The following is a 127,500-nucleotide window of genomic DNA, read 5'->3' as shown; positions in this document are numbered from 1 at the left end:
AGAGGTACAGGGATCAATTTTGAATTGTTTGCAGCCTTCCTGACATTTTACATTCTTACAAGACTCATCTTGTTTTTTTTAATTGGAATCAAATTTGATTCAAGTTTTCTGTTCGATTCTATTCATCCGAGTTTTAAAAGTTCGATTTTATTAATAAATTACGTTTGGTCAAATTTCGAGTTCATGGGAGTTTTAAAAAACTTGCATGAATTCGAAATTCAACCCTTGATAAATGTGCCTCTTAAGCTGGCCATAGATTTTTAAAAGATCAGATCCTGATTGTGAGACCACGATCTTCTCAGAACAATCGTACAAATCAACCATCAACTAAAAAGACCAATTTGCCAGGAAAACAAAGGGGAGCTGCCTGCTTGGCCCTGCAAACATAGATAGATTGCACTGGGACCGACAAAGATTTATTGACCTGGCCGATCAATTTCTCTCTGAGGCTACAATATTATTGTTATGGGTACTTTTTTAATTACTTATCTTTCTATTTTTGCCAATCTATTCTTGACATGGTTGTACACCATAACTGCATTTATATTCTTTGGCTTGCTTGCAGCTTCAACATGAGGCTGCAAGTAACTAAAAATTGTGACTTTAAAATCAGCATAAAAATTTCAACCCATAATTCATGTGCCAAAAGAATTCTGTGCTTCACTGTTTTGGATTCCAATTTCTTGTCATCTGCGTATGCTTGATATGGCTCCCACAGATTTAAAAACCTTATGTACCGATTTGGACTAGTTCCTGTTATTTGCTTGGATAAATACTGTTTGAGAGCTAACCGTTCACATTTGGTTTGATTTTTTTTTTTTAAAGAAAATTCCTTCATATAAAGTATAGCCCACAATCTGAAAAAGAGGTTTCTTACAGACAGCTACACTATATAGCCAAAGCAAAAATGTCAAAAGGTTTTAAACCTGTCTCATTGATATCTGGACAATTTTTGGCCAGATATCTGTTGTGGAAGCCCGTCGGAGGGGCCCATACACAGGCCAATAATTTGCCAGCAGCTTTCATCACCCTGTTTACAACCACCTTAATATCTTTTTATATTCTCAGGTAGTCGAGATGATCCCAAGGATTTCTTTAAATTAAACACCTCAATCAGATCTTGAATAAAAATAAGATCACTCTAGCTATGATGCATTTAAAAAAGCATCAGTCAATAATGCACTGAAATCCAATTTTGAAAAGAGAAAGTTTAATTTCATTTGAATTCTGATATGGGGCTAGACAGGTTGTTAGTTTCCCAGCTGCCCTCAGTCATGTGAATTGTGCTCTGCTAAACTTTGGTCACTCTTTACTGCTGCACTGCAAGTTGGAGTAATATCAGCCCCCCCCTTTCCCCCATAGCCTATCAACAGAACAATGGGAATGTACAAGATAACGGCTTCCTGACACCTGCATTAAAAGCCGTTCCATTGTGAAGTTCTGAAAGCACAGGGTCAGGCACAATGCCCTGAGATGGCTGCCTGCACACCAATATTACAGCTAGTAAAACTAGATTTTCTGGTTCAGGAAGAAAAGTTTATATGGTAGAGTGAATTATTTGTAATGCAAACAGTGTAATTAAATGAAAACTACACCATAATTATGACAGAATACCTTTAATATAAAGTCAACACTAGTGCTCTGATGAGAAGTAGGTGTCAGGTATAGCACAAAAGGGAAAAGGGTTACAGGCATCCCAACAGTAAGGCTCCTAAGATGTGCAATTATAGGCCTTTAAAATTCCTGTTGCTTGCATGTGCAGCAGCATGAAATCTGCGAGCCCCCATATTTTTCAGAGGGGCAAGAGTGGGTGGACTACAAGGCTATGTGTAAACATTATGCAACACACTAGCCTTTATTGATTAAGATCAGAATGATCCATTTCCAGTATAGATTCAGCCTTAAAGGAGAAATCAACCTGTGGGGAAAAAAACCCTACCCCCCACCCCAGGTAGACCTCCCTCCACCCAGGCTAACTACCCCCGGGGAAATGCCCCATACTCCATACTTACCCTTCGGCGCAGATTCTTCCAGTGAAGTTCCACGCCTTCATCATCCACATCCTCTGCAATCTGACTGGGAAATCAGCAATTTACGTGTAATTTCACGCATGCACAGTTGCGCAAGCCGGCCAACTGCTCCAACTGCGCATGCGCATAAATACCGATCTCACAGTCAGCTTACAGAGGACGCGTGGATCTTCGCTGGAGCAATCTGCGCCGAGGGATAAGTATGGAGTATAGGGCATTTACCGGGGGGGGAGTAGTTAGTCTGGGGGGGGGAGGAGGTCTACCTGGGGTGGGAGGTAGGGGGTTTTTTCCCCACAGGTTGATTTCTCCTTTAACCTGGCCATAGATGCCATTGTACGAAACGGCGGTTCGTATGATTTTTGGAGTGGAATATCCAAACATTTTTCATACCATGGCGATCTGGCCTTCAGTCGACAAGTTAAAGGATTTACATCGGCTAACGATAATATCTCTGCATATATTGCGTATATGACGATATCAAATGGAGATTGTCAAAACTATTTGACGTACATAACTTTTGTACGATTGCCGTCTGTCAATTCATGGCCTGAGCATTGTGCGATTTGTTCTCTTTACTACTGTATATTAATCTGAATGGTTAGTTGTAGGTTGGAATATTGGAATGGACGATCGTTCATCCAACATAGGCTATAACATGCTATGGCCAGCTTTAACAAGGAAGGGATCTAGTAAAAAAGAAATGTGGGTTCAGCCAATAGAACAAGGTCAAATGGATACTTCCGAAGATATTTTCAGTTCAATGCTTATTATCAGAACTTGCAAACCTCAACCACTAAAATAGCGTACTATTTTGAAGCTTAAAGCTAAGGTTTAAAATGCACACGGTACTCTGAGCAAATAAGCATCGGTATAATGTCTACCAATGTTGTTTTTACAATATATCCTTATTGCTTGTTTCTCTTCTGTGCAATAACATTTTATACATGCAACAACCATCTCAGTGCTTATAATATATTCAATGCAGTGCTCCAAGGGGCTTGTCTTTAATATGGTGTGTTAGACTTCGTTTGCTCAGGCAAGTGAAAACTACTACATTAAACTAATTTAGCTGCACAAATCATCAATCTGGTGTGTTCAAAATAAAAGTCGACCCAGCTATCCTGTTATTTTCATAATTTTATTCCAAATTTATAAGTTAGATTTGCATATGCGAATTTCAGTGGTTTTATTTTTATTTTAGCAATAAGAAAAAAAATGTCCCTTTAAAGGACCAGTAATACCCTACAGTATTGGTTACCTGACTGTTTCAGTTGGAGGCCACTGTTTGGTCATAGATACCCTTAGGTCATAACAAGGAAAGTTAGCTAGGAAAACATCGGTGTATTTAGCCTATCACTGTGTCCACAGGGTGGAGTTCTTTTATAATGCTGTACCCTATTATAGCTAATATACTAATAGCATGTACCCTTATTTTAAAACATCTCATTAATTTTTAATGTATTTATTATGTTATAAAAACTACTGCCTACTTTAAAGGGGAACTATCGGTAAAATAAAAATTTAATATAAGCTTCAGCACACTGCAATAAAACGTTTTCTAAATATAATCAATGAAAAATATTGTACAGTTTCTGAAATAATCAAGTTTATCTTCATTATCCCTCTCTCAGAATCAGTTTCTCTTCATGCAGGAGTTGGGTGTCAGATATACATTGATAGTTAGATCCAATATATCTTATAGGGGGCTCCTTTTGCTTAGAAGATCTATTAAAATCAACAGGCATCATGTCTCTCTACATGCAGGATTTGTGCAAAAGACAGTTATTTTGTTAGATTTTGTAGTGGAATCAGTTGAGTGAACTCTAATACATCTGCTAGGAAAGGGAGCCCCCCATAAGATATAATGGATCCAACCGTCAATGAATATCTGACACCCAACTGCTACATGAAGAGAAGCAGATGCTGAGAGAGGGGTAATGAAGATAAACTTTATTATTTCAGAAACGGTGCTGAATTTTTAATTTATTGTATTTAAAAAGTTTCTTAACTCAGTATGAGAAAAGTTTATATTCAATTTTCATTTTCGAGAATGTTCCCCTTTAACATTGGGGGAAAAACATAACGGCATCAACTGCCATCACTATAGCAACTGCCTTAAGGAAATTTGTATATAGAACAAAGTGGTTACTAAAATTAGAATCAATATGTGAAAATATAAAAATTATGTACATAAATACGATTAGCCATTTATTCTGCATTCTAATTTTTACTAAGTATTTTAATTACTTTTTTCATTGCACAGTGAGAAATCAAGGCTTCTGTCAGACAATTATATCAAAATAATTCCAGTCGCTCATGTCCAAAGCTCTAATGAGTTAGGGTGAAATAGGTGTTAATTATGCCACAGTAAGACTGGAGAAACATGCCCCAGTGGACTTATGGATTTATATTTAAAGTGAATGCGATTAAGTGGAAAGAAAATGCAGAGCTGGGGTTGTACACGTTATTTCTAAAGAGCAAAAACGCACGGTAAACATCACAGAGGGATAAAAAGTAACATAAGCAGAATGCTGTAAAGTCAAAACAATATTTGTGTGGTTTTATAGGTTAAAAAATATATAGATGCTCATTATCAGAAAAGGAAATACAGAGTAGGTAGAAAAAGGAGCTCTTTATTAGTACTGGTAAATACACAGATAATAGAGATAGAGGATCTATAGGAGGGATAGGAAATTCATAGCCGAGAGAGACATTGGTCATACTTTATGCTGCAATACTACAGCATCCAAAGCCCAAATGTTACCCCCTATAACAAAATGCTGGTGTAGAGTAAAAGCCTCTTTAGGCAGCAATGATGCTCAGTGCTAACAACTTGAATCCCAAATTCCAAGCTTCTATAGACAACACTATGAAACACTGCTGATTTTCTCCTTGCCTTGAGACTTATAATGCTGTTTTGCAGAAGACATCTTGTAACTAACCCATTAGCGGGTTGGCTAGATTAGGAAACCATCTATTAGTTTCCTTTATATCACCGAATGAATCGGCAGCATATGATGGCTTATAATTTTGTAGGCTTGTTAAAATCATGTTAAAGGTCTGTTTTCTTGTTGAATAAATTTGGTTCCTATATTGCTGCCTATTTCATACACTCATGCTTTAATAGCACCTTTGGTCTATGCGTAACTCGCAGATCAAAACACGGGACTAAAATAGGGGTTGATGACGCTATTTAAATGTGTGATTCCTGCTGTCTTCTTGTTAGAAGCTTTAATATAATAGAAGACCTTGTCTGTTTTGTAATTAACACATCTTTACTGGAGAGATATTTGGAAGTGATTGCTGTGAATATACTGGTTAGTAAAATAAACACAATCACACACACACCACTTTCTGTTAGCAAGACAAATTTGTGAATTGTACACATTATATTCCAGATCAACAAACTGTGATATAACAGAAGACACACATTAATACAGCCCTTTATCTTTCCTCGAAATATGTATTTTCCCTGACCTTGCAAATATAATTAGCTGGTGGGATGTGCCGTTTCAGTACCATGGATTCTGTACTAATCGCAAGTCTTGGAATTAGATACTAAATATTTGGAAGCTGTCAATAGAAAATAAGAAGCGCATCTTTTTTGTACATCTGTGTTCGCTTGAGGAATCGTCATGGCTTGGAAAACAAGAACGCCATTCCATATTTATTCTATACAAAGATGGCAGGTGACTGACCCATGGAATGTAAAAAATAAATATTGTTCAGTTCAACTAAATAAATGCCAGATTATTTTCAAACAATAGAATCCTTCCAAATTTGTCTTCTTTTAAGGATAACGGGTCTGCTTTTTGTCATCTGCCTTATTTTTGTTTTGTTTTTTCAGACAAGCTGACGCCTGCTTATTAAACAGTACTGTGCCGAAACTATTTCCTACATGGAGCTGCCAGCTGTTTAGGGTTGTGGGGTTTACTTCATAAAAATTAACCAAAAAAATATATAAACTGTTTATAATCAAAGTTTTTATAATGTGCTTCCCTCATAATACAAAACAAACATGTTATGAGTGTAGAACATTTTGATTCATACATATGGGATAGGAATAGCCATTGTACAGCTCTCGGATGTATTTATCTTAAATTGTTCACCAATAGATGGTGGTGTTCTGATCATTTCTGCAGAGAATGCCTCAGATAATCTTCCACAGAGACAGCAGGGTGGATAATTACATGTCTATATGTATGGTGGACAAATTACAGACAATCAGAATGCCACAAAAAGTATAATTATTGTAAAAACATTGACCAAAAATCCATATTTTTAACAATTAAAGAATGTAAAATATTTTGAGCTTTATTTTAGATTCCTTTTATGAAACCTAAACGAGTCATACAGATGTCCAGCATTGGTTTTGACATTGTGAGACTCAAATGGAAGCATCAACAATGAAAGAAAACAATGGCAGCTCAAAATGGCTTTAGGGCAATTGACTATAACTGGCTACAAAAGCCAGAATCATTTTAATGCATACAATATTTATTTTTGTATCTTGGCTTGGACTGTACACAGGTATATTGTATTGCAGAGTGGTGCATTGTATCCATATATAGCAGTTCTTATTGGATTTTTTCAGCTCAATCCCCCATTGGAGGTTCAAAAGTCAGGTCCCCTATTAGCTAGAAATAAGGTTACAGACATATAGAAACTATTCATTTACAAGTCATTTAGCAATAGTTTCAAGAATATTCAGGACATTAATTAAGCTTTCACCATACATCTCCCATTAACTGACCTTCAAGCTGGACTTTCAGGTTGAGTAAATAGGCTTTTCTCTAAAATTTTACTCTACAGGGCATGTTTATGAACACTGGAGACAAACATCACCAGTGATGTTGCCCATAGCAACCAATCAGATCTTTGCTTTAGATTTCTAAATTGTAGAGGACTGTTTATATTGGATTGCTGATTGGTCTGATTACTATGCCAATATCACTGGTGAGGTTTATCGCCAATGTTAATACATCCGTTACTGTCCATCAAACCGAGCCCCCCGTCACTGCACCAAGAGCACCCAGGAAGGCCAGTTTGGGAACCGCTGAGATATATATATATATATATATAGATATAGATATAGATATAGATAGATATTATAGATACGGTCTGAATTTCAAGTGACAATATTTAGAGTACAGGCCAGACTTATTGTCCATATAGAATAGATAGTATTCCTCTCTGAAAGCATTGAAATAATGAAAACAGTTATGGAAAAGTTTAAAGGAAAACTATACCCCCAAAATGAATACTTAAGCAACAGATAGTTCATATCATATTAAGTGGCATATTAAAGAATCTTACCAAACTGGAATATATATTTAAGTAAATATTGCCCTTTTACATCTCTTGCCTTGAGCCACCATTTCGTGATGGTCTCTGTGCTGCCTCGAAGATCACCTGACCAGAAATACTTCAACTGTAACAGGAAGAAGTGTGGAAGCAAAAGACAGAACTCTGTCTGTTAATTGGCTCATGTGACCTAACATGTATGGTTTGTTGGTATGTTTGTGAGTACACTGAATCCTACGATCGCAGGGGGCGGCCCTTATTTTTTAAAATGGCAATTTTCTTTTTATGATTACCCAATGGCACATACTACTAGAAAAGTATATTATTATGAAAATGGTTTATTTACATGAAGCAGGGTTTTACATATGAGCTGTTTTATGCAATATCTTTTTATAGAGACCTACATTGTTTGGGGGGTATAGTTTTCCTTTAACATGCTGCTACAATCTAATACCAAAACCAATTCCACAGCCCTGCAAATACTGCCTTTATGTACATGGAGATCAAAGGCACAACCTTTACAGGTATGGGATCAGTTATCCGGAAACACATTATCCAGAAAGCTCCAAATTACTGAAAGGCTTTCTACCATAGACATAATTGTGTCCAAATAATCCAAATTATTAAAAATGATTTCCTTTTTTTCTGTAATAAAACTGTACCTTGTACTTGACCCAAACAGATATAATTACTCCTTATTGGAAGAAAAACCAGCCTATTGGGTTAATTTATTGTTTAAATGATTTTCTAGTAGACTTAAGGTATGAAGATCCAAGTTACGGAAATTTAGGGAATACCCCAGGTCCCGAGCATTCTGGATAGCAGGTCCCATACCTGTAATATTACATGACCCATTTAATTTGCCTAAACAACTGAACTAAGCTGCACGGAGCAACTTACATTCTAAATCAAGCATGTTCTTCTAATGTATTCTGTGACCACAAAAGCATTGTAGAGATGCCAGGTGTGTGAAAAAAGGACTAATGTCCCATCTAAACAACTTTTATCACCTGCAACAGACCGGTTATCAACTTTTTGCTCTCCTTATGAAATCTTTAAAAATTAAAATGGAACATGTGACACAGAGTGCAGCTAGGGTTCTTTATTATTAGGTTATTTCTGCTACTGTGCACTGTCAGGCATTCACAAGAGAAAAACATCATTTGCGGTCTCCTGTAGGCCCACAGCATAAAAAATTTAGGGAAATCAGACATTTTAAGCCATTTTCACTGGAAAGCAGAAACAACAGAAATTGACTTATGCCAAATGCATATCACTAAAAATGATGTGATTGTGTGCTTGACGTTAAGACACATTCAAATTATTTATACAATGTCAATTTTGGTTCCAGCAAACACATTCCTAGGAGTATTTGCATTCTCTGGCTATATTCTCAGAGGATTCACTGGTTCTATTTACTAAACAACCTGGAAAAACAGAGAAGCAGAAGTAAAATTAACCATTGGATCTCAGCACAGAAAGTGGGAAAATATGATGGAATCACAAGGCTTTTATTTAACAAGGTCAAGGAGTAAGAATCTAAGTATCCTTTTAACATGAAAAAGCTCCCAGTATTTTCTTATCTCAAAGCAATATATATGTAAAATACAGCATTCACCAACATTACCTTCATTAGTTACCTCCCAGCACCACCCTGTGTCGAAGACTTTTTTTTGGTCTATACAGCCATATTGTTGTTTGGAACTGATGAAAGAAAATTGGCGAAACATACCCCAGAAGACGGAAAATAATTTAATGGGTAAAATAAATCTGATATAAAAAGATATAAATATATACAGGGAACACACCATTACACTAGGCTACATGGCCTTGGAGAAGGATCCTTATTTTGTTGCATATGATACACTTGTCTAATCCTTCTCTTCCACACTGTGCTGCAGAATACCTATGTCACAAATCTGATATGCCACCTATTATACGGATTATCAACAAAGCTAAGCCATATACAACCATAGCTTTTTCCATCATCCCTAGCGTTAGTATAACAGACCCTGAGGCTTTATTTATCACACCCATGACTCCTTTCGTTACTACAAAAGGTGGAAAATTCTGTCCTAAATCAGCACACGCCATTTTATACAGAGCTACCTACTCAGAAAAAATACCAAAGAATGTATTTAGAACTTGAAAACCTATCCTTTAGATGAACAGCTATTTATAAAACAAAAAAAAATAATATATATATATATATATATATATATATATATATATATATATATATATATATATATATATATATATATATATTTGTAAACACATAAAAAATGCTAATTCAAGCAATTTCAAGTCAGTTTCTTTGCAGTTTGCAAAAAATTTCAATGTATGTAAAAACAAAATTTTAAAAAGTCAATCCAGTAAAAAAGTGAAACAAGCAATACAATGGTATTTGTAGCCTAAGGGCAGTGACCGACTGTGAGATCTTCGAAAATGCCTCTCCATTAGAAATAACTGAAATTGGTGGTGGTAAAACCAACAAATCGCAAAGTCGCCCCCCTTGACAACTTCTGAAGAACGTAGTGAGGAGTTGGTTTTACCGCTATTTCAGTTATTTGCAACAGAGACACATTTTCGGGTAGATTTGTCACCCGCATTTATATCGCAGGTGTAAAATCTCCCCGTCAGCCACTGCCCTTAAATTGGACTGTTACCTCTTAGAACACAGGAAAAATGTATTATTGTTTTTGAGCCCTCTGTGCTACAGGGTTTTATTTTCAAAAGGCAGGCAATTGGATGTTACCAGTTTAAACCATAAATCAATCCAATTAGCTCATTAAGAGAATGAACACGAATCTCTGCAGTCTCAGAAATTCTTAGGATGCCTCTAAACAAACCAATTAATAGTCAGATTCAAAAAAAATGGGGATGTGGAAAGAAGAATGTATATTTTGATTCAATAGATGACTTCACTTTCAGTGTCTTGGTGAGAAATCATAACATATTCTGTTTGGCAAATCTAATATTATGTAAATGCCGATCAGGACTTTTACCAAACCTAGGAATCGCTGGTTCCTGTGCTCCAACACACGATGTTTAGCAAGATACATAATGATCGGCTATTTTGAGAAGAAAAGCAAACTTGCACAATAGTGCATAGCGATCATTTTATCATATCTATTATTTTGCATTACAATGGAAGTGACATGTTCCAACAAGACACCTCAGCAGTATTTTAAAGCAGTAAGCCATTGAAGCCAATTTCTGGAGATTCTGAGTTTTTCTAATCCACTCTCCCTGTGGCTGAGCAAAATCGAATTGCCTCTCACATTTGCAGACAGCTCTGTGAAGGTGATAATAGAGCTGTGCCCTGCTGTCACGAGGCAGGAAATAGGAAAATGGCATATGGGGCTAGAAAAGAAATTTAAAAAAAAAAAAAAAAAAAAAAAGGGAAGACGAATGAGAGAGGGAGGAAATCCAAACAATAACAAAAGACAACTACAAACCAATATACTTGCAAGTCTTTTTCAAATGTATTTGGCATACATTATCATACACCTGCTTCCATGTAACAAAATGTGAATGGCTGAGAAACTTAAATGCCTTTTATTTTAGTGCACAAAGCAGACTAAAGTAAACGGAGAGCCAGATGTTCAGAACAGCCAAATGTGGTGGATAACGACCGTTAATGCTTGGCAGTGATCTAATGATGTAGATCACATCAATGCCCAATTAACAAAGCAACAAAGTCGGTTCAGGCTCCATGTAAAATATCTCGCGCACCTTAAAACCAAATAATTGGTTATTAGGCAGCAAGTTTATTGAATTTTACAAAATTCTAATTTTAAACACAGCCACACAAAAAACAAGTGATGGCTAAATAACAGATACAGCATTATAAGCAAATGCTTCAAGAACAAATTCCCAGGACAGGCATTTCAAATATGAAAAAAAATCTTTAATCTTACCTTTCCTTTAACGCTCTGGATAGGATCCACTACTACTGCAACTGCTCTTTCCGAAAGGGCTTCGAAGCTCTGCTGGGTATTAATATCAACGCCGGAAAGCCAGCAGCCAAAGCCAGGGTGGCTGTGATACCAACCGACCACCATTTCGGGCCTGAAAGCAGAGAATCTTTTAGAATCCAAACAGTACAAGCAATATCACTGTAAGATATGAAAAGAAACACTAAAATAATAGGGTATAAATTAGGAAGATGAACAGGGAAACTCAGTAGTGTGAAAATGCCACCATTAGGATCATTCAACATACTATCATTGTGAACGCATGAAAATGGATATGTGTGACAAAGAAGTGCTATCATTAAGGGATGCGCATTAGCAATAGTAGATTGTGCTTTCAGTATTTCACCCTGTTACCACACCTTCCCCGAGCCAGTTTTTACCCTTTCAGCACTTGAGTAAATATCTTCTCTTTAAATATCAATTAAACCAGCAGTACAACTAGGAACTCAGTCAAAAAGCAATTTGCACTGTTCCGCTCAGCTGCTGAGCCTTTTGCTAAGATTAATTTTTACGTTTTTGTCACAGTAAAAGAATGCAGAGCAGGCACATGACAACTGTTGAGAGGTAAAGAACAAAACTACATAAAAAATCATGTGGGTCATTTAGAGTACAGCTCTGTCGTAACATGTAATGGTTTATTAATAAAACAATTAATGACACAGTATAAGATTCTGCTTCCGTGTCTGTAGAAAAGTTTAATTCCATGTAAAATAAATTGTTTTTCCAGCCTTGAAGGACACTAAAAAGAAACAAAATAAGAAGGGTGGACAAACTATGTAACTTACCTTATTCATCTAAGATGCTCAATAAATATCTGGTTGATTTTCAATTTTGTAAGAATGGCTCCACACAGGGACATATAAACTGTCGACCTGGTCTACTCTGAATATGCAGATGCACTCCGCTCCACTGCTCAATAATGTCAGAATACAGTCATACAGATATAACCAGCAACCCCTTGTTGTCCCATACTATGTGTACATTTTGGTCTCCCAGGGAACTTTAGCTTCCCCAGTGGAATTTTCCATATTTCATTATGTGCAAACTGGAATTTTTACCATTGGATTTACACACACTTACAATTTGAGGATGCAAATATTTTTTATTGTGATATAAAAATGGATTAAACAAAAAATCTTTTTCTGTGTGGTAAAACATCTTGGGAAAAAAATATTTTAGAAGGATAATCATCACAAACAACAGGCCAGAGTAACACTAAAGAGGCTCACAAAAATGTTAACGTCCTGCAATGGCCCATTCAAAGCCTTGATCTAACAGGGTTGGTTCACCTTTTAAGTTAACTTTTAGTATGTTATAGAATTCTAAGCAACTTTTTAAATTGGTTTTAATTATTTTCTATAGCTTTTTAATTATTTGCATTTTTCTTCTGACTCTTTCCAGCTTTCAAATGGGGGACACTGACCGTATCCAAAAAACAATTGCTCATCTTTCTATTCAGGCCCTCTACTATTCTTATTGCAGTCTCTTATTCAAATCAATGCATGGTTGCTAGGGTAATTCTGAGCTTAGCAACCAGATTGCTGAAATCGCAACTGGAGAGCTGCTGAATAAAATCTAAATAACTCAAAAACCACAAATAATAATAAACTAAAAAACAATTGTATATTGTCTCAAAATATCACTTTCTACATCATACTAAAAGTTAGCTCAAAGGTGAACACTCCCTTTAATCCAGTAGAGAACTGTGGCATTATTTAAAGGGGAACTATTGTGAAAATTTAAATTTAATATAAGATTCATCATACTGAAATACTAAACTTTCTAAATACAATCAAATAAAAAAATCTATACTGTTTCTGAAATAATCAAGTTTATGTTCAGTCTCCCTCTGTCAGCATCGGTTTCTTTTCATTCTGTCTTCTTGCAGGAGTTGGGTGTCAGATAATCATTGACAGTTAGATCCAATATATCTTATAGGGGGGGCTTCTTTTGCCTAGAAGATGTATTAGAGATCGCTCTATTAAACTCACCAGAAATCCCGTCACTCTACATGCAGGATTTGTGCAAAAGGCAGTTATTTGGTTAGATTTTGTGTGTACTGGAATCTGGAATTTGAATGAGCTTTAATTCATCTGCTAGGAAAGGAAGCCCCCCTATAAGATATATTGGATCTAACTGTCCAATATGAAGTGAAGATAAACTTTATTATTTCAGAAATGGTACAGAATTTTTAATTGATTGTATTTAGAAAGTATTTCAGTATGATAAAGCTTGTATAAAATTTTAATTTTCGCAATAGTTCCCCTTTAAAACGGAGGTGCACGTGCATCATTCAACTAAGCTAAACAATATGAAGAAAACTGCCTGGAAGAGTGGGACAGAATCCAAAAATCTGATATAGGCTTAATACAAAAGATTGTAGCCAAAGGTGATTTTACCAAGTATGGACTCCGGAGGTAAATACAAATGCAACCAACGGATGTCTTTTTTTTTTGTCACAATAAAAAAATATTTGACACCTTTAAACAGTTAAGTATGTTGTGCAAATTAAATTGTAAAACTCCAATTAAATGCATTTTAATTCAAGACTGCAACATAACAAAATGTAAAAAACTCCAAGGGTGGGGGCTAATACTTATGCAAGGCACTGTATACATAATAATAGTGGAATTCCTCTACATGAAGTGGCTGTTTGACACATACAACCAGTTTTTGCCATTACCCGCAGATTGAGCATTCAGCCAGATGATCTTAGGTAGGTGCAGGGAGAAGCAACAAATGAGACAAACACATGTAGGCATGTCAACCACATGCAATTTTATATGAAGAAGTTCGCAATCAACTTGTTTTTAACAAGGTGCAGCACAGCTGCTTATTGGGTTTTAGCATGGGTAATGTAAAACAAAATTGTCTAGCAGTCTGTCAATATCGACTTAATTAAGGAAAAACAAGAACAGCTTCTCTGAGCTTTATATCCTGCAAAATGTCTACCCACACTGTAAACGCCATATTTGTCCCTGGTACAAACTCTGCCTTCTGTGCAGTTACTTATCGGAATTTTGCTTATATTACCAATGGACGGGCAGTTATTGCAAAGATAGCATGGGCAGCACATGGAAGGCCAAGCCTTAAGTAAAGTGAGAAGAAAAAGGCGTCACCATATACAGAACAAATAGCATTGCAAATTCCATGGACCCAGAAGATATGAACTTGGTGTCAGGACTCTTTTGTATATATTTAAGATGAACCCCTTTTAACATATGAAATTCTTTGTCCAGGCATATTTAATGGCACAATGTCAGTACATCTGGCCCCTATTGTGCAGTAAGGTCAAATTGGTCAAACATTTAAAGGGAATCAATCATATGCTGTATATGTGTAAATATTTCACCACATCAATTATTCTCAGTGTGGCATCTGTGTCCTTATATTATGAATTTTTTTTAACCTATAGGCCCATGATAGGTATTTTACAATATGGGGATTCTCCCTGCTCAGCAGTTCACATTATTGTGTAAGTGCCTGGGGCCACTTGAACGGTTTAAAAAAACAAAAAAAAAAACAAAGGAAAAAACAGCAAGGTGTGTGAGTTAGCAGTAAATGTGTTGCTCTTATGCCTGTACAGTTGTTACACTAGATGCATATATAACTAGGGTTGCCAGCTGGCCGGTATTTTACCGGCCTGGCCGGTAAAAATTATGGTTGATCCCAATGTTATTAATAGGGAAAAAAGATAAATATATAGGAAGGCCGTTATTTTTTTCTAGAAAAGGTGGCAACTCTATATATAACTGATATCAGCACTACAAGTGTGCCTTCAAGATACTACATATTCGTGGAATACAAAAGAAAAGAATTATGAACATAAAAATATCTGTAAGAATGATTCCAAGAGAAGCAGAACTTAAGGGGTGGAAAAGCCACTCCCAGCTTAACACAAAACCATTTCCTCATATAGTTTAGCTGAAACTTGTACTACACAAGGATCTTGTATGGGTGTTAGGTGGGTGGGGCTTGAGTTAGTAAATAATTTTTTTCATGTGGGACAGCATATGTAAAACATATGGTTAAGAGCTGCCTTACCTAGAAGCCAAAATCTTGCAATGACTTATGACTTTCCTGTCTGGCCTGTAATTGGACTTGCTGATCTGTTTACTACCTGCCGAGACTACTTCAATAACTCCTGTGGTCAATATCAGAGACAGTCAGTTATAAGTCAATTCTCCAAATTATCCAACAGATAGGCTTCGTATTGCCAGTTCCAAACTTGTATCTACTGATACTTATACTCAGAGCAACTGCAGTAGAATGATCAAAGCTAACTGGTTGCAATAGTTTTATGTTTGCCATAAGTTAGTAAATAGTTCTAAGGCCCGTGGAGGTTATTCTACAGCTGTATTTTAAGTTGTGGTGACACCCAAATATATGGATGCTTTTCTGTTAGTATTTTTTAGATAATACACCCCATGGACAGAAAATCTTAAGGGATAACATTTCAAAAGTGTTCAGAAAGACCCCAATATGATCTAGTTTTTCACGAAAGTTATATTTTTTTAGAAGGTGCATAGAGGAAGAAAACAGAAATTCACAAAAAGCAACATAAAACACTCAACAACCAATGGAACAAAAATTCTTACCTTCCGGTCTGTTTTAACATATCCAACATTTTAGCCTGGAAAACTGGATCCACAGCCTCCACACTAACACCCTAAAAAACAAATAAGCATTAGGGAAACTTGACTTTCCATCCAGTGTCTGCTTTGCAAAATACAAAAAAAAAACCCCAGTAATGTATATCTCTTCAAATCTAGCATGCTAAGTGTGTGTGTGGTTTATTCCAATATTTTCAGCATGAAATGCAAGTTGCAAACCAAGCTGTTCAGATAGCTAAAAGTAAAGGGTTATTGCTGTTACAAAACAAGGCACAAAACTGTTAAAAGAAGCAGTATTTTTCTTCTAGAATCAAGTTAATTAACAAATGGAGCAATTTGTGACAAACATGACAGTTTCAGAAAAAGCCTACACAGTTATGAGTAAGGCCAATCCAAACACTGCAGAATGGATAATGCTATCAGAGCTGCACACAATCTATGTTTCAGGTGTACAGGAACACCATGCAACTTTTCTCCGGGTTTGTGTGATTTATTGCAAAAGCTAACAGGGTCGATTATCAGCTTGTTACATTATAGCATGTGTTATGTGGGCACTGTGACCTTATCTTTTATAACTTTCTTTGTTGAAGAGCACAAACCTTACCATCATGGGCGCACATGCTGGATAAAGTCATTTAGCTAAGCCTATAGGCCCCAATGGAATTAACTTTGGAAGGTGGTTTAGATTCAGGAACAGGCATCTTAGCAGAATATAGCCCCATATGCCATGTCCCGTTAGGGACACATTATTTTTGAGAGACTTGCTGAGCTAAAGTTCCTAGGGTTTAATTTCTCCCAGTTGTTGGCATTTTTGCACAAAATAATCTGAATGCTTGGTGAATGAATGAAACACTGTTTGGAATATGATGTTAAAGGTATAATGTCACGAAAATCACAGTTTTTAAATACAGAGGACACTGGGAGCCTGTATTTAGATGGCAGTGTCTCTCTGTGTACAAAAGTACCCATAGTGTTTTTTGTTTTTTTTTTAAAGAAAAGGAGGGCCAGCCTGACGTAGTAGGAAAGTGATTAGTCACTGGATGTGCCTAAAAAATTGCCAACCCCAATAATTTTGTGTTCCTGTCCTTTAATGGACCAGTTCTAATCATAGTACACACTACTAAACAATAAAGAGCAACAAGTTTAAGGAAGGATCATGCAGGAGGGCATAGGTGAGCGAAAGTATATAGGATAACAGACTGCACTCTTGGCTAAAACACAGTCAGGCTACAAATGAGAAATGCTGTTAATAAATTGCAGGAACTTATGTACGTGTGATTACAAATTGCTATTACTATAAAGACTGTTGCACCTCGTTCCCCCATGCATATATGTTTTGCCTATTGGCAATCTACAGTAACATGGCTACGGTGTGCCTTGATATTTTATCAGTGCATAGTCATATGTACAAATGTTCCAGTTCTTTCAGAACTCTGTTAAAATATAAATGAGTGGTGAATGTTTAATAGTAACGTTGACAGGACTTACAGTTCCAGATTGCGGCATAGCAAAAACATCAATGACCCTGACTGTGTAATCATCCACAAACTCTCCCAGCATCAGCCCCATGACTTCCATTGGGACACCAGCTCGCCCGTGTTTTAGCATCTAGAAATAAGCAGGAAAAAAATGTATAATGCAGGACGAACATTAGCCGAGATATTTTTAAAGAGAAGAATAGGAAGCTACTTAAAAGTGTAGTACTTAAAAATAAATGTTAGTGTGATGTAGACAGCTGTAAAAAAAAATCTGTAAGATTGAAGATGAATAGTAGAAGCTAAACAAAAATATAGCCAAATAAATAAGAATAATGGTTAACCTGAAGTCTCAGACTTTTTTTTGACTAGTGGGGTCAGTTGCTCCTGTCATTAGCATTTTTAGTTGCATATAAAAGAGGTAGACTAGGAAGGCTAATCATTTGAAAAGCATAAAAATACATCATGAATGCCTGACAAAAAAGGTGTTTAGAATTCTTCCATATATCACATTTTGAAAGTTTAACTTTTCCCTTTCATTTTGATATGTATAAAACATTTAGTGAAACATTCTGTAAACCAAGTTGAGTTGAATTACTTTTTTCTTAATTAACCGAGAGAAACACATAAAAGCATAAACAGAGTGCAATAAATAGATGCACATTTAATTCCATTTTAATACTACTCACTTCATAGTTTATGGAAATATTTTCCCCAGTAAATGGGGTTTTAACTATAGCCGGATTAGAATTGCTAAAGTTTGATTACAATTATTCATAATTTTGCAGTTATTTCTAAAAGGTTTAACACTGGCATATCTATATAGTTTAAGAGGAAAAACCCTTCCTTTGTAATGGCCCTTGGCATTGTCATTTTACTGATACAAAGGGGATTAAAGACTAAATTAAGGATTTTTTTTAAAGATTGAATTTTTTTTTTACCTTAAGCAAAGCCAGGGAGGAGATATACACTTGTTCGGCGGTATCCACTGCAGGAGCATCAGTCGGCGGGCCCTGAAATACGATTGACAACTATAAGTACTGTTACATATAAAAAAACAATGGACTGCTTGCCTAATATAATAATATAAAATACATTTAAAAAAAAATCTACAGTGGACAAATCTTCTCAACACCCCCCCCAGACAGGGTAAGTTGGGAGAAATACTGTTGGAGGGATGCAGGTTACATGCATCAAGGTCAAACTTTGTGCACCAAATATATTGAACAGAAATGAGAAGCATTTGTCATGCTACCACTGCACATAATGGTCATTTCACAAAGGACAATGCACGTTTTTCCTAAGATCAACTATGAGACTTAATTCAAGTCACCCGTTTGAGTTCTGCTTGGACTCTACATATTTAGGTTAATCATCTTCCTAGTTGTGTAGCTTTTTAAAATCCCTCGTTGTAGTACAATAATATGGCAATCTGATGCCATTCGTTTAGCGGTACCTCTATCACTTTTTTACACAGTTCTTGGCAGTTGACAACTTATGGATTAGATAAAATGATATATTTTTAGAACTGGTCTGGGAGTTACATTGCCTTGCTTATTACCGTTGTTTTCCCATAAGTAATACCAAATAATTCTGTTCAGTACTAAAAATAAATTTGTTGATGTGAACAGTGACACACTATACAGAAGCACTATACACTGGTATAGACACCAAGAATTCTAGCAATAAAGCATAATAGAAGCTCTGTTTTGCTAAAGAAAGGAGATTTGACCACTTAATCACACATCCCAATAGAAGAAAAAAAATTACGAGATTCTCAAAATGCATACAAGTTTTTTCAACCTACTCTACTTTATTAAATTTTAAATTGTTTTCATTGTTTTCCAATGTTATTTTTCGAGATAACATGTCTTGAACAACTAATAATATAGAACTGCATTTAGAACAAGTATTGTAAATAATTACATTTGCTCAGTTCAATAGATTTATGTTAATGAATTATTCACCAGTAAAATGTTCTATATCTAGCGTATGGCATAAAAAAAAGTAAGAAATTACTTAATTAGAGAATCTGCCTGTTTAATGGACTCCGTCCTTCAAAACATGTACCTAAAATATACAATAATCAGTGCAAAGTTCTATTATGTTTTTAATACTTTAAAAAAACAAGGGCGATCAGTTGCATTATTATGCCCTTCCCTATGCCTAATTATATTTCTAATTATGAAGCTGAAATAGCATGAGAGACCCGACAACAAGGTCCTTCTTAAGAATGATTTGACAGCATTATTTAACGGCATTCTAGTCGTGGCAAAATTAGAAATAAGGGAAAGTAATAATAAAACAGAAAAAGAGAAAAGAAAGAAAAAGAACAAAGCAAATTGCTTTCTTAGGAGATCAGTACCAAGGCACTTGAAAAATGTATGTGGTGGATTTTTATCTAAAAACGAATATAGCTGCTTCTTTCTGCTTCTGTCTAAGTGTTAGCTAGTGTGCTGACCTGCCTGCAGGGCAATAATCACAGCCTTCAGTCAGGACATTAAATCCATCTAAAGCCTGGTGTGCCCGTCATGGGATTGCACAGTCACAGTCCGGGGAAAATTATGATATCATGATAATGTAATAGGAAAATAGCCTTTCTGTGGAATTAAAGAGTATGACAAGCAAAAAAGTTATGAATAAAGTACTGTATCTGAAAGATCATAAGTGGGACTGAATTCTATTAAAATATCAGATAAACTAATAATCTCTATTATGATGACAAAGCCAAAGAACTATCTAAAGAGTTCGCCTTCTAAGGGGCATATATATATATATATATATATATATATATATATATATATATATATATATATATATGTATGCCATGTAACTATTGTACCATGAAGCGGGACATGTGAAAAAAATCTCTGTGGTATTAGCATTTAACTGCTATTTACTGGCTCCTTGGTTTCACATGGACAGTGCTTGTTGACAAAGTGCTACAAGAGGCACTTGAGATGGTAACAGCACAAACCTAATTTGTTATCTACCAAGGCCTTTTAGCAAATTTGTTAACATTATTAGCCATTTCACTTCACCTTCCTGTTAGTGTGAACTTCCAGCACTTACTTAGCCAGGTTTATTAAATACCTGCTGATTAAACAAGAGTCAGGACAACGGATAGGAAACCTGCAATGCAAAGCTGATCTCCGTTTGCTGTAAATAAGGCTGGGAACTAATAAATAATCACAGGCTTTTAAAAAAAAAAAAAAGAAAATCCAAATTAAATAATTTGATATTAGTACAAATCCTTTGTTTCAACAAGACGCATTGCAAATATCCTTTATGTTATGCATTAATATCTTTTAGTTAGGTGTTAATGGTTGATTATTTTCTCAAAGGTGTAAGGTCTTGAAGGGAAAAAATTATAAAAATAAATAATTAAGAACGATATGCAGATAATGAGCTGTAAGGGTGATATGGGGGACACACAATACTACAGCTTTTTCGAGATCTGATAACCAAAAACCAAAGGGTGCAGTACAGTTATAATGTGCAACGTTTACCATTCCAATTTCTTACACTATAAAGGTTTAAAAATACAAATTTTATGCATCTAGTATTTCTAGACAGTTTTTTTTTTCCAAAGGTACTCTGCAAGCCAATAAACAACCTTTTAATACTTTAATTTCATGAGCATTAAACAACGAGTGTGAAAAACAAGCTGCATGTAAACTATAGCTGCGGCGTCTGCTTCAGTGACTAGCTGAGGCAACCTGTTATAGGAGGTGTTAATTGGCAATAGGAGTACAAGTCAGAAGCTTGTTCCCTATTGTCCAAGCTCGGCAAGGCTTGGTCATTAGAGTGGAAATGAATTCTTTCCTGCTGTTTTTAACCCTAGATGAGTGGGATTTGATTTGGTAAGCCTCATTTCTTTCTCCCCCCCCCCCCCAACGCTACAACAGTCTACACTTCTCCAGAACCAAAGCATTTTGCAATTGTTGAATATTTCAACTACAGGTATTAAAAGTTTATTTTTTAAACTGAAGCTTGTATTAACAGATTTTTTTTTACAGGTAATCTTTTTGCCGCAGATTTCTTCACCAACCCAAACAATGAAAAAATGTCACAAATCATAAACGGAAATGGAACACATATGCCCGAAATCTGAACAGTATGTTACAGATTGACATCAAGTTCCCCAACCTGCCAGTAAACAATATATTTAACACATTTCAAAAAGATTTGTCAACAACATTTTCTGACTCAATGGAACCATCAGAGCCGTTCCCAAAATCTTTTTTCATTGTGTACAAACATTAACATCAGAAAAATATTGGACTTTATTACATGAATCCAAGATAAGAGATATTAAAAAAAAAAAAAACAGTTTGAACATTTATGAATCTACTGCACATATTTGCTTTGTTTTGTCTGCAATTGGATGTTGAATTTTCAAGGTTAGGGTTTCCTTCTAAATTATTAATTTTTAATTGCTTTTAAATGACAAAGTGGTACAGATAGACTACTTGGCAAGGTAAGGCAAATCATTGAGGGAAGTTTTATTTTGTTTCTTTACAATTTTGCAGCTTAAATTAGATATACACATAAAAAAAAGAAATGCATGCCAAATTTCTGTTAAATTTCAGATTTAGAGATGGCGCATTCTGAATAAACTTTATCCGCAAAAGGCAAGTACCAAACTTGCCTTTTGAAGTAAACATTTGTTTTTCTGGTGTGTTGCACTGTGAGAAGGAGGGGTACTTTAGCTCAGACTGCAATGCTTCATGCTTAGAAAATTAGAGAAATTGCCTCAAAATTAAATTGGATCTCAGATTTAAAGTCAAGTGAATCATGGTTTATATATTTATTTATTTTATATATATATATATATATATATACCCCTTTACATTCTGAAAATGAAGTGAGACCTCAAGCCATTAACACATCTTTAAAGGCACACCCTACACAACCCAGTTGGTGGCCAAACTGCCAAACTGACCAGAGAACTTGTGTTTAACCTCTACTGATTGCTAATAGTAACGGAGAACTCAAATCATATTATTACAGCTAAAAAAAAAAAATAACCTTTTTCCCCCTTTTTGTGTGCAATCAGGCCTAATTTTGTAAACACCTAATTAATGATCATTTTAATTTGCTGCATGCTTTTTCAGTCAAACAAGGCAAACAATAAAGAAATCACTGGAGAAAAAAAAAAAAGGTGTGACATATTTTTTAAGAACTAGCTAATGACCTTAATGATGTCATAAGTGGCTCTCCTGTGAGTGCAGATTCACAGGTCAATGGATAACGAGGACAAATACATTTCATATTTTTTCCATCAAAAGGATCGTACATACTTGCAAAGCCAATTACCGACTCTTCATACTGAAACTTTTATATTAAAGTAGAATTGCTGGGATGAAGTGGTTATTTTCAGTTCTTTGCATTTAAATAGAGCTCCTTTCCCTAGTTGTTTTAATGCCTATATGGTCAGTAAAACAATATCTGAATATATATATATATATATATATATATATATATATATATATATATATATATATATATATATATCTGAATATATATATATATATATATATATATATATATATATATATATATATATATATATATATATATAACAGGGCCAATATTTTGATTTAAAGTAAGCAGTGGTAGGGTAACCATTTGTGGGTGGGATTAATGTATCTATATATGTGCACTTTTTTTAACCAACCATTTGGGTCTTGACAAAGGTCTAAGATGGAGACCGAAACGTTGACCTGACTATGTTTTAAGTATTTAAATAAAAGCGAGTTTTAACTTTTTAAAAAAAATCCCGGTGTGCATCCATTTACTCACATCATTATATATATATATATATATATATATATATATATATATATATATATATATATATATATATATATATATATATATATATATATATATATATATATATATATATATATATATATATATATATATATAAAAAACAAAGTCCGCACTCTCAGGTCTTAAAAATTGAAAAGGTTAGTTATTGAAAAGAACGGACCTTTCGACTAGCACTCTAGCCTTTATCAAAGTGAAAAACATTTACTGCTGTGTGTCTAAGACACTAGACACTAAACGGCGGGAAAGTGCATGGAGTGATATCATAAATGATAATTAGACCAAAGTAAGCCATGCATATAATTATCTACAAATTAACCCAAACAAATCCACCAAAAAGAAAAAAATCGAAATAAATATCATGTTGCATCACTAAAATATCTTATAACAAAGATATACTTTTAAAACCATAAATATTCCAATTCAAAAAAACATTGTATCTCCATATAAACAATATGCTCTCACTACTTTGTGTTAAAATGCTCATTCGCAAATGGTACACACAAGGGAATCGCTGACATATTCTACATGTTACACATTATGTCTCCATAATTATTATAAATTAACAGAGTAATCCTAGAAAAGTGAGTTTTATCAGAAAGGTCTATATAAATACACTAGTAAACCCTCAAAGTAATGCTGCTCTGAGTCCTCTTTCAAAAGAAAAACTGCTTCTATTGTGTATACACGGACTTCTGTATCAGACTTCCTGTTTTCATCTTAAACCTCCAGGGCTAGGTCTTGAGCATGCTCAGTTTGCTCCTCTCTCCCTGTCCCTTTTCCACCCTCCCTCATGTAATCTGAGTGCAGAGCTATGAATGAGCAGGGAGAGACTCAGGCAGGAAGTGATGTCACACCAAGCCAATATGGCAGTTGCTATCCTAAACAAACAGAGGACACTTCAAGAGCTGTTTACTCAAGTATGGTAAAGCATTCTGCAGAATAAATAGTGTTATAGCTTGCATTATTGTGGCTAATCTATTGGCAATAGTCTGCTTCGGTAGCTTTCCTTCTCCTTTAAGGAAAAGAGTACTGCAGTCTGCATTGGCTCACAACAGATCAGTTAGTCTGTACTGGGGAGAAATACTGCTGTGTGTGTGTGTGTGTGTGTGTGTGTGTGTGTGTGTGTCAAGGCAAGGGGGCGTTACCATCATATATCATTAAAGGAGGGAGAATCGGCTGCAGCAGTTGCTATGGACTAGTGGTAGCAACTCCCTACCTTGTCAAAATGCCAGGACAGAAAATACTAAACACTAATGTGAATTTTTAGTCTCACATATCAATACTTAAAGTAAACACTAAATTAGTTACACAGAGATAGAAAAAGTGTGTAAAAAATAAAATAAATCTTGACAGAGCAAGGCAGGCAACACATTTATATAATACAGTATGATGTAATCGAATGTGTCACGTTTTGATTTACTGTAGATATACTTGACAATAGGTCTTGGACTTCTACACACATGCACTCAAAATACAGCATGTTGTTAAGCTTCAGGTGTAAATTTGCCAAGGTTTGATAAATATGAAAAAAAAAACCACAACATAAGGAAGGCATCTTTCAAACAATATATCTAAATATCTGTGAATGCACAGCCTGTAAGAGCTGTTTATGTTTTTTTGTCATCTACAAAAGATGCAGAGTAAACATACAGTAAAATCAACTTGGAGTTGGCACACTATATTTCAACTGTAGGACTAAAGTACCACTTTATTCAAGGAAAGCTATGCAGTCCAATTTTAAAATGTAATTTGTATGGCAAAATATTCACTGATGCCCTATTGTTCCATTTTAATTTTGGTTCCTTGTTCCTATAATTTGAAAGTGCCAGTTTCTTTTAGCAGAACACTGCTGGGAGTGTACCCCGATACACACTGCAAAGAAAATGTTCACATTTCTGCAAGAAATGTGTTGATGAAATTGGATAGATCAGATTCATGATGAAAGATCAAACAACAGGTTTAAACCCGTGGGAGGAAAAATTGGACTGGAATATGAACGGAGCAAACCTCACTAATATATTTGAGTAGAACACTACGTGTACAAATACACAGCTTGTAATTAAAGCTTTTGTTGAGGAAAATGTTGTGAAACATGCATGGTACAACTTTTTCTTTTGTCTGCCCACATCAATTACATATAGATTGGTTAAATTTGACAGGAACATTGAATTTGGTAGACAGGGGTATAACAAAGGTGAAACAAATAAAAAATAGGGTTGCATCCCAATCTACAGAATACAAAGGCTTAAAGGATAACTCCAAACTTAAAAAAGAACAAACATACCATAGGTTCAGAAGACCTATAAAAGCAGTGATCCATGCCTTAAAACTTATCATTACCTTCTTCTGATCTTATTAGATCATATTATGTTAGTGCCAGTGACACCACATATGCCAATTGTGCTCTGGGCTGCTGTTGAGAAGTTCAACCTTGACAGGTTATACATGTCTCATACATGCACTATCATTAGAGCCACTACTGGTGTGTGGTTGCCTTTGTATTTTCTGAAGAATGCCATCCTACCAGCAGTACATTTTAATACAAATATGGCTCATTTTTAAATAACCAGGATTAAACAAGGCTGCAACTTTGTTATGGGTCACCATTAGTCAACAATAACAACCAAGCACCAGGTTGTATTGACTGATCACTTGTTTAAAAGCAAACATCTTATTGGTTGCTATTGGTTATTACACTGGGCAAATGTTAATCAAGATACAATCCTTTCACTTGTTTGTCCAGGAGATAGATAGCAGCAACTTGAGGGCTACAGACTAGACATTATTACTGCCTATTTAGGAAAAAATAAAACTCTATAAATGCACTTTGCACCATTCAACACAGTAATGACAGTGGGTGCTTTATTGGCAAGTTGTTCTCTGCTCAACTTTATTTTAAACGTGACAAGTCTCGGTGACGAGCAGATGAGAGACTGAGTTCCTGCAACTGCCAGGTCTTACAGGTCTCCGTATATATTATGACTGTGTTCTCAAAAGCTGTAGCAAACAGTTTCTAATAATCAGCCCCAATGCTGGGAATTCATCTTCCAAGTGCTAAGATTTGAATGCCATTCATAATGCCCTGATCTGGAACAATCCCAATTATCCCATCTGATAAAATACATTCACAGATGGAATAAATTGATGGCTAATTGGCAACTACATTAGCGAAACATAATAATGGCCAATACGATGCATGTTTACTACTGTTCAAAACCAAAAAGCAAGGCATTTGTGAAGGCCGGGAAATATTTTAATATAAAATGAGAATGAAAAAAATAAAATAAAATGCATCATGTATAGAATATCTGTGCCCATAAAATTAGAGAAAATGGAAGAAATAAGAAAAACATTCAGGGGATATTTTGGACTTAATTGTATATATAGGGACAAAATCAGTTAATAAATAGAAAATTGAAAATGCTCACAAAAGCAATTACTGGATAAAGCAATAAATGTGTGTGCCCTCTAGTGGGCAGATCATGAAAGAGAAGGACATCACAAACTTAGGAGACTCATTAATACACTCTTCACAAAAGCCCAAACAGCTTTATGATATACTCTACTTTCTTACTCTTTATTCGGAACCATGTTTCGTATGCAATGCACTATAAATTACATATTTATGTAGTAGTGTTGCGCGGCTCAACAATTTTCCAGTGGGTTATGGGCAGGTAGCGGCCAAAATTTGTCACTGCGTTACCCCACCTGCAATGACAGCTCCTTCCGATTCCCCGCTGCATACGATAGCCATCTCTTAACTATATACTCGCGCCTGCCCCTCCCCTCAAGTGATGTCAAAGGGGAGGGGTTCAGCTGTGGGTATATAAGTGAAGATGGCATGCCAGTATGAGTGACTTTACGTGTTGGTAGCAGTCTGATAAGGGTCAGACATGGGTTCAATTCTTGTTGTTGAAGTTTATGAAGGGAATGAATAGTCATAAAAATTTATAGATTTAACCAATTCAAGCTATGGAAAATGGTTCCATAGAAATTAAAAGCTGTTTTTGAATACTTCAAGTACACTGATAGTGGTCAGTAAAAATATTTCTATTATACAAATACTTCTTTGCCATATCCTCAATAATTTGGTGGTAAATTGCTTGCACAAAACTTAAAATTTTCTTAAATTTGCAACAGAATCAATTGTATAGAGTCCATATGTTGACCTTTGACACATTTTCTCATTTCTCGTTATGACATCATTAAATATGCGCATCAAGAACCTCTAATGGAAGTCAGATTTCACATGCAAGGTGAGAAAACATCCCAAAGCAGTTGTTTTACTGGAGCATTACAGACAAAGGTCAAATACAAAGGGACGCACCAAACTCAGAATTCCAGGACTTTGGGCAGGGTCCAAACTTCAGCTCTAGGCAACCAAATGCAACAATTGTTTGATTACACAAGTGATCTTTATTCTAATCATTCTAAAGTATATTCACAAATTTGATTTCGTTCAATATTTGGCCAAATATGTGGAGTTTTTTTATATTCAGCTGAAGCCAAAAATAATGGATTAAGTGCATCCCTACATTTCTTAAAAGTGGCATCAGATTCAAATTTACCATCAGGAGACACAATATTTCCTTAGGTTAATGGCACACAGGATGTTTCTGCAACAAAAAAAACTGTGACATACAATACAATTCTATTCTGTCCGTCCCTCACTGCTTGTAATGTTATTGGAAAGCAACCTGGCTGATGCACATTAAGCAGTGACAGCTGAACTTCCACACAAAAAAGCCTGTCGCTGCTCCGAGTGGTCAGTCAGGTGTTTTCACCATTGCTGTTTACCAAAGGGCAACTCATTCTAAGAAAGCTGCAGTAGACAAGGGCCAGATAAGATAGGGGAACACTGCAACCTGCTACTCATGGGCTTATGTACCACCTGCAAACTACAGACAGTGCAAGGTTATAAAGCCCCCAGGTCATTCTATGTATATGATTGTGTGCAATCCAAGTGGCAAAAAGCTGAGCGCAGGTGCAACGCACACAAGAGATCCCTGTACTTTATGGCCAGGTAACGGAAGTTAAGTACAGGGATCTCTTGTGTTTAAGCACACAGCGACTTATTAGTAAGGTAGGTGCAAATGGGGAAGGTGGTGTTGTTCATAACATAGCACAGCATTATGTGCAAGCTATTTAAAATACCAATTTTTGACCTACGTTTGGTAAACTAGCCTCTGATCCCCATGTTCTGTTGCTGTACTGCCTACAATGAGGACTGTTCAACATCAAATCAAAAGTTATTTAAGCATCTATTATGCTTACTCAAGCCTCTATAAACATATTGCTATGGAAACATGAATTTGCCTTATCAATTTGCCATTTTGTTAACTATACTACCAATATATGTCTATATCTATGGATCCAAACTAAATGACATGTAACTGGATTTCACTTATGCAACTTCCTAATACATATAGCCAATATAAATTAATGGATTATCTATGTCATTTGGGCTACTGCAGAATGACAAGAGTAGGGCCTGTAGTGGACAACTTTGCTACCAATTGTATAGATAAACATGTATCTATCTTAACTTATCAAAAGCACAGATATCTTAATTCTTCCCCCCCAACCAGAAGGCAGTTCAGAACTAGGAAAGAGCCCTTAAAGGGGTGGTTCACCTTTGAGATAATCTTTAGTATGATGTAGAGAGTGATATTCGGAGACAATTTGCAATCGGTTTTCATTTTTTATTATTTAAGGTTTTTGAGTTATTTAGCGGTTTATTCGGCAGTTCTTCAATTTGCAATCTGGTTGCTAGGGTGCAAATTCCCCTAGCAACCATGCATTGATTTGAATAAGAGACTGGAATATGAATAGGAGAGGGGTTGAATAGAAAGACGTGGAATACCAAGTAGCAATAACAAATATATTTGTAGCCATACAGAGCATTTGCTTTTTAGAAGGGGTCAGCGACACCCATTTGAAAGCTGCAAAGAGTCAGAAGAAAAAGGCAAATAACTATAAAACTATAATAAAAAAAATATATAATGAAAACCAATTGAAAAGTCACTTAGAATTGGCCATTCTATAACATACTTAAAGTTATTTGAAAGGTGAACCACCCCTTTAAAGGAGCACAGCACTCAAGCCCGGCATTAAATAATGACCCCAAAAATATTATACACTTCTGTAGGCTGGCCTAAAGCTCTATAATATGATATTGTTAGGATTAGATACATTGTGCACACAACAGAAAAAAAACAGAATAAAAATGTGACTAACCTGGCCAAGTCCAGGCATCCCTCCTCCAAGTCTTAAAAGTCGATCCATATTCCTAAGTGAAAAAAGAGACAGAAAACTGATCTGATTAGTTGTTTTTTTGTATAATATTCACCTTCAGTCACTCAGTATGCCAAAAATATTGGTGGTAATTGCAACACAACAACAGTCTTCCTGTTAATTAACGCCACATTTTAATTCAAGAAGCTGTCTTCTATGCTAATTAACACACATCATTTGCTTCTTTAGGGTTTGGTTACCCTAACCCACAAAGCCAAATACTTTATTTTTATTTTAACAAAGTATTTGTTAAGTATGTCCCTAAACTGTTCTTAGGGCACAATGATTTATTTCTTTTGACTAGTTTGATGTTTTAAAAACATCAAAGAGGAAAAAGCTTCCACATTAGTATATCGTTCACTAATGAAAGAAGAGCTTGTCAATTAGTTTATAACATAATTTAATCAATAGTATGCAATAATGCAATGTAATAATAGGTACTAGTTTGGGTTGTATATTTGTTAACGTGTTCTCCATTTGTTAGTTTAATGTTGTTGTTGAATCAAAGTAGGGAAATTATTTGGCTTAGTCCTTTGTGTTCAGCTGAACCAAATCTGGACCCAGAAATCACATGATTCTGTACAAGTGAAGGCAACAACAGACATTTTTCCGCCTTAAATTTAAATATACAAATGAGTGTGGATTTGGTTCAGTAATCTAACTGTAACCGGAAGACAACACAGCTATTCATTGGTTGATGTAACCTCACATTTATACAGTACCTCATGCAAACCAGAGGGCAGACTTCAAGGACAAGGAAAGTTAAACTAAACAATTAGGCTAGAAATATTGTACATTATGTTTTGAGCTTCTATACCAGCCCAAGGCAACCACAGCCCTTTAGCAGTGAAGATCTGTGTCTCCAAAGATGCCCCATTAGCTCCCCTTCTTCTTTTCTGCTGATTCACTGCACATGCTCCATGGTGCTGTCAGTTACTCAAAATATACAGTACATATAGAATATAAATGTCACAATATAAGGCTGATTAGTAATATGGATAATTACTACATGGCAGCAGGGAAATCAGTGCAATTAGCATTAGAATTTAATATTCAGCCCTGTAGCATCATCTTATATTACAGGCCAATCTCATTTTCTGCTTGATAATTTGCGATGACCCCTAGGCTTAGCTTCTCAACAGCTGCTCAGAGCCGACTGAGCATGTGCGCTTCGCAGACACTTTCCAAGATGGTGACCCCTGTGACAATTTTGAAGTCCTGGATCATTGCTGCTATTGAGATGCTGAAACTTTAGGTTGGTGCAATACGTTCAGTATATAAAACATGGCATTTTAGCCCTATTCGTTTTTAGGGTTTAGTTCTCCTTTAAAGGAGAACTGATGGTTATGACTAATCTCTTGGCAGTTGGGCTAGAAGATATATTAGAGCTAAAACATTCAAAATAACTGTGTCTGGCATACATCCTTTATTTGGTTATTTAGAAAGAGTGATCTCCAATACATCTTCTAGGAAAAGGGAGCCCCCCAACTGATGTATCATGGCTAAACTGTTGGATTGACAGAACACATCCTACAAGTCAGATGAAGTGACATGGGTCAAAATACAATGGGACTGATACACAAATCTACATGGAGGATTTGCCATCTGAAGCAAGAAGAAGATCGAAAGAGCATGCTGCATCTTCATCAGAGGCGATAAAATCTGATGGTATCGTAAAGACTAGGGAGTTATTCAAATGTAATTAGAGTTTTTTTTAAAAAAAAAATTTAATTTGAGATTTATTATACTTTTGCCCGTTGAGAATTTGAATTCATCTATTCGCCACCTAAAACCTGCCAAATTGCTGTTTGAGTCAATGGGAGAGGTTCAGGGATCAATTTGAAGACATTGAAGTTTTTCAGAGAAAAAACCTCGAATCGAGTTTTTTTAAATCCAAATCGAATATGATTAGAAGTTTTAAAATTTCGGAGTTTTAAAAATTCGAATAAATAAATTTTGATTGGTCAAATTTCAAATTTTTTGGGAGTTTAAGGGAGTTTTTAAGAACCTTTTTACCATTGATAAATGTGCCTCTCAGATGTAGATGCATGAACAAAACACAACGTTCCACTCTGATAGGGAGATTCTGTAGACCGGAGTAAGCAGAAAACTGCACTGGCCTGGGAGACCTCTCAGTGAGCATCACATAGTGATCCTATTATTCCATTTTAGCACAGGGTGCATGGACAGTGAAAAGTTGAACTGGGGACATGGGCATTAAAGAAAGAAGAGAATGGCTCTTTGGCGCTGGCTAAGACAACCATTAGCCAGTACAGTTTTCTGCTAACAGGAGCATTGGGCCTGGGGGATCCGGGGAAGTGATTATAATCACTTAGGCTGGAACTTGAGTACGGACCGTATGGCCCCTCAATCACAAAAACTATAGGCTAATAAAAGCAGCATAAACAGACTTTCTGGATTCCTTGTTTACAAAAAGCACAAAAACTGTTCAGTTAGTAAGTTTTGGGAAATAAAAAAAAACATCTGAAGGAATTCATCTGTAAGAAACAACTGTAGGCTCAAATATACATTTTGTGATTCTGATTACTATAAATAACACATATGCTGCTTAATTAAGGAAAAAAATAGCACTTGCATGGAAGCCATCCAATAGAACTGTCTACCACTACACTGGTAGAATGCAACATTGTCTGACATTCCAAATGACAACAGGCAGCATTAACCTGTCAGAATATCAAAGTGATGAGAGATGAAACGATAGTTTAGTTCTTACTGGCAGCACAAAACACTGGTTTGATGCAATTTCTGATTCTACAGATTCAAAATCACTTTAAACATCACCCAGAATAACATACCTTTCTCCCTCCATTTAATAGTATTTATTTGTTTTCTGATACAAGCAGCTTAAAAGGGTTGTTTGACCTTTAAATTATCTTTTTGTAAGATGTAGAGAGTGATATTTTAAGACAATTTACAATTGTGTTTTTATTTGTGATTTTTTTTTAGTTATTTAGATTTCTATTCTGCAGCTCTCCAGTTTGCAATTTCAGCAACCTGGTTGCTGTGGTTCAGCCAATTCCCTAAATGCATTGATTTGCATAAGATACTTGAATATTAATAGAAGAGGGCCAAATAGAAAGAGGAGTAATAAAAATTAGCAATAACAATACATTTGTAGCCTTACAGAGCATTAGTTTTGTAGATGGGGTCATTGACCAACTGGAAAGAGTCAGAAGAAGAAGGCAAATAATTCAAATACTATACAAATTAAAAAAATGAAGGCCAATTGAAAAGTTGCTTTGAATCAGCCATTTTATATGACATACTAACTTAAAGGTGAACCACCCATTTAACTGCAGCTCTTTTAACTACTTCCTTATTTAGCATGAAGCTCCGCCCCCTCATCTCTCTAATTCTCTCTCTGACTATGAAGAACTGACAGAGCTACTGGGCACGCTCACGGCATCTGCTCCAATGGAAATCAGGCATGCACAGTAGGCACCTTTTTTGAGGTCTTCCTAGTTAGAGAGAGAAGAAGAGTTTAGGGGGTGGAGCTTCACACTAGACAAAAAAGTAGCTAAGAGCTGCAGTTCAGTTGCTTGCATCAGAGAAACAAAATAAAACTAAATGGTGGGAGAAAGGTATTGTATCAATACCTCATAGTCTAGTGGGGTGGAGGGGAAAAACGGTAATGCTCCATTTATAATTACTTCAAGTTACAATCCCTGAACACAATGTAGCCTAAAAAAACAAAAACAAACCATAAACAACCTCCCCAAAACAACAAAAAATGAATGCATACAATAGAATCCTGCAGCGGGTTGGTTACCCCGCAAAAAAAGCGGGTACCCTACGGAATGAGGGTAGGATTTTCAGGTGCGGGTAATAAATGTTGTGAGTCTCCTCTAAATTTCTTATCTAATGTTATATTGTCTATATTTTAGTCCTTTAAAATTTTTACAAAACTTGTTTTCCCGCCCACTTTTGATGATGTCACTTCCAGTTTGCAGCAACATCACTTCCTGTTTGGTCTGCGGGTCTCGGATAAGGCAGTTGCGTGTCTGGGTTGGGTAGTGGATCAAAGTGGTTTAATATGCTGGTTGCAGTTTGGGTCGCGGGTCTTAGAAATTGGTTCCGTGCAGGACTCTAGCATACAGCCCAGTCACCCATCTAGCCTGATAAGACATTCAGATCACTGTCCATGCTAAAACCACATACTAGCCATACTAGTCAATAAAGATGAATATCCATGTTAGATTGAAATGTAATTGGTCTTAAATAAGTCTTCAGTTGGAGTTTAGCAATGTTCCAGCTCACACAAGTTCAGATGTTGGTACGAGTTGGTCTACCTGCCAAAGATCTGTCTGGCTAAAAGCAAAGGTTTACCATAACAAACATTGTTTGTGAATAGTAAAACAGAAATAATGCTATTTTTGTAACATGTTTCTGACAAGACATTAAAAAAATACTTTTGTTATTCCCCACATTTCCCTGTAGTAGCTCAGAAAACCTGATTGCTGACACCTATACTGTTAATATTTGGTATATTAGTTGCTAGAATTTCTCTGTAGTTGCAGTTTTAGCCTGAATTAAGCGCCAAGACTTAAAGTTTTAGCAGCATCTAATATATCAAATTGTAACAGTTGCACTGTAATGAACCTTATTAGAGCAACGAATGTATCAAATTGTTCAAAAGTGTTGAGAGTCATCGAACAGGCTTATGGGAAATATGAAAGATAGGAAATGAAAGGGGTGATTTACCTTAACATTAACTTTTAGTATGTTATTGAATGGCCAATTCTATGCAAATTTTCAGTTGGTCATCAATGTATTTTTTTTAGTTAAGTTTTTCAATTTGCCTTATTCTTCTGTCTCTTTCCAGCTTTCAAATGGGGTCACTGCATATCAAATCAATGCATGGTTGCTACGGACCCAGTAACCAGATTGCTGAAAATTTGCAATAGAAAATAAATAACTCCAAAATCACAAATAAAAAACAATTGCAAATTGTCTCAGAATATCACTCTCTACATCATTATAAAAGTGAATTTCCAAGTAGTGACAGGTCCATAATCAATAACAAGCCAAAAAAAAAAACTGTAGTTTAGCACATGGTCATAAGTTCCATCATACAAAGGGTAAAAACTTGAACTGCACCAAAAGCATGTTTTTCCCCAGATTAAGGCAAATACATAATCTTCCACAAAGGATTCGCAGAGGCAAAGAAGGCTTTAATTTAGTGCAAACCCTGAGCCAAACGGGGGATTTGGCCTATCCCTAGTAGGAAACACTTTTCTTAGCTGCTTGTCATAACAGCTTATTACTTGTGGCCTACATCTGGGGGAAATTGGTCGGCCTGACCTCGCCTGAGCCATGTATCTATCATGCAAGCCAAAAAATAGTGAACCGCTCACCCAGACATCAAAAGCAGTATGATAAAAGTCCTTTTTAAATTAAACATGAAACCCAAATTCTTTTTTTTTTAATTAAATCATACCTCAGCTGTCAATCATATATCGCCTATCCCGTCTCTATGCCTGAAGCATAGAGGCGGGGCAAGCAATTACTTTCACTTTCCATTCTGCATTTCCTAGATGTCACTGCTCTCCTCATATTGCCCCTCCCTCCTCAGCATCTAATTGAGTAGCCAGTGTGAAGGCATGGGCATCAGGTCCCCCATTCGGGTGCATAAACAAGATTTTGGGGTGATACAAAGCTTACTTTCATAACAGTGTCCACAAAATGGCACCTGCCTGCTTGCTGTGTTTGTGAATTCCAACACTGAAGGATACAATAATTTATATAGTGTATTTTTTTTTAACAAACAATAGAAAAAAAATGTGAAATTATTTCTGAGGGTGACAGATCCCCTTGAACCACTTGGATTTAAAACAAATGTACTTTTTTGCACTTAACAGTTGTGCATATATCCTGGGTCCTTGCAGTTTAGGACGCTCTGATTCTAGCTCTTGCATCCTTTCTTTTTAAAAGAAAAACAAACAAACTATTTTCCCTAATTCAAAACACCAACGAAACAAACTATTTGAAATATTAGTTGTGTTTTTTGAGTTATTTAACCGTTTGCTTACCACCTCTCCAGTCTAAAATTTCAGAAGCTATCTGGTTGCTAGGGTCCAGTTTACACTAGTAACCAAGCACTGGTTTGACTGAAAGACTACAATATAATTAGGAGAGGGACTGCACAGAAAGAGAAGTCATTCCATTTAACAATAAAATACACAAAATCTGGCCCTGTATCCAGCCTCCGTGAGATCCTGGGGACAGCAGACCTATATATATTTGAGTGCACTGTCTTTGAACATATGCACATGCTGCTTTTTTGTACTATCCACTCACTGCATTTCAGATACACATGTGTAGAGGTAATATTTTAAGCAAAATTGAAGTAACACAAAAAGGAAAAAACAATTTCACCCAAGAAGTTAACAGAAAAAAGGTATGGCTATAAAAATGTAAATGGCCACAGACAGGCCCCTCATGCACCAGTCAATTCCAATAACTGTGACGAAGGTTGGCAGATGGATACTGACAGTTGCAGGTCAGCAGTGGCAAGGTCCTTGATGAAACGCAGGCCTGGACTGGCAATCTGTGGGTTCTGGCAAATGCCAGAGGGGCTGCTATAGGTTCCCATAGAAAGTCAGTATTTAGAGGGCTGTTTGGGCCTCTATGTGGGCTGATTGGGTCTCTGTGTACCTGAATGCCCGGGCCTATTTTAATTCTCAGTCCGGACCTGTTTAAACGTAAAGGGGAAGTTCACCTTTCAATTGACTTTTATTATGTATTAGATGGAACTATCCTCAGCAACTTTTCAACTGGTGTTATTTATGGAGCACAGCTTTTATACTATTCTTCCTGCATCTGAAAATGCGATTTGTTGCGGTTAACCCCAGTAAACAAAAATGACATTGCCTGTGAAGGTTCCACTTTACTGTTGTACACATTTGGTAATTACTTGTGTTTCTGTTCAGGCCCTCTACTACACACTTTCCATTCTGACCTCCTAACTACTTCACGGTTGCTAGGGTGGTTAGGCCCTGGCAAAGAGATAACATCTGAAAATTCCAAGTCAGAAGGATTCAGAGACTAATTATTCAAAATGCAAAATAAGTACAAGAAGACAAACAGCTTTAGAATATTACTGTCTGTCCACAATTAGAAGTGAAAGCTCGTGTAAATTCAAACAAGAAGCTCTGTAATGTTGTGGGCCCAGTGTAAACGCCATGACTTGACAATGCTTGCCGGCATGAGTTTGCAGGTCTCACCGAGCCAACACCTAGGCTTTTCTTAATGGTCAGCCAATAAAAAAAACTAGAACATGTACATACAGCCCAATAATTCCGCAGACCCGAATAACTACTTACACAAAGCCGGTATTATAAAGCAAATTGTCTCCTGTCTTACAGGAAATCCCGAGCCAGAAGTCTCGTTACGCGAGACTGTGACGTCACACTCACGAGCGCAGTGACACATCACGTAGTCGCCTTTACAAGCGGGAAGGCGTTCTTTAGTCAGAGTTACACAAATACCCAAGTAGAAATGACCAATAGGTCCCTGTGGACCCCTTTCGATATCTCTCTTTCTTCTGCTCGCAGCTCCTACTTGTGTGAATTAAAACCGGTTATTTTTTCTGTTTGCCGACATTCCTTGCTGCCCTCAGATCCTTTTCCAATTTGACCAAATTATTATGATTAATATTTTGTGGCGGTTACACGTTTTCTTGTAACCAAGGGACAGGTTTTTCACACAATGAACCTAGTTTTAGGCTGCCTTTTTACAGAGGCGTCAAGGGGTCCAGTATTTTTGGGCAAACGGGGCAGCCTTCAGGTACAAAAAGGATAATTTAGGAGATGACTATGGGTTAAGTTGATCCAAAGCAATCTTTGTTTCTTTGTTTATGCCACAGTGTGCAGGTTCCCTATCATTTCCGCAGTATAAATTCCAGGGGGCAGATTTAATAATTCGCTAGCGTTGCCACCGCTGGGACATCGGCAATTCACTAACAGGCGAAAATGTCGATTCGCTAGCAAACGAGACTGTCACTAGAGCAGTTTCAGACGCTATCGCCAGGGTATTTTTGCTCTGGCGAACGGGCGCTACTCCGCAAATTCATTAAAGTGCGGATTTTACTAAATGTGACCTCTTTGGCCAAAGTTGACTTCGCCACCTCAGACCAGGCGTAGTGCTAAAAAGAAGCCAGATCTTCCTCAATCTTCTGTCACTTACATCATATTTTGTGTGCTGAAAATGCATTAAAGTTAAAAAAAAACGCTGGCGACTTTTCCTGTTTTTAAGCGGGATTGGCTGCAAAAGTCCTAACTTGGGGTTTTTTGGGGTAACCGTTTTTTTTCTACACATCTTATAACATATGGAACATTCATTTACAGTGGGCTTGTGTAGGGCATTATATTAACTCTCTTGTCTTTATTAAAGTGGACCTGTCACCAAGACACAAAAATCTATATAATAAAAGTATTTTTCAAATAAAACATGAATTCTATTTTTTATTAAAGCAGTCATAGCTTTTGTAATCTAAATTAAACATCTCAGCTGTCAATCAAATATTGTCTGCCCCTCCTCTATGCCCTGGGCATAGAGGCGGGGCAGACAATTACTTTCACTTTCCATTCAGCACTTCCTAGAAATCGCTGCTCTCCCCACATTCCCCAGGTTCTATTCACCATTTAATTGTGTATGGGGATGGACATCAGGTCCCCCATTCTGGTGAACAAACAAGATTCTGAGCTGATGCAAGGCTTGTCTTAATAACAGTGTCCACAAAATGGCTCCTGCCTATTGCTGTAATTATGAATTCCCAGACTGGAGGAAACAAGATTCAAATAATTTATATAGTGCAATTAAAGTTCATTTTGCTTGACTGGTGTGATAAAATAGGATTATGAATAATTTTTCTGGGTGATGGGTCCCCTTTAAGGTTCCCTAGACATGTGTAATAAAAAGTGGTAAATTCAAGCATTTGTACCAACATTTATAATAAAGACCTCTACACAACTTTAAATTTCCCGCCTTATGCAAATTGACCTACGCGCAAGATCACTAGGGAATTTTCGGTAGGCACAAATTAACGCTAGTGCATCTTCGCTATGAAATGCTCGCACAGCCAAAGTAACGCTAGCGAAAAGTCTCCAGCGTTCGACGCCCGGGACACAACTTTGCATTTTAGTGAAATAGCGTATTCGTAGTGCATTTGCGCCTTGTGAAGTGGTGCGAGGGGTGCGAAGCTGACGCTGATGAAAATTAGTCTGTTAGAGAATCTATCCCCAGGTATTGTTGGTGCTGGAAGGGGCTTCCCCTGTTTCATGTTTTCCCATAAACAGACTAAAGGGCAGATTCGAGTTGTGTTTTCGACTAAAAATTTATTTTTGAGTCAATCGTTTTTTCGGGTTGAATAAAATAAAAACTACAATTTTTCGAGATTTATTATACCCCAACCCTGGAAATAGCTAGAATACAAAAAAGAACCTGTTGAGGTCATGTAGAAGTCAATGGCAGAGGTCCCTAGAACTATTTGAAGATGCTAATATTCTTCATGATGTACAAGGTTTTTTCAGTGGGTTTCGCCCAAAAACTCCATAAATTTGAGTGATTTTTTGAGACAATTTGCAATATTTTCATTTTTATTTTCTGTGTGTTTTTTTTGTGTTATTTAGCTTTTAATTCAGCAGCTCTCCAGTTTGCAGTTTCAGCAATCTGGTTGCTAGGTGCAATTTACCCTAGCAACTATGCACTGATTTGAAAAAGAGACTGGACTATGAATAGAAAATGGTCTAAATAGAAAGATAAGTAAAGTAAGCAAAGTAAAGTAGCAATAACAATATATGTCTAGCCTTACAGAGCATTTGTATTTTAGATGGGGTCAGTGACTCCCTTTTGAAAGCTGGAAAGGGTCAGAAGAAGAAGGCAAAAACTATAAAAAAAAAAAAGAACAAAATTAAAGGCCAAATGAAAAGTTGCTTAGAATTAGCAATTCGGTAACATACTATGTTAACATAAAGGTGAACCACCCCTCTATGCTTATTTCCTCATTATGTTTTTTTTTATTCTTCTCCTTTCCATTTGGTTTTGCCATTTTGTCTTCCATTCTCCACTCTATAATTTTGCCATTTTTTGTTCCTTGTCCTTTTTCCCCATCTGCATTTAGCTACAATTCAATTTATCTAAAGTGGGGCACTTACTCATAGGCCCAGGAGTAAGTGCCCACTTTAGGCACGAAATGCATTAGGCTTATGCATGTCCTAATAAAGCTTTTTTAATTTTATAAATATTTCGGCTACTGCTTTACTATTGGATGATGTCTTCCCATGTTTGAATTTTCTATATATTGAAAAACTGATCAGCCAACCTTTGGACTGGGGGTTACCTGGGTAAGAGACCACCTTATAAATTACACAATTATTATTTTTTCCTTTTCTTTTTGACTTTTAAGAACGGAGCCACACACCATTGTCTATGCGGCTAATTCAATTTATCTCCCACTTTCTGCCCATGGTTGTAGTTAGTGCGTACTCAGTAAAAGTCCAGCTAGGATGAATGTATTACCCCATGTGCAAGTGTTTTATGGACAGTACTCTACTTACTCTGCACTATATGGCTACTATTCCTCTCTCTGACTTGTGTAACTAAGTAGAACTAAAACTTTTGTTGTCTGTGCTACTCAGGGGGCAGATTCAACTTGGCACCTTGTGGTAGAGATGCATCTAAGTTTTGAGCTCATGGAAATGACTGTGCCTCCCATGGTAGAAATGCAACATCCCCAGATGCAGCTAAGCTTCACACTCGTACACACCCACACACATTATCACTCCTGCCAAATTGTGGAGCGCGTATAAAAAATGTTAAGCACTCACACATCTCAGACTCCTACATACTCCTGCCACTTCCATAAAAACAGTACTAGAGAAGATGCCAAAGGTTCCCAATTTCACAAGTGTCTGCAGTTAGTGACTTCAGTGCATTGCCTGTTACTGTTTGCACTGTTTTGTGCCATGTGGATTTCAGACCAAATGTTTAAACCTGCAGTTTTTGGCTGGGGTGGCGCAATCCTTCCATTAGCTGAAGTCAGTCTCGGACTGGCCCAATGAGATACCAGGAAAACTCCCGGTGGGCCCAGGTGTCAGTGGGCCCTTGTGCTGCTAAAGAGTTGGTCTATTTCATGGCCATTTCCTATTTCTTTGAGAACAAAGATACCAAATAGATGGAATAATAGATTATAGTATGTAAAGAATAGAGACTAGGAGAATAGAGGTTGAGTGAGGAGAATAATAATAATAGTACTGAGAGTGGGCCCCTGGTCTATGGTTCTTTGGTGGGCCCCTGGTCTAATGTTTTTGAGTGGGCCCCTGGTGTCCCAGTCCACTGGCTGAAGTACTGTTTATATTTGTACTCCGAATCTATTGCTCATCATGACCATGGGGAATTTATCTCTCTGCATTTAAAGGGGACCCGTCACCCAAATAAAAACATTCCAAATCCTATTTTATCACATTAGTCAAGCAAAATGAACTTTAATTACACTATATAAATCATTTGAATCTTGTTTCCTTCAGTCTGGGGATTCATAATTATAACAAGCAGGAAGCAGCCATTTTGTGGACAGTTTTATTAAGGCAAGTCTTGCATCATCTCAGAATCTTGTTTGTGCACCAGAATGGGGGACCTGATGTCCATTTCCTTGCCCTGGCTACACAATTAAATGGTAAAGAGAATGGGGAAATGTGTGGAGAGCAGTGACATTTAGGAAGTGTTGAATGGAAAGTGAAAGTAATTGTCTGCCCCGCCTCTATGCCACTGGCATAGAGGAGGGGCAGACAATATTTGATTGACAGCTGAGATTTTTAAATGAGCTTACAACAGCTATGAATGCTTTAATAAAAAATAGAAATTGGATTTCATGTTTAATTTGAAAAGGACTTTTACTATACAGATTTTTGTGCCTGGATGACAGGTCCACTTTAAGTGGCTCATTATTGGTACTGAAGGTGACTTAAGGTCACTTTTTTGTGGTGCATGCCTAATAACACTATGGGTCAAATTTACTAAAGGGCAAAGTGGCTAACGCTGGCGAATTTTCGGTCTGGCGAAAGAACGTTAATACACAAATTCACTACGTTTTTGATTTTACTGACCGTTACCTCTATCACCAGACTTGCCTTCGCCACCTCAGACCAGGAAAAGTGCAATAGAGTAGATAGGAGTTCCTCAAAAAAAAGTTGAACATTTTTATAAGTCCCAAAAAACTTTTTTCCTATTTAAAGGGTGATAAACTGAAAAAGATTGTAATTTTTTTTGTTGGGGTACCCTTCTTCCCCCCCCCCACATTTGATAACATATGGCACCTAAACTATACTGTGGGCTCATGTGTAGGGCAATATAACACCTCTATATAATTTTATTAAGGTTCCCTGGCCTTGTGTAGTGTAATGTATAAGCACTGCGTATCTTGACAGCGCTATATAAATAAATGATGATGATAATAAATGATGATGATGATGTATGTGCTGCAGTTCAGTACCCTGTGCACAGCTTTGGATCTTCGTGAATTAGCGTTGTCCAGGCGAATTTACACCTGGCGAAGTCCCAGCCCCTTTGTCTGCCTGCCATATTGTACAATCATTCTAATGAATCTTTGTTTTCTATGATATTAATGGTATATCTGGGTCAAGGCAGTGGGTCTAGCAGTAACAGTGCCTTGTCCCTCCTCTTGCCAAAACTTAATTGAGCAGCATGCTCTTGTGACCCAAACCAGCCTTACCCACGTAAATATGTACAGTAAATACCAAAGTTTAACAGTAAGTGGCTCCTGCATTGATACAGTTGACAGACATTCTTATTTCTTACAAGAAAGAGTGATATCACCCTTGTATAATATTACTGTTGCAAATTACAATTGTGATATCTCAGCTCTATGATTAATATGTTGTAAGTATATTTATATAGCTCCACTATTATAAGCGGCTAATGTGCCTCCATAATAGGGATGTAATTCTTGCTAGCCTTTGTACACATACATACACAATATATATATAATAAAATATATAAATATATATATTTTTTCAAATTAACCTTGCAATAGGTGTGATATTCTGAGTTATATAGCATTTAATTAACACCACTTATCCTCTGTCAGATAATATGATAACCTGCTGGTTTTCTTTGTACTACCAGTACAAATACCGATTGTGCTTGATTAACTGCCCATGACCTCTTGTCAATCATGTGAATATTAGACTTGAATTGGCTACATAAAATAAGCTGTAAAATCTTTTTACTTTAAAGTAAAACTCGAATAGAGTAAACAGTGTGTAAAGAATTGTGCTAAAGACCTATGCCCTAAAACAGATGTTTTTTTTTCTGTTTGCATTCTATACCATTCCTTAAAAGCAAATGCAGTATTAATTCTATGGCTATTATTACTGTATGACTATGGCTATTATCCTGTAGGTGAAACTAAGCACTTTCATTATGTACTACAGGTATGGGACCGTTATCCAGAATGCTCGGGACCTGGGGTCTTCTGGATAACGAATCTTTCTGTAATTTGGATCTTCCTACCTTAAGTCTACTAGAACATCATGTAAACATTACATAAACCCAATAGGCTGGTTTTAACACCGATAAGGACTAATTATATCTTAGTTGGGATCAACTACAAGGTACTGTTTTATTATTACACAGAAAAAGGAAATAATTTTTTACAATTTGGATTATTTGGATAAAATGGAGTCTATGGGAGATGGTCATTCCGTTATTCTGAGCTTTCCGGATAATGGGTTTCCGGATAATGGATCCCATACCTGTACTAATTGCAGTCTGGGCCGGCCATAAATACATCCAAGTCCAAGTACTTTATTGATATTCAACATAGAATACAATTTCTGTATTACAAAATATATTAATTTTTTGTTGTTAGTTTGTCTGAAGTTTATCAAACAATCTAGCATGTAGAAACATTGTTAACATATATTCAACAGGATCTATAATTCTCATTAACAAAAAGAGTCAGGTCTGTTGTAATAGAGGCATATCAAGGAATAAGTCAGGGGGTTGTGTTATGCAATCTGATGAGTTTTCAAACAGCTGGAGGATAAAAAAAAAATGACACCTACTGGTGTACCAGTATTGAGTGATGCAAAGTCTTGGAGTCTTGAACTTCACTGGGAGCAATGTTGTGCTGCACAGAACACAAATCTACAGGAACAAAGATAATCTCACACCGAGCTACTGGTGTAAAATTAGTTAAGGCTCTGTGTTGTGGTCAGAGTATAATTACCTGGGGAATTACCAACAACTCTGGGAATTAGGGCCTATTTATATGTTCTATCTAAATTCTAGCAGTTCCCTAACAAACTGGGTTCTCAAGGCTATAAACTGTAGCCTTGGGCTAACAGCTTAATTTGCTTCCAACGCCACCAATATTGTATTCTCCAGTTGGGCTCAGAGCTCAGTTTAAAAGGCATTAAACTACTTACATTTTTCTATATTGCCTTTTTATATTTACACAAGAATGTTGCCAATTTGTAAAATATTATTTGAATTTACTTTTTAGTATAGAGCCAGACTTGTAAGAATGCCACAAAGAGATTTATCTGGGTGCTACCAGGCTAGTTAAATGTTGAAAACATTGTGCTCATATATATGTATTGTACACTTATACATATACACAGATTGTGTTATGGAATGTTTATAAGTCATTTTATTTGAGAGAGATTGTCATAACAAATGTGGCCTAGGGCAGAAGGTCATTCCGGTCATATGAACCTTGCTTAATAAAATATAATACCTATGATTTTACACATACTTTTTATTTTTTGTCATGAGTGTTGTCTAGGGTACATATTATAGCTTGGCTTTGGCAGTACAGTGAGGGTGAAACCTATTCATTTGAATATATATTGATCTACGTAAATTGTTAAAATTGAAAAGCATGCTGACATAGTAATTATTTTTTATTTATTTATTTTTTTAATTTTCTTACTTAAAGGGGACTTGTTTCCCAAAGAAAGAATTCCAAATCCTTTTCTAGTTGAGCACAATAAAATGTTTACCATATAAAAATGATTTACCAAATTAACCCCCACGGCGCTCCTGGAGATGAGGTTAGTAGGGATCACTGTTTGTTTCAATAATATTCACTTCCCCGCTCTACAGCTTTTGGTAATGGAGTACCCGCTCCAAATAAATAGAAATCTGTAGTTAAAAATAAAAGCGCAAAGAGACAAGGGATCTTTTCTAAGTGCAGTATTTAGTTGTAGTTCAACATATCCCCACATACAAAATTACATTCACAGGATAAAACAATTAGTATTGCATATACATTTCTTATCCGTTCGTGTGTTTCGCTCTCTGTCCTACTCCCTGTGTGTTCAGTGCTCAGAACCAGTCCCGTGCCTGCAATAAGTCCCTCTGTGGTCCAGATTTCGAGCTCATTCTCATTCTGCCTTTTGGGTATGAGGCAGAATGGGGCACCTAATGCCTATGCACAGGAACAGGCTATACAACTATAGACTATTAGGAGGGAGGGGTAGTGCAGTGATTTCTAGCAAGTGCAGAATGGAAAGTGAAAGTAATTGCCTGCCTCACATCTCTTCCTTAGGCACAGAGGTGGGGCAGGCAATATATGATTGAAAGCTCAGATTTTCAAATCTCTTTATAACAAGTATGGATGATTTAATTAAAAAAAAAGGCTGTTAGGATGGATAGGAAAGTGAGTAGTGTAGTGATTTCTAGGAAGTGTAGAATGGAAAGTGAAAGTAATTGCCTACCCCGCCTCTATGCCTCTAAGCTGATTGACAGCTCTGATTTTTAAATCCCTTCATAATAAGTATGGATATTTTAATTAAAAAAAAAAAGAATTTAGGTTTCATGTTTAATTTGCAAATGACTTTTATTATGCAGCTTTTTATGTGTGGGTGACAGATCTCCTTTAAGTTAATCTTCCCTAAGGGTAATGGCATAAGGAGCATTTTTTCCCTTCAAAATGTCAGGGGGACAAAATGCTCCAAATTGCCCCTTGTGCCGTTATATGAAGCCTGTTTTCTTATATATTTATTCCATTCAATTTTACATCTGCAAAACAAGAAAAGGTTCTTTGTATTAAGAAAGAAAAAAACCTCCAGAGGGCAATTAATCCCTGTCCATTTAAAAAAAACACAAGAAAGAAAGAAAAAGGTTAGAGCTCAGGTAATTCCAATGAATTTTCAGTTTGGATTTTTTTTTATATGCAGAATGCTATACTATTAATTGCCAATTTGCATATGTGTGCAGCTGCTGTTTTGGCTCCTATCTGAATCCGATAAGCTTGCTGGAGGTATTGCAGATCACTTGGCAGCTTTCCTATTTGAAAAGCAAGCCTTCCCTAACTACAGAACAGCTGATAGACCCTGATGGCGTGAATTACAATTACACTAGTTTTCACACTAAATCTGGGTGATAGCTACTTGGAAAGAAGTTTCATCATTTTTTACCACAAACTGGAAAGAGAATTACATGGTCATGCTGTGCTTTTAAAGGCAGGTTGGTTCACTTTTTGTCTATTTAACACCTAATGCTATGAAGTCCATAGGCATTCAGTGATCAAAACACTACGTAATGAATCCGTTAGTTTCAATAAAGATTTTTTTTTAAACTTCCTTCAAATTATATTTATTAACGAAACAGTAAGAAAGTGTCAGACGCCTCATTTATGAAATAATTTGTATTTTCAGTTTTCATATTAACAGTCACAGGGTTTCCTTTTTTTCTATTAGTAATCAAAAACATGTAAGTTAGATGCATGCACAAGGCAGTGACAAGACATAAGTTTCTTTGGGCTCTGGGGGTGTTCTCTGTTCACAATACAGCAGTCCTTCATAACCCTTCCAAGATGGCGTTCTCATCGGAAATATTAATTCTCTAAAAACCATATGTGGAAAGTTTCAGAAAAAAAGATGGGAACCTTAAAAATATTAGACTGTGTACTTGTTATCTGGCTAGCTACCACTTTAAATCCCATATTTGTCAGATTTATCCCTAGGGACATGTTGGAATCCCAAACTTAACATCTTTAAGAACAACTTTTCAGTGAAGCGAGATGTTTGTTTTAATATGCAGTCATTAACCGTTGGAGTTTATTAACTGCACCTTAGCAAAGTCAGTGGTAGAGAATTCACTTCTAGGACAACAGTGTTTTCTTCCATATGCCTATTTAAGAAGTATGTTCCTATTCAGATGAATGTAGGTAGAACTTGTATATGTTTTACCCTATGGTCTCCAGCAGATTATCTGGGCTGACAATGTGTTCATGCAGGGTCTAAGAGTGGTGGTAAATGGAACATTTTCTAATTGGACCCGTGTTGTTAGTGGAGTACCGCAGGGCTCTGTACTAGGTCCCTTGCTTTTCAACTTGTTTATTAATGACCTCGAGGTGGGCATTGAAAGTACTGTTTATCGAAGTGTACTGTTTTCGAAGTGTTTTTTGGGCTACTTCGAACATCGAATGGGCTACTTCGACTTCGACTTCGAATCGAAGGATTCAAACTAAAAATCGTTAGACTATTCAAATATTCGATAGTCGAAGTACTGTCTCTTTAAGAAAAAACTTTGACCCCCTAGTTCGCCATCTAAAACCTACCGAACTCAATGTTAGCCTATGGGGAAGGTCCCCATAGGCTTGCCTAAGTTTTTTGGTCGAAGGATAATCCTTCGATCGTTGGATTAAAACCCTTTGAAACGTTCGATTCGAAGGATTTAATCCAACGATCGAAGGATTATTCCTTCGATCGAACTATTTGCGCTAATTCCCAGTCGAATATCGAGGGTTAACTAACTCTCGATATTCGACCCTTGGTGAATCGGCCCCTTGGTGAGTTTACATTCTTTTTAATGCATCCTACCACATGGCCAATACTCTTATTCCTTATCCTTTAAATATAAGAATGTGATATTACAATTCCAATTGTAATTTGAATGCAGTGTCCCTCAGATCAATATGTAGTACATTATCTACTCCTGTATAAGCAGAAGGTTACTTTCATTGTTTCCCCAGTTAATCCAACCTAATGTTTCTACTTCTATAATTGCAACACTGTAGTGTCATCTCTAAGATATTATGCAGCACATAGCAAGAGCCAATATGGTATATTCCCTGTCACATGTTAACAGTAAAAAAAAAAAAACAGAAAAAAAACAACCAAACTACAATTGCCAGCTAAGTAATGATCCTGATACAATAATAATACTTCTAGTTATTCCTACATGTTTGTAACCTGTGGAGAATGCCACAATTCTAATATAACTGTACCAAAAATAGAGTTAAGTTGTATATTTCCCAATCATTTTTCCTAGTTTAGGCTGGAGATATATCCTAAGTGCAAAGTGATTTTTGTTCCTCACCCTAAGGAAGTAATGTAATTATAACATGCAGTTTTATCTGGGCAGTGCACACCAAATACTGCAATCACACTGAATTATTTTGTAAATGGATGCACAACTGTTTTACTCTGTGCTGATAATGCAAATAAAGGTGTTTTAACTGTGGAGTGCTGTCCAGAATTTTGCAGATTTTGAAGTGCTTGTGAAGCTCCTCTAAAATTGGGCTTTGCATAGCAATGATAAATAATCTTTTTTTTTTTTTGGGTCTTATTTTCATTATTTACTTGTCTTTCTGCTCTGCTATTGTATTTGTGATTAAAGGAGAAGTTTCGCAAAGTTTCTCCAATCAGTATCTGGTTGCTAGGTATATAGCTAATTGTGAGTTTTGATGTTATTTGGGTGGCTTATCTTCCATTCTTCTCTCTTTATCTTCTTGTCTGCCATTCAAGTTACAAAAATATCAAAGGCCCTAAAAATTGTCCTAATATAATTGTCTGCATTGTGCTAATAATTAATTTATGAGATGAAGTTTCCCTTTGGTTTACCTGTTGTTGCTTAATGTGCATGTTGAAATATTTTCCTGCAAGTGACCGTCCTTGTTCTTGAAGCTTGAATTTGATGCAGACATTTATAGTCTGGCCTTTATTTTTAACATTTTAAGGGAACTTTCATGAAAGCATTTATACCATTTCTTACAAACTAGCTAGTTATTTGCCTTTATATCGCATATGTTTCCAATCTGTTGTAATTTTTCAGCCCAGGGGTCCCAATACACGGCTGTCTCCAGCTGATTTCCAAATGAAATTCTGCAACATTGGGTTTGGGTACTACTTCACCTGGTTTTTAGCCATATGTGGCATAACCCTAAATGCAAATTACTATAAGATGTTTTTGCTTCATATAATATTTCAGTCTCTCTCTACCGTATAAAAGAAATATAATTCAGTTGTACTTAATTTAAGTGTTTTATAAAAACAGACCAGTCACTTACCATAATATACAATATTCAGCTTTTGGACATATCACCCTATGTATTTATTAGGTGTCTGCCTATAAGTTCAGCTTACAGAGCTGCACAGTGGCTAATTAAGTGTGATATTATTTTCTAGAAAATAGAAAAATATTATAAATTAGCACTAATACAAATACATAATAAATCTAATTCCATTTTTTTTATTAAAACCACAATGGAAATGCGACAGTCAAGGTGACCTCATTTATGTTGTAAGGATTCCATTTCTCTACCCCCTTGCACTGCAGCAGCCTTGTTTATTAGATGTCTACTCCCACACAATAGCACAGACTAACCAGTCAATGATCACCTGCAGTGCTGCATTTGGAGGAAAGCAAATCCTCACAGCTACACTTGATCCCTGGAGACCTGAAGAACCGAATGAGATATTGAGGAAAAATAATCATGCTTTAACAAGATAATAACGAGAGGTTAAACCTTTGTAAAATGCTGTCAATTCTTGCCGCATCCTCTGTAATCGGAGATTGTTCAGAACAACAACAGTTATAATGAATTTATTATTTGTTCTCTTTATTTCTGTGGTTATGTTTTTAATCTTATATTTATTTTGTTAGTTAAGGAACCTTCATGAAACATAATAGATCTGCATTAAAATGACAAACTTCTCAAGTACCAGCCTGATCGTCTCAAATTTACACTTTTTAATAGGTGATGATTGTCTTGAGAAAAGTCCTAGAACAAGGCAGGAGGTTGACATTTGTGTTTGGGGAGTTTTTGTAGGGTGGACTTCTTGATTGAACTAGGGTAAAAAGAACAATGAAGTTTATCCTAGATCATTCTAAGATAATTAATTTCTAATTGGTCTTTACATTTTTTTATTCATCTTTATTTCATTCATTTTTAACTTTTTTTTTTGTTTTTGCCATTTAAATTTGACTGCTTGTCTCAATGACTTTACCAATCAGGCCTTTGTTTGAATGGCAGAAAAGGAATGCAATAGATAGAGCCTAAGATAAAGCTGGATATTGAAAAAAATAAATAATATACACGGGGGTTATTTACTAAAATCTGAATTTATCTCATATTTTATTAAAAAAACCACAACCAAACCCCCATGCCCAATTTTAGCTTATTTATTAATAAAAAACTTGATATAATTGGATCTTGGAAAAACTCAAAGATCTCGACAGGTCTGAGATGGCGGATTTTCAGATTCGGGCTTTTTGCAGCATCGGGGTATAATAAATATCGAAACATTTTAGTTTCTTTTCCTCTAATAATTCAAGTAATAAATAACACACTTAGGGGCAGATTCACTAAGGGTCGAATTTCGAAGTTAAAAATACTTTGAAATTCGACCCTCGAATTGAAATCCTTCGACTTCGAATATCGAAGTCGAAGGATTTAGCGCTAATCCTTCGATCGCACGATCGAAGGATTTTTCGTTCGATCGAACGATTAAATCGTTCGAATCGAACGATTCGAACGATTTTAATTCAACGATCGAAGGAAAATCCTTCGATCAAAAAAAGATTAGCAAACCTATGGGGACCTTCCCCATAGGCTAACATTGACTTCGGTAGGTTTTACCTGCCGAAGTAGGGGGTCGAAGTTTTTTTTAAAGGGGAAGTACTTCGACTATCGAATGGTCGAATAGTCGAACGATTTTTCGTTCGATTCGTTCGATTTCGTTCGAATTCGAACGAATTTAACCAATTCGATGGTCGAAGTACCAAAAAAATACTTCGAAATTCGAAGTATTTTTCATTCGAATCCTTCACTCGAGCTTAGTGAATCAGCCCCATAATGTTATGCATAGGGACATTATTGAATGATTTAGTCAATCCGTAACCCCTATGGATTCTGCCCATAAAAAATCCAGAATAATATTAAAATTTAAATTATATAGCGATACACTGAATCCACAATATGGATCAGGAGCTGACTTAAATGTGAATGAGAAAAAGTTTCTGTGTTTTGTCATTTGTGCCAGTGTGTAGTGTATGGAAAACATTTTGCTGAACATACCAGTTATTTTGCACCAAAGAATTACACAAACATGGGCAATGCTCATTAAAATTGTCATGTAATAAAAGGTCTGAAAAAAAAGATTTGATAAATTCATTTTTTTCATTCTGCACATTTTTATTCCATTACAGAGCACGTCAACCTCAAGAGAATAATTTGCCTAATAAAAAAAAATAACCTTCCAATGTATATTTATTAAACATTTTCAGTGCTTTTAAAGTTATTTATAAAAACAATGGCTATTAAAAGCAGCATTCACTTAATTTCTGGTTGTTTTTTTTTAACAATGTTGCAAAAGTCTTAGTTCCCCAGCAAAGATAGGTCTGTTAATCAGCTAGCTTGCCTTACATTGTATTAACAGTCTGATTCATCAGGGCAGAGAATAGAAATGGACAAACGCTGCTTTCAATAGCCTTGCTCAGAATAATGTTTTGTTTTATTATGCAAAAAATATTTTTGGTTGACATTCCCTTTCAGCTTTTTTCCAGAATGGTGTAATTCAGATTTAGTATACACCCATATATTTTGTGGAAACTATATTAGATCAAGTTCAAAATTAATATTTTGTTGCATCCCTAGAATAAATGAGATGAATAGGAAAGATGAGCCCTTACCTGAATATATCAGTAGCCCGGTTGTTTGATGGAGCTCTCAGCTACTGCAGAGTAATAACTATTAGCCATCAATAATCTAATGAACATTTATACATTTGTACATTTCCCTGCCATAACTGTAACCCATTATAATCACACTGACATAGGTGCAAATCTCATTCCAGGTGTGATAATTAGAATGCATTTTTATGCAGCTTAGCCTATCTTTAGCCAAACCTGATTTTCCATGTTTATATAAGATTGTAGCACCTGTGAAAAATGTCTGTTTCTTGTACTCACTAATTCTTGCATGAAATGCCTGGAGACAAATTTAGCCACATCCAAGCTAGTACTGTGGAGAGAGTCTCTGTACTTTAAGAGGGGATATGATTTTAAACAATAAGATGACATGCTTAGAGCTGTGTTAAATCAAGAGAAATGTATTTTATAGAAAGTATAGCTGGTACTTCTGTGCTTCTGATTTCTGACTTTGACTGTATATCATCTATATCTGACTGCCTCCTGCCCTTGACCATTGCTTCTTTTTCCAGCTCATTGGACTACTGCCTAACCTGGCCTTCTGGCCAGTATCCTGCCATTGCGAATTGCTTTCTCCTTGTCCACTTGTGCACAGGTTTGATTCCATGTTATATTTTAGATTTATAAATTTCACTTTTCTGGTCTTGATAAGTGCATTTTTCAGATTCCTTCCTTTTCAGTTCCTTATTTCTACAGAGGAAGCAGAAGCCTAGGCCTCATAATGTATTTACAGTTTAATTAAATAAAACTTGATAACAGATATTAAAAGTACAACAGAATGTGTTAAATTGTTGCAATGTTGAATTATTGCTTGTCACGTCAGACAGATTACACCTCCTGATGAACTCTATTTGCACAGTAAGCTTTACTTTATCAGCACGGAAAAAAAGTGATAAAAAGAACATTTCATCAAAGGTAAGGAAAGGGAGGTTTCTGTCACTATGATCCCCAAATATGACATTTGTAATGCTACTAAAAACTCATAGAGGAAATCCTGTGACTGTTATACACTTTGTCACAACACTTGTTCTGCTGTAATAGATGTGTATGCTTTTTTTTTGACAACAGTGGTTATCAGGGGATGGTGAGCTTCTTTGCAAGACATCAAGGGCAAGCACGACTGAAATGTAAAGGTAGGGCACAAATACAACACATCTCCAAAATATTTGCTTGCTCTACTCAAAATGTCAGAAAGGTAAACAATTAGATACAAGGAACTGGAAGCCTGCAAAATATGTTTTTATATCTATGGATAAATGTAGTTAACCACATACACACATAGGGGGTTATTTATCAAAGGTCGACTTTTGAATTTATGTGAATTTTTTTTTTACTTTTTTGAATTTGAACTCACAATTCAAATGGGAGGTTATTAATAAAAAAAAAACTTGAACGTCTAATATTCGATCGAATAGTCTGGACCTGAAAATTCAAATCAAATTCAAATTTGAATCAAGTTTTCCCCCGAAAAAAAATTTGAATGTCCGGAAGGCAATTAACATATTCAAATGGACCAACGGGCTTCTGCCATTAACTTGTAAATGAACTCGGCAGGTTTTAGGTGGCGAAAATTTGAATTAGAACTGTTGAGGCATAATAAATCTCACGTTCAAATTTACATTCGAGTTGGTGCTTATAAATCCAAATTCGTAAGTTTTGACACAAAAAAATTAAAAAATTCTAATTTACCATTCAAACCTTTAAATCTGCCCGATGATATGCTCTGTCATTTGAAATAAGAATATACACCAAAACACACAAGCATACAAACATAAATATATACAGTATATGCGTGTAGTTTTCATAGTGATTGAAATTTAAGGAAAATAATTCAAACCATTGTCCATAGCCTTTTGAAATGCAACAGTTCCAGACTACTTTTCTTTGGAGGAGGGGGTCTGAGATATGATTTCCTGAAGGCTCAATAAGTCCTGCATGATGCCTAACTTGATAAATCTGCACAAAGTTTTTATTTCGAAGGCTAAATTCTCAAATGCTTGCTCTATTTCATGAACACAACAGGTAGCCCCTGCTAGGCTGGTTTCTTGCTGCCATACTGGCAGGGGCATGTTAACCTGAGTAAAGTAATCTGCATGTATAACTTAGTTCCTAAATGAATACAGAGATGCCAACCTAGAGCCTAAGTTTTCCAGTTGCATCATGATTTTGTCTCCCCCACCCATGTTCCGGTTCAGTCTGCCTCAGCCCTACCCCATAATTGTGCTCCCTGCTCCACAGGTCTTTTAGGTGGCATTTCTATGCATTTTAATAGGGTGGATTTTGGGTACAAATTACCAACAATGGTTACTGCAAGTGACTGGGTGAGGGAGTGGGTCGGTTGACATGTCTGTAAATGCATAGTAGCTGAAGAGAATTCCATAAAACCAGACTTGGTATTTATTTGTATTTAGTATTAAGTTCATTTAAGTACACTTAGGGGGTCCGTTTACTAAAGTGCGGTAAATCTGACTTTAAGTTTCCGCATGTTATCGCTGAGAATATTTTTACGCCAGAATATTCGCAGCGACTAAGTTTACTAAACAGCGATGCGCTCAGAAGTCATTGCGATCACTTGCGGTAACTACGTTAAGGAACCAGCTTACGTTAGCGGTAATTTTAGCGAGTTGCGAATTTTCTGGCGAAAAATTACGTTTTTGCAAATATTTATGCTATAAAATAGTCTTGTTTTATGGCGGTTATTATGGCAATTTTTACTGTGACATTTATGGCCAGAAATGCATCTTCAAAACTTATAAACTTTATTGACTGATGATTATACCATCCAACAACATCACCAGAGTAACACCAATCAAACATGTCTGCATCATATAAACTCTTCTGCCAATAGAATCACAGGAAATGATACCAGTCAATCTCTTTGCTTCATAGAAATGCACAGTTTAATGTAGCCAATCCCAATGAAACCAAAAAGTGTAGAGGCTGACGAATCCTTGGACTGTGATGCCACTGCCAATAATACGACTCTGAGCTGAAACTGCTGCTGTTGCACCAGATAGAAGCAGAAGCCAAAACATCCTGTCAGCAATAGCTACAGATCTCTCTCCTGTCAGCAAAGAATGATGGGTAAAAAAAAAACATTATTATGGGATATTTCCTGCCCCTTGAGAATTTTCTGGCAGAAAAAATACTTTTACGCCACTTCATATGTGGCGGTAAAAGTTTGCGAATATTCTGGCGTTAATTTTGTCTTTAGCACATTTCGCTGTTTAGTAAACCATGCGTTAATGTGTACGTAGCGTTATTTTCAGCAAATGCGATAACTGGCGAACAATTATTCTTGCGCAAGAAAATTCGCAAATTTATATTTACCGCAGGTTAGTAAACTGGCGATAACATATTTGGCGAAAATTCTGTCTATATATTGTGCGAATATTTTTAACGCACTTTAGTAAACGGACCCCTTAGTACATTTATGCTGGAAAATTTGAATATATATATCAGTATAAGTGGTGTAAGTCAACATTTCGGTCCTGCACAGAGGACCTTTATCAAGCCATCACAAACAGTTCCCCAAACTGTGATGGGAAACTGTTTGTGCAGGACTGAAACATTGACATACACCATTAAAGTTTTGCCAATAAATTAAGTCCCACGAGTGCTCCGTTTTCTTTATGCTATTATATTTTGCTGCAGCACCTGGGCTTTTTTTTACCTTTTTCTAAGGATGAGTGCACTGCTCTTCAGACTCTCTCTCTCTCTATAGAGTATATATAGCTAGATACTAGGCCAGTTGTGGTGAACAGTGGCTGACATTGTGTCTGATCTAATTCCTATTTGCCAGATTGGTGGCTTTCTCTTGTGTGCTGATTCATAGGCTGCAAAAATAGTGATTTCCTGTAGAAAGGGGGTTTACTATGGACTTGATTGAAAAAGGAGCATTCCCTCACCATATTTTTTCATCATTTGCTTCAATATTGCTTGTCTTCATTAAGAAATCTGCACTTACATTTGACTCTCATGGCTGAGCATGAAAATATTTCTCCTATAAACACAGAGCTACACAAAATTAGCAGCCATAGTGTCAAATACTTTCTGGAACACCACCAAAGCACCAGTGCAATATAGAGTGTAAAATATAAGCAGTATGAATTTGTCACTTGGCCATTTTTGCATGTAGGTTATGAATAAAAAGAAATTCATGAATTCTGAAGCCTGAGAGCGATCATTCAATCTATTTCACATCATCACACTTTATTGCTTTGCCACCTTTACATTTTAGCTCACTATGAGATTGCCACAGTTTTCAGTGAATGTGATTTGCCTTTGTTGCTGCCAGAATTAACTGGGATATTTCCATTCTAGTTCCTATTTTATTTCCAGCTGTATTTTTTTTTTTAAACAATCAGGTGTTAACAAGTGTGAGCAAGTGTACAGAGGTAGGCAGTCGCAATGTTTAAAACTGTCACAGGCAAGAGACATCACACAGAAGTGTATTATGCGGCTGACATATCATATCACTGCTTGGCACCTCTGTTATAGAGAAAAGGTCCAAGCAACTTGCAGTCTTAGACTCATGGTAACAGATGGGCATAAGTTTGGGTAGCCAAGAGCCCATGTATGCGTTAGTGTGGCTTCTGAGGGCTAGATTCACAGCTTGCTTCATCAGAATGGCTGTCTGTCCTGACAGTATACATGTTTATAATTAAAGTATGTGCCATCTTAAATATCTCAATAATGAATATGGTTTCAGAGTCATCATTTGTTCATTGAATAAGGGCACAGAAGGATGTTATCTGATGTGATTTTTAAAATAAGAATAATGCAGAATAATTAAGAAATATGGTTTTAATTTAAACCTACTTCTAGAAAAAAGAAAATGTATTGATTAAAAATAATGTAATTATCTTTTACCTACAAGAGAAAGCAGATTGGTGAACATATAGATTAAGTTAAATACAAATGTATCATGTCTTTCCAAATGCTTGACGTAGGGATAAAACACTATTTCACTTCCTATTTGTAAAGACTGAAGAACGTTCCTTAAGTTTCGGCTGTTCTTGTTGTCTATCGCTATATACGGTAGTCAAACTTATTTATTCATTTATGTTACTATAGTAATAAAGTTGCAATAACCAACATGCATTGATACCTAAAAAGGGGGAACCAGCTTTGTACTGATATTCAAAATAGACCCTGGCATTTAAGCCCAAACAGTCTCCTACAGGCCCAATACATAGTGACTCTTTGGCATCTCACAGCAGCAGTAAGGGGTGGTTCACTTTTAAATTAACTTTTAGTATGTTAGAGGGTGGATAATTCTAAGCAACGTTTCAATTGACCTTCTTGGTAAAATTACAAACTGGAGAGCTGCTGAATAAAAAGCTCAAATAACTCAAAAACAAAAATGAAACTCAATTGCACATTATCTTAGAATATCACACTGCACAACATAGTTTGGGGCAGATTTATCAAGGGTCGAAGTGAATTCGAGGGAATTTTCGAAGTAAAAAAATTCGAAATTCTAAGTAATTTTTTGGATACTTCGACCATCGAATAGGATACTACGACTTTGAATTCGATTTGAAGTAAAATAGTTAAAATATTCGACCATTCGATAATCAAAGTACTGTCTCTTTAAAAAAACTTCACCTTCAATACTTCGCCAAATTAAACCTGCCGAAGCGCTATGTTAGCCTATGGGGACCTTCTACAGCATTTTTCTACGTTTTTGAAGTCAAAGTGAAATCATATGATCGTACAATAAAATCGTTCGTTTCGAAGGATTTAATCGTTCGATCGAACAATTTTACTTCGACCGCAGAATACCCAAATTCGATGAAAAAAGTTTGATATTCGAATTTCGAAGTATTTCAATTCGATGGTTGGATTTCGAAGTATTTTTTACTTCGAAATTCGACCCTTGATAAATCTGCCCCTAAAAGTTCAACCAATTTTATAATCAGTGCATGTATGAAAGATGAAACCTCACTTTCCACTAATGTTCTGATGATTTCCATCAAACCCTCAGCTTAGTTTCTCAACAGAAGCCCTGAGCAGCACACTTGATATATTTTTCAGTGACTTCTGTCAGCATTTATTTGCTGCCAAGATTGTCCAACATAGAAGTACTCCCCCAAAAACCCAGAAGTATTTTTTTTCTTATTTTTCTGTTCCTAATTCTGTTCAACCATATACCTTGTGTTTAACCATATACCTTGTAAGCTCTTCAGCACAGGAACATATTTCTACCATTTCCCCCATTTATGTACTCTTTAACTCTAGGTGCTGCATGGTGACATAAAATGACATACATATATAATACTATATAGTGAGTCTATCTTCAACATATTTTAAAGGTTATTTAGAGGTGGGGGATGAATACAGTAAAAGAAAACTTTTTAACCCATACTTTAATTAAGGATTTTCACTGTATTCTCCTTCCTGTAACAGAGCACTCTTGTTTTGCTCCTTGAAATGGTTTGCCATTTTACAAATCACACGAAACACAGATGCCGAAGTGTTTTACAGACATGTAGACAGAAAGCAGAATTCCCTGAAATGAACCAGAGTCATTTCAATGAAATACTTCCTCCCATGTCTTAATAACCATTAAGATCTCATGCAGTATGTTGGTCCTCCATCTGTCACAGCACAGTAGTGTCTACTGAATCTCACTAAACCCAAGCAACCCCCCCATGGAGAAGCCTTTAGGTCTTACTGTATATCAGTGGAACCATCCGAGGAAGAGAAACTCAAGTGTCTGTCCAGAATTACAGTTACCATAGCAACACAAAGTTGCTATACTGGACCACCTGCATTATCTTATATCTCTTTGTTGGTTTATGGCCATGTACACACCAACGTTTTGTGTTCTCTCAACTGTGGTTCACATGAACACAACTTCAGCTTGATGTGGCTGAAGGTACATGCATGCATGTACATAGTTACTTGCAAAAGAAACAGGTGCATTATATGCTGCATGTGGGTAATTCTTACTGTGTACCTAATGCAGGCACTATACCAGCATGTCAAAACTGATTGTATGGGTCCTGCTTCTTCTGCATCCTTATGCTTTCCGTCCCACCAAAGCTTAAAAAGAATCTTTTTTTTTTCTTGATTTACAATTTACAGGAAAAAAAAAACTTGAAATGACACACACTGAAAAAACTTCTGTTTATCCATGAAAAAGATCTATCACAATGAAGCTGATGATATTTTAAATTTAACCGTGTATAGAAATTTGAAATATAAAATAGCTTAAATGTGAAAAATACACCTCCCATTAGTGATGTGCGGGACCCGCGGGTCGGGAGGGTTCTGGTCAACCTCGCACCCCCATTTGCAGGGGACGGGTCCAGGTTGAGCTCTTCTTCCTGCTCTCCCCGTCTGCCACCTTGCACTGCCGGCTTCTGACTTCCTCACCCGCCCCTTTGTGACATCGGCAGGGAGGGCGCGGGTCTATAAAAGGAACCTGCACATCACTACCTCCCATTGACCTGCAAGGTTTTCATTTGACTTTTAAGATTTTTTTACATTGATATGAAAATTCAGGTTTGGAAAAATTTAATCTAATTTATTGTCTGCTGAGCGTGAGCTGCATCCTCTGCAGGGATAAACAAACGTTTACACAATTTTGTGCCAAAATCAGTGTGATAGACTTTATCTATGCATCTTGTATCTCCAAAAATAAACCTACTTTTTTGCGTTGAAAAAAAATTTCAGATGTTTTCCCCTTGACTCCGGTGCATTTGATAAATTTTGGCTAAGTTTCTCTAGTTCTTCTGTCCTATAGCAGGCAGTGGACCCCAGTTCAAGCATTTTAAGGCTGAAAAGTTTCAGTATCAATGTTTTCTGTACAAGTCTATGAAAGCATGCAGCAGGAACATTTTTCATACATCTGAAAATTGTCCAGTGGACCATCAACCTAAGATAAAGAGGATTCTGGAAGTACCAATCACCATTTGCTGTTGTGATGTTATTCAAGGCAAACTATACCACCAAACAATGTAGGTCTCTATAAAAATATATTGCATAAAACAGCTCTTATGTAAAACCCTGCTTCATGTAAATAAACTACATTCAGGTATGGGATCTGTTCGGAAACATGTTATCCAGAAAGATCTGAATTACGGAAAGGCCATCTCCTATTGACTTCATTTAATCCAAACAGTGTCGGACTGGGGGGCCCCCTCCAGTCTCCCTTGCTGAGCCTGCGGCACTACTTGCGGGAGTGCCGCACCGAGTGTATGCACATGCGCGCTGTGACGCATGTGTGCGCATGCTCGCACTTGCGCACTGTTTTTTACAGCAAGAGGAAGCTTACGAATTTCGGATCTGGGCCGGCGGGGCCCACCTGTTTTTTTCCCGGTGCCCCGCCAGCCCAGTTCGACCCTGAATCCAAATACGGTAATCCAAATCTTGAAAAATTATTTCCCTTTTCTCAATAATAATAAAACAGTACATTGTACTTGATCCAAACTAAGATATAAATAATCCTTATTGGAGGCAAAACAGCCTATTGAGTTTATTTAATGTTTACATGATTTTCTAGTAGATTTAAGTTACCAATATCCAAATTACGGAAAGATCCCTTATCTGGAAAATCCCAGGTCCCATACCTGTAATATACGTTTTAGTAGTATGTGCCGTTGGGTAATCCAAAATAGAAAATTGCCATGTATAAAAACAAGGAACGCCCCCATGGATCCTAGGAATCATGGTGCACACAAACAAACCATACACGTTAGGTCACATGAGTCAATTAACAGACAAGGTTCTATGTTTTACTCCCACACTTCTTCCTGTTACAGTTAGATCTGCAGTATTTCTGGTCAGGAGATCTCTGAGGCAGCACAGAGAATATCAAAAAATGTTGGCTCAAGTGAAAAAGTAAAAAGACAATATTTACTTACTGTAAATATATATTCCAGTTTGGTAATATTCTTTAATATGCCACTTAATATGATGTAAACTATCTGTTGCTTAAGTATTCATTTTGGGGGTAAAGTTAAAATCATGGTCCAAAAATGGTATTTAGTAACAGAAGTAGAGATGTAGATGACAGAAGGGGACGGAAGTTTATGGTTTGCTTTTGGAGGGTGGTGGGCCCAGATGCATGACCTGTCTGTGCTTCAGTAGTTTCACCATTTCACTGAGAGACACTTGAATGGTTAGCCAAAGCAAGAACGGTATTATTGTAGATCACTGCTTATATAAGTGGGAGGCCAAATCAGTGAATGGGGAGCAATCTGAAGGTCAGTTAGGCTGGTGCTTGAGTGCTGAATGCTACATCTAAAACTATAGCACAGTCAATATTTTCATTTATCTGTAGCCTTGCTTGCAAAATCTGAATAGCTTTGTGTTGGCATGTTGTACAATACTAAAATATTATGCAAATATCTTTTTCCAAGAAAATGAAGTTCCTTAACTACAGGAGGTGTTATTACAGACATGCCAGGTGCTCTGAAGCAATAAAGAAGATTTTTAGAGGACATACCTTGTTTCTGCTCAGAACACTTGGCACGCCTACCCACCCGGTGATCTTTTTTGGCCTGTCCAACTCATAATTTTATAGTGCTATGTAGGGCAGTCTGTGTATATTTCCTTCAATGACAGTTATCTGCATTGACAGGCAGTAATTATAACAGATGGCTTATTACAATAGGGCACTTTGGAAATCCAATTCCTTGCAGGATTCTCCTTCACAATGTTCAGCCACATTACGGAGCTTGCGAGTGCTGCTGGAAAATCACACCTACTGTTTTAATTATCAAACTGATTGTACGTCTCTCTCATTTGCACACAGAAAATGATTTTTAGCGATGATCTAAATGTTGTGTTTTGGGACTTAAAACTATTATTAATCTAACTTTGGTTGCCAAGATTTGTCAGAGTTATTATACTGCGCCGAGATGAAACTACCAAAAAAGAAAGCAATGAAATAACACGGCTAGTGCCACTGCTGGGATGAAGAGAGAAGAACGAGAATAAATACCTCACTTGCTGGAGCATGTCTGTGCTTTGTTCACTGGCATGACCCAGTTTTTATTTTGCCATAATATGGAAGAGGTGGCATCACATTTCTCTTATTGGCCAGATAAAGGCTTTAAAGCTCAGCCAATTTATTGGCAATACCAATGGACACTCATAGACATACTTTGATATCAGTGGATAAAAAGGGTATTTATAGAGATAGAAATCCAGCATAAAGAAGAAGTAAAGGCTAAAATTAAGCAAGTTTTATCAGAAAGGTCTAAATAATACACCAGTAAACTCTCAAAGTACAGTCCTCAAAAGAAACACCACATTTCTTTCCTTCTATTCTGTATGAGACTTTCTGTTTTCAGCTTAAACCTCCAGGGCTAGGGCTTGTGCATGCTCAGTTTGCTGCTCTCTCCCTCCTTACCCTGCTGCAGTAAGCCATAGCAAGCAATATTCTATATTATATATTAATATATTTCTGGTTCGGTTTTTTGCACTTGTACACAGGCCTACTGTGACTGGCCTTGGCCATACATGCTATGCCCTCCTTTCTGTTGTTCCTGCCTGTTCCTTTGCTCTTTTAAATTAGCCACTAAACCTTGGTTTTCATTTCCCTCATGACTTATTTCATGCAAATTAATTGATTACCACATAAGAATAAACTTGATGTAGGGGTTTTTAACTAATATTTTCAAAAACCATGAATATTGGGCATCTCAACAATCAGACAAGATCGATGAAGGTGCCCGAACATCAGTAAAGGGTACTGCTGAATTGTCAGATAGATGTTGATTTCTAGATAGAGGTAGATTTCTACCTGAACAATTCTGCTCTTTTTAGAGTTAACAAACAACCAAAAGTCGCAGGAAAGATAGTAATTGTAATGTGTATAGCCACCTTAAAGGGGTAGTAAACCCTGCTTCACTGCACTGCTCAACCAAGTTTTACTTTGTTGTTGTTGGCCTACAAATCCTAGAATAATGTAACATATAATAAAGTTTGAGGCGAACTGGAAGCTGTAGTCCAGCAAAATCAGGGTTATATTCTTAAATCAATATTGCACAATAAAACTTGTCCTCATCTCTACAGCCAGCGACTGCTTTAAAATGGAAAAAATTCTCCAATGAGAATTCTAGTTGGTCGGATTTATCAAAATTTTAAGTTTAAAACTTAATAAATAAAAAATCACCCATGTTCTGTTCATCCGTATGGGATTATAGAATAATATTTATCAAATGGTGAGTTCTATATTTCTTCCATTAATAAATAACATTCTAAAAATTTCATAGTAATGAATAGAACGTTGGTGAGTTTTTAATTCATTAAGCTCTAAACTCGAATTTCAATAAATCTGCCCTTTAATGTAATCATTATGTTGTCACTCATTTCTTACAGGAGATACATGGGGTAGATTTATCTACGTTCAAATTAAGATCTTTTTTATGCAGCAAAAATCATGATTTTGAATTCCCAAGGTTTTTAAGTGTGAAAATCTCAAAACAAGTCAATGGTAGTTATATTTAGTTATAGTATTTACAATTAAAAATCAACTATTTTTCAGTTTGAGTTTTTAAATTAATTTTATTTATGGCAAAAATGAAAGGAATATTTCACTGTGCTCCAGTTTTTTTCATGTTTTTAAGAGATCAGTTCATAAATAAGCACATATTCAAGATTTTCAGTTTTTTTTGGAATTCTAAAAAAAAAATTGAAAATTCAAATGTTGATAAATCTGTCTCATAGGTATTTGGCATATACATTTTTTCATGCTTCTTTAAACACTGTTGCTTTAACTCTGGTGCTAAAAAGATGAATTTGCAAAACAAACAAAAATCTGTGAAAATAAAACCCATGCCACTGAGATTTAAAGTATTTGTCATTTATATAGTTGTGTATTTTTTATAGATCTTTTTCTAGGGTCAACCCTAAATTCTGCTAGGACTGAATATCTTATTAAGGTCAGAAAACTCAACTGGGTCTTGGGCATTTCCAAGCAGTAATGGTGGTATCGCTTTTTATTAGTCAGTGGGAAGCAACCTACCATAAGCAGCGGGGCTTGGTTCATTACTTTAAGGGGGATAATTTATGTTAGAATTTAGGTTCTTACAAGGTTTTTTTAGTGTTAAAACTCACAAACTTGAATGATAAATTTAAATCAAGTATTTATTAAGCTAAAAAAACTTGAAATGTAAGACTTTGACATCTAAAAGCTTTTGAGGTCCTGTAGAGATCAATGGGGCAAAATTTGTATTTGACGTTTTCAAGTTGTTTTTTAACTCACAATTTAGAGGTATTTTTTTCCCATGATTTTATTCAACTGAATTTTTAATATTCATTTTTATAATAAATAAGGTAACATTCGTGTTTTGTTATAATGTGAGTTTATTCGAAGTAGCAAAAACATCTAAGATTATACAAATTTATATTTTGATAAGTATGCTGCTAAGTTACATCGAACAAACCACCCCAGAAACATAACCCCTAAAAGATCATTGATTTTTCTATGGGTTCAAGCTCACAGTAAGTTATTGGCCCAGGTCCCCTTTAAGTTCATAGTAATTAAACATAATGAATATGGTCTCTAAAACTGCAAATCATCCTTAACAAAAAATGTAATTCAAACATTCAGTCTGTGGTACCTGGTGTGACAAAAAACAAATAAAGCATAGAGAGCAAAGTTCTCAGCTACAGAAACTTTCTGTTCGGTTGTTTATTATCCAGTTCAACATTTCTTTCCATATATACTATATAAGCCTGAACAGCTGACATCCATTCGGGCCAAATGTCAACCATAATGAAGACACGAAAGCAAACTGTGTTAGCTTCAGAAATCCTAATGATTTGTGCTTTATCATATATATAATATGGTACATTTCTGGTATATTGTATATTTAGGTCTCACAAGCATAATGTTTGCTATTGTTTTCTAGCAACTGCTAAATTAGCTATGGCCAATCTGTGTAACACCACCACGCTCTGTTGAACATGGAATATCCAAGCAGGACCCTTGGACGCAACACAAATATACACATGTGCCCACAATGGAAGCCGTCTCTCTAAGGCGGCAAAACAAGCCCAAGATAAAGCACGTTTACGAACTGTGTGAGTTTGGGAACGCCTCATAGATTTGTAAGTGGTGACTGGGGAGGGGTGCTGGGCTGGCCTCCAGAGGCCTGGCTGTATGAGTGCTTGGGTGTGCTGGCCAGTATGCTGCCTGATTAGCATGCAGAACACTCCAGCATGCCTCCCTCTCACTGCTCCAATCTGTCACTGCTCAGCCAGAGGACGCTGCTGCCTCAAACGCTGCTCCTCAAATGAGACGGATAATTAGTTGCCCCGTACGGATGCCACACTCTTCTCACCCCTGATTGCTATCACCTTCTTGCTCCTGGCAGTTTTGACACCTCATAATCAGCCTGCTGCTTTTCTCCTTCATTCCGTTTCTTTCTGCATCCCCCCCTCTTTCATGCCTTCTTCTTATTTTGCTCTTTGTATCATAAGTAGGATTTTTTTATCCAGGTTTCATTAAATTAATTGCACTTGGATGGCGTACCTAATTCCCCATGTCCAGTAACTGTATCAGGGACTGCGCTACTTGTTCCCTTCCCAAACCCTATTCATACCTTCATTCCCAAATGTGACACTGCACCATTAGCTTCCCTGAAACCAATGATTTCACAAAGGGAGGTTAAAAAAGCTCAAAAACAACGTTTTTATAAAATGTTACAATGACTAGATTTTTAGATTTTTTTTTTAAACTGGAATATATTTTAGTTCCACTCAGCGTGAAATCACAATATAGGAAATATGCTTCTGCATCCAGGCAGTCTTGCTAGGAAAATCCAAGCCCTGCCAGTATCACCTTGGGCTACACAGCGAAATTCCCTGGTTTATACAAGGTGATATAAACAACTCTCCAGCACAAGTGTTACAGGATAGCGAGTGGGGTGTCTGCCCCACTGTACAGGTATGATTGAACATGCACTCGGTGAAAGTCTATATAAATATATGTGGGCACTTACAGATTTCTAGAAAAAAGAAATATACTTAATATATATATATATATATATTATATATATTTGAAAGCAGCAAGTAAGTTGCAGGTAAAACGTAGTCCCTTTGTAAAATGTATAATGAAGCAATAGAATTCTTAATGAATCAGATAAAATTGAGCATAGGACTGGCCAGATATGGGATGACTTTGATGTAGTTGGCCAGCTTAAATATATTGCAATATATGGACAAACAATCCCTGTGTTGTTTAAAGGTAAGGCATTATATTTAGTAGCAGTATACACAAAATGTCTCTGTCTTAAATCTATTGATAATGGGTTGAGTGCAGAGGACTCGTATTTGTCTATATGTATTTTGTGGTCACACCCTCATTGCACCCCCGCCTAATGTTTTTAAAAACTAGTGGTGAGCACAACTTTCCCTTGCTTCTTTTATATATATATATATATATATATATATATATATATATATATATATATATATATATATATATATATATATATATATATATATATACACACACACACACACACTCACACACACGCGGGCACACATATATAAATATGCATGTGAAAGAAAAAAATCAGTAGTTTTTATTTCTAAATTACACTGTTTACACTGCAAGTAATTCACTCTACCATATAGAATTTTATTCTTGAACCAATAAGTTGTAATTTTGGTGTGTAGACCATCCCAAGTTATTTTGTTGGATTCTGTGCTTTCAGAAAGAGCCAGCCAGCCAGTTCATGATGGAACTGCTTTCAGATAAGCTATTGTTTCTCCTACTCAGTGTAACGGAGAGAGTCGAGGTGGGACTTGGGTGATATCACTCCAGTGCAGCAGTAGAGGGTTGAAGACTGAAGTTTATCAGAGCACAAGTCACATAACTGGGGGCACCTGGGAAATTGACAACAATTCTAGCCTAATGTCAGATTTTCTTATGAAAAATGGATTTCAGCACAGTAGTCTGCTGGAGCAGCACTATAAACTGAATTGAAAAAAACACGTTTTCTCGTGGCAGAATCATTTTAATAAGGCACAATGATAATTAAAGGAGAAGGAAAGCTACAGAGGCATTTTATTGCCAATAGATTAGCTGCAATAGTGCAAGCTAGAATGCTATATTTATTCTGTAGAATGTTTTACCATACCTGAGTAAAAAGCTCTAGAATCTCTTTGTTTGTTTAGCATAGGAGCTGCAGTATTAATGTGGTGTGACATCACTTCCTGCCTGCGTCTCTCCCTGCTCTGGGCTCAGATTACAGTAGAGAAGGGAGGGGTGGGGGGGAGAGGAGCAAACTGAGCATGCTCTTGCCCAGGGCAATGAGGTTTAAGCTGAAGGCAGGAAGTCTGATACAGAAGCCCATGAGTACACAATAGAAGGAAAGAAATGCAGTATTTCTTTTGACAGGGACTCAGAGCAACATTACTTTGGGGGTTTACTGGTATATTTAGCTGGACCTTTCTGATAAGGCTTACTTAGTTTTAACCTTTCCTTCTCCTTTAATAAAGAAAAGGGACTAGGAGAATAAAAAGGCTGAATGTGGAGAGGTAGACATATAGGAGGACAACTAGTTTTGAGAGTTAATTTTTTTCTGGTGGGCCCCTGGAATCCCAGTCCAACACTGACTTAGAATCTGTTTATTGGGCCTAGAAACTCCTACTCCCTCAACAGTTTGCAAGTTAGCACATCATTTTGGACAAGATCACCATTGATAATGACTGTTCACCATTTGAACAAAGATTTACTACATCCTTCGAATCATGACCTGAACCCTGAAGCTTTTGGTGGGTTGGAATGCATTGAGCTGTAATTTTTTATCCATAACACAGACTATTTCTCCTATTACTATCTGTGATTATTATATTAAATTATTTTACAACATAATTTGATGATTCCACGATACAAATAATAACAGCAATTCTATCAGATATCATTATAACAAGTAATAATGCACAGCTCCGTAACAAAATGGAGAGCCTTGGAATCTGTCAGAGTGCTGTTTTACTCTCTAATATAACAAGCAGTGACAGTATAATTATCTACAAGCAGCTGTCCACGACTCTGGAGAGAGAGAGAGAGCTACAGGCTGTGCGTGGCATTACATCCACATTCTGACAAAATAATAAGCAGCCCAAGGTGTGGGACTGGTGTCAGTTTCAGTGTTTTCTCCCTCCCTTCTCTTCTGCAGATTTGAAAGACAAGACGGGAGAGCAAGCAGAAAGAGCTTGGTCGTTCTATATAAGGGCAAATTCCAAGGAATACACTGAGACTGCTTAGGTTGAAGAAAAATAAATACACTATTTTCAAAAGTTTTATTATAGCAGGGTTATGTTGGATAAAAGAATCTAATCATAACTGGGTTTGAAGTAAATAAATATAGAAAACTAACCCCTGTGTATATTGTGTATTGGGACAGTTTAGTACAGGGACACAGGCAGATGTATCAAAATTAGAATTTTCAAATTAGAAAAACCTTAAAACCCTCAAATTTCAAATGTGCGTTTAATTGGGCAAAAAATTAAAAATTTTTAAATCAACTCAAACACATTGAAATCACATTATACCCTTAATTTTTTTAATGAGTCTGCCAAATTTCAAATGAACCTCGAAAAACTGAAAATAAATTTCAGAATACAAGTCCCATTGACATCTAATGAACTCACCAGATTTTAGATGCCAGATTTTTCCAAGTTTTTGGCACTTAATAAATCTTGAAAACCTTTTTCAGGACTTTGCATTGAATTCACTATTCAAAAAAATATTCTCCCTGTTAAAACTATAACTTAAAATTAAACTTTGCTCCAGGTCTGGCAAATCATAGCAACCAATCGTGTTTACTTTCTACTATGTAACCAGAACATGGTACTTGCTGATTGGGTTATTAAACCTTGTGCAAAGATTTAAATTAGGTTAGCCCCATAGACAGTGCATTGAGTAATAGTTTGAGTATATTTACATTGTGGATGTAACATCAGGAATTACACTCACCACTGTAGAGAGGCAATGTCAAACACAAGGTCTCCTTGATTCTTGTGAGGTTATAGGCTTCAAGCTGGAATCTTGAAGGCAACCATGAAATCCTGCAGAGAAGATCTTGACTACAGTATCTATGACCAGTTGTCCATAAGAGGGCAATTCATAGTACTAAACCACTTTCATGAAAGAAGTTATATTTATGCATGTATTTAAGAAGTGAAATGTAGAATAAAGCAGAGAAGCAAACCCTACCATATCCATCCATGTTCCTCTGCATTTCATTGGTCATCTCTATTTTCTATTGCCTATATATCTCTCATCTCTATATATCAACTGATATAAGTTCTTTGAAACTTATGCATAATGTTTCATGAACTTTTTCTGTTATGGCTGTGGTATACATTATTCTTTTATGTTACTGTGTTTTTTTTTTATTTACTAGTTTTATTTATGTATCTATATGTTTTACACATTTTACAAATTGGTGGTCCAGCCAGCCAATGAAATCACAAAAACTGGTATATGTACTACAGGTATGGGACCTGTTATCCAGAATGCTCATGAACTGGGGTTTTCTGAATAACAGATCTTTCCTAATTTGGATCATACCTTAAGTCTACTAGAAAATCAGGTAAACATTAAATAAACCCAACAGGCTGGTTTTGCTTCCAATAAAGATTATTTAAATCTTAGTTTGGATCAAGTACAAGGTACTGTTTTATTATTACAGTGAAAAATGAAAATTATTTTTAAAAAATGATTATTTGGATAAAATGTAGTCTATGGAAGATGGCCTTTCTGTAATTCAGAGCTTTCTGAATAACGGGTTTCCGGATAACGGATCCGGACTGTACTGTTAACAGACTCATTTGATTGAATGTTTGAGTAACATTTTTGGCTTACACATTAATCTACTAAATGGACTTTGAAATCATTGTATTACACAACCCATTAATAAGAACATTTAGGGGCAGATTTATCAAGTGTCGAGGGGAATTCGAGGGAGTTTTTGAAGTTAAAAAATTCTAAATTCAAAGTAATTTTTTGGATACTTCGACCATCTAATAGGATACTACAACTTTGACTCCGATTCAAAGTAAAATAGTTTGAATATTCGACCATTCGATAATCGAAGTACTGTCTCTTTAAAAAAAACAGATGTCAATACATTGCCAAATTAAACCTGCCGTAGTGCTATGTCAGCCTATGGGGACCTTCTAGAGCATTTTTCTACGTTTTTGGAAGTCGATCGTTTAATCGTTTGATCGAACGATTTTACTTCTACCATAGGGTACCCTAATTTGCTGAAAAAAACTTTAAAGGGATACTGTCATGGGAAAAAAAATTTTTTTCAAAATGAATCAGTTAATAGTGCTGCTCCAGCAGAATTCTGCTCTGAAATCCATTTCTCAAAAGAGCAAACAGATTTTTTTATATTCAATTTTGAAATCTGACATGGGGCTAGACATTTTGTCAATTTCCCAGCTGCCCCAAGTCATGTGACTTGTGCTCTGATAAATTTCAACCACTCTTTACTGCTGTACTGCAAGTTGGAGTGATATCTCCCCCCTCCCTTTTCCCCCCCAGCAGCCAAACAAAAGAACAATGGGAAGGTAACCAGATAGCAGCTCCCTAACACAAGATAACAGCTGCCTGGTAGATCTAAGAACAACACTCAATAGTAAAAACCCATGTCCCACTGAGACACATTCAGTTACATTGAGAAGGAAAAACAGCAGCCTGCCAGAAAGTATTTCTCTCCTGAAGTGCAGGCACAAGTCACATGACATGGGGCAGCTGGGTAATTGACAAAATGTCTAGCCCCATGTCAGATTTCAAAATTGAATATAAAAAAATCTGTTTGCTCTTTTGAGAAATGGATTTCAGTGCAGAATTCTGCTGGAGCAGCACTATTAACTGATCCATTTTGAAAATTTTTTTTTTCCCATGACAGTATCCCTTTAACTTCCATATTCGAAGTTGAAGTATTTTAATTCGATGGTAGAATTTCAAAGTATTTTTATCTTCGAAATTCCACCCTTGATAAATCTGCCCCTATATAAGTACTGCTAACCCCCAGGAAAATAATTGTGAAAGAAGCAGTACTTACTAATGTATTGAACGCAAAATCAGAAGAAACTACACAGTTGAGATATTATCCACACACTTAAGGGTAGATTTATTAAGGGTCGAATTGTAAATTTGAATTCTCAAATTTTTTTTGGTGTCAGAATTCACCCATTCAAATTTTAATCTCCCTATTCGATTCGATGTAAATGTGAGATTTATTACACCTTGACCATGCCCATTCGAATATTCGCCACCTAAAACCTGCCAAGTTCATGTACAAGTCAATGGCAGAGGTCCGTTGAGTCATTTGGAGATGTTTATAGCCTTCCTGATATTCGAGTTTTTTTCGGAGGGAAAACTCGAATCAATACGAATCTAATTTTCAGATCGTTCCTATTAGATTGAATATTAGACATTTACATTTTTTCTTAAATAACCTCCCATTCGAGTTGTGAGTATATTTGAATTTATTAGAGTTTAAAATTTGACCTTTCATAAATCTGCCCATTAATGGCTGTTTACATGTTTTTTTTTTAAAAAAAAAAATGGAGTATTCAACGGCAAAAAGTCTGCAAAATCTTTTGAAACAGCTTAAATTCTGAAAAAACACCTCCCATTGAGTTGTACAAAAGCTTGCCAGATTTTAGATTCTGGATAAATTGTGAACTTTTGAGTTCAGAAAACCGCATTTAAACTAAAATCATAGTAAAAACTCACAATCACAACTTTTGATAAATCTTTGCCCCAAACTGTTTCACATCAAAGAAGAATGTGTGTTTGGCAGAAAGTGTTCAACTACTTTCAATACCATTCTGCTCTATGGGGTGTTGGAGGTCTTAAGTAGTGCTGAGCTCTAACACCCCTATTAATCCCTGCTGCAAATTGCTAATAGGGATTAAGGTTTCAAACATTGGAACAAATGGCTAATATTAAATGACAATTTTTTAAATAAATGTATTGTTTTTTTTTAACAAATAGTAACCATCACGAAACTCTGAGAACATAAATTAAGATATCAACAAATATCAATATAAATTTATGACAGAATGCATTGAACAGAGATAGTTTACATAAAAACAACATTTTAAAAAGTTAAAAAGTATTTTATTGCTTCCTTGGGACATAAGATTAATACAATCTACAGTAAATGTACAATATATATATATATATATATATATCAAAAGTTATATTTAGTGTAAGTAAAACAACTAGGATTTTCTTGGTTTCAAACAAACCCCTATTTTAATGCAAATAACATTTTATTAAACATGGGAAAGATAAATATAAAAAAAAAGTTTTTCTATTTCGGTTCTTTATTTCACAACTTTTTTTATACAGTTTTACATAAACAAATGTAAATTGTAAAATTTGAATCTGGTTTCAATTCCACTGTTATACAAATGGTTTCTATATAAATCATTTTAAAATAGTTGCAGCATCAAAATAAATATCAAACATACAAAAAAAACTTTACATGTTAATGTTTAAACTTTAGAAATTCTTTTAATTTTTTCAATGATGCTTTTATATAAATACCTATACAGTTTGTCCTTGAAATAATATGTTCTTGCAATATATTTAAGAGCCTAAACAGTTAATAGTTGGTAAAGGGAATTTATTTACTATATATTTATATCACTATACTTGTGTTAAGCAATTTCATTTGTTTTTTTTTAATTCTCAAAAGAAAGGCAAACGTGGAAATTAAAAAAAATACATTTCAGGTGCAACAAAGATTTTGATTCTGTTTCTACTTTATGTAGCTATTGTTTTTTTTGTCCATTCTAATGTTCTGATTGGCTGCATGCCGATTTAGCGTTTCCTTCTTCCAATCTGGTTGCTTGAATTACCTTTTGAATACAAAGCACTTCGTATCTTGACAGCGCTATATAAATAAATGATGATGATATTTCAGTTTGTTCATCTTAATTATGCAGATTATTATGTTTCTATCATACAAATGTATACATACTAACCCAATCATGAGTGGATGTAGTTAGTTGTATATATGGGAACATGTAAAGACACAAACCTCTCTCTAATCATGAACAATGTTTTTTGGTTATGGAATAAAACTTTTAAATAGCTCAAATATGCTGACATTTATTTCTATTTAAGGTGTCTACCTAGAGATATTTAATATTTCAAAAAATTGGAAGCTATTAGAGAAAAATAAACAAATATAATACAATCTATAATATACAATACTTAAATGCCCCACAGTATTCTTGATTCTTAATGGTAATTATAAAAAAAAAATAGCATGGTGCAAGGAGATGGTCAGTTCAATGTTTCAGCACTGTTACTCCAGGAAGTTCGTTCTCGGTTGTCCATCGTTGAAGTGTGAATTAAGATGCCTAAAAAAGTCTTCATGAGATCTCCTTGCAGTTGGAAAAACAGCTTTACAGAACTCACACACGTCAGAGCTGTTCTGATCCCATTTTCTGTAACCTGGAGCTGGAAGATCCTTTTCTTGATGCATAACGGGCTTCCAAACATCCTGCACAAAAAGGAAAGCTCATGGTCATTGCTTGAACCTTGTTATTATACGGTATCCACTTCTTAGCAGGAAAATATTGGCAAATGAAACCTGAAACATTCACTAGGAAAATTTATGCAAAATATAATCTTATCTCTAATAAAGTTCAATCTAAGACTGTAGATAAAGAAAAATTTACTAAAAATTAGGTAAATGGATGAAGGTATTCAAAAAATGTATTGTACTATTTTAAAAAGGTATTTTATAGAATAATATATTAAGTATTTTTTATAATGATAGCATATTATATAATTCATATGACTATAGAAGTATATTTATTGTTGTTATTATTAATATTTATTAAAAATAGCTATTTTTTAACAATGCCTGGAAGTAAAAAAAAAAAACACCCTTAAAATTATAAATGGAACCATCTGAAGAAAGAAAGAAAGAAAGAAAGAAACTATAGTCTTTTTATTTACCTGCTTGTAGTTTTAGGTACAACTGCCCAAGGCTCATTTTTTAATGTGGGAGAGAAGGTACCGTATATACTCGCGTATAAGCCGAGTTTTTCAGCTCCCAAAATAAGCTGAAAAATGCTGCCTCGGCTTATACGCGGGTCAGTTAAAAAAAATTACCTCTTCCGTGCTGATGGCTGCGCCTGCGCCTTCCCTCTCTTGCTGACTGCTGCCTGGCTGACGCCCCTGACTCCCAGGCTAGGGAGTGTGTGTGCCCGCGGTGCACGCTCCCTGCAAGGCGTGCTGCTGCTAGTGGTGTCGGAGGAGGAGAGAGTCAGGGAGGGCGCCATAGAGAGAGAGAGAGAGGTCTGAGCCTGGCTGTGTGCGGCTGGGAGAGTCCGTGGGGATGAGCCAGACAGCGGGCGGCAGAGCTGAGGGACAACAGAGGAGAGAGTGAGGCGAGACCGGCAGCAGCAGCTTAGAAGGCGCAGGACAGGGCAGAGTGGGACACACGGACAGACGCTACCACTGACTGCGGGGGGAGCGCCTCGCACTTCTGCAGCCTGACATGTACGGTATGTGATCATCATTAACAGCATGGACTGTCTGCTAGAGAGAGAGAGAGAGAGAGGTCTGAGCCCGGCTGTGTGCGGCTGGGAGAGTCCGTGGGGATGAGCCAGACAGCGGGCGGCAGAGCTGAGGGACAACAGAGGAGAGAGTGAGGCGAGACCGGCAGCAGCAGCTTAGAAGGCGCAGGACAGGGCAGAGTGGGACACACGGACAGACGCTACCACTGACTGCGGGGGGAGCGCCTCGCACTTCTGCAGCCTGACATGTACGGTATGTGATCATCATTAACAGCATGGACTGTCTGTAGGCTGCATATAGTCTGTCCCCCCCCCCCTCTCTTTTGTGTCTGTGTGTGATTCCTACTGTGGTCTTTTGTCTGTCACCCTAAATGTGTAAGTAGGCATGGTGTGTGGAGGCGTGACATGATTATTGAAACTTACCAGTAGCTGCTGCATTTCTCACCCTAGGCTTATACGCGAGTCAATAAGTTTTCCCAGTTTTTGTAGGTAAAATTAGGTACCTCGGCTTATACACGGGTCGGCTTATACACGAGTATATACGGTATTTATTTGTGTCTCCCAGCATTGAGATTATGAAATGGAACCAAGTAAAATTAGCAGAGTTTATCTGGTGCACACTGCAAACCATTCAGTGAATGTGAGTGAGTGAGTGGGTGTAAATGATGCTTCCAGGTTTGTGTTATCTGTTAATTACTGCATTGTACAAGAACTGCTAGATTGTTTCAGCACTGGCCTACAGCATTAAAAAAAGTGCTCTGAAAGCAATAGAAGATAATGCAAGACAGAATGACAAAGATGGAGCCAACTGTAAAGTTTAAAGTTTATCAAATAAGTTTTATCAAATAAGTACTAAGAACAAGTACTAAAAATCTATAATGACAGTTTCTATTTTTTACACCATTACAGATGGTCAATAATGTAAATAGGCTTGTCAATGACGTAAAAGAGCGGATCATAGAGGTGGATTCTGGCAAGATGTGTTTGTATTGATAAATAATTGTGTAAGACTGGAATAAGTGACATACAGGTGAAGGCAATGTAGTTTGATTTTGAAATAGGTCTTATAATATTACAGTATCCTTTCTACATTCTCACAGGGGACATAAAGGGCAACTATCATAAAAAGTGAGAACGTATAGATAGAACTCCTTGTATGAAATGAAGTAACTTTTGTAAATTCATGTCCATGAGTAGACTGTTGTGAAGAACACAAGGGCATCTTTACAGATTGCAATAAAGGAAGATGCTTCTTAAAGGAGAGCTAACCCCCACCTTATTTGTCTGCAATTGCCCCCCCTTGCACTGTGCATTAGTAAAAAAAACAGCCCCTTAAAAAAATATGATCCTAAAATGCAGCGCAGCAGAGCTACAGTGCACCATCTTCCACCCCTTCATATTCTTTTGGGGCTCAATCCCGACACAAAGCCTGTGGGAGCATGCACAGTTGGGCCAAGTAAGGAATCGGCTTTAACTGTGCATACTCAAATCGCCCTTGAGCCCTGAAAGAATACGAAGCAGCGGAGAATGGTGCCCTGGAGCTCCACTGCATTTTAGGGTCAGATTCTTTTAAGGGGTTGTTTTTTTTACTAATGCACAGTGCAGGGAGGGGAGCATTGGCAGGCAGTTTAGGGGGGTTTAGTTCTCCTTTAAGGTGAAAAAGAATGAGAGCTGTAAAGTTGAGGAATACCCTCCCTGATCTGGAGGGCAGATAGAAAAGATGGTTTCAAGAAACAGCTGAAACTATAAAATATATACACGTTTACTTATTAACAATTTTTATATAAAGTCGATTGAGGGGCTGGACCAATTGCCCTTTTGGATTCAGGAAGGAATTTGAAAATGTTTAACTCAAACTACAGCAACCTAAGAGTGGCAAGGTCCCTATTTTAATGTGAAAACTTCCATTTACCAATCATACACATGCTGAATGGACCTGTTCTACCACATATAACTGTCAGTTAATAGCTTTTGGAATTTTACAGCAGATCTCATGAATTTATACCTGTAAAGAAATGTATTATTCTATTTATTATAACGGAAGTTCATGCCACATTTGGATGGAATACTATTTAAGAATGCTACATGATTATAAGCCAATACATACTGAGTGTCATATTGAATAAATTTTGGTCCCCTTAGTGACTTCCCCCTTTTATGTATTGTCACATCTAACTGTCAGAATGTGTGTTCACCTCTCATATTATCTATAAATAATGATCTTAATGATGCTCTTCACATCCAGAAGAGCTGTATAGTGTGAGGGAAGTGATTCATGTTTTAGTTAACTTTTAGTATGCTATAGAATGGCTAATTCAGTTGGTCTTCATTTTTTCTTTTTTATAGTTTTTGAATAATTTGCCTCTGACTTTTTCCAGCTTTTAATGGTGGTCATTGGCCCCATCTACAAAACAAATGCTCCGCAAGGCTACAAATGTATTGTAATTGCTACGTTTTAATACTCTTCTTTTTTTCTAATCTCTCTATCTCCTATTCGTATTCCAGTCTCTTATTCAAATAAATGCATGGTTGCTAGGGTAATTTGGACCCTAGAAACCAGATTGCAAACTAGAGAGAGCTGCTGAATAAAAAGAATATCATTCTCTACATCATACTAAAAGTTAATTTCAAAGTGAACTAGCCCTTTAAGGTAGCTATATATGCACCAGGTTGACCACATTGCCCCACTACTGGTGCATCTACAGGCACCTTAGGAGAACTGTCACTTGGGCCTGCTGGATCACAGTTTGGCTGTCCAGAATGAAATCCAGTCTACAAAATAATACAATACCAAATACAAACCTATAAGGGATAGAGACTACAGTTCCCTCCACTTACCTTACTTATTAAATTGGTCAAGAAGCAGATAACTGGTGCAAAGGCAGCCAGGTCTGTGTCCAAACTGGACAATATCCGACTGTTTGGCTCATGGAAAAATCCATCAGATAACTCAGTTTATGACTTATTTTATATTGCCATTTGAAGCAACCAAAGAGCAGATGGTTTTATAGGAGGAGTATTTATACTTCATGTTCCCCAAAGTATATTAGATTTTTTCACCAAACCGAGAAATTCTGATGACGATAGAAAGTAATGTATGACAGCCTTCCAGGCTCGTTCAGTATCCTTGGAATCATTTACAAGTAAATAAACCATTCTGCTCGAGAAATGTTATAAATAGGAATGTTTAGAAACACAACTCACTTTCGTTGAAGGGTAGGGACAGAAACATACAGGCCATATGGAATCTCTTGAGCGTATCTCGGGATGTCCATGCAAGCATGTCAGTCTCAAGATTACAGTAGAGTTGTGTACAGATGCCGTTTTAAATGTTTTTAGGAAATGTAAGAAAGCATATTGTGCCTGGGGGGAGGCAATTATTTGGCAGCATGTAGATGTGATGAATATGTGTTGAAACATTCCATGAATCACTATTATCTGCCATATTGGCACATCGTGTCAGAAACAATTGTGTTTTCAACTGCCATGAAATGTCTGTTTTACCTGACCTTTCTCTTTACGGACCATGCATTTCTCCCAACTAATGCCTGCCATACTGTCTCTACATTGTGTCTTCTTACCAACTGGGACTGTTGTATAATAAAGTCTAGCATGTTAATAAACAAAATTCAATTTTCCTATTGCCGCTTAAGTCACAGCTCATAAATCCATGTCGTATTGACTTCAACAAATGATGCAACAACTAACTAAATACACAAAACTAAATTCTAGCAAAATAATTTTGTGATATTGCATATACTGGATATCAACAACTATCCACTCGGCCTCCTAAACTATTTCTAATAACGTCTAAAAATGATTTAGAAACTGAGGGGTTGGGGTTGCTGGGAATTTTATTTCTCCAACAGCTGGAACACCAAATGTTCCATATTTCAGTTCATTAAAACAATGAACATCGCTTCTAAAAATGGTTACGTGTGGTCACACTGTACATACAGTCTTCTAATTTCCATCTTATTCAACTAGATATGTTATAAATGAGACAACAGGTGTAACAGAATATATCAGATATTCTTTCAAATTTCCAGAATGTCAAGAAAACATCCCTTTATTCCATGCCCTCCCAGCACCAAAATCTAATATTTTACTTATAGCTGTCGCTAGTTATCAACTACTTTTATCTTCCTATTAATCTAGTAGGTTATTACAATTTGTTATCCCCAACAAGCTGGTTGGGGGCAGTCTAAAAGGCAATTCTTATTGCTTAAAGGGATATTCCTAACACTAGTATAGGTTGACCATTATAGTGTTTTCAGACATCTATAAGACTGTTATATATTAATGGGTCATCATCAAATGTTGGGACAGAAAATGTGGCTGTGGCTCGACCCCCAAGAAGTCTGATACCTACTGTCTTCGGAGAAAGAGAAGGCTATTTACTGGGTATGTACAACAGTACAAAAATAGCTTCCGGAGTTTTCGGAGCAAAAAAGCTGGCAACTAGTTGGTAAAAATTCATATTTTGTTTTGCAGTAGGCAATATTGGATTCTTGCAGCAGGCACTTCATCATAGGTTTTTGGGTTTGAACAAAGTATGTAGTCATAATTAATACTATTCATAAATAGTACCTTTCACCATTCTAATTCAAGAATCTATAGGAACCCATAGAATCTAGGAACCTATAGTAACCAATCAGATCTTTGCTCTCAAACAGCTGTCCACTAAATGCTATCTGTAATGGTTGCAATGGGTTACTAGACTGATACAAACTGTGCACATTTTTTTTTTTAATTCCCCCATATAGATCATGGACACTTCTAGGAAATGCTGTCAAAGGGGTGTTATTTTTAAGTCCAATCACAGCTGCCCCGCAATAATGACCTTAGATTAATATGCTTGGAGTGAAAAATCAGACCATAACTAAACAATTGTTGGCTTACTTTACATTTCTAGATCTTTCTGTTCCTTTTATTAACACATTTTTTATAATCATGCTGGAAAAACTGCTTCCACATCTGATCCTGAATCTCACTAACCAAAGTCATTTCAAGATCTCCCCCTTCACCCTGGTGCGAAAGTCAATTATCTAACCTTCTGCCCTGTGCCTTTTGACAGCTCAACACCAATTCGCTTGAATTTTTTAAGCTGCCTACTTTCCCATCAACTTGTAATCACACACCAGCTGTTTCTAGTGTTCTGGTATGGAAAGAAAATAGACAATACAGGCTGCCATCTACTGAAATCTCAGCACACAAGCAAAAACAAAACCCACAAGAGTAAGACAAGAACACAGGACCAAGATCCTATTCCAGCTCTGTAGAGCATAAGATTTTTTTCCAGTAGTTAACCAACCACTAGAAACACCCACATGTTCAATGACCAGAGCTCATTAAAATCATTATTTAGGAGCAAAAGAAAAAGCAATGGAGTTGTCAGAAAATTAATTTTGGAAATAATTCCTAAGTTAGTCAACAACCCACCCAAATGCAAATGACAGTCCAAATTGGCATTTTAAAACTGTACAGTTAACTAGGTTGATTTTACTGAGCCATAGACGAGCTTCTTATGGAGTTCAGTATTTTAGGTGGATAACTCTGCCTTCACTATGGTCATCTACCTAAATGCTAAACAGTGATGCCTAGCCAGACATCCAGGGAGCAAAAGCACCGCTAAACCTTTGGATAAACAGAATGAAGGTAATTTTCTTCTATACATATTGAAAAAATTACCTGATGTGGTCCTCTAACTGTCCTTCCTGGTGTTTCTGCTGATTCAGGAGCATCCTGGATTTCAGGACTATAGAAAGTGTTTGTGTATTTTCTCACTGGGCTGCTGACAGCCTGAAGAAGGTCACTGTCCTCTGCAGTTTGCAAATTGCTGCCCCGGTAGTTATTCCCCAAATCGGCATGATTTACGGTTTCCAGGTTACAAGAGCCCCCTGTTAAGTGGTGAGTATCTGTTGTGTTGGGCTGCTTTGTACTTAAGTTGTTGATAAGAATTGGTGCTTGAGTATGCAACTGATTAGGGTGTTGAGTTAAAACAGGAATATGTAATTTTTCAGGGTTGCTTTGTAAGAATTCAGAGTCATCATCGTTTGGTGGGAATTTGACACTGAATTCTGAGAGGGATTCTACAAAAATGCTCTCATCGTCTGCTCCCAGTCCACGAGGTGTTATAGATCCAAAAGACGATTTATCACTTTTAACACTGGATGCAATGTCTTGTTCTTCTTCGTTTTGTTCATCTGTGCACTGAATAGGCATGGAACATTGAAGAGGAATTTCTGCAGAAAAAATGGAATAAAGAATAATGACTAACTTGTTTATTTTCTATTTATTGAATGTAAAAACTAAACCCAAAAGATCAGATTGGGCTTGTCTACTCCAACCAATGCCACATTCTGCACCTTGTGCTGAATTTTTATTTGCTCTGGCACCCTATAGTGTTCTGCACTTCTTCCCCTTGTTAATAGTATATGAGTCATATGGTTAAAAGAAGTCCTTAATCCCATCGAGCCTTCATTTCCTGTTAAATTTCAAATAAATATTTTGCAGTGAGTGGGCAGTAAAAAGATTCAACACCTATAGCCAATGTCAACGTTACTTGGAAAGAGTTTTTGAATAACAAGAGAAGTTCGGATTACCAGAGGAATTCTCCTTCTTCAACAGAAATGTATTGAGGTGCAGGCTTTGTTTTCTTGTTAACCTGCAAATGTGACTGAATTCCTCTTTCATTTCTGAGAAAATTTGTTCAATGCCTTGCCTGCAAATGTAAAAAACAAAACAAATATATTGCTAAATAAAGAATTAATGTACGATTTTATATTTCTCTGTGTCATAAACTTTAGAGAGAAGGATCATTTATCAAGAGCATATAAAAACACAAATAACAAAGAGGCAATAAGGATAAGACAAAATTTTAGCAAAATTTACAAATTCTAAATGTGCTGATTGACTTCTGGCTATAACATTTGTGAATATGTGGCTTCAAAACATTTTGCAAAATGTTCTTTGATGTGATTAGGTGAAGGGCCCCATCTCATGTTTTCAGATTTCAATTGATTTCCTCGGGCTAATTTAAATAACATAGGTTCTGTTTGGTTCGTATGGGTGCACTGCAGCATTTGCATTAGTTAACCAGCCTTTCCATTTGTCCAGCGCCATTTAACACCCATTGTGAGTAACAGGAGGAGAACCTGTCAGAGTCACTGTTTTATAGGGGAAAGGTGGAGGGAAGGGAAAAAATTCAGAAAAGTGAAGTATTAAGTTGGACCTCTGGAGCAGAACATTAAGCTTTCAAGCCAAGGAGAGCACATGCAGAGTCATCACTCTATGGACCGACATTCATGGCCCTGTGTGTTCTTTGGCCAAGTGCAAGGTCCCTTTTCAAAACAGCAGTTCCAATATGGTTTGTTAGATATTTTGATAATGACTTAGAACTCAGAAAGGCATTTTTCAGAGAAGCACATCATGGGTGGTTTCCTTTCTTCTACACGTGCAGAGAAAAGAGGTTAGTAATTGGTGCCAGAAGACGAAGAAGTGAGAGGCCACAGTAAATTATCAGATGTGTCGTGCAAACCAGGAAGTAAGATAATTGGCTGGTTCCTAAGGAGGGTACAGAGACACAAATACATTGCACACTTCACCCAAAATGAGTGCTCTGTTGTGTACTAAACCTGAAAAAAAACTGTGTTGGCGGAACCCGAGGTTAGTTAGTACTGCTATGGGGCTCTGTCTTACATAGATTTGGTCTTCAGACTGTGGGAAGCAGAAAAGCAGCCACATGCAACAGGATGTAATTAAAATAATGTCTGTTTTAAATGAGCTTTGGATGAACTTTGAAGCCACAAGGTTTCTCTCCTTTAGACTTGTCCTGTCATACTGCAGGAAATCATGCATTAGTGACTTTTATGTTCATAGAAATGCATATTCCAATAACTTAAAACCAGATTTAACCAAAGTGAGATATTTTGTGTAAAATGCCCCTGCAGCTGGACTAGAATGTCAAATTTCCATCTAAAAGCACATCAATATTTCACAATCTTACTCTTCTTCCTTTTGTTTTTTAGCTAAAGGCAGCCATACAAGGGTTGACCGATCGGATGGAAAGCACACAGGGTCTATTCAAGATATGAGCGCCTTTGTACTGATCCAATAATGCACGCCTTTGAGATTGTTCTTCAGCTCTTCATCCGCCAATGAACCATCTACATGGTGTGTCAGCAGCTGCCCGATCCCCAAACAGTCCAATATCCATGGCAGATGATATTGTTGCTGCCAGTTCCGACTGATATCCATGGTACATAAGTAAACCAATCATTTTGTACAATATTATTGGTACATGTATGGCCATCTTAACTACCCCTCTACACATGAAGAATTCTGTTCAAGATACATTAGTTTTCTTTGAGTTTGGATCACAAAGTTAATGTGACTCTTACCTGAACATGCATGCTAAAAAGAAGTCTTCTTTATCAATAGTATGAAATAAAAAAATGACCAGAATAGAAATATGTTTAAATAATGACTTCTTGACTATTCATCTCATGGAGAAACATTGTTTTCAGTAAGTGCTCCCATAAGGGGGGAGCAAGCACGTTTAAGAAAAAAGTTCAGGTAAATATACACCAAGAGAGATTCTAACCTGGTGCCTTTATGTTTTGGTGCATCTTGGACACACCCTATAAGACCTAGGACATGCCATCATTCTCACCTTCAGCTCTGTCCAATGCTGCCTGTTTCGGATATATATTTGGTGTGTTTTCAATGCTTTTCAGTGAATGGGGGTTAACACTAATTCTGGTGAAAGTTAGCAATTTCAGATGAAAACCCTGATTGAGACCCATCAAGCAAAAGAAGAGTGGCCGATGTTGCTGATGCTGAAAGAGCAGGCAGCGCAACAATGTGAATTACTTGCTAACTTTGCCCACAGCCTGTATAGAGAAATAAATAAATCACCTTACTGGTATACATTATGTAACATACCTGGAACAGTCAAGGGCAGAGACAGCTCCTGTGGAATCTTGTAATGTTTTACTTTTCACCTTAAAGAAAGTAAAATAAATCTTCAGATTGAATTTTTATTATAGCAGAATTTTTGTTGGTTATAGGCTTTTATACATTGCAATCGCACCAGTGTATGAGTTTTATTGCATTTATATGGATGAAATAAAAAAAAAAATAGTTCTCATTTATGGGTTACCGTCTCTATAAATGCACTGCTTTATAAATATGCCAAATGCTTATTGTGAGGGTTATAGCACAAACTATACCATTGGAGTATATAGAGACATTGGGTTCCCAGAGCACATTTTTAACCTCTCTTCTCTTATTTCAGCCTTGTACAGATACCAAATTATGTGGGAGGATAAATATTGTACCCCAAAATGTATTTACAACCAATCTCTTTTTTTAATAATAAATTGCGCTATGGAGAATGGAATGTGCTACATCCTTATAGGGTTTCCTCCCTAGAATCCACCTGGGCCACACTAGGTCCTGACTACTAAAGTTGACATCTTTGTTATTAGAGACAATGTCTACTTTATAAGCTACTCCAGGTCAAATTACCCTTTATGGTTATTAAAGCCTGAACGTTTGTTTTTGGCAGCAGAAATTGGCCAGAGCAGGGAAAACAAAATTCAGCTTAATCTGATATTAGCATGCAACTCAGGCAAAAATGCAATTGAAATGGGTGGGAATTTAATAAAGATGCTGCAGAATTTTTTCTGAGAAGGATAATAAAATATTAGCATAGATGAAGACACATGAACACTAATGAAAGATTCTTAAAATTATATGGGAGAAATGTGGGGTTATGTCATCCCCTAGTGGGCAAGCTGTTTATGACAATGGAATCTATACTTAAATTCCATTTTATGATGCCCCTGGGTTGCCCATACTCAGTTTAAACTAAAACAACCACCCCCTACTCATAACACACCTTCCGGGTTCAGATATTACAAGTTCACCATCACTGTGAACAAAATAGTGAAAAAAAACCTGTGATAATATGTGAGTCAAATGTTTGCCAGTCTAAAATCGGCCAAACAAGTTAAGGGGGAGAGACTTAATATCAATGCCTACAGAATAAGCCACAATGCACATGACTTGGGTATGGGCCTGTAGCTTTTTTGGCGGCAAAAGTGCAAAGCTTGGTCCAGGTCTAGTAACCGATAGCAACCAATCAGCAGGTGCTATTAATTAGTGAAAATCTGGACAAAATTCCGCCAAATCTAGGTTGCTGGAACGTCTCTTGCTCTGTGTAATTGAATGTTGTAATTGGCTTTCTATTACTTTTATTTCTATTTCTATATAAATAATATTTAATTTTGTTGCTTTTTTAACATGTATTATTAGTGTACTGGTTTTCTAGACAGGCGTGTTGGGCGGTAAGTACATGTGAGTGAGGGATACGTACCTCTCCCTCAAGGGCAGGCTGTAGCTTGTTATCTTCTGATTTATGCCTTTCGATGGCTTGTTTTAAGAGAATTTTTAGAGTCTTGATCTCCCCGTTTTTGTTATGCACAAATGACTCAAAGGCCTTCTGGGATTCCTCTAGTTTCCTCAGCTTGAACCTTTCATTCTCCAGTTGCTCCTACAATAGAAATGGGTACCAAAGTAATTATAGCCACTCAGGTCAAGCAGGAGACAAAGTGCATTGTAATGCCTGATATCTGTCAAATTTCCCCTCTTTACTGCCAAAAAATGTGTGTCCAAGCCCCATATTAAGCATCACCCAGACTCCTATGCATGTGCATGTTGAGCAAGTGTCCAGGCTCTAGGTTTGGGACAGCATGGATATCCTCAATGTGATAGGACAACTGTTACAGGCCACCGAAGTACTCGGCTGGGGGGGGGGTATTGAAAATGTTGTTGTAGGTAGCTATAGGTGCTGCTTGCATACTTATTTTTCTTATCTGGTAACAGTTTATTTTGACATTTCTGGGGGTTTATTTGCCGACACTGGCAATTTTATATCAGCAAAGTAACCCATAGCAGCCATTTAAAAATTAGCTTGAAACTGAAAGTGGCTATCTAATTGGTGGCTGTAGGTTACTGCAGCAGTATTAAGATGCCCTGTGCTGGAAAATGAGCCCAACTCCATGGCTGATTATTAAACTGTAAGGGAAGTCCTACTGATCTGGCTAAAATTGCTTCAGAAGCATAAAAATGGGATTGATCAATGCACAGTCCCTGGCCCTGTGTTTTATTAATAATAACAATAATAATAACAAAAACAACAGATTTTTTAGGAGCTACCACATTTTCAGTAAAAAAATGGTTATTATATGTAAGTTTATCATCATTTATTGTTAGCTCGTTTAATTGCATGATAATAAACGCTGTTTTCAAATACATGTATGCACATGTATTGGCTGGCGGTGAATTGTAAAGACACAGGTTACACTGTTAATAAGCTACATTTTAGAAACAGCAGTGCAGTGCAGCTGAATGAATACTGCATTTAGTAGAAATTCCATTTAGAGCTATCTGTAAAATTAGTAAGAATGTTGCAGTTCATTTGCTGCCCCATTGCCAAAATACCCGTCACTGTATGCCTCTGTTGGCTGGGCAGACATTCTATTTGGAAAAATAATTCATGGCAATGGTAAGAGCCAATGTAAACTCTTTAAAGGAGAAAGAAAGTTTAAATCACAGATGGAAGGCAAGTCTTGGGCACCTTCCAGTTATTCTACTTACTTACCTGTTAATTCCTTGTTCTTTAAGGAAATATTTGGCTGTGGACAACATGCTCTGCCTGCAAATGAGCTGGCTGGGGCGTGGCACTTACCTTGCCTTGTTGTATAAACCACCCCCACTTAAATTGTAACCATCATACAATGTGTTAAAGCCAGTCATTACCATCACAGATCAGAAGTGGTGAAAAAGTCCCCCTTTGCTTTGGGGTAGGCATAATATTGCTTGGTACAACTGCACCTGTGTCTTTGTAGTTTCTCACCTTATAGTGTTTTTCTCTCTGCATGGAAACTCTCAGCTCCTCTTGGAGATGTTCATATGAAAAACTATTAGCTCCCTCATTTCTCCAGCCCTCAGTGCTCCCCGGCTTAGGAGACTGTGGCGGGGCATGGACACCACCTACACACAAAATAATTATATTACAGCACATGCCAACAATAGTCACAATCTATTTAGCATAGTGGAATATCATTTAATCAAGTGCTACTAATTAAATGTATCAGTAGTTTACCAAGTCTTTTGTTACGTACACAGCCCTACCACATAGAATTTATAATCCAAGCTTCAAGCCTGAGGCACAGGGAGGCTGAGTGGCTTGGTCAAGATATTGAGGATTTGATTCAGGAGAGGGGTAGTTTACAAAGTGCAGGACAGGGTGCAAAGTAGAGTCCTGCAGCAGGACAGATACCCGCGGGTTAGCTGCAAAAACCTGCGGTACCCTGCGGGTTGCTGGTAGAAGTTCCTGGTGCGGGTATAGAAGTGGTTCTGCGGGTTGGGCCTTCTCAATAACGATTTTTAATCCTTTTTTCTGATCACGTCTACTTTCGATGATGTCACTTCCGGTTTACAATGACAGCACTTCCCGTTTTACTCCTTTTTTTCTGATCACGTCTACTTCCAATGATGTCACTTCCGGTTTACAATGTCAGCACTTCCTGATTCTTGATGGTTAGTTGGTCGAGGATAAGGTACTCGCGGGTCGGGTAGTGGGTCCAAGCGGGTAAGAATGCGGTTTGCAGGTCTGGGTTGCAGATTGCAGGTTGCGGGTACGGGTTCCAAAAAATGGACCTGCGCACTATTCTAGTGTAAAATACAAAAAAAATGGACACAAGCCACCATGTGTTTTGAATACTTGCTCCTTGTCCTTTTCTGTATTGCCACCGGTCTCTGTCATAGAGTGCAGAGAACTGCATGTGCCCCATGAATACAGCACTGCCTGCATCTGGGGTCACAGTAAATGACCCCTAAGGTGTATCTTTAAAGGGATACTATCATGGGAAAACATGTTTTTTTTCAAAACACATCAGTAAATAGCTCTGCTCCAGCAGAATACTGCACTGAAATCCATTTTTCAAAAGAGCAAACAGATTTTGTTATATTCAATTTTGAAATCTGAAATGGGGCTAGACATATTGTCAATTTCCCAGCTGCCCCATGTGACTTGTGCTCTGATAAACTTCAGTCACTCTTTACTGCTGTAATGCAAGTTGGCGTGATATCACCCCCCCCCAGCAGCCTAACAACAGAACAATGGGAAGGTAACGAGATATCAGCTCCCTAACACAAGATAACAGCTCCCTGCAAGATCTAAGTACAGCACTTAATAATAAAAGCCAAGTCCCAATGAGACTGTTTCAGTTACATTAAGGGTAAGGCCAGACGAGGAGATTCGGGGAGATTTTGTCGCCTGGCGACTTATCCCCACGTCTTTTGCGCGACTATCTCTCCGAACTGCCTCAGCGTCTTTTCCCCATAGGCTACAGCGCAAAATCACCTGCGCTAATGCACACGCGGCGATGCGTTTTCAATAGTCGCCCAAAGTTGCCTCACTGAGGCAATTTTGGCCTACTATTGAAAACGCATCACCATGTGTGCATTAGCGCAGGCGATTTTGCGCTGTAGCCTATGTGGAAAAGACGCTGAGGCAGTTCGGGGAGATAGTCGCGCAAAAGACGTGGCGATAAGTCGCCAGGCGACAAAATCTCCCCGAATCTCCTCGTCTGGCCTTACCCTAAGTAGGAGAAATAACAATCTGCCATAAAGTAATTCCATCCTAAAGTGCAGGCACAAGTCACATGACTGGGGCAGCTGGGAAACTGACAAAATGTCTAGCCCCATGTCAGATTTCAAAACTGAATACAAAAAAATCTGTTTGCTCTTTTGAGAAATGGCTTTCAGTGCAGAATTCTGCTGGAGCAGCACTATTAACGGATGTGTTTTGGAAAAAACATGTTTTTCCATGACAGTATCCCTTTAATATCATGTGTCCAATTAACCCCATTAGTGTACCAGTATAATGTCGCATTGGGGCACTTATACAACCTTATACATTTTAAGATTGGCTCATTTGCTCCCTTTCGAACACTTCTATGAAGCTCAGTTTTGCAGATATCAACTCATTTCTGCAGTAACTATAATAGAAGTGTATATAATTTGAATGTTAAATTTCATACCCGGATTCAGTGCATCTCTAAAAATAAACTCTCCAATGTTTTACAGGATCTGCCTTATACTTGCAAAGCGACAACAGCTGTGACAATGAATTTGTCTTGTAAGCATTTACAAAATATGTCAAGTAAAAGACTTTATCATATTATCCCAAGACTGATGTTCCAATAAAATGTACAATTAACCCTGTTGGAATGGACAGGGCAGGAATATTACTTTCAGCAGTTTGCTCCAGTAATGATGTGGAAATAGTTTGATTAAAAGTGCACGGCAGTGTGCAAAGTGCAAAACAACTTGTACAAATTGTGGGTGGTGGGTCGGGAAGTCACTGGATTTCCAGCAAGACCATAGACACAAGTGCTTTTTCTGGATATCTCAAGGTGGGGAGAAGAAGGGTTTAATAAAGTCACAAGTAAAGTTAAGACGAATCACTGAATTATTTAGCAAATAAGTCTCTCTGATGTCACAACAAATGTATTCCTACAACTCAGCCACAAAACACATACAGTAGAACCACCATTTTACATTTTTCAGAGGACAAGAAAAAAATGGTGTGAAATCGAGGAAAATGTTAAATCAGGGAAATATATTATGTATAATATATAGGTGGGACCAGAAAATAACAATGTAAAGTGAGGGAAAACTTAAAATCAGGGGATGTAAAATGGGGGTTCTACTGTATAGGTCTTTTTATTTCTAACAGTGACTAAAAACAAGCAGATTTACCCTGCAAAGTCTAAAATAAAATCTAAAGAACTCACCTTTCCCTGGGTTACTAGCAGTGGAGGGCTGTGATGTCAGCACAGTGATGCAATTTTTAAGACCAGCTATCTGTTTACTTTGGTCACGAAGTTGCTGTTCACAAGCATCTAGCTGAAAGTATAAGTTGTGTAAAGTCAGGAAGAGGGATGAGGTATGAATATATTATCAATACTTTACAAGATGATTATTTTTTTACTCATTTACTCAATAAAGCCGAATAGCAGTATAGTAATATCTCAAGCTACAATAGATGGCCATGACTTAATGACACCTTAAGCTACCACAAAGCAGTCTCATTAGTTAAAGTTTAATATACTCCAGAGCTATAGCAAAGTGATATCGCTATCACTTTGCTTTGTAATATCTCATCTACCCTAGACAGCCATGGAATGGTGATATCTTTGGGTACCACAAATCAATTGCATTAGGAGATCTTAAGCTACCCCAGAGCTATGGCATCGTAATAAAACAAACTACCACAGAGCTATCTCACTAGTGATATCTTGAGCTACCCAGAGCTTTGGAATAGTGATATTGCAAGTTGTTGTAGATGTCCATGGCATAGTAATATTGTAGCTACCCCAAAGCTATGGTGTAGTAATATCTCAAGCTAACCTTGAGTGGCCATGGCATAGTGATATCTCACGTTACCAAGAGCTATCACATTAATTACCTCTACAGGAGCTATGGCATACTATACCATTGTATAGTGTTAAATTAATTTAGCCCTGAGATACAGCAAAATAATTTGTCAACCTTCTTAGATAAATATAAGGGGTAAATAAAGTGTAATGGATCAAAATAACCTATATCCCTTAACGGATAAGAAAGCTTGGATGAATTCGTACCCTGTACTAGCTTTGGTGGCCAGACCTTTTATTTTAGGAGCTATCAAAGTTATGATATTCACTGGTAATGCCAAGCAAAGCTTTAGCAGTTATAAAAGGAAAATCTAAGTATCATAAGAAAAAAGTACATGTTTTGCTGGATCCAGCCTCAGTTTTACATCTGATAAGGGCACAGTAAAGGGCAAAGATTGCATTTTTTTTAACTATAACACATTTTACTGTTTTATTTTCCTTGCCAGCTTTCTCCTGCCTGATGCTCATGTGATTCATCTTGCCAACTGTCTCTGACAAAAAGGAGGATAAGGACGGTTTGGTAGCAGAGCTGATGATACATCTCTGCTGAACACAGTCCAAATGATGCTGCAATCTTCTGCCATTCATTCTTTCACTCATTTAATGCAACCAGATATCCAATAATGTATAATAACATTAAAAAAGCAGTCTTGCACATGATTTAAATGTATGTATAGTCTTATGTATGTGGAACCTTGTAATGTGACTGTTAGAAGTCACAGAGCAGCTGAATGTAATTCTTGCAAGACAGAAAATAGTAATAGAGATTAAAGTGATTAAAGCTAGCAATAGCTAATTGATTGGTGTTCCTAATGGCTCTCCTAGAAGAAAGGAATGGATTAAAGCCAGGAGGGGCTTTCACAGAAAAGAGCACAGCATGCTGCATACGGCTACATGGAGGAGAGTCATATAGCCTTGATTTCAGGCACTCCCATACATCACTAAAGTGTCTGCCCTACATTCTCCATCTACGTCTACCCTTGTGATATACCCATCCTTAAAGGAACAGTAATACCAAAAAAATTAAAGTGTTTTAAAGGAATAACAATATAATGTACTGTAAGTAAGGGCATAGACACACGGGCAGATTCGAGGAGATTAGAAGCCCGCGACAAATCGCCTCCTCTTCAGGGCGACTAATCTCCCCAAACTGCCTTCCCGAAGTCACCCAAACGTTCCTCATGAGAGGAAAACAAAGCACTCCGAGTGCCATTGCGCCAGAGATTTTCATTCTAGGCAGCAGGAGGCAGTTCAGGAAGAAGAGGAGATTTGCCACCAGGCGACTAATCTCCCTAAATCTGCCAGTGTGTCTCTGCCTTTTTTGCTTCAGAAACTCAACTATAGTTTATATAAACAAGCTGCTGTGTATAAGCACAGGATACACAGTAGATGACAGATAAGTTCTGAAGAATCCTGTGTGTATACTATAAAGCTTATCGGTTATCTGCTGTGTATTCTGTGCTTTTTCTCCTTTTTCAGCTTTGATTGGCTGCCCCATGGCTACACAGCAGCTTGTTTACATAAACTAAAATAGTCTTTCTGAAGCAAACACACCAGTTGTACCAGTGCAGCTCAACACAACATTATATTTTCATTACTTTAAATCATTTTAATTTTTTGGTGTTACTGTTTCTTTAAGGTGGTTTTTCCTATAAATACTGGTAAGGGGGCCTAGCCAATTCTCTGATTAATATTAAGACACAAAAAAAATCAGCCCCACTGGAGCTTCATTTCACAGCACCTCAAATTTCCAGTGTCTGCCATAATGTATGTATAGTAAAATCAAAGTCATAATAGTGAGAAAATGAGACTGCAAGGGTGCAAAAGTGAATCAAATGAATAAGAAAATTAAATTACCTATATGCATCATGTTCCAAAAGATTATAAATGCCTGCTCATATGTGCTCAAGAACAACGACTGCACACATCTATATTATATATAAATATCATATTTATAGTATATAAAAAAGTGACAGGGGGTTATTTATCAAAGGAGTTTTTTTATACCTCAAATGAACTCGAATGAACTTCAACAAAAAAACTCAAATCAATCAAATTGATCGGGCAGTTTTCGGCGGTTTTTCTGAAAAAAACTTGAACATCGTGAAGGCTATTAACATCTTCAACTGGTTCAAGGGACCTTTGCCATTGACTCCAACATATCCCCGATAGGTTTTAGATTATGCATTTTCAAATGCAAGCTATTTCCAGCTTCGGGGTATAATAAATCTCAAAAAATGTGATCCTTAAAAAATCTGCCCCTAAATAAAACTGAAAAGACAAATAGATGCACTTGTGTAAACAAACCACCCAAAATCAAATCCATGATGAAAAGCTACCTTCTGTTGCATTTGCTTCACAGCCTGCTCTTTGTCCATGCATGCCTGACGGTACGCTTCATAGGCCTTGTTAAGTTGCTCTCCAATGTTAATTTCCATATTTCCCAGTTCTGTATCATCACTATAAAGGGTGTGGAGAGTTACGCAAGCCTGCACAAAGTAAAGGAAACATGATTCACAGAAGCACTTACATAACATGTTGCCTTAAATGAAAAAGACTAAGGTTCCAAAGTGTGCTTTCTAAACAAGTGCTGCCATACTTGATGATATTACACTGTGAAACATTCTGATTAAAGGGACATGTAGACACACTATATATGTAGCCAGGGCCGGACTGGGGGTAAAAAGCAGCCCGGGCAAAACAAATCAAAGCAGCCCACTTGTAATGGTTTTTGTACACATCCACTCATATATTGGGGTAAAACTGCAAAAAAAATATGTGCGTAAAGAGCTGCCTTGTAAAATATGTTTAAGATTCTGCAGCCTTGTGCCTTTATATTCCTTGATAAATATAGTGGGCTGTCCACTGTACGGCACAAGAACCATGACTGGGCCAAGCAGCGTTGGACTGAGGGGCCCCCCAGCCGCTAAGTCCAATCTGCCGGGAAACCACCTCTGTGAGTGTGCACACCTTTTACTTGCGCGACTGGGGTCCGGGAGGTTAGGAGTAAGTACAGGGAGTGGGTCTGGGCTGGCAGGGGCCCCACCGGGTGTACCTACCTTTTGCCGGTGCGACCAGGGTCTGAGAGGTAAGGGGGAAGTGCACGGACTGGGTCTGGGCCAGCAGGGCCCATCCTAGTAACACAGATACATTGGACAACAAAACATTTTTTTTACTATTTTATTCATTCTTATAAAAAAAAAAAAAGTGAAAACAAACAGACAGTCCAGGTTAAATTTTTAAAAAAGACAGATTTAGTCAGTACCTGATACTTTCAGCACAGTTGACTCTTCCTACCCCATAGTGATTTTGCCTGCTCTACAGAAATCCACACCAACCTGATGTTACTGTAACTGATGTGGTGTGTTCACAGGCAGGGAGCATTATGTGCAGGCTCAGCACAGGCAGGCAGGGCAGCAGCTGCAGTATCTCCTATTCATCCGGCTTCCATGCTCATGCTGAGAGTGCTGGGACATACAAACAGCCGGCAGAGGCAGCAGCGTCCAGCAGAGAGGAGTGGGAGGGGCAGAGCCACAGTGTGAAAAAGGATGGAGGAGCGGTCCTAGAGCCCGCTGGATCAATCAGGAGCAGCAGCCCACTGACACTAAATAAAGAGCGGCCCGTCGGGAAAATGCCCGAACAGGCCAATTGCCAGTCCGGGCCTGTATGTAGCTCCCCATTACGTATCCATAGAAATGAGCGATAATTATTAATACTATAGATACATATCGCAAACATTTTTGTGTGATGAGCTATTATCTCTGAGTAATTTTTCATTATGGATCGAAATGGCGACCAACTTATAATGTAAGCGGCGCCATTACTAATGGAGAGGGTGTGTTGCTTTTGCTGTAGGAAATTCATCGTCTTTCCAGAATTTCTAATCTATAAATAGATTTCAGTGATATATACCCAGCACCGCATTTGACTAGTGTTGGTGTTGTGAATTTTACAAAGTCTACACCAGAAACATTTATGAAGGGTAGCTCTACAATGGGGCACCAGGCATTGTTTAGCATTCTAGTAATATGCTTTTGTCACCCCTCCAAGTGCATAAGCTTCCATGGTGGCGTGCCTACTGCAAGTCAAAAGTGACTTGAAGTAGGCACGCCTACTCTAGTATAAGATTGGCAACATTACCTTAAAATTACTAATGATTTATTCACAGGTTGCGAGTTTCAGTCAAAGACATCTATTTGTGGTTGTGTTCATACCTGAATCTGAAAAGAAAGGAGAGAGGTTACCTTAAATAAAGTGATTTCAATCTTTGCAGTACCATGTCTGACTACAAGCCATTTTTCCATAGGCTGCAATAGTAGTGTTTTAGCAGCAGCCCTTTTGAGAAAATGTTTATTATGCTTTGCTCATGTTTATTGCTATGCAGCACTGCTGACATTAGAGGGTACCCTCAACATCAGGCCAGAGAGTACCCTAGGCAGCCATGTGGAGCAGTTTGCAGTTCTACAGCCAGTTGAATAAATCCTACAAGCAGAGTCTTGTGTGTGTGTGTGTGTGTCTGTGGGGTCGTCTGTGTGTGTGTCAAGATTCTACAGCTCCCCAGCAAAATATGTAATAAGGTCCCCCCTCTACATGTGTTCGTGACTTGTGATGGGCAAATTTATTTGCCAGGCATGGATTTGCGGCAAAAATTTGCCGCAACAACAACAAAAAAATTGTTGCTCGTCAAAATTGTCGATTGGTGCTAAATTTATGTATAGAAAACTGGAAGGAAGGAGAGAGGAAGGTAAGGAGAGGAGACAGGAGAGGAACAAAAAAAGGAAAAGTTCATATGAAGACAGTGTTGTTTTTGTTTTTTTTCTTTCTTCTTTCCCTTTTTATGTATCTAATCTTGACCATATTATGGCCTCAGATTTTTTAATGTATATAATGTATGTACTTATTTTTCATGTAATTAAGTTGAATACTGTAATTACAATTTAAAATAAAAAAAAATTTTATAAAAAAAAGTTAAGCGTTAAAATTATGTTTACGCCCATTGTCTTCAATGTGTTTCATGCATTTTTCGATGTGTCACAAATTTTTTCGGAGTTTCCAAAAAATCTGGCAAGACTGCATAATGTAGCCCGCCCAATCAAGTTTTGCTGCTATGTTAAGTAGACCCAACAGTTCTACTCTTAGAGGTGATTTTATCTTGTTATGAAATGCAATCATAGAGAGCCACCCCAGTCTGGCCCTTGTTTAGCTCCTTTTGCCTTTCTTCCAACGCCCTCCACATAATTGGCAAGCTTCCAGACATAAGTTGATAATAATGCACCTATTAACACTCACAACCTGCCCCAGTGTGGGTGGGAATAATTCTTAGCTCTTCATTCATTGTAACCTAACATCCCCAATACACGTTTTTAGTGGGATAAATATTAAACTAAACCCAGTCCTGACTGCCATACAGATAACGGTAGTACTGTCTAGGAGCCACCTTTGCGGGTCCATTGAGTACAGATCTGGTACAGCTACTCTGATACAGTCATTGGAAACTGCAGAGTTGGCCAGTCCATACAGTTTCTCATATAAGTAAGTAAATCATGATTACTACTAATACCCACAGGGAAGATGGAACCCAAGTGTCCCTGTCATGTAGTCTTAGGGCTGCAAAGCAAAGTTGAGCAGGGAAAAGCAAAAGATTAATGGCAATATTGCAGGGCCTTGTCTGGTCCCAATATGCTTCCTATCATACGTTTTCTCAAAATGCTCCTAAATTTTTAAGGCAGTCCTTATTGCTGATTCTTGCCAATAGTAATTTATGTAGGGAAAATAAGTCAATACTATCATGTTATTATTGAGCTTTCTATAGGTATAAAAGCACTTACTGTAAGCACGCAAAGACTATATTGGTAGGGGTTTCTATGTGTATGGTAATGCTCTATTTAGATATGGCAGGGCTTTATACAGGAAGGTCTTGCCATTAATATGGTAGGGCTCTATATAGATATGTTAGGATTTATTTAGGCATACTACACTTTCCATTAGTATGGTAGGGCTCCATATAAATACATTAGTATTGATACAGATATATTACGTATTCCATTAGTATGGTAGGTCCCAAAGTAGATATGCCAAGACATTATGCTAGTATAGAGGGGTGACACAGTGTTGTAGGGCTCTTTATACAGCAGTGAAAATAAGTATTGAACACTATTCAACGGTTTTCTCAGTAAATATATTTCTAATGGGGCTATTGACGATGTCTGCACTGCACATCATCCCAAAAACACCACACTAACATTGAAGTTTGGAGGTAGGAACATCATGGTGTGGGGCTGTCTTTCAGCATATGGTACTGGCAGACTTCATATAATTGAAGGAAGGATAAATGGAGAAATTTCCCGGGACATTCTTGATTAGAATCTGCTGCTATTTACCAGGATTAAAACGAATGTGGACCTTTCAGCAGAACAACAATCCCAAACACATAGCCAAGTATTTTAGAGAATAAACCTGCTAGAATGGCCCAGGCAATTAACTTGAATCCAACTGATGTATGGAAAGAACTGAAGAAGATCAGAGTTCATAGAAGAGGCTCTGGAATCTTCAAGATATGAAAACCGTTTTTGTGGAAGAATGGGCCGAAATAACACCTGAGTAATACATGCAGCTAGTTTCTTCATAAAGGAAGCTCCTTGGAGCTGCCATTATCAACAAATGCTTTTCTACTAAGTATTATATACATTTCAGTAAACGTTATTCCCTGTGTCATTCCACTATATCATACATAACTTAATTCATGGACTTTTTTGTTTTGATGTCTTTGTATGTGTGGATTAATTGGGTTGTTACGAACATCTGGTGTAAATCTCATGTCAATAACCCCATTAGAAACATATTTACTCAGAAAACCGTTGATGTGTTCAATACTTATTTCTGTAGGTATAACAAAGCTTTATAGAATTAGGATTTTTATTTATATAGGTATATTAGAGCTTTATTTAAGTAAGCTACAGGTTCACAGCCCTCCCAGTGAATTTGACTCCCAATATGACATGGATGTTATGGAACTGCTGAAAAAAGGGTAACCATTTGTTAAAATGAAAATGTAATATACGCTTCATCATCCTAAAATAAGACATCTTCTTAATATGATCAATTAAAAATTCCGACCCATTTCTGAAATAATAATCAGCATCTGTTTCTCTTTTTTCTGTCTTCATGCAGGAGTTGTTGGTTCTTTAAGTGAGCCCTTTAAAAATATATTGGATCAAACTGTTTAAGAAGGTTTCTTATTTCAGTATGAAGTTCATATTTCATTTTCGCGACAGATACCCTTTGACAACAGCTGAAGGACTGCAGACTGGACATCCCTGTGGCATATACTGAAAATATTGAATATCTGATGCACAATATATTGTGTCCTTTGTACCTTAATCTTGTGCTTCCCAAAGCATCTGATGATGGGGTTGAAAAGGCAAATTTTCTTTCTGCACTACTCTTACTTAAAAGCAACACTATAGAGAGACGTTCCAGTGGGCCCCCACTGCCTTGAGTCCAAGCATAGAGGTCAGAACAGGTTTGTTTATCAAGAAGGTACGCACATAGTGGCAGGGGCGCTTCGCTAATGAGGCGACCTGAGAATCTCGCCTCAGACAGCAGTGCCCCACTAGGTATCAGGGGCGGCAAAAATGCCGCTCCTGGTACTTTAAGAGCCGAATTTCCAGTTTTCAAACCGGAAATTCGGCTCTTCGAACGCAGAGAGTGCAATTATGCTCTCTGCGCTAGCGTCCTGGCCCTCTCTGCTACCATCATGGACCCCCTCTGGCACAAAAAGGTGAGCACACTGGGGGGGGGGGGCAGCAGCAACTGCAAGCTGCCTCAGGTGGTGGAGGGGCCAGGATCGCCCCTGCATAGTGGGGGGGTATGGTTCCTCAGTCTGACAATGGCCCTATGCATCCTCCGGTTTAACTTGCCTCATATATAGGTATAGAAGGGTGTTCCATTAGAAGGGTAGGGCTCTCTATACATTTGATAGGGCCAGTGGACCTTATAATCTAAACTCCCCCCCCCATATGTGCTGGACTGCAAATGAATCAAAGTCATCCCTTTGTATTCTTTAAAGTAAATCAGCCCTACGCAATATGTTGGTGATCAACAAAAAATTTATAATAAATGTAGGCTGGAAATGGGCAACCTGTGATGATCTTGCTGTTGTTTAACTACAAATGTTATATGCTGGGAGTTGCAGAAACAAACATCTGTAGCACACCATAATGGCCATCTTAATTACTAAATTAGCCAACACAAACCCTCCAGGGAGGGTGGATGACGTCACTGCCGTTTAAAAGGCACATTCAGATGTCACGTGACAGGGCTGGCTCCTGTACTAACACAGCCGCTAAACTGTATACGTGCATTTGCCAATAGCAACCAGACAGGTGATTATCTGAACTGATGAAAACTGCTGATTGGTTGTTGCCATCGGTAAGTGCACTTGTACAACGAAGCACTTTTTACCTGAGCCGCACTAACGCTAAACACACAAACAAGTCTCATTCTTTAGTTTCACTTTCCAACTCAGCCGGGAAACCTTCTCACGTCAATTGGTTGCGCTTCTGAATGAGAATTTTGCAAAATAATCAGCGACTCCTGGAACATAAAGTAGAACAGCAGCACGAAGATGAGTCGTAATAGTAACCGAGCTCGGCTGCTCCATATGAAATCCCTTTTTTTGTGGCCCGGTGTCACTAGACTAGCCGTGTACAAGTTGGTAAGAAGTCCGGCAATACATGAATCTATTGCGCACACAAAGCGAGACCCGGCAACCTCTCTCCCTGCTCCAGCAAAGACCCCTCTACTCACCCCTGAGACTTTATACGGAAGCCGCTTGAAGACAAGGAAGGGGCAGTGGAAATGGGCCTGGCACACTCCGCGCGTAACTCCGCCCTCCCTAGCACCGCAAGCTGCGCACTTGATTGGCCGCTCCGTACTCAGGAAGCTGCAGCTGTTACTTCCTCATCACTTCTCGATTCTGAGTGAACGCTTTCTCGTCTCACGCCTGCTATTTCTATCTCCTGTACAACTCTCTGATTCACTCCTGCATATTTTTCATTCTCACTCTTGCATGATTATCTTTCACTCATTCTAGAACTCCTATATCACTCTCTCTCTGCATATTTATTTTTTTCCTGTATATTCGTTTTTTTCAATCTACTTTTCTCTTACTTCCCTGCGCTCAGGAAGGCGAAAGGTAGCAAAGTTGCGCTACCGTTAATTCGTCAAGCAAAGCGAAGTTACACTAGCGATGCCTAATTTGCATACAGCGCCAAGTTAACGTATATGTAGCCAGGGGGCCACCGGGACTCCTGTGCAGGGCCCCCGCTACCTACTTTTATGCGAAGCGCCGCTTGGCATCACTAGGCACGCATGATGGGAGAGGGGGTCTGGCCCGGCGGGGGCCCACTAGGGTCGGGGCCCACCGGGCCAGTCTGACACTGTATGCTGATCTTTTTCAGCCTATCACCCTTAAAAAAGTAAAAGACGCCAACGTTTTTTGGGGACTTAGAAAAAATGTCAACTGTTTTTTGAAGCAATCCCTATCTACTCTATTGCATTTCACCTGGTCTGAGTTGGCGAAGGCAAGTCTGGCGCAAGAGGTGACGTTCAGTAAAATGGGCAAGTTAGTGAATTAGCGTAGTTACGTTCCTTATAGCGCAATCCCTCCAATAGCTGCAACTTCGCCTGGTGTAAGGGTGCAAAGTAGAGCTAGAGTAGGTCTACTTCGCTAGCGAATTTATGCCAGCGCCCGTTAGTAAATCGGCGAAGTAACGAAATGACGTCACGCTGGTGAATTTTTGCTAGCGTTAGGCGCTTTGCCCTTTATTAAATTTGCCCCTCTGTGTCTCTCTCTTAATATCACCTGTTTCTGCATCTCTCTTAATACAGGGGTAGGGAACCTGCGGTTCTTTATCCTGCTTGCTGCGGCTCAGTCTTGCGGCTTTGCCTGTCAGGTCGTATTTACAGCCCTCGCACCTGCTGGTGGCTTCTTGAGTGTGCGACCGCGGTAAGCACACTCAAGAAGCCGCCAGCAAGTCCGAGGGCTGTATAGACGTCCCAGGAGTGACAGGTAAGACTGAGCCACAGCAAGATGATTCATCATGGTCCTTAGCGTGATCACACACTCAAGACGAGAGAGAGACGATCAGCATGGAGCTTCAGAAACAGAAGTCACATTAAACAGATGAGAACACTAGCATTTAATAGGGCTATTCAGTGTTTAATTTATTTCAAAGTAGGCCTACATATGCACACTGCACTTTTGTTTGTTGTATTCTGTTGTTGTAACAGTTACAATTAAAAAAAGGTTAAAAAGTTTATAAGCTGTGTTATGTTTTGTGGCTCCAGATTTCCAGATTTTTCTTTAGTGGGAGAGGGGCAAAATGGCTCTTTTGATAGTAAAGGTTGCTGACCCCTGCTCTAATACATACTTATTTCCTATACTGTTAAAAACCACATAGAGCTGCCATAACCAGTGGCAGGTTAATGGGATGTAGGGCCTCTAGGCTACATCCACAGTAGTGATGTGCTGGTAAAGGAATTCTCAACCTGTACCCAACTTATCAAGAGCTGCACCTGACCCAGCCAGTGGTTCTACATTTCCTTATATACCTGCCCCTGCTATAAATATATATATATAGACGCATCTGGACGCTGATGTTGGGGCACTGTTAGGTCACGTTCCGGGAAGGTTGCAAGGGTGAGCCCAGCCTGCCCCATGCCTGAATATCTTGTGTGACAAACCCTCAGGCTGGCCCACACATCACTAATCCACAGGCCCTCTTTCTAGTCTACAGCTCAAAAACAGCCAAAGTTCTCTACAAAACCAGCCCAAAACTAGCCAAGAGGCACTTCAAAAGTATCCCAAAAATAGCGTAATATGTGCAGTGAAAAACGTCTAAAAAAATAAAATGAATATATGTGAAAATACAATAAGATGAAACTCCAGCACACGGATGCTTAAGGGTTCATAACCCGTGTTTATTGTCAATGCCAAACAGGAAACAACGTTTCGGGGGCGTACCCCTTCGTCAGGTGCACCCCCGAAACGTTGTTTCCTGTTTGGCATTGACAATAAACACGGGTTATGAACCCTTAAGCATCCGTGTGCTGGAGTTTCATCTTATTGATCAATTGTTGGAGGTGCCGTCCTCCTTTAACCCCAAGCACCGGTGAGGATACTGAGAGACCAGGTGTGCTACTGCTTCTATTTGTTTATATGTGAAAATACGCCTTTTTTCAAATTTTCAGTTTCTCAAATTTTCCTATGAAGCAAAATGGGACAGATTCGCCCAGTACCAGCGGTGTAACCAAAGAGGGGGGCCCAGGAGGTATAAGGGTCTCATAAGGCTTGGCACATTAGGGCACGAAAAAACGTTGGCTGGTTTCTTCCAAAGTATACACCAGCCAAAGAACCAAAAAGTAGTCCAAATTCGTACCTTGGCTAGTTTGTACTTTCAAATCCTGCCTGGGCTTTAAATCAGTAGCCCAATTTGGCTGGAAAACAGCCAACCTGGCAAACCGCACTTGGCCATAACTCTTCTAAACTGGACACCTATTAATACAGATACTGTAAATGAATTAAGTATTTGGTTCAGCTGAACAGAAACTGGTAAGACTGCAGCATGAGTCTCTGCTTAGCTAAGTGACATTAAGCTGAAGATCCATGTTGATCTTTAAAATGGGGTCTTAAGCTGCCTTTCTCACTTAACTTAGGTCCTGGCTATTTAACTTTTAGCTCTTCAGCTTTTGGAAAACTATTACCCCCCAGTATCATTTACCATTGGCCTGTATATTTTGCTCTTCCAGCCCCAACTACAGAGGAAGCAGACCCTGTGACTGTAGGGGGGCCCAGGAGGTATAGGGGCTCCACAATGCCCTAGTTCATATACAATTTCAATAAATATTGGTAAAACAGTCAATCTCTATACATTTTGGGGGCCTGAAAAATAATTTGCTATGGGGCCAAGTAATATCACCACTGCTTCCAGCTCATACATACAGTATATGCATGTGTATTGTATGCATGTAGAGAATGTAGCCTTCACGCAGTAACCTGTTCACTCATACCTGACTGTCTGTTTAAGGGAAAATACCAGGAAAATAAGCACAAGTAAATGAAATACAGTGTTCCAGGTAAGGACAGGTGAGTCACATGGAATGTCTTATTACCCCATAGGTATTCATCTAGAGGTAGTGTTACATTCCAACCTGTTGGTTCTTTGTGACCTAGACTGTACCTTGGCGTCTAATACAGTAGTGCATCTACACTCATGGGAAAGTATAGTCTTGAACATTACAACACACCTATTGCAGTTTGTTAAAGTATACAGCTCAGTTGTGAGCTCCGGGCAGTAGCATACTGCATGTTAATTTTTACCTTGAGTGGTTCCTACAAGCACTTGATTAAATGTTTTCTGCCACAATCGTACAATAGCCAGATAAAGGGGTACATACGTTTCTAAGGGGAGGAGATAACTTGGTACGTGGTTTGTTAGGTAATGACTGTTCTGTGATGATCCACTCTCTTTAGATACAATAAGAATTCAGTTTATAGAAGAGAGTTTCTTGTTCCCAAGCCACTGTTCATGTACTGTACTGAGCATCAGAAGTAATATGCAATTAACTCAGCAATCAGCAGGTAGCATTTACAAGCCTGCAGTCTTAAAATTTGTGATTGGTTGGCATATATTACTAGATATGGACAGAACATTGCACCTACTCATAGATCCTCCAGTTTATAACTGACAGAGATAAGTTAATGACGCATTTTTCTGTTCATTCTATTGACTCCAGGGAGTCACTTGTGTCAATCTTCTCCTATGAGGTTTTCAAAAGATAAGATATGCATATCTGCTGGAATTCCAGTTCATTACAATGCTATCATGCTATCCAGGAATAGCAGAGAGAATATTTGCAACCACTTAGCCATGATTTTTTTTAAAAAATACCATTGTATTACATAGATAAATGTAAGGGGTGAAGTACGTGTCGAATCCAGTGCATGCGCGTCCATTGCAGTTCATGTGTGCGTTTTGCCGCAGGCACAATGTGTTTAAATAGATGCAGAGGCCTGCATTTCCTAGCGCGTCTCTGAGCCTTTTTGAAAGTTGTTTCCTGAACCTGTTGAAGAACCCTAGCTGAATTATTGTTTACGTTGCCTGCCTAATCCTTTCCGACTTCTGCCTGTTTCCAGGATTACCCTTGGGCAACTTGATGGCAACAGGACTATATGGCTACAGTAACACTTTATATGAGTGCACAACTTGTAAAATACCAGTCACGCTTCCAGCCTAATTATAACTTCTAGGACTCACCATCTCAGAAATAGCAGAAATAAAGAATTCACTACTAGAGTGGCCAACACCAAAATTGATCCAAACCTTCAAAACTAGTCATCTATCATAGTTACATAGTTAAGTTGGCTTGAAAATAAAAACATATATATACTTATACTGCCCAATCTATACACTCCCACATATTAAATATTTATACCCATATCTATGCTAATTGTAAATTTTAGTATCACAATATTCTTTGATATTATCTTTGTCCAAGAAAGCATCCAAGCCACATTGATAGAATCTGCCATCACAACATGACCCGGCAGGGCATTCCACAACCTCACTGTGAAGACCCACCTACACTGTTTTAAATGAAAGATCTGTTCCCGAGTCTAAACTAAAGGAATGGCCTCTGGTTCGTTGAACCTTGTTATGGGAAAAAAGATCCCATGCTATCTATCTATAATGCACTCTAAAAAAAGTAATTATGTCTCCTCGCAAACCTCTTTTTCCAGAGAAAACAAACCCAACCTTGACAGTCTACCCTCATAATTTAAATTTTACATCCTTTAAAGCAGTTTAGTTGCACATCTTTGTACTTTGTACTATCTCCAGCTCATTAATATCCTTCTTCTTAAAGGAGAATTCAACCCCCATTAAAAAAAACCCTACCCCCCTTCTGTACATAGACCCCCCTGTCTCCCCCCCCCAGCCTAGCTGCTACCCACGGGTAAATGGCCCTAACTTTTTACTTACATCTCTGTGCAGATTCTGTGCAGCGGAGTTCACGGGTGCCAAAAGTCACAGACATTGCCAAAGCGCCAGAAGGAGACCCGAAGATTACCAAAGAAGATGGCTGCCGTGAACTCCGCTGCACAGAATCTGCACTGACGGGTAAAGTTAGGGGCATTTACCTGGGGCTAGGCTGGGATGGAGATCGGAGGGGGGGTCTATGTAGGGTAGGGGGTAGGGGTTTTAGGCAGTTCAAAACTGCACTGTATGCTCAAAGTGAGGCAAACTTTTGTTTTCATCCCTTGAGTTTTATGCAAGGCTGTGCTTTAATTGACTTTAATAGCCACATTATGACACTGCCTGCAATTAGACAACTTGTTATCTACAAAAATCCCCAGATCCTTCTCAATTAAGTGTATAAGTGTATACCATTTAGTGTATAACTTGCATTTATATTATTTCTACTAAAATGCATAACCTTGCATTTATAAACATTGAACCTCATTTTCCAGTTTGCTGCCCAGTTTTCTTACTTAGTCAAATTGCTCCACATCCTACGTGGAACTTTTGTGCACAATTAAGGGAGTTTGTGAGGTTTTTTTGTACCTCCAATAAACTCACAACTGGCATGTGTGAGCTTTTAGCAGCTTCAGGGCATAATAAATCTCTAATAATTCAATGTTTTTTGAACTGAAATTTTTTTTTTTAGAAAAACTATCCTTGAAAAACATAACTTGACCTTTCATCAGCAAAAATACTGTAGAAACACTACTTTCAATGCCCACCTCCAGGAATTAATAAACTAGTTAAAAAGCAAAGGACCAAGGACAGACCCCTGCAGTACGCCAACAATATTGGTCCAATTAGAAAATGTTCCATTTAAAATCTATCTTTCAGCCAGTTCTCTACAAAATACTGTTTGTGACACGTGAAAAGGATTGCTTGGAACTGCCTAAGAATATATATTTTTTAAATACTATAAATGAAGATATTTTAGTAGGGGGCAGTGAACACATCAAAGGATACTGTACCCTCAACTGTAAAACCTCCATTGTGACATTAAGCCACAGTGTGTAATTATATGAGTCACCCTTACAAGATATAACAATATCAGGAAATTCTGAAAAAAATTGTGTCTGTTGAAATGTTGAAATGGGGCAGACTGATGAATCATGTTTCAGATGAGACAAACTAGCACCAATATGGTAGCGTGGATATAGCAAAAAGGGCATCCCTATTAGCAACGTTCTCTCTAGATAGAAGGGGCAGCATACCTGCAAGTTGTGAATTTCTCAGGGTTAAAGTGGACCTGTCACCCAGACACAAAAATCTGTATAATAAAAGTCCTTTTCAAACTAAACATGAAATCCAATTTCTATTTTTTATTAAAGCATTCATAGCTGTTGTAAGCTCATTTAAAAATTTCAGCTGTCAATCAAATATTGTCTGCCACTCCTCTATGTCAGTGGCATAGAGGCGGGACATTTACTTTCACTTTCCATTCAGCACTTCCTAGATGTCACTGCTCTCAACACATTCACCCTTTCTCTTTACCATATAATTGTATAACCAGTGCATGGGGATGGACATCGGGTCCCCCATTCTAGTTCACAAACAAGATTCTGAGATGATACAAGGCTTGTCTTAATAACAGTGTCCACAAAATGGCTCCTGCCTGCTTGCTATAATTTTGAAATCCCAGACTGAAGGAAGCAAGATTCATATAATTTATATAGTGTAATTAAAGTTCATTTTGCTTGACTAATGTGATAAAATAGGATTTTGAATAATTTTTTTGGGTGACGGGTCCCCTTTAAATAGAGAGAGAGCCTAGAGAATAGCCAACTTGGTTCATGTTTGAGAAGTGTCATATGGGCTCAGCCATTTTACCCTCCAGTATAAGGGGTCTGAATTCCTATTGTTAAAAACTGCAAGACAGGGATACACCAACTCTAGGATTTGATGCAAGATTCTGCTCAATCCAAACACTTGCAGAATCCCGAGTTTTTTTTAAAAGGTTTTTGCATATTATGAAGAGTTTGTAGACCCATAAAAATGCAGAGTAGAATACAAATTCAATACAATCAAGCTATTTTCAGTTTTATTCAGTATTTTAGATTTTTAAATCAAACAAGTTTGGAAAAATGTCATGTTTATTCACAAATTAAAATTTTGCTAAATAAGCCTCCATACGATTTCATTGTCTGGAGAATTTTTTCTATATTGCAATTTATTGGAAAAAAAATGTAAAGCTGGCAAGGGAAGTGAATATGAATAGCGTGGCTATATAATAACATTTTAAACTTTTGTTAAGGTGTTATTTACATCTTTGTAAGGCAGGAAAAGCTGATTGAGGAAGAGCATTGCGTGTGATAAGAAAAGATTAGTGAAGGGCTAACTGTCAGTAACAATCCACTTACCACAGAAACTATGTAGGCAGATGGCAGTATGCCTAGTGGGTGGAGAAGTGGTTAGAGTATAAATAAATATATATAAATATATATATGTAGCAGAGAATACAGCTTTTACAAAGCCTTCAACAAGAGCTGTATGTGGCCTCTTATTTGGTAGGTTTTGCCAAATTGTTTTTTTTAAACATTATTGCATAATAATACATATTAGTTTGCTTATTGGTAGTATGTAAAGTGTAGAGATGTACTGAATCCAGAATTTGGTTCTGGATTTGTCTGAATCCCAGTAGCTTTTGCAGAATTAGGATTCATCTGATGTACATTATGCTTTGGTCTTCTGTACCAGCCAGAGGCAACCATGATCCTTCTGCAGTAAAGATCTGTGCCTCCAAATATGCCCCAGTTGCTCCCCGAGTTTTATTTGCTTATTTACTGCACGTGCTGTGCTGCTCTCAGTTACCTGAGCTTATGGACCGACGCACAATATACTGAACAAATTTTATAGAAATGTCACAACATAGTAAATAATTCAGATTGATACATAGCAGCTCAAAAACCAGCACAATTAGCATCATAATTTAATTATCAGCCCTGTATCATCAGCTTATATGATTGACAAACCTCATTTTCTACTTGGGGATTTGCAACATCCCCTAAGCTTAGCTTTTCAACAGGCACTCAAAGCACACTAAGCACGTGCGTGTTGCAGACTTTCCTACCAAAATCCAAAACTCCTGAGACAAATTTAAAGGCCTGAATCATTATTACTATAGAGATGCTGAAACCTTAGGCTGGTTCAATAAGTTTGTATATAAAATATGGCATTATTAGCCATATACATTTTTAGGGTTTAGTTCTCCTCAAAGCTCCAGGCGATTGAATGTTAAATTTTTGGCTCGTAGATGTTGATGTTTTTAGATTCTGTTATATCCAAAGAATTATCAATTCGATACCTGCCTAATACATGAAGATGGAAATGGAGGAGATGGTCTGCTTTCCACTTCTAGGATGGTTCCAGCTAAAAGTGTTAATATGATATGTGCTGTGAGGTTCATTAATATCTCATTACATAGGGACAGTTTTAGGGTAGGCAGAGAGAATACTTGTACCAAGGGCTGCCATCAGGGGGGGACAGGGGGGAGAGTTGTAGGGGGCCTGAGGGTAAGGGGGGCCCGGCCACGCCACACTTACTTGATTAGCCGGGCCCCCCATCTATCTGAGAGCTGCTGGCTTCAGGAAGGCATGGACATTTAAGGGGCCCTGGCCACCAAGTTTCTTATAATGTGGGGGGGGGCTGGCCACCAATTTAAGCAACCAATTTTTTTTTCTCATGTGGGGTCCTAGCCACCAATATTTTTTAATGGGGGGGTCCTGGCCACAAATGTTTTTTTTATGGGGGGCCCTGACCACCAATATCTTTTTATTTTTTATTAACATGTGGGAACCCTAGCCACCAATATTTTTTTTGTTTTTTACTGTGTGGTGGGGGGCGAACCTGTGGGGTGGGGAGGGTGAACCTGTAGGTGGAGCTTGCGGTGGGCGCAGCCCAGGGGGCCCAGGAAATGTTGTCGTATGGGGCCCTGCGATTTCTGATGGCGGTCCTGCTTGTACTTACTAGGCACCTTTAAAAAGCCCTTATTATAAATATTTTACATGTATGGGACCTGTTATCCAGAATAATATAATTTGGATCTTCATTCCCTAAGGGGGTTATTTATCAATTTGTTTCAATATTTTCTGCTACAAACTCCGATCAAATTCGCTCTGGTTTTTTATGCTTGTTTATTATTACATTTTCCTGAAAGTTTGTTTAGCGGGAAAAAATCATATTTTCACGTTTTTTTCATCCGATTTTCATGATTTTTTCGGAATTTTCACCTGAAAACTTTGGGGTATTGCACGAAACCCAACACACATCAAAAAAATCATTGGGACTCCTCCCATTGACTTATATGCAAACTTTACAGGTCTGAGATGCCGGATTTTCAGATTTCCATCTTCGAGGTTTAATAAATCCAGAAAAAAATTGTGATTTTTTTAAAAGTCCGATTTTATAAAAAAAAGCATGATTTTTTTGTGATTTTTGCATTTGGAGTTTAGTAAATAACCCCCTAAATCTACTAAGAATAATGTAAACATTAAAAAGCCCAATAGGCTTGTTTTGCCTCCAATAAGGATTCGTTCTATCTTAGTTTGGATCAAATACAAGATCTTTTATTATTATTATTATTATTATTATAGAGAAAAAGGAAATCATTTTTAAAAATCTGGATTATTTGAATAAAATGGAGTCTACAGGAGAGACAATTCCTGTAATTTGGAGTTTTCTGGATAGGGGATTTCCAGATAACAGATTCAGTGCCTGTACCTGTATTGTATTTCAACTGTAGTACTGTACAAGGTACTGTTTCAATATTACTTAAAAAAAGCAAATCATTAAAGGGGAACTCCAGCTTCCAAACCTAAATTTGATAAAGAGGCCCACATAACACAGAATTCCCTAATAAACCATCACAGTTACCTGTTTCTTCAAAAAGTATGAGTAAATGCAATTTTCTATGCCGAAATACAGTCGTTTAACAGTTCTGGCAGTAAAGGAGGGACTAAACACGGATGTTACAAATTGTAACAACTTCTCCACAGCTTACATCATTGCATTGTGATGTTCCGTTTCTTATTGAAATCACTTGTGCAGGGAATTGTGAGGTTTGGAGGATAAAGCCTAAGGACAGCTGGCTGTTGATACAAAGTAACAGTAGTCAGACAGCTCAGCAAAGTAGTCAGAGAGATCAGCAGCAGAGCAGGGGGCTAGGCTTAGAGAACTGTCAGAAACCATTAAACTTAATGAAAAGTCTGCATATTTTTAAATCGATGTATATTGCAAAGTTGCTTGAAATTATATTTACTTTTTAAAAGCTTAAAAAGTTTGTGTGGAGTTCCCCTTTAAAGAAATTAAAATTACTTGCTAAAAATTAGCTTTATGGGAATAGCCTTTTTGTATTCTGGAGTTTTCTGGATAATGGTTTCCTGAATAATAGATCCAATACACAGTATTTTACAGTACTTTAGGAATATCCAAGCTTCATGACTTGTGTTGGTCTATAATTCTTAGCATCCCACCATCAAGGTTGGCAACTGAACCCAGGATGGTAGATTAAAAACCAAGAGGTTCAAATGTGAATGTAAAAATATATACAGAATTAAATATCAAAATACATGAATAATTAAAATTTTTTGTGTCACGGGTTTTTTTCAATTTGAAATTTCTGGATTTATTACATTTTAATATTAAAGGGTGGTTCACCTTTAAGTTAACTTTTAGTATATTATAGAATGGCCAGTTGTAAGCAACTTTTCAATTATTATTTTTTTTTTATAGTTTTTCAATTATTTGCCTTCTTCTTCTGATGCTTTCCAGCTTTTCACTAACCCCGTCTAAAAACAAATGCTCTGTAAAGCTACACAATTATTGTTACTATTTATTATTCATCATTCAATTCATGCCCTCTCCTATTCATATTTCAGTCCCTTATTGAAATCAGTGCATGGTTGCTAGGGTAATGTGGACCCTAGCAATGAGACTGCTGAAATGGCAAAATGGAGAGCTGCTGAATTAAGAGTTAAATATCTCAAAAAACACAAATAATAAAAAATGTCTCAGAATATTACTTACCGTATATACTCGAGTATAAGCCAAGTTTTTCAGCAGCCAAAACATGCTGAAAAAGTCTACCTCGGCTTATACTTGAGTCAGTATAAAACTTACGGTACCTAGTTGATTGACACAACATTCCCCCAGCAGCTCGCACACTTCCTGATTATGCCCATCTCCTAGCATAGCAGCCTCCTATAGCACCGCCCTCTAATTGAAGAGACGCTCCTTAGCGACCCGTGATTGACTGCCTAGCAGCTACGCCCATGAGGATGACAACGTCTGTCATCACTCAGTCCTGCCCGTCAGCCGCACGTCAGGGAAGGGCGGGTCGGTTCGCTTGTGCGATTGCGCTGTGTTTTGTCTCGTACTCCTGCAGGGCGTATAATAACAGCAAGCCCCATCATGTTGCTGTGCAGTGTCAATGCAGCTGCAAGGAGCACTTTATGCTGCGCAATGGGGGAGCTGCCATATTAAAAAGGGAATCACAGGCAACAAAAGTGTATCGACTAAGGAACGTATTAGCCAATGATTTTCTGCTGGATTCATTGCAGTCATCTTCTGGAAAGCCTACACCGTGCCCTCGCCTCCCTCCTTTTCCTCTACTGCATGGATGTAAGTTAGTCACCTGCTGTATTCTCCCTTGCTGTGAACTGCTGGAGCAGCCATCCTCACCCTACAGCCTATATGTACAACAACTCCCAACATTCCCCGGGAACCCTTTCAGACGAGATCTGTAGTTTACCAACTGCACGAGAGGTTAAAAATGTATGATCCATACGCCAAACTGTTTAAACTGTCTGTGCCACTGCTTTGGCCTCAGTCTTTTGGGCTGTGTGTAGAATAAAGTGCATGGAATTGCTATTTAAATATATATGGAGAGGACTGCTTGTTTTTCCATATGTAGCATGGGAGGAAAATTACCAGTAGCTGCTGCATTTCTCACCCTAGGCTTATACTCGAGTCAATAAGTTTTCCCAGTTTTTGTAGGTAAAATTAGGTACCTCGCCTTATACTCGGGTCAGCTTATACTCGAGTATATACGGTACACTAAAAGTTAATTTAAAGGTGAACAACCCCTTTAAATAATACAATAAATAAATACATTTATCAAGACTCATTTGACCCTATAGTAATTTATATTTTGAGACTGAAGACAAATAACTTTATCTGGTAATTGGTTGGTTTGAGATTTGTTGGCTTGGATACATACAAGAAGGGGAAGTCCCAGCTACTACAAAGATCTTTCTGCCTTTGCCAGAGCTAGGCTGCAGGCACTGATGAGACAGACAAATATGCGTAAAACATACATATCTTTTACTGGCCTTTCCATTGGGACAGATCATAATTAAAGGTTGCCTTGTCCTTGAAATAAGGATTCTTTATGAAAAACATGATTAATAGTATTTTGATGTTTTTCTCTATTAAACTCTACTAGTTACAAAACTGGTTGCAAATTTATATTACCCCTATTGACTTTGAACAACAAACAGTAGACAATATTTAGCTGTGTTATGGCTGTTAACGCATACTGTAGGTCTTCAGGTGTTTTGGGATTAGGACCCATTTGAGTCTACTATTTATTTGGACCCACTTTGGCTCATAATAATAATAATACTTATTTATAATTATAGGGATACCCAAGACTGTATATAAGCATTAGGGGGTTATTTATCAAAGGCTGAATTATAGAGTTTTTATACCCTGGAAGAATGCGAATGAACTCACAACTCAAATGGTTTCATATTAAGAAAAAACTTGGATGGAAAAAACTTGATTCAGCAAGTTCGAGCTGTGAAACCAAAAACGCAAATTAATTGAGTTTTGGGTGAATTGCTCGAATTGAGTCTGCCATTTACTCCTACATAACCATGATAGGTTTAGATGGTGTTTTTCTGATTCAAGCTATTTCCAGAGTCGGGGTATAATAAATAATTTTTTGTGATTTTTGTCCAAAATATTAACCTCCAAAACTCAAAATTTTCGTGGAAAACACAACTTCATCCTTAATAAAGCCATTTAATGCATACATTTTAATGATATAATGAATAACATAGCCCCTATTGTCTATATAAAATCACAAGACAACAGAACAAGGCTTGTTGCTTTTATATAGGTCATGGAACTCTGAGTTGGCTTCTAATATCCTCATATTTCAAAGCAGTACATTTTCATAACATTGGAGTCACTACTAATTAAAAATTATATCTGAAGACATACTTTAAATGATTTATAAGGCTATATTTTATAGGTTATTTGGGGCCTGTGTGCCTATACAACTAAAAATGGCACCCAATCTAGTAACAACATGGTAAACCTCACTGATTATGTCCCACGGAGAGGATGTGTATATATTGGCTTGTTTAATTTATTACTTTGATTTTTGAATGACTTTTTTAAACCCCAACTAGTTTTTTTTTTAAAATTTATATATGAATATTTATAAACATATTTTAAAGTTGCATGATTTGTTCTGGGTAATATGCAATGTATAATGTATGCATTATATTTCTACATTAGTTTTTAAGAATTTACATTCTACACCACAAAGAATCATAGACAGAATCTGGTCAGTCTTTACTGAAAGGAATCTAGTGCAAACTACCACAAAGAGATTATGTCTTCAGTCTTTCTACATTGGACAAACTGGAAACACAAGCCAGCAACCATTATTTTTTGCATTATATATAACAATAATCACTTAAAAAAAGTCACACGTTTGCTTTTGAAAGAGGGAGGGACATCCAACAGAACCACAAAAAAAAAAACCTTCTGTTTTTTTTTGCCCCCGTTTACCTTAAACCTGTTTTCTATTTTTAAATAGCTGACCTTTTTTTTTTTTTGGTGGAGCAATTGTGGAAATGACTATATTTCTTGTTTCCTTTTTTGTTTGCTAAATAACGACTCAAAAGGTTTGCCTTCACAAAACGTATTGTCGTCAAATAGGACACTGCAAATAATGACTTTTTTTACTTTCTATTTTTCAAACGAATGAATTTGTTTTGCTATGCCTCCTAAATGTTCTCATAAAGACCTGGAAAAAAATTATTATTTGACATGTCTATATAAAAATAATATGTTTTATGAAAGTGAACTTTAGGCTTACAAATAATGTGATTTTATTGCAAGCACCATAATAAAATATTTGGATGACCTGTAGATACAGTAGCTGTCTAAAATAATAGAATCGAATAATAGAATCGAATATTCAATTTGCGATTCGCCAAGATCTAAAAACGAAATACAAACATTTGAAGTATTAAGAGCCCTGAGCAATTGAAAGTGGCGATTTTATTTCAGATAATGCTATTTTGCTAGGGGACATTTAAATATGCAAATTAGGTATTCGGTTATGTTTTAGGCCAAAACTTTGGTTGATTCGGTAATTCAGCCAGATCCAAAAATGATAGATTTGATGCATTCAAATAATTTGTTCACTGCTCTAATGTCTTAAATAAAAAATAAACAACTCTGAATCTCATTAAAATTATATTTTTATAATATAAAAAAGGAATAAAAACCCCATGTTATATACCGTATACAAAAAAAAAAAGAAAACAGTATTATTAGAGTTATTTATTACTTTCAATTATTGAAAACCCTGTTTGGAATATAAAAAAAAAAAATCAGGAAACTGAAATGACTTCCATGTGTCTGTATGCATGTACTGTATGCATGTTGTGAATGGCCCTGCATCATGCTTTTACAAAGTCACTGGAAAGTGGAGGGTCCACCCTTGCCAAATAGTATGTGCAGCACTGATTTCATAAGAGGCAAACTATGCTCATTTTCTACAATATTCCATTCTAGTCATTGGCTGATTAAGAATTCTGGGAGTTGTAGTTTTGCAGTCATACAACTGCACTTTCAGCAGGGTTTTGCTTCAAATATTTTCCAAATAATTTAGACTTGGATTGCAGCTCCCCTCTGGGAACCCTGCTATACATCTGCTTCCTTGCTCTGACTGCATTCACTTTCAAGGTTTCAACACTTTAGTTACTAACAAATAAACACAGAAATTAGAACACAAAGTGGCCATTACCTTGTAAAGCGAATCCCCTGTTACTGCTCTTCCTTCAGCTACATCATCCACAAAAGTACAGAGACTGTGCAGGCTTTAAAATTGCTTCACTGGCCTCTTGAAATATGAGCAAGCGAGGCTGCCTGCGCTGATGTTAATAGTTACATTAGCTGGGAACTTCCAAGGGGAAATCCCCAGCTGCACGGCTTCCTTATTTAAAGTCGCTGTCAGCCAATTGCTTTCAATATCTTTCAGCCCAAAATGTCCTGTAGACTTTAAGTTCTTAGATGTATTCTTTTCTTTCTCCCCTTATTCATAGAATGCTCAAAAGTTTTTATATGTTTTCCACTCTTTAGCAACCCTGATCAAAGGCAATGTCACATTTTACATAATTTACAATGAATACCTTGTAAAAATGAAATCTAGTTCCTACTGGTAAATTTTTTCACTCTCGTTTGCTTCCTCTTTCTCTGATGCAGCTCTTTTTCTAGCTGTGTTGTGGTAGGTTAGAAATTCATTGTAAAGTGAGATGAGAAGGGGTTAAAAAGCATGGGCCGAGGACTGGGTACCAGTCTGACCAGTACCAGTGGAAATTGCCACCTAAGTTTACATTTCACACACAAAAACACACACTGTATAGTAAATTATTTAAAGCCCCAAAACAACCAGCATATGTTTTTTAATGTAGGAGGCAATGCTGCAAATAATCCTCTGCAAGCATAGAATCAACATACCAGCTCCATGCAGATAGTGCTCTGGTCAGAATTGAACCTACAGTAGTAACTGCACCATAATAAAAAATCTCCCTAGAAGTATGGAATTGATACATACTGACAGGGGCATAACTACAGACGAAGCAGACCCTGCGGATGCAGGGGGCCCCATGAGGCCTTAATTAATGAGCAATTTAAATATATATTAGTAAACAGGACAACCTCTGCATATATTGGGGCCCTACAATTAATTTGCTGTGGAGCCCAGTAACATGTAGTTACACCACTGCATACTGAGAATTTAAAGTGTAATAAAATCTAATAAAATTTCTTTCAGTCGGGTTTACCACACATTTAGCACTAACACATTATGCAGAGCTTCACAGAAACTGTTTATCATTCACATCTATCCCTGCCCTGTTGCACAATCGAATCACATGCTCACTAGGGTTAATTACATCAGGAGCCATTAATTGCTGCTATGTTTTTGACCTGTGGGAAGCAACCAAAACACACACCCACCTAAAAAATTCATGTAGTTAGTATATCATTCAGGATCAAACAGACTCTAGCACTGCATGGCATCAAGCCTAACACTTTGATGATTTTAGGCTTTCTGTTCTATAACATTTTCCTCACCTATAACATAATGCTGTTATAATAGTATAGCTGTGACATGGCATCATGTTCATACTGCTATAGTACATATTGTAATCTGTACTGTGTCTGTAAAAAATGGGACCTTCACCTATAATAACTTCTTTTTGCAGCCATTAGGGACAATGCTGCACACTAAAATGATAGGACTGAATAGGATATTCACTATATAATTGACAAAGCGCTGACTTGTAATTTATATCTTTATAAACATTGCACTCTGATATTAGAACTTGCTGACAGGCACAGCTATTGGCACCCTGCAAAAGAAACAATGATCACATGGACTATGGGGGTTTAGGGCAGATCATGGGTGTGTTTGGGTGATCATGGGTGATAATGCCAGTGATACTTGTCTATTTGGTGATTGAAAGTCTATCTCTGCCAGTGGCTTATTTTGTAAGAGATAAGAAACATATTGTATTTTGCTGTATTGTGGATGCCACTTCTCTTGTTGGAACAATGTCACTTTTTTTTTACTTGAAACATGTTGCAACATTCACACCTTGTAACATCCCCTGCATGACACCCAAGAACTGACCTACTTGGCAAAAAGCTGTTTGGGGAAAAGTAATGTCTGTAAAAGAAAAAAAGGGATGGGTGTACCTGGTACCACTGCCAACAATACCTCCAGACCAGTGTGAAAACTGCAAAAAAATGGGAGAGCCAAAGAATAAAAACCTGCCTGCGTTCAGCTGCAATGTATTTATGAGGGATGGGAAGTGGGGACATAGCATCATTCAGACACACAAGGGAGCAGCAGATTGCACAGGCTGCAATAGGGACCTGTCTTTCTGGCAGGACTACCATCAGTAATCACTTGCCCCATACTACATAGTAATTAGACCTCTGCCCAGCTTGACACCGTGGGTTGTGGGCCTTGCCAATTAGAATAAGGGACCACATTTAGAAGGCTTATCTTGTCATATTATATCATAATGACAATGGGTACAGGTTTTTGCAACTTGTGCTTTGAACTAGTGTATCATTCAGATGATGCCAGATCTCTCTATGCTACCATATGGGCACTCAGGATTGATAGGTACTAACATACAGCAGGTGTAGGGTGTCTCAGCTTTCCGTTTAAGGGTAAGTCTTAGGGTGAGGGCACAGTGGGTGTATGTCCTGCTTCTCTCTCTTTGCATGTTGTAGGCAGGCCTGTCAGTGGAGCAACACACAGAAGCATATAGGAGCGGTTCCTCTTTTCTCTGCCTGTCTACAAAACATAGGCGGAGAGAAGTGGGTCATACGCCCACTGTGCCCTCACCCTAAGACTTATATAATCATTATTGTCTTAATGAATGACTGACAACATACTTCCTCATAATCTCCTACAGGGCTCCTATTGGTGTTATGATTACATTACAAGAAGCCAGATGGAGGCGTGGCTTGCCAGTGGAGAGGGTGTGGCTAGCATTTTTTTTGGCATGGCTAGTTGAACTAGCCAATAGTTGTCGCTTTTCCTTTTCGAGGACATTTTCCTTGTTTCCAGCATAGGTCTGTGTCATCATACAGTAGGTATTCCCCTGTGCTGAGCTCAATATTGTTGTAAAATGTTAAAAATTAGGGGCTTTTAATACTGGAACTTTCAAAGGGTAAGTTTACCTTTAAATTACCTTTTAGAACTGTATAGACTGCTCTATACTTTTTCAGTTGATCCTTGTTTTGAATGATTTGTAGATTATTTGCTTCCCCATTCCTCTTTTTTTAATACAAGAATTTAAATGCTCACTGATTGTCGTCTGGGTCATTGACCACTGAAACCAAAGATGTTCTGAAATGTTAAATATATTTTGTTATTGTTTTTTTTCTTCTATAAAGGCCCTCTCCTATTTATCATCTGTTATGGCTTCCCAACCATATGGGACCTATTACCCAGAATGCTCAGGACCTGGGGGTTTCCAGATAGTGGATAATGGATCTGTCCTTACTTTGGATCTTCATACCTCAAGTCTACCAGAAAATCATTTAAACATTAAATAAAGCCAACAGGCAGGGTTTGCTACCAATAAGGATTAATTACAGTATATCTAAGTCTGAATAAAATACAAGGTACTGTTTTATTATTATGTGGATTATTTGGATACATTGGAGTTTATTAGAGAAGTCCATTCCATAATTCAGAGCTTTCTGGATAAGAGGTTTCCGTTAGTGAAGGGCGAATTTATTCGCTAGGCGCCGGCAACTGTACTTGGTTTCTAGGATAAATGGGATACTAGTAATGAGATAGTTAAAGATGAAATTACAACTCTGGCTTGAAAGTCAATTGGCAGAAATCTGTACTGTTACCTCTGGACCGACCCCCTGCTCAAACGATATCCCCCAGACAAGACAAGTGGTTGACACTTTTAAATACTTGGGCCTTAGAATGCATAAACATGTAACTGAGTTTGCAAAATTGAATTTAGACCCAGCAATTCAGCACTTTACTAGGGTGGTGGCTGCATGGCAACACCTGCCACTTATGCTATGGTCAAGAGTGGCCCTATTTAAAATGGTATTTCTTCCAAAATGTTTATATTTATTTCGCAACTGTCCAATTCACATACCAAACAGAGTCTTTCGAAATATAGATAAGGTACAACAACATTTATTTGGAATATCAAAGCCCCCAGAATTGCCAAGGAGACACTTTATGCCCCATTAGACAGCGGAGGCCTGGCGCTGCCCAATCTTAAGATGTTTTGGTTGATAACATGTTTATATCCTATATAGTGCTAAGAGACAAGATGTTGGCTCCTAATCTGAGGCTCCACGCATATTTCCAACTGAGAGAGGCTTTTTTGTCACAATTTCGTTCTCAATTACTGGTAACTGAGGAATACCCACTGTTGAAACTTGTAATGACGGAAATGCCAGCCAAATTGATATCCCGAATTTACTGGCTGTTGGTTCGTTCCCCTGTGGCCCCATTCCACCGTACTTACCTTAAATGGTGCAACACCCTGGGAGACCTGGAGGAGGACCAATGGGAAGAAGTGACTGACAACCTATATCACTTTTTAGTATCTTCCCGAGATAGCTTGATACAATATAAGTTCCTCCACCAGGTCTACCTGACACCGTACTTACCTTAAATGGTGCAACACCCTGGGAGACCTGGAGGAGGACCAATGGGAAGAAGTGACTGACAACCTATATCACTTTTTAGTATCTTCCCGAGATAGCTTGATAGAATATAAGTTCCTCCACCAGGTCTACCTGACACCGTACTTACCTTAAATGGTGCAACACCCTGGGAGACCTGGAGGAGGACCAATGGGAAGAAGTGACTGACAACCTATATCACTTTTTAGTATCTTCCCGAGATAGCTTGATACAATATAAGTTCCTCCACCAGGTCTACCTGACACCTGCTGAGGTATACAAGTTTGGCAGCAGGGCAATTGGCAATTGCCATAGGTGCCAGGCGGAACAGGTGAACTTTTTTCACATGACGTGGCAATGCCCCCACATACAAACATTCTGGAGAGCAGGCACAACACACCTTTCAACACAACTGGCTCTCCCCCATTGCTTAATCCCCAATCCTGCCTGTTGGGAATTCTGGAGGGAGCTATTCATGGAAAATTCCTACACCTTCTCACTAGAGGACTGCTATACTATGCAAAAAAATGTATCATACTGAGGTGGATGGGGCCCAGAACTCCCACATTGAAAATGTGGCGTAAGCAAGTTAACAGTGTCCTCCCCCTGATCAAACTAACCTACCTATCGCGGGCTGTCCAGACAAGTTTGACAAAATCTGGCAGCCATGGACTGATGCTGAGGAAATAACTGGTAAAGGTGAATAAAAACCTTATTTCAGATGGACATAAGCAAAATCTGAATGTAGCACCTTTTTAATGCTGGATGGAAATGTAAATGGTCAGTGTCTCCCAGGCGGGACCATACCCTCCCCCTTCTCCCCCCTCCCCTTGTCCTGTGAACGAAAATCAATAAAAATTGTTGGTTTAAAAAATAAAGATGAAATTCCAAACTGGAGAGCTACAGCAGAAAAAGGGAAATCATTTCCAACAAAAATTGTCTTTAATATACTATTGTCTATAACAGACAAAGACAACAGACTGGGCAAATCTGCTGGGGAATTCTCCCCTTGGCCAAGCTTATTTTCCATTAACTTTTATAAATGACTTGGATAAGTTTAGCACTGCATGATACAAAGGTTTAAAAAAGCAAACAAAAAAGGTACTTTCCCATATTTGTACTGCTTGCACTGTGAAGGGAGTAACCATGCAAAGGTGTAGTTAGTATGCAGTATGTTACAAAAGTATCAATTGTACCTGTAAACTAGAATACAAAGGGCAGAACTTTGGAGAAGGTTTGAATAATAAACTTTCATAAGAATCATACATGCCCATTTTCCTTTCCCTTTATTCTTTTCTGTTGAACTGCTTTTCTACTACAATGTTTTAGGAGTCAGAACCTGTAGTGCAGAAAATGTAAACAGCCAGGCAGATACTGCTTTCAGTATAAACTGCATTTACAAATGGCATATAAAATCATTGAACTTTTTTAAAGGGGATATCCACCCAAAAAATGAAATGTTAGTTTTTATTTGCACAATAAATATAAACTTCAATTAGTAAATGTTATACTGTAGTTTTTTGTAAAATTCAAAGCAGTTTGTCCATCCTTAACTATTGCTTAAATTGCCAAACTGAAACTGTGGGCCACATTTATGGAAAATGATAGTAAAAATTGCAGAAAATCAAAACTAATACTATACTGAATTTGAATAAGCAGTGTCTAGTGATGGGCGAATTTATTCGCCAGGTGCAAATTTGCGGTAAATTCCCACGATTTGCCGTCGGTGAATAAATGCCCAAAACCGCCGCAAAAATACGCCGGCATCAAAAAAAAAATGGACACCGGCGTCCGTTTTTTTTGGACGCCGGCACATTTTCGCCAGCGAAAAAATGGACGCCATTTTGAGAAATTTTCGCTGTTTCAAGAATTTCGCTGGAAATTTGCTAATTTTTCAGCGAAGTGAAACGCCCCAAATTCGCCAATCACTAGCAGCGTCCCCTCCAGTTTTTATTCAGACAAATTACTGAGCAGAACATCTTAGTTCTATTGCTCATTATGAGATCATTGTCAACCGATTGATAGAACTGAGCAGAGAAGTGTCAGCCATTGCTTCTCTGCTCAGTAATGACCAGCCAGCCAAATAGAATAGCTGTTCCAAAGTCATTATATTAGCAATGTAAAAACTGCTAATATCTTGAAAACTAGGCAAAAAGTTCACATAAGCTGCAAAACTGCTCAAAAGAGCACATTTACATGAATTTGTTATAGGGTAGTTTGTTCTCCTTTAATTTCCTCTCTATTTTGCCAGATCACGCAAGGACTCATTTGCTAACAAAGGTCCTACATAGCACCATTGCAGTTAATCTAAAGCAGCCAATAAATATGTTTTCATCAGTCTAGTACAAGTTAGAAAATGAGGGCAAAGATCTGATTTGTTGATATGGGTAACTTCACTTGTGCACCTGGGTTAGTAGCCCCATAAACTAAATGTGGTGCATCATTCTAGGTTGTTTGTATACAAAATATAAAAACAGGGAAATAATCATTAAATTAAAAGGCATCAAACCTAAGTGATGCCTACATTGCATTACTCTTATGGCACAGGGCTGTTGTGCCTCTTCCATCAGTCAGCAGCTTTGTGCTAGTAAAGATAAAAGCCCAACCAGCAATCCCCCGCTTAGATTCTAATATTTGCAAATCAAGTAAGTGCATACATACGTGCTGCTCCTATGTGTCAGTTTAGCCACATTGTTTGGGTACAAAAAATTAAGCACAGTTGTGAACAAAGTGCAAAATACAGGGCACATAGACCAAGGGAGCCCTGGAATTAGCACCTGCCTTGATTACTCCCAGGGTTCCCTGCTACTGCTCTCGAACCCTCCAGGAGGTTTTTAAGGCGTTCATATCCCAGTGATCAGCCAAATATCTATTGCTTATGATTCATAGACCTTTGGGGCAAAGGTAGCATATATTAATCATATCTACTAATGCTGTATTACCAGAGGCCCATATCGTGATGGTACTGTTGGTCTGGGGTGCAAACCATCAATTCAGCATGATCGTGGAAGCCATATATATCATGATTACTCTTTCACTCTTTTACCCTTCTGTTATCCTCTGTCCATCTCAGTTTTACCCTTGTAAACACTGTTGGGTTCCATATTCAGGTCTTGCATATAACCTGTAAGATTAATTAAGCAAAATGTATCTTACACCATGTGAGTCCATGAACCGTATTGAAGCATACATGTGGTTATACCATTGACATGACCACAACTTACTTTCATGTGATTCGTGGCTATCCAAGTAGGCTCCCTTGTGCCTTGTTGGCTGAGTCTTGGCTGAGCCTCCCTTTATTTAATGATGGTCCATCTTGCAATCCTTAGCTCTATAACCTTTGTAACTGAGCCCTTAAGCCTCTAAGGTGGATAAGATGATTAGTATCTTTAACTGATATGGGAGATATACAGTAAATAAAGATTCAACCATAATAAGGAAAATCCTGAGCTGAGCTGTAGATACAGAAAACAATCCTTAAATATTGCAACCAAATGTGATTAACCAATATGTTAATTAACTGTTGTTTTGCTTTTGGTGTTCTTTTAAGGATTTTTAAACTTCTTAATTTCTTTATACATATCCCCATTGCATTATTATTATCTATCCCTTTTTTTTGCTGTTACATTGTGTCCTACTTGTCATTTGTAGCTTCCCCATTTCTTTCTTTTTTATTCTCCCCTTAATGTTCTACTGTGTATTTAGCTTCATTCCCTTCAGCAGCTTTTTCCTTCTCATTTTATGGGGCAAATTCACTAACCTCCGAAAATTCACCAGCGACGGCTTCGCTCACATCGCAACACTTGGCCAGGCGTAGATTTGCCAGGACAATGATAATTCACTGAAATCCGAAGTTGCGTCCAGGGCGCCGAATGCTGGCGAAGGTGCGCTAGCATTACTGCGACAAGCAAAGCGAAGTTGCGCTAGCGTTGGCTAATTTGCATATGGCAAGTTAAAGTTGAATGGACATATATTTTGCAGCAAATGAATTACACTTTAAAGGAATGATATTGCTTCTCACAGTACATTCTCAATTAGATGGAGGAGCTCAGCCAAAGAATATGTCATTTTGAATAATTACAGAATAAATAATAATAAAAATAATAATAATAAAAACACATTGCTTGGCATAATTTCAGCCTTCAGAACTAGCAGCTGCTGTATAATTTCATATGCCTGAATGTTTTTTCACCTAAAAACACACCTGTTCCTCTTTTTTACTCATTTACTGTTAGCTGTGACATGTTTTCCTCTGGAAATGCAATAAATCATTCCCGTTGTCTCCATACTCCAGCAGTTACATAAGCAGGTATATATATATATATATACATAGCATTAAAGAATGAATAAGTTAAATATTACAGGTAAAGGAGAACTAAATCGGATTTATAGTTGATGTGGAATAATGATTTAGTGAGACTATATTCCCCACACTTTAGAATTTGGCTGTCTTTGAATGATTAACTGCATGTATGTATTCCATATTTGTATTCTTTCAGTCTCAAGTTTCATAGGATCTGATCTCAACAGGCACAAGGGGTCATTTACTGATGGCAGAGCAGGATGCAGAGTGTAAAAAAGAAGTTCAAATCTGCATGTTTTTCAGAGGATGCAGGTCAATGGAGCAATAGCCTCTCTTATTTTCTCTTATGAATCAACATGTTTAACACTTCTCTCTACCAGGGAAATCTCTGGGTTCCATTCTTCCCCTACCAGCATCAAAGTGTTATTTGGTGGGCGATTCTATCTGTGTTGCCTCTACTCCAGTGCAACCCACTCTCAGTCAAATGTTATTCGATTTCAGTTTTACTTTCTATGACTCCATTAAAAGTGAAGTGAAATTTCCTGTTCAGTTTCTCTGACACCATGGCCATGATTCAGGCTGACACAAGTGTAATCTTGAAAGATGAGATGTAATTTTATATTATTCCTATCTAGACCTCCATAACACAGGGTAAAACAGTTGTAGGAAAATTGTGGAATTTGTTCTCTTCTGGCACATCGGCCATGTAATATGCAAAAAGTTGTATTCTTGATTACTACATGTAACCCTTTAGCATTTAGCGTGATAAAGAGCATTGGGTACAACATGTCATTCCCTAGTAATAGCAGCAGTAAGCAAATAATATGCCAAGGATATGGTCCTCCTGCCTGTCCAAGCACAATAGTTGACGGTTATCTAAGAAAACAAGGATTGCTTTAAAAAAAGATACCTTTCAGTCCAGTTCTAGTATCTTTCTATCTTTGAGGATTTTTCTTAAAAAGGTGATACTATGTACACCAACTCATGCACTGCTTTCCTCTTTGGGTCACACATGAGGAAATTTGTTGCTTATTAAACTGGGATCATTGTCCTGCAGAGATAATTTCACTGAAGGTTTAGTTTTTTTTACAAGACTGAAACAGGCTTTCTTGCAGTATTTCCATAATTTTTGCATCCTTTCTTCTTTCTGTTTCAAAAAATTGCTTGTTTCCTGCAGACCAACAACATGATGCCACCACCACTATACTTCTCTGAAGGTGTGGGTCAACCATATCAAGAGTTCTGCATGACACTCTTGATCATTAATCAAAAATAACCTTGTCTAGAGTTTGTCAGAGAGCATGAGAGTAATTTAGTTCTGAGTTCTGAAGCCAAGGTAGATCTTTCCCCTGCTGATGAAAAGCAGACCCACAACATGATGTCACCACCATACTTCCCTGTATGTATGGGTCAACCTGTATATAACACAGACATAAAAGAGATCAATACTAAAAATTATTTCATGGGTCATTGAATGCAAGCAGTGCTGTATTCAAGATCTCTGTGCCCTGAAACAAAGGGTATTGGCCTGAATAAATTTATCCGAGTTTTCTCAGTAAAATTTGAGGACAAAGAAGAGTACAGATTACATTGGTAAAATTTTGCCTGACCCCATGCATTTAACCACCCCCTTTAAGCCACTTTCAAGTCCCATACACAGGCCCGGACTGGCAATCTGTGGGTTCTGGCAAATGCCAGAGGGGCTGCTATAAGGTCCCATAGAAAGTCAGTATTTAGTGGGCTGGTGGGGGCAGTTTGGGCCTCTATGTGGGCTGATTGGGCCTCTGTGTATCTGAAATGCCAGGGCCTATTTTAATTCTCAGTCCGGACCTGCCCATACAGATGCATCTTGTTATTTCATGCTTTATACTGTATATTATAAATTATGCCAGATATACTACAGTTCAGTGAGCTTTAATAAAGAAATAGGTAAGCCTTTCTCAAAGACAATGGTGCTTTGCAATAAAGCAATTAAAATGTTTATAAGTCTTGTGATGTGCAATTCTCTCTTCTTGGTATTTGGACTGCAGGCCCAGGGACCCAGTTATATGTGAGTGACTGCATTTACTTGTATATTGGATTCCCTGAAGAATAATTTCTCCGTAGACAGTTTACAACAAGAAGAGCACAAACATTGCACAGCACATATGGGAAGGAATGCCATCCTATTTTATTTACAGAGGTTTTCCTGTACCTAGCATGTTGTTTCTCTACACCAGGGGTCCCCAACCTTTTTCACCCGTGAGCAACATTCAGATGTAAAAAGTGTTGGGGAGCAACATAAGCATGACAAATGTTCCTGGGTGGTGCCAAATAAGGGCTGTGATTGGCTATTGGTAGCCCCTATGTGGACTGGCAGCCTACAGGAGGTTCTGGTTGGCTGTACATCTGGTTTTCATGCAACCAAAACTTGCTTCCAAGCCAGGAATTAAAAAATAAGCACCTGCTTTGAGGCCACTGAGAGCAACATCCAAGGGGTTGGGGAGCAACATGTTGCTCGCGAGCTACTGGTTGGGGATCACTGCTCTACACAATGCTGGTCACAGTTGTGTCTCACTCCATGTCAAGGGGGCTGTTCATAAATCCCAACTCATCAGTCGTCTACAAATGCTTTGGTTTACGAGTGTAAGGCTCATTAATATTTGTTATGAATAGCCTATGTAAAAGCTTGTTTTACATTTGCTAAAACAACAAACACAAGTAATTACTTTTGGTATTTTATAACTTGAAACATTTCATTGCTTTAAACAAAGCCATTATTTTGATAACCATACCTAAATTCTACCAAAAACATGTTTTGCCACTTGCTATTTTAAGAAGCTTTGTTATGGTCAAATACAAGGTGCTTTTCTATTAGTACAGAGAGAGGAGGAAGTAATTAAAGGAGAACTAATGCTTAGCAAAGAAGTAGGGTAGTAAAGCTGCTCATTATGTTTTTAGGGTTCTGGCACAGCCCTAGGCAATCACAGCCCTTTAGCAGGCTGACTAGTATTTCAGTGCAATTGAGTAGATACAAGGTTGTCCTTATTCTATAAATCCATATTTTCGTGCTTCTCAACAGGCTGCAGTCCCCGTGTAAGAGTGCATAGAATTCCAAGTAAATATAAATAATACCCGGAGAGCACACTTTGGGGCCCATTTACTTAGCTCGAATTTCAAATGTTTTTTTTGGCTACTTCGACCATCGAATGGGCTACTTCGACTAAGACCTTCGACTTCTAATCGAATGATTCAAACTAAAAATCGTTCGATAGTCGAAGTACTGTCTCTTTAAAAAATTCTTCGACCCCCTAGTTCGCCACCTAAAACCTACCGAGGCCAACGTTAGCCTATGGGGAAGGTCCCCATAGGCTTCCTAACAATTTTCTGTTCGAAGGAATATCCTTCGATCGATGGATTAAAATCCTTCGAATCGTTTGATTTGAAGGATTTAATTGTTCGTTCGAACGTTTATTCCTTCGATCGTTCGATCGTAGGAATATCGCTAAATCCTTAGACTTCAATATTCGAAGTTGAAGGATTTCAATTCGGTAGTCGAATATCGAGGGTTAATTAACCCTCGATATTCGACTCTAGGTAAATCTGCCCCTTTGTATTTATATTGTCATGTCTTTATTGCAGAAAACCGTGCACATATTTCAGTGCAATTGGCATTGTAGCATTAGCTTCAATGACAAGTGAACCTTATTTTCTGCTTGATCATTTGCAAAGGGATCTTAGCTTAACATTCGCCTAGAGCACACTGAAGATGTGCAGTGTCATTAAAATTCTAACAAAATCCAGATGGGGGCTACTGTAAAAATTTTGAAGGCCTGTATCATTAGTGTTAAAGAAATGCTAATGCTTTAGGCTAGTACAGTAAGCTCAGTATATAAAATTACATTTCTAGCCAATTGCGAATATATCTGCAGAGCTACACAGGTGAGTTCTGTGAAGATGTGCATGTATAATGATGTTGAGCATTTAAGAAAGTTATTCCCTTACTGCAGCAACAATGCCCTGTTAATAAACAGCTCAGACAATCTGTAACAGTCTGGATTCATTTTGATGTAATCCCTCATCAATAATTAGCATGCTTTTTTAAGATGAACATATGGCAAAATCACTCACAACCCCAAGGATTTTTTTTTTCAGTATATCATGTTTACATCAAGTGTAAATTGTAATTTCAGTTCACAAAAGGAGTAAGTTAATAAGGGGAAATGCTACTACATTCAGAACAGCAGTAAAGGTGTTATTATATCATTCATATTCATCCACAGCCTACACACATATGTATATATATATATATATTCATTATGTAGAAAAATAGAGGTTTCAACCAAACAGAAAGCACGGAGAGAGCACCTAGTCAACAGTAGGTGTAAAACATATAAAGCATTCTAGTCATTTAGGGTTGAAACTGACAAGAGCAGCAGGAGGGACAATTAAATCTAATGTAAAACCTTCCTTTGGGTTAGTGTCGCATTGAGGGAGGCCAATGTGAGCCGCCAGCTCAACTTCTATAGTGAACTAGGGAGCTCAGTGGGGCATCTTTATCTTAGGGTTTAGTGTCCATTTAACTTCAATACTGTATATGTAGCCTAAAACAGTCTTTCTGAAGAACCCATTAACCAATTGATATAAAGCTGATCAAGGATTGAGTAGTAAATAAATAAGATTTTCTTTATGTGGCAAATCTTGAACAAATAAGAGACATTTCCGTTCAGTATCTTGGAAATAAAACAAAAAATGGTCAGGAAATTATTGAATGTTTGTGCATTTTTTTTTTTTAAAAAATGCCAAATGAAAAACATGAAGTGTACTTCACACAGAAGGATAAATTATATTATTATATTATGCAGAAAGTGAGTTTAACTGCTTTAATCAACAGATAACACGAGGAACACTTCAAAGATCATAGGAAACAATCCAAGCCATTCGTTCTTGGGGATCGGAACAGGTGTTGGAGAAAAGGAGGCAGTCGAGAGGGAAATTATGAGAAAACAGATGGTTCTGGGGAAGAAAAAAAACATTTTAAGGAAACAGAGAGAATATATCCAATTAAAAAAAAATCACATCAGAAAGAATATGTTTTTGTC

At 37.4% G+C, this 127,500-nt stretch overlaps 2 protein-coding genes across 11 annotated transcripts in view; both read right to left on the bottom strand.

Annotated features, from left to right (window-relative positions):
• psmd14.L (proteasome 26S subunit, non-ATPase 14 L homeolog) overlaps positions 1–36,917 on the bottom strand; it is a 52,825-nt gene extending 15,908 nt beyond the window's left edge. Inside the window, 6 exon segments of one of the 3 annotated variants that reach the window (NM_001092389.1) lie at positions 11,258–11,408; positions 15,913–15,983; positions 17,416–17,535; positions 18,344–18,415; positions 29,478–29,529; positions 36,878–36,917. In NM_001092389.1, coding sequence (NP_001085858.1) covers positions 11,258–11,408; positions 15,913–15,983; positions 17,416–17,535; positions 18,344–18,415; positions 29,478–29,525 — 462 coding nt within the window. In that variant the 5' untranslated portion in view covers positions 29,526–29,529; positions 36,878–36,917. 3 annotated transcript variants of the gene reach the window in all.
• Positions 36,918–71,544: 34,627 nt separating this feature from the next.
• On the bottom strand, positions 71,545–113,850 carry tank.L (TRAF family member associated NFKB activator L homeolog). Of its 8 annotated transcripts, NM_001095630.1 has the most exon segments (11): positions 71,608–73,021; positions 79,737–80,290; positions 80,651–80,769; positions 82,992–83,050; positions 84,427–84,603; positions 85,969–86,105; positions 88,916–89,027; positions 91,897–92,046; positions 92,617–92,691; positions 93,698–93,777; positions 98,366–98,386. In NM_001095630.1, coding segments are annotated over 8 exon segments (1,455 nt in total). In that variant the 5' UTR covers positions 91,996–92,046; positions 92,617–92,691; positions 93,698–93,777; positions 98,366–98,386; the 3' UTR covers positions 71,608–72,823.
• Between the last annotated feature and the right edge of the window lie 13,650 nt (positions 113,851–127,500).

Source organism: Xenopus laevis, chromosome 9_10L (assembly GCF_017654675.1).
Source record: "Xenopus laevis strain J_2021 chromosome 9_10L, Xenopus_laevis_v10.1, whole genome shotgun sequence".
In the NCBI taxonomy this organism is placed as follows: Eukaryota; Metazoa; Chordata; class Amphibia; order Anura; family Pipidae; genus Xenopus; species Xenopus laevis.
Note: the sequence above shows the minus strand (reverse complement) of the source record. Positions and strands in the feature narration are given on the sequence as shown.

Bases quoted from the DNA above. Each gene is read 5' to 3' on its own strand.
- tank.L (XM_041575728.1), bottom strand. From the start codon at position 98,059: ATGAGACTTGTTTGTGTGTTTAGCGTTAGTGCGGCTCAG. The intron at 84,604-85,968 runs GTGAGAAACTAC...TTTCTATTGTAG, and splicing joins AGAGAGAAAAACACTATAAG to GAGCAACTGGAGAATGAAAG. The intron at 80,770-82,991 runs GTATGTTACATA...TTACATTTGCAG, and splicing joins TCTGCCCTTGACTGTTCCAG to GCAAGGCATTGAACAAATTT.